The following is a 137,745-nucleotide window of genomic DNA, read 5'->3' as shown; positions in this document are numbered from 1 at the left end:
TACTGTCAGATTTTTCACACAAGGCTAAAACTGTAGGTTTTCAAGCAGACATATATATTTTTTTTTTTAATAAAATGAGATAATTACTGATATTTACTGAATCTGATCATCAGCACCAGATTTTAGAAACACAGTCAGTGCGCTCTGTGTATTTGGCCTTTACAGCAAAGGTTACATGCACTGAGTGTACAGCCAAGTTTAAGTCTCACATATTACTCTACTCGAGTAAAAATATATTAACATCAGTGATGTATTCTACTAAATTTGGCTAACAACAAACATTTCAAATACTTCAATAGACATGTGAATACCAAAGCATTTGTAATTTTGTAATTGTAATTGAGGTGTTTATATATACAGTGTATCACAAAAGTGAGTACACCCCTCACATTTCTGCAAATATTTCATTATATCTTTTCATGGGACAACACTATAGACATGAAACTTGGATATAACTTAGAGTAGTCAGTGTACAACTTGTATAGCAGTGTAGATTTACTGTCTTCTGAAAATAACTCAACACACAGCCATTAATGTCTAAATGGCTGGCAACATAAGTGAGTACACCCCACAGTGAACATGTCCAAATTGTGCCCAAAGTGTCAATATTTTGTGTGACCACCATTATTATCCAGCACTGCCTTAACCCTCCTGGGCATGGAATTCACCAGAGCTGCACAGATTGCTACTGGAATCCTCTTCCACTCCTCCATGATGACATCACGGAGCTGGTGGATGTTAGACACCTTGAACCCCTCCACCTTCCACTTGAGGAAGCGCCACAGATGCTCAATTGGGTTTAGTCCATCACCTTTACCTTCAGCTTCCTCAGCAAGGCAGTTGTCATCTTGGAGGTTGTGTTTGGGGTCGTTATCCTGTTGGAAAACTGCCATGAGGCCCAGTTTTCGAAGGGAGGGGATCATGCTCTGTTTCAGAATGTCACAGTACATGTTGGAATTCATGTTTCCCTCAATGAACTGCAGCTCCCCAGTGCCAGCAACACTCATGCAGCCCAAGACCATGATGCTACCACCACCATGCTTGACTGTAGGCAAGATACAGTTGTCTTGGTACTTCTCACCAGGGCGCCGCCACACATGCTGGACACCATCTGAGCCAAACAAGTTTATCTTGGTCTCGTCAGACCACAGGGCATTCCAGTAATCCATGTTCTTGGACTGCTTGTTTTCAGCAAACTGTTTGCGGGCTTTCTTGTGCGTCAGCTTCCTTCTGGGATGACGACCATGCAGACCGAGTTGATGCAGTGTGCGGCGTATGGTCTGAGCACTGACAGGCTGACCTCCCACTTCTTCAACCTCTGCAGCAATGCTGGCAGCACTCATGTGTCTATTTTTTAAAGCCAACCTCTGGATATGACGCCGAACACGTGGACTCAACTTCTTTGGTCGACCCTGGCGAAGCCTGTTCCGAGTGGAACCTGTCCTGGAAAACCGCTGTATGACCTTGGCCACCATGCTGTAGCTCAGTTTCAGGGTGTTAGCAATCTTCTTATAGCCCAGGCCATCTTTGTGGAGAGCAACAATTCTATTTCTCACATCCTCAGAGAGTTCTTTGCCATGAGGTGCCATGTTGAATATCCAGTGGCCAGTATGAGAGAATTGTACCCAAAACACCAAATTTAACAGCCCTGCTCCCCATTTACACCTGGGACCTTGACACATGACACCAGGGAGGAACAACGACAAATTTGGGCACAATTTGGACATGTTCACTGTGGGGTGTACTCACTTATGTTGCCAGCTATTTAGACATTAATGGCTGTGTGTTGAGTTATTTTCAGAAGACAGTAAATCTACACTGCTATACAAGCTGTACACTGACTACTCTAAGTTATATCCAAGTTTCATGTCTATAGTGTTGTCCCATGAAAAGATATAATGAAATATTTGCAGAAATGTGAGGGGTGTACTCACTTTTGTGATACACTGTATATATATACTGTATATATATATATATATTCATTTTCTCCCTTTTCTCCCTGTTTAGCACGTCCAACTGCCTGATTACGTCATGCTTCCTCTCCACCAATGCCGATCCCTGCTCTGATTGAGGAGAACGAAGCTAACCCACGCCCTCTCCGACATGTGGGCAGCATGCCGTATGCATCTTATCACCTACACTTTGACAAATGCAGTGCAGCTCAGCATTGTGTACGGAGAGACACACCCTGAGAGCACTCTTTTCTCATCTCTGTGCAGGCACCATCAATCAGCCAGCAGAGGTCGTAATTGCACCAGTCATGAGAGAGAGAGAGACCCCATCCGGCTTAATCCCGCCCATATATGAACAACAGGCCGATCGTTGTTCATGTGGCCGCTCAGCCGGCAAGGCAGAGCTGAGATTCAATACGATGTATTCGAGATCCCAGCTCTGGTTCCAGCGTGTGTTTTTACCGCTGCGCCACCTGAGCGGCCCTAATTGAGGTGTTAACATGGACAGATTCTATTCCAAAGTGTGAACAGGCTGCATGTAAACAGAGCTAGTGTAGCGGACACATTCACTATGTAAAGCGTCATTGTTAGGTTGTGAACCCTGCATACAAAAGGCATGTTTGGGCTGTTCCAAAAATGATTCTGTGCAAGTAGGGGCCTGGTCTCCCTTTAGAATGTATTTATGAGTAAGTTTGGTGTGTCCAGAGGTTGTGTCCATACTTTTTGGCCAGCCTCTTTGGTGTATGCTTTAATAGCTGGTCTGAGATCAGATGGTGGGTAAGGACTTCTTTGGAGCGAAGATGTTATGGCTTGCTTTGTTGTCAAGTCTAGAAAGGGATGTAAAAAAGCTTAGGTAGGTGAGACTGTATAGGTGTCCATATACTGTGTATACACAGATCGGACACAACGTTAAAACCACCTGCCTAACATTGTGTATGTGCCTCTTGTGCCACCAAAACAGCTCTTACCAATTAAGGCATGATGGTCTGGGATGTTCTGCTGCTGGAAGACATGTCAGTGTTGACCATGTGACTGTCACAGAAATACGTTTTGAGGAGAGATGTTCTGCCTTCTGTGGTGAAATTAAACCCTGGTGATAGTTAAACTCTTTAGTAAGACAACGATCCCAAGCACACTTCAAAGTCAACTAAAGCTTGGTTAAAGAATCAGTCCTGGAATATCCTGGAGTGATATTCTTTGGTCTTCAGATTTGAATCCAATAAAAAAAATCTGGTGGAATTTAAAGAAAGCAGTTGCAGCATGAAAGCCACCAAACCTAAACAACCTGAAAGCTGTTGCCCAATAAGAATGGTATGTGGTATGAGGAACATGTTAGCACTTACTAAAATACCTGGAATTCTTCAGATTCTAAACCAATAAAAAAAAATCTTTGGTGGAATTTAAAGAAAGCAGTTGCATTTCTTAAAATTTAATATCTACTTAAAGTTTTATCCGTATGTTGCTGCTCACGTCTCCTCCGACAAGTGCGCAGTCCTTCTGGACCCCTTTTTTTTCGCCCATGCATTCTGCACAGGGTCCTTACACAGTGTTTGAATACCCCACCCACATAGTCCGGTCATCCTGCCCCCCTAGCAGAAAGTTTCAAACCGAGGAGTTCAGAATCTCGGCGCTGGTGTGCTAGCGTAATATCCCGCTGCGCCACCTGGGCACGCTATTTTTCTATATTTTTTGTAAAGTTATTTCTATTTTGTACAAATTTGATCTCGTCATCATGACTACCATCACCTCAGTTCGAAGCAACTCCATCGTGTAATTAGCAACTTAAGAATTACGGCCACCTAGACCAAATTTAAACTACTAATATTAATTTACAAAGGGCGGGGGATCAAATAAGTTACAAGTAAATTACAAGTAAGTAATGTAATTTTTAAATTGTGAATTGTGATTGCACTGATTGTATCTCCCCAATTGTTTAATTGTACTTCTTTATTCATTGCACATCAGCCCCGATGCCAATCTTTATTCTGGATCTGCTGCACCTAAAATAAAATGCTATCTGATGAAGACTGAATTAAATTGTTAGTGTGAAGGCTTTACTTAATTTTACGATTAATGGTAAAGCTGGTCTCTCTCCATGTTCAAAGTTATTTGTGAGGGCAAACTGACAGATGACTCAAGATGTTAATTATTTAAGCTTTAATTTACCCATTGAACGGGTCACCTTGGCCATCATCGCAACAATTGCCCCCCCCTTCCTGAGAGATTTGGCAGGAGCCACCACTGACTATGACCTGTACGTGACAACCAAACTTTGAACTGAACAAAAACACTTCTTACAGGTTTTCAAGGCTCCACTAAGTACTGAGGCTGGGGGTTGAATCACAGTACACATGGGCATTTGTCATCAAAAAACGAACAAATGTAACAAAAAGAAGATTGTTTTTGACATGTGAATTTATTTCTTCATTCACAATACAAGAGAAGAGAGACAAGGCACTTTGTGTGAATTGCATAAAAATATACACCACCACCTTATACCAGCTGCTACAGTGTAGCATAGGTCTGTTACAAAAATTACTCTATGTAAACAAGTTTCAATTTACGCAAAATGGAATGATTTAGTCCAGAAATGTTCCTTTAAAAACTAATAATACAATACTATAAGGTCTTTGGTTTGTAATGATTTAATATTTGGTCTGATTGAATGTGTCTTAAGGTTTTGATCATTTGTGATGTTTCTGGTAGACCGAGATGTACTCTTGAACATCATCTGGAGATCCCAGTACCAGTGGTACCCTCTGATGAATATTCTCAGGCTGGATGTCTAGAATGTTTATGGCCCCTGTGGTGGCCAATCCACCAGCCTGTTCTATGATGAAGGCCATGGGGTTACACTCGTACAACAGCCTCAGCTATGGGAAAAAAACACAAATGTAAACAGCAAGGAATATTTAAATGCTTTGTATTTAAATTGTGATTGTGATACTGATCCACCTACAGGTAGAATTTAATCAGCTGTGCCACTAGAACAGCAGGAAAACAATTCTAAAGGTTTGTTAGATACTTTTGCCATGTTTAATTGTTGCTGTTCAAGTGCTCAGGTAGCAAACTGACCTCTTTAGGCCAGTACTGGAAAGAAAGGGTCAACAATGTCAGTTGTCAGCCTTGATAACATCTTTGCCAGACATACACCAATCAGGCATAACATTAAATAAACCACCTCCTTGTTTTTACACTCACTGTCCATTTTATCAGCTCCACTTACCATATAGAAGCACTTTGTAGTTCTACAATTACTGACTGTAGTCCATCTGTTTCTATACATACTTTTTTAGCCTGCTTTCACCCTGTTCTTCAATGGTCAGGACCCCCACATTCAGCTGGTGGATCATCAGGTGGTGGCACTGCAGTTACAATGACATGGTGGTGGTGTGTTAGTGTGTGTTGTGCTGGTATGAGTGGATCAAACACAGCAGCGCTGATGGAGTTTTTAAATACCGTGTCCACTCACTGTCCACTCTGTTAGACACTCCTGCCTAGTTGGTCCACCTTGTAGATGTAAAGTCAGAGACGATCGCTCATCTATTGCTGCTGTTTGAATTGGTCATCTTCTAGACCTTCATCAGCGGTCACAGGATGCCGCCCACGGGGCGTTGTTGGCTGGATATTTTTGATTGGTGGACTATTCTCAGTCCAGCAGTGACAGTGAGGTGTTTAAAAACTCCGTCAGCATTGCTGTGTCTGATCCACTCATACCAGCACAACACACACTAACACATCACCACCATGTCAGTGTCACTGCAGTGCATGATCCACGACCCAAATAATACCTGCTCTGTAGTGGTCATGTGGGGGTGAAAGCAGGCTAAAAAAGTATGTAGAGAAACAGATGGACTACAGTCAGTAATTGTAGAGTTACAAAGTGCTTCTATATGGTAAGTGGAGCTGATAAAATGGACAGTGAGTGTAGAAACAAGGAGGTGGTCATAATGTTATGCCTAATCAGTGTATGTAGAAACCATAATGCCAAAATGCTGCTATCTGACCACACAACATGGAGCTGGTGAAGACTTGAGAGCACCTTGCATGACAAAGAAGACAAACAAATGGATCCTCAACTAAATCAAACCTATTTTCTCTCTCAAAGCCCAGATAGCCAAACTAAAGTCTGCATATTTTGGAAACATGATTTAAATCATATTATTTCCATAATATTATTTCCATTTTTTGGTTTGTTGTCAAACTGGCCAGTCACTGAACACGTGTTGCAGTTAGGAGACAAAACTCTGTGTACTTTACAGGTTGCGTCATTCTTACGAAAGACAAAGAGCAAACATGCAGGACTGCTGTTGCTTCCCTGAAATTTGACCCCAGCATTTCTTCATTAGTTGTACCTAAATCTTTCGCAAATGTATGAACTGAACTCTGAAGCCTTCACTTTCCCAATAATTTTACTACTTCAATAAAAGAAAAGTATTACAATCACAGAATGTACCCATCTACGCTGGTATTAGATTAAAATATGTGTTTTATGACAGATTCAGCTTATATCCAGTAAAAAATAGATAACAAAATGTATTTTCTATTTACATTCCAAGTTTTTCCATTAAATAGCAACAGAAGATTTAAAAAGTGATTTTTCTGTTTAAGCAAAACAGATTTGAGTCAATCACAATCAATATTTGAGCTGTTGACATATTCGAAACATTCTGAAAAAGGAATCAATTTACTAGCAGTTAGCCTTTTTCCCATGTGCTCATGTTACCAACAAAAAAAAAAAAACAGTAAAACAAACAGTACAGAATAAAATGTTAACGTTAAGACTCTGATTTCGGCCGCTCAGGTGGCGCAGCGGTAAAAGAGACGCGCTGCAACCAGGGCTGGATTCAGATACCTGGTATCGAATCCAGCTTTGCTTTGCCGGTTTGAAGCTGAGTGGCTATATGAGCAACGATTGGCCGGTTGCTCATGAGGGGGGTGGGACAAAGAACCGGATGTGGGTCTCTCTCTGTCAGAATGCGATTACGTTCTCTGCCGGCTGATTGGAGGCGCTTGCACAGGGATGGGAGAGGGTGCCCTTAGGGTGTGTCTCTCCGCATGCAACGCTAGGTGGCGCCAAACTCATCAATGTGTGGGTGGCAAAGATGCATCTGGCTGCTGGTCGTGTTACGGAGGGGATACGGGTTAGCTTCAATCACCTCCGTCAGGGCAGGGTTCGGCATAGGCAGAGAGAAAGCATGATGCTAATTGAACAATTGGATGCGCTAAAAGGGGAGAAAAGGGGTAAAAAAAAAAAAAAAAAAAAAAAAAAAAAAAAAAAGACTGATTTCAGAAATCCCACTCACAATATTCAACTTAAGCTAGGATAATTAGCTACTAGCTAGCTGCCTATGTTTCCATGTATTTATTTTTATTTAAAAAAATATTTTCTTTATGCATTTTCTCCCATTTTTCTCCCTTTTTAGTGCGTCCAATTGCCCCATTGCATCATGCTTCCTCTTCACCAATGCCGATCCCTGCTTTGATTGAGGAGAACAGCATGCCATATGTGGGCAGCATGCCATATGCATCTTATCACCTACACTTTGACGAGTGCAGTGCAGCCTAGCTGCGTGTACGGAGGGACACACCCTGACCTCTTTTCTCATCTCTGTGCAGGCGCCATCAATCAGCCAGCAGAGGTCGTAATTGCAACAGTCATGAGAGAGAGACCCCATCCGGCTTAATCCCGCCCATATATGAACAACAGGCCGATCGTTGTTCATGTGGCCGCTCAGCCTCAGCCGGCAAGGCAGAGCTGAGATTCAATACGATGTATTCAAAATCCCAGCTCTGGTTCCAGCATGTGTTTTTACCGCTGCGCCACCTGAGCGGCCCTAATTGAGGTGTTAACATGGACAGATTCTATTCCGAGGTGTGAACAGGCTGCACGTAAACAGAGCTAGTGTAGCGGACACATTCACTATGTAAAGCGTCATTGTTAGGTTGTGAACCCTGCATACAAAAGGCATGTTTGGGCTGTTCCAAAAATGATTCTGTGCAAGTAGGGGCCTGGTCTCCCTTTAGAATGTATTTATGAGTAAGTCTGGTGTGTCCAGAGGTTGTGTCCATACTTTTTGGCAAGCCTCTTTGGTGTATGCTTTAATAGCTGGTCTGAGAGCAGATTAGCGGCCCCATTTATTTATTTATTTAGTATAGTAATACAAGTTTGGGTTGTCGCCAATATTGCTGAAATTCTTTTTTTAATAAACATATTAAAGATGTAAATGTAGTTGTTTTGGCTACTATATAAAATACCAAAGCCCAAAAGTGAAATAGCAAATAATTCTAAGCAAATTATTTTATTTATTTAAGTGGCATCTTTAAAGGTATATATTAAAAAAATAGCCTTAGAAGATATCTAAAAAGAACATGGGACATTTTACATACCTTTCCTTTTGGGCTCTTCACATTGCCAGGGTAGAGAAAAATACCTCCATAAACAAGAGTCCGATGCACATCTGCTACCATGGAGCCTACATAACGGGCACCATAGGGTGCACTACCATCCTATACAACACACAAATCACATCATTAGCCTTCGATGTTGGCATTTATTTAAATGTACAACATACCTGTGCGTACCACACAACTTTTAAAAAGTATACAACTTAATCACTTAATTTTGTTGTCATAGCTTCAATCGCTGATGAGAGGTTACAGAATCACCAGCACAAAGCATTTACTCTCCAATTAAGGCTGTACCCTAATATAAACATTTTAAGTACTAGAAACGAAAAGTATGACTGCAAAAAAGAGGTGGTACAGTTGGTAATGCGGCTGTTGCACATCAACTGGTTTCTAAGGTCATGGGTTTAATCCTTACTTTTGTTTATTGTCTTGTCTGTGAGTTTGACATGGGTTAGTACAGGGGTACTTCTGTTACATGAATAATTTTAATTTGGCTGCAACTATTTGCCTCTAGGTGTAAACATTTGGATATAAAATCTGCACAGAGCAGAGGATAAATGCTTGCTGTGCACTGAAGGTCTCTTGTTCAAAATAGTCCTATGCCACTGGTGGAAAACTTATTGAGCATACTATATAACAGCATGGTATGACAATGTGGTATGTGTCATATAGCAGCTCTTTCCTGCTATGTATAAGCTTTAGGATATTATACCTAAATATCAGATGCTGAAATATCACATGCACTCTTAATGCTTTTAATTCTTAAAAGTATCCTAATTTACAGTTTCTTTCACAAAAAACATGGAAATTAGGCTCCAGCATTAGGCATTAAATAAAAAAAGTCATGTGTTATTTAGGTAAGAGTTCAGGATGTTTTACATCAGGTTCTGCTCGCAAAGCCTGATTTGCCAGTACCAAAAAGAACAAATTTACAAACTCTCTAGTATCTTAATTTCAAAACACTTGCATTAATATGGAGTAGGACCCTATTTGTGGCACTAATGTTAGATAAGACGGCCTTGTTTGTAATCTATGCTCACAATGTTTGCTCACAGAGTTCCTCTAGACCAAAATTGTCAAACTCTGTCTCTATGGACTGAATCTAGTTTGGGTATGAGGCATTCAATTCATGATTATTAATTGTAATTACGATGGAGTATCCACATATTTTTGACCACATAATACCGGTATAACATGTATTTAATTGGAAATGTTGCTTTTCGTATCTACTTGATATAAGCAATGATAAACATCTTGTATGCATAAATTATCTACACTTACAGACATACACTACATGGCAAAAACATGTGGACACTCACTTTGATTTTGATAATACATAGACATACATTCCATACATTACATTGCTAAAATACGTGGACACCCAATGTAATTACTTGATTCAAATATAATACATGCCCACTTAACAGATAAATAAAACAGATAGCCTTGCATTCCCCATAAATAAATACTGGTACTTTGAAAATAGCACAGTCATTGCATGTCACCTTTCAAACAAGTTAGTTCATCAAATTTCCAACCTGCTAGAGCTGCTTTGTTTAGCTATAATGTTATTGTAATGTTTAATCATTTTGGTGCAATGACTGCTCAGCCTACAAAGCAGTCAGCCACATAAGCTCACAGCACCTCTGGAAGCAACATCAGCACGAGTTGGGAACAGAACATTGCTGTTAAACGCTGAAGCTTTGAAGTCATGTTCTCTTGATTATCAGTTTGTAGCATCTGCCAATCTGGTAAACTAATCCTAGGCTTTGAGCATTTCCTTTTACCAGTGCCAGACCTTATACTTACTTTTAGTGGAAGCTATCCACCCAGTCTTCCCAGAGGAGTGGGGACTGTCATAGCAGTAAAGAAGAACTGACTTCCTAAACTGATCATGATTTTAGAAAGGGATAGGTAACAAGCATATATTGATGTAATGTTTGGTTGTCCACGTGCTATTGGCCATGCAGTGTACGTGTATAAGTACACCGGTTCATACCATGCAGACACAGCAGCTTTTGCAATTTTACCACTAACAGAGGGTCTAAAGTCCTGTGTATGCCCGTACCTCTGGGTGTTTTTTTCTCTGTAGGTACTCTGTATCAGCAGGGTCAAAGTACTTAGCGTAGCCCTCATTGAGACTGTAGATCTTTCCTTTCTTTTTAATTTTTACATCTCGGTCCACCAATATGAACTCCCCAATAGCCTGCCAGAGAAAATCAGAGATAAGTGTCATTGTGCATGTAGATACCTTGTGTTCACTTTGTCTAACTCTTTAAATGTAATGTTTTGAGATTGTTTTCATGTCACTTTTTACTTACGGGATCCAGCATGAAGCAGTTAACTCCCTGGCCGGTGGAGAGCACTATCATGGTGGCACTTCCATACAGGGCGTACCCAGCTGCCACTAGATTTCTGCCCGGCTGCAAAGCATCCTTTTCACACGGCTCATCATTTGAAGCCTGCAAAAAAATAGTGTATAACAATATTACTGAAAATACCTCCCATGTAAAATAAACAATGACAGGGTGCTCGCTCAGGTGGTGCAGCGTTCTAGTCTGATAGCCCACCACCGCTGAGTTCTGGGTTCGAATCTCAGCGGGTTGCTATCGGCTGGCTGGGCTACTACACAGACATGATTGGCTAAGAGTTGGGGGGATGGCCAAAGCTTTGCGATGGATTGGCGTCCTATCCAGGGTGTGTTCCTTTTTTTGCCCAGTGTTTGCAAAGGAACCGGACCAACCACTATGCCAACTATGACAATTAGAGGGCAGTCGTACCTCATTGGCTAAGGTACTGCACTGAACTAGTAATCAGAAGGTTGCCGGTTCAAGCCCCACCACCATTTGCCAATGTTACTCTTAATTGCTTGATTTCTATTTAGTCAAAAATGTAAGTTGCTTTGGATAAAAGCATCTGCTAAATACTGCAAATGTAAATGCAAATTTACTTGTAACAATAATCCAACCTATTACAAATAAATCAGAGCAAAATATATTACAAGATAAATACTACCAGAGATACAGAAAATTGTAGAGATAAAGTGCAACGGGGTGGCTGCGAAATGGGGTTTAGCTCACCAACGTTAGGAGTCTGGCCAGTAGATTTAGCAAGGAGGCTTCGTGTGAGATTTAACACGCCCTCATGAATACTAATTTCAGATGTTGTCGGCAAACTTGCATTTTATCTGAAGCCATGATGCCTTCATCAATCGCTCCTTCTTGTCAGGTTTTCTGCTGACCTAGGGTGTCAACACTCTTTCCAGGAACTACCCCCGATTTTGTGGCGTTTTAGGGCCTAGGAGGGGAAACACTGGAAGAACAGATTACCCCATCACTGTGACATTCCTGTTTCCAAAGCAGAAGTGGCCATAAAATCACTTTATGCACAGGAGGTGTGAGTGTTCCCTGTCTTCTGTTTTCATTCCGAGAGCTGGCTTGTTGCAGACAGCCTGTCGTATTGTGACCTCCAGTTCTGATTCCTGCTCTATCCCTATTCTCTGCTGCGTGTTTTGCATGTCTTAGATTTGGCTGCTCATTTATCCCCCCCCCCCTTCGTAGTTAGTGTTGGTATTGTTATTCCTTGATTAAATATCTGCAAATGGGTTCTATCTAGCAGGTGTGTGCTTAAAATGTAAAAAGAAACAACAATCTAATTACATATCATTTTAATGAGCTAGTTACTGTTTCTTGCAAACTCACAACATGTTTTAAATAATACCTTTTTATAGATAGCGAAAATGGTCCCAATAGAAGCCAGACAGTCAATGTTGGAAGAGCCATCCAGAGGGTCAAAGCACACCACATATTTACCCTTCAATCATGAAAAACAACATATTTCAGTTAGAATAACACTTACAACCAGAAAACAGCAAACAGTCTCATAAATAGTTAGGATTATATATACTTTTACGTACATTCCAAATTAATACAGATTCTTTAACAGATGTTAGCTTCCCTAGTTCCACTTCTCTAGCCATATGTGATTACAAGACAAGGTCTTTATATTACCAAGTAAATGGTGTTAGAATTATGGGTAGGTTTTACATTTAGTTTGTTTCAGATGAGGTGTCACATAAAAATACATAATGATAAGGGATATGGGGGCATCCCAAACTTTACCCAACTTGCTAAATAGTAACTAAAATACAGTGCATAACCGACACACTATGTTACTAGTTGGTTTGGGACACAGCCTAAATTGCTTTGTTTTGTATTTTTGTGTTGCATCTTGACTTAGGCGTGTCATATTGACACCACGGTTAAATTGCCAATCAGGAAGCAATTCATTTCTTATTAAGTGCAGAGAGATTACAGTGAATAGACACATTAATGGTAGTAATAATGTTTTAATAGAACATTTGCTAAAAAGCTCATGCTAGAACATACATGATGTGCAAGTAGTCTCAGTCTAGTCTTGGTCTCAAGAGAGTTGTTCTTCTCTTGGTCTTGATTTATGGGTCTTGCTGTTATCTTGGTCTTGACCATAAAACGTCTTGGTCTTGGTTGGTATGGGTCTTGATCTTAACCATCATAACTGTGTTATTGTCCTGATCTAGTTTGTAATGGATCTTGTTTCTAACCATTAAGTGTCCTGTCCTTGTCTTGGTCTAGGTTAATATACAGCCAAGCTGATCTATTTACTGGCCCTACTTCTGATAGAATAGAGTACATAGATGGTAAAGATCCAGTTAAAGATTGTTCAAACAGTTTGTTACTAATTAATGCTAGAACAGGTAGTGACTGGTTTAATAATTGTAGGATAGGTCATGAGAAATAGGTGAACATTTGTTTCATAAGTTTTAAGTACAAGTAATCTAGTTATTAGAAAATAGTAGCTGCAATTATCTCCTGTATTTAATTACTGCTATAATGAATTAAATAAATGTCTACGTAGTATTCTACGAAAACTCAGTGGTGCTGTAACTGTCAGATTAATTCTGATTAACCGTAGTGTGACATTGTAAAGAGTCATTATCTGTTTGCCTGGTTGGGCACGTACCCTCTTGTCTGGTTCCACTATAATGGCGTTCTCGTTCTCCTCACTGACCAGCACACAGGATGTAAACGAAGACTTAATCATGTTGATAACCAGGTCGTTTGACAGGACATCCAGTTTTTTCACTTGGTCTCCTGTCACATTTGTATTCCCTGCAATGCCATACCTACACAAAAGAACAACCAGAGCAAGAATGTCTTAATTAATCTGTACAACACTGTAAACAATGTAAACAACATGATCAGATTTGACTGTGCATTACTAATCAATTCACAGTATTTAATGCACATACAGTATTGATTAGGGTTGTCAATGATTAACCAGTTAACAGACAACCAACAAAGAATTTTTTTCTATGAATGCCGGTTAGAAATGTCATTTAAATTATTTTAACAGCTTAAGAATGATTCAAATTGAAAGATGAGCTCCAATTTGAGACACAATAATGGTATCTCTGTGTCCAGCTACATCTGAAGTTTTTGATCTAAACTTCTTCTTTTATGGTTTTATATTATTTAAACCATAAGTACGAAACTATTACACATTAAAATTACATTACAATCAGTATGCAGTACTGATAAATACACGGCTCTAATGAAAATGCAGAATTTATAACTATGCAGTAATGATGAATATGATCAGTATGCAGTATTGATGACTATCAACACTATGCAGTATTGATCAATATGCAGCACTAATACATACACAGCTCTGATGTAAACAGAAATGACAATTATGCAGTTATAATGAATATGCAGTATTGATCAGTATAGTCTTGATAACTACACAGCTCTGATAAATTTGCAGTATTGATAAGTATGCAAGATTGATCAGTATGCAGTACTGATAAATGCACAGCCCTGATGAAAATGCAGAATTAATAACTATGCAGTAATGACGAATATCAAGTATAGATCAGTATGCAGTATTGCTCAGTATGCAGCCCTGATGAAAATGCAGAATTAATAACTATGCAGTAATGGTGAATATGCAGTAATGAGGAATATGCAGTACTGATGAGTATGCAGTATTAATAACTATCGATACTATGCCGCATTGATGAGTAGGCTAAGCAGTATTGATCAATATGCAGTACTGATAAATACACAGCTCTAATGAAAACACAGAAATTATTACTATGCAGTAATGGTGAATATGCAGTAATGGTGAATATGCAGTAATGATTAGTATGCATTATTAATAACTATCAATACTATGCAGTATTGATCAATATGCAGTACTGATAAATACACAGCTCTGATGAAAATGCAGAAGTGATAACTACGCAGTATTGATAACTATGCAGTATTGATCTTTTTTACATTGATAACTATACAGCTCTGATAAATATGCAGTATTGATAAGTATGCAATATTGATCAGTATGCAGTATTGATACATATACAGCTCTGATAAATATGCAGTATTGATAACTATGCAGTATTGATCTTTTTTACATTGATAACTATACAGCTCTGATAAATATGCAGTATTGATAAGTATGCAATATTGATCAGTATGCAGTACTGATAAATACACAGCTCTGATGAAAACAGAAATGACAATTATTCGGTAATGATGAATATGCAGTATTGATCAGTATACAGTTTTGATAACTATACAGCTCTGATAAATATGCAGTATTGATAAGTATGCAAAACTGATCAATATTACACAGCTCTGATGAAAACGCAGAAATGATAACTATGCAGTAATGATGAATATGTAGTATTGATCAGTATGCAGTACTGATAACTATTCAGCTCTAATAAATATGCAGTATTGATAAGTATGCAATATTGATTAATATGCAGTACTAATAAATACACAGCTCTGATGAAAATGCAGAATTAATAACTATGCAGTAATGGTAACTATGCAGTATTGATGTTTTTTACATTGATAACTATACAGCTCTGATAAATATGCAGTATTGATAAGTATGCAATACTGATCAATATGCAGTACTGATAAATACACAGCTCTGATGAAAACGCAGAAATGATAACTATGCAGTAATGATGAATATGTAGTATTAACAAGTATGCAAGATTGATCAATGCAATACTGATAAATACACAGCCCTGATGAAAATGCAGAAATGATAACTATGCAGTAATGATGAATATGCACTATTGATCTGTATTACATTGATAACTATACAGCTCTGATAAATATGCAGTATTGATAAGTATGCAGGATTTATCAATATGCAGTACTGATAAATACACAGCCCTGATGAAAATGCAGAAATGATAACTGCAGTAATGGTGAATATGCAGTAATGATGAATATGCAGTATTAATCAGTATTGACTATCAGTACTATGCAGCATTAGTACTATGCAGCATTGACGAGTAGGCTATGCAGTATTAATCAATATGCAGTACTGACAAATCTGATAATTATGCAGTCATTATAAATATACTGTATTGATCAGTATGCAGTTTTGATAAATATACAGTTCTAATAAATATGCAGTAATGATGAATAAGCAGTATTGATCTTTATTACACTGATAACTATACAGCTCTGATAACTATGCAGGATTGATCAACATGTAGTATTGATAAATACCCAGCTCTGATAAAAACGCAGAACTGATAACTATAAGTAATGACTAATATGTAGTAATAATATAATGAATATACAGTATTGATCAGTGTGCAGCATTGATAAACGTACAGGCCTGATAAATATGCAGTATTGATGAACATGCAGTATTGATAACTTTTTAGTATATATAACCATAAGTATTGATTAATATGCAGTATCAATTACTATGCATTATTGTATGCTGTACTGATGAATAAGTACTTACAGGTTGGCGAGGCCAGCTTTCCTCACTGCACTGGAGATCGCTTTAATAGCTGTACACATTGCATTTAGGAGAGTCGTCAATTCTCCAGTTCCTTTCGCTTTTCTTCCCTCCTCTAACAGAAACCTGGTTAAAGTTTTCACATTGGTATCGAAAGCACCGCGGTCCGACATGTTTAATGCAAAATAACACCAGTCAAAATTGCAAAAAAAGAACCAAACAGCGATAGAAGCAGCGCAGCTGGAGTTCTTTAAATTGTGCAACTTCTTACAAACACGGAACTGTGCAGCGCAGCGGGGAGTGCGGCGATATTAGCCAATCATAAGTGTAGAAGCAGCTTGAGGGGCGTGGTTATGCACCAGGGGGTGTGGTTGGGTGTAAACTGGACTTTAATACTGTTTGATTAAATCAGAACAGGTACAAAAGTCATGTGGTCATGGTGAAAATTGGGAATCGAACTTTAATCCTGTTGTTTTATCATTAGTGGATGGGGTAAAGTTACTTGCTGAGACTCGCATATTTTAAAAGCATTAAATTAGATCGAAAACCTTGATGAATAGAAGTTCTTTCCACATGCATGACAACAGTATGCAGATGCCACGTGAAGTCAGCAAACATGATTTTAAATGACTGTTTTCTTTTTATAAAATCTAACGTGGGATTTTTATTTATTTATTTTGTGAATGTTTATTAATTATTAAAATAAAAAGATTAGCAGAACTAGGTAATCATTTTAAAAACAGTGAAAGTAAAAGCATTCTTTTATCATACATTGTGACAGATCACGGTTGATTGGAACTGTTTTTTTAAATATAAAGATTATAGCAGGGGTCCTTAACCTTTTTTGACCAGTGACATGATTACAAAGGCTTAAACTTTTTGTGAACCCACCAGTCACTTCTTTCTCAATGATCTTTTTTTTTTTTTTTTTTTTTTTTTAGTGAATTACTCTACAGAAGGGCCAATATATTTATAAATTATTATAAATTATAATATATTTATAATAATAATAATAATCTAATACAGAAATAATATAATAAATAGTTATAATAAATATTATAATATATTATAAATTATAATATTAAAGTATTTTAACAGTTTGAATTTATTACATGTGGTTTTTTTTTTATATATATATATATATATATATATATATATATATATATAAACCCACATGTAATAAATATATAATAAATATGTAATAAATTATTATGTTAATGATGGGTGTAAATTAATATGTAATAAATATATATATATATATATATATAATTTCTTTATGCATTTTAAGCGTGTGTTTTTACCACTGCGCCACCTGCGCCCGTGATCACGGTTGATTGGAACTGTTTTTTTAAATATAAAAATTATAGCAGGGGTCCTTAACCTTTTTTGGCCAGTGACCTGATTACAAAGGCTTATACTTTTTGTGAACTCACTCATCTTTTTTATTTTTTATTTTAGTGAATTATTCTACAGAAGGGCCAATATTTATTATATTAACATTTATTATAATTATATTATATAATTTATTATATAATTTATTATATAATTTATTATATAATATATATATATATTATATTATATTTATATATATATATATATATATATATATATATATATATATATATATATATAATATATTATATAATATATATATAATTATATATTATATTATATAATATATATATTATATTATATATATATTATGTATTATATATATATATATATATATATATATATATATATATATATATTATATATATATTATATATATTATATAATTTATTAACATTTATTATAATTATAATTATATAATAAAGAAATAATATAATAAATAATGATAATAAATATTATAATATATTATAAATTAAAATATTAAAGTATTTTAACAATTTGAATTTATTACGTGTTTTATATATATATATATATATATATTCCTTTATGCATTTTATCCCCTTTTTCTCCCTTTTAGTGCGTCCAGTTGCCCGATTGCGTCATGCTTCCTCTCCACCAATGCCGATCCCCGCTCTGATTGAGGAGAATGAAGCTAACCCACTTTTAGTCCGACACGTGGACAGCATGATGTATGCATCTTATCACCTACACTTTGACGAGTGCAGTGCAGTGCAGCGTTGCGTATGGAGAGACACACCCTGAGAGCACTCTTTCCTCATCTCTGTGCAGGCGGCATTAATCAGCCAGCAGAGGTCGAAATTGCACCAGTCGTGAGAAACAGACCCCATCTGGCTTAGTCCCGCTCATCTGAACAACAGGCCAATCGTTGTTCATGTGGCCGCTCATCCTTAGCCGACAGGCAGAGCTGATATTCGGTACGATGTATTCGATGTTTTTAGCGCTGCGCCACCTGAGCGGACTACATGTGGGTTTTTGTGATAAATTTAATGTGCTGCAATGACCACAGAAAACATAGGCTACATCAGGTGCACCTGTAAAGCAAAAAAAATTTAAATAAACTGGATAATGTAATAAAATTATTGAATGCTAAAAACTTTAATGAATGTTAGATTTAACTGCCTAGAACTCAAAGGTAATAGTTAATAAAGCTCCACGCATTTGCATGTTAAGGAAGAATCATTGCATTAAGCTAAATCTACCAGCAGCACATAAAGATATCATCTAAAATAAACATAAATTCACTTTCATCATTAGAGTTATCTTTAATTGCATTATTATTAGTATTATTTATTTATTGTTATTTGTTAGTCAGCCCCAAGACAAGGTTGTTTGTTAGATATAATGAGGATTACAGACATAACAGTAAAAGGTTAAAGGGTTACAGAATGGTGCAACACAAAAAAATGCAGAGGTTTTAATTTAACCCAGGCATGTCCAAAGTCCGGTAGGCCAAATGCAACTTGTGGACAGATTTGAAAACTCCTACAGATTTCCTAATAGAATACAATTGCTAGTGCTTGAAACTTATTGAAAAGTTCCCTTTTACCAAAGAGGCACCAATATAATACTGTACACTAGTATACCAAAAGAATTCTTATCATATTTACATCCATATACATCTACAAACAGTCCTCTGTCATGGACTTACGAAAGACTTCTGTATGAGATACCTCACCAAGGTGACGACGTCCTATGCATAACATCGGTTTTTAAATCAACTTTACAGCGTACATTGCATTTAAGCCTCGGTTTCTCAGGTCGCGTTCTGTTTTAGTGTTCTTTTTACATGACAATCCTGGTAACACAGGGTCTTTCAGTATTTTTTTAAGTCATGTTTAACACTACAATTTACATCGATCAGCCATAACAATAAAACCATACTCACTGTCCATTTTATCAGCTCCACTTACCATATAGAAGCACTTTGTAGTTCTACAATTACTGACTGTAGTCCATCTGTTTCTCTGCATGCTTTGTTAGCCCCCTTTCATGCTGTTCTTCAATGGTCAGGACCCCCACAGGACCACTACAGAGCAGGTATTATTTAGGTGGTGGGTCATTCTCAGCACTGCAGTGACACTGACATGGTGGTGGTGTGTTAGTGTGTGTTGTGCTGGTATGAGTGGATCAGACACAGCAGCGCTGCTGGAGTTTTTAAATACCATGTCCACTCACCGTCCACTCTATTAGACCCTCCTACCTAGTTGGTCAGAGACTATCCCTCATCTATTGCTGCTATTTGAGTCGGTCATCTTCTAGACCTTCATCAGTGGTCACAGGACGCTGCCCACAGGGCGCTGTTGGCTGGATACTTTTGGTTGGTGGACTATTCTCAGTCCAGCAGTGACAGTGAGGTGTTTAAAAACTCCAGCAGTGCTGCTGTGTCTTATCCACTCATACCAGCACAACACACACTAACACACCACCACCATGTCAGTGTCACTGCAGTGCTGAGAATGACCCACCACCTAAATAATACCTGCTGTAGTGGTCCTGTGGGGGTCCTGACCATTAAAGAACAGCATAAAAGGGGGCTAACAAAGCATGCAGAGAAACAGATCGACTACAGTCAGTAATTGTAGAACTACAAAGTGCTTCTATATGGTAAGTGGAGCTGATAAAATGGACAGTGAGTATAGAAACAAGGAGGTGGTTTTAATGCTATAGTTGATCGGTGTAGAAAAGCTACTTTAACTTCTGTTTGGTGTTTGAAGGTGGGATGAACCTGGAGTACAAAAGAATCAATGTGGACATGCTAAACTGCTTACAGACAATGACTACAAGAAAAGGATTAAACCTTTATTGATTCATTAACAATAAACATTAATGTGTATATATACAGTGCTGTGAAAAGCATTTGCCCCTCGGGTGATTTGATCTATTTTTTGCTAATTTGTCACATTTAAACGTTTTAAATCTTTAAACTAATTTTACTATAAGATAAAAAAACAACATTAGTAAACACAAAATGCCACTTTTAAATAAAGATAAAGATTTATCTAAAACCTTTATTACCCGTGTGAAAAACATTTATATAAGTTCATATAAGTAGTTTATTCCCAGTCACAGCTTCCATGAGGTTTTCAATGGGGTTTTGGGCTTGGTAGCTGCTAGGAAATTATCTTTGTTTTGGTGTTTATTAACAATTCAGTAAAATGACTTTTCAGTAAATTAACAACAGACTAATTGGGTATTGTGTTCTGTTTGTAACTGTATTTTATTAACTTGAAAGAAAATGTTTGTAGCTGGTTGGTTGGTGATGCAAAAGTTGGGGAATCCCTCGATTTGTGCCAATCAACTACACCCACATTAAAAACTGGTCAAATCTTACATAATATAAACAAGATAGCTGTTCAACTGGCTTTCTAGTTGCGTGTCATATAATTGATTTCCGTTACTTTCAATTGAATACATACTGTATATTTACACCGATCAGCCATAACATTAAAACCACCTCCTTGTTTCTACACTCACTGTCCAATTTATCAGCTCCACTGACCATATAGAAGCACTTTGTAGTTCTTTGTGGGGGGGTGGTGCTGGAGCCTAACCCTGCTTTTCAATGGGTGCAAGGCACACAGTAACACCCTGGACGGGGCGCCAGTCCATCGCAGGGCAGACACACATACACACACACACACACATACATACACACCCATTCACCTATAGGGCAATTCTGTGTCTCCAATTAACCTGACTGCATGTTTTTGGACTGGGAGGAAACCGGAGCTCCCAGTGGAAACCCACACAGACACAGGGAGAACATGCAAACTCCACACAGAAAGTACTCAGACCGCCCCACCTGGGGATCGAACCCAGGACCTTCTTGCTGTGAGGCAACAGTGCTACCCACCGAGCCACCGTGTACTGTAAAGCTCAAACATGCATGTATTATGTTAATTATTATTGTATTACAGAAATAAAATAATTTATAAAAATAGAAATGTTCTTAATCTTCATAAAGTTACCTGTATTAAAAATATTGCCCTTTTAAACCATATCTTTTTACTGAATGCAAATAATTGAATGGAATTAAATTGAATGTTTTAAACAAGTTCACACTATTCCCACAAAAACAATTAGTAGCAAATTATTACTACTCATATCATTGTCTTTTTAAGAACACCCAGTGTCCATATTTGCTATTATTTATTATTAAGCTGCTGAACTATTTTACTTTTATGTGGTAAATAAAATGGGCCATTAATTTCAGCCAAATTTAAACTGACCAGCCACATTATTAAAAAAACAGTCGTACACCTACTCATGTAATTATCAGCCGGTCATGTGACAAAAACACATTGCATTAAATTATACAGGCATGAATCGATAGCTTCTGTTAATGTTCACATCAAACATTAGAATGGGGGAATGTGTTAAGCAGCTTTGACACTGGCATGGTTGTTGCCAGATGAGTTGGTTAAAATCTGTCAGAAACTGTTGATCCTCTGTGATTTTCACACACAGCGAGCAGTCTTTTGGAGTCTAGTGAGTGGCACTTTTGTAGGTGGAACGCCTTGATGGCAGAGGTCGGAAGAGAATGGCTGAATGGGTTTAAGATGATAGCAAAGATAAGCATGCAACACACTGAACTAGGAGTGGAACCAGATGTCAGCCAAGAACAAGACTTTAAAGCTACCATTGACAGTTAAAGATTAAAGTTCAACACTGCCAGGTTCAATAAATCTGAATTGATTTAATATGCAGATGGTAGTGACAGCATAAAACTATAGGCCCAATATGCCTTATGTCAACAGTGTAGGCTGCTGGTCATGATGGTGGGGGTTATTTTTTTCTTTTCTTTGTGCACCCTAATACTAGTCCACAGTCAAACAAGCTTTGTAGTATCATGTACTTAAAAGCTACTATGTACAAAAAACCCTGTAATCAGCAATAAATTTTGAAGCAGGGGCTTCATTCTTGTGTTGCATCCTCTGAACCAATGGTTATGTAAAGCTTGATTTTGAAAGTTTGATTGTGGACAGTTCCAAAGAGGGCAAACCCTCTTTGCTGTGGCTTTGGTCCACTTCTCCACTGGGTGCAGTCCCGTTATATGGGCTAAAGTCACTGGCTGTGGTCAATTATCACTGGTATTAGAGGTCATTAGGAGATCAAACTACAACAGTGAATGACATCCAACAAAAAAACTATGATTATTCATTGTATTTGTGCATGTCACTGACAAGCATATGATGGTTGGCTGATTATTGTTATCTGTAGTATGTGCTGAATGCAGCAGATATGATGAGCATAAAGACCTGAGTGACCTCAATAAGGGTTAAATAGTTATGGCCAGACGAATGGAATGGGTTTAAGTATCTTCAAAACACCAAGGGGTGCTCACTGGCAGCTGTGGTGAGTACTCACTGACAGTGGTGTGAGGATTCTACAATTACTGACTGTAGTCCATCTATTTCTCTACATACTTTTTTTAGCCTGCTTTCACCCTGTTCTTCAATGGTCAGGACCACCACAGAGCAGGTATTATTTGGGTGTTGGATGATTCTCAGCACTGCAGTGATAATGACATGGTGATGGTGTGTTAGTGTGTGTTGTGCTGGTATTAGTATGAGTATGGACTCATAAGTAAACGTAAAATCTTTCTAATAATATTGTAATGCCAGGAGGATTTTACCCCACGCACTGTAGCCACATTAATGCTACTGTATATAGTCACTTCAATATTTCACCACTAGGTGGCACTATAGACCACCATAGGCTAAACTGGTTCAAAAAAAAAAGTAAATAACAAAACAAAGAGAGCTTTAAGCTTCATTTTCGTTCTGACTTTTAAAGGTTCATTTTGCATGACAGAACAAATAATTTCTGTTTCAGTATTCTTTGAAAAAAGGGGGGGGGGGGGGGCGGTGAAAGGACCCCATGTGATCTTTGTGGTGCAGTGACAGGGTGGTAAAGTGGTGGGTTAAAACTTACTTATAGACACTGGTGAGCAGTGAATAACTTTGAAAAATAAGTATGTGCAATGTGTAATGGGCACCTGAACAACACAAAAACCAACATCAAAGTCAATTAGCCTTGTTTAATACATTTTAAAAACACCTCACTTGATTTTTCTAGGCTTCAGTTATTAGGTTTCCAGGAGACCTACAGTAGCAAATGTCCATTTTAATAAAGTGGATCCTAAACAACGTTTTTCAAGAGACAATTTTATGCAACGAAAAACTGAATGTCTTCTGTTAAAATGTAAAGTAAAATATTTTAGTTTTCATTTTTAAGTAAAATATTTATGTTGCTTTTGTCGATTACTGATGTAAACACACAAAGAAGTGAAATGTTTCTGGAACCTCCGAGCTGGTGTTGACAGTATGGTAAACTTTACTTCTTCTGTATTAACTTTAAAGTTGGGACAAAGTTAATTTTTGCCTGAAAGTAGGACAAGTACGCATGTCTACAGCCTGAAAAGGTCGAAAACTTCTTCTACATAAATGCTTTAATAGCTTTTATCACCTTAATATTTAACCATTGTATTACAATGTTTCACTGTACAAAGGATAACTGAAGAAACTAGCTTAAAGTAACTTTAGGGTTAGAAAGCTTGGCACTACATATACAAACCCCATCTCTGGAAAAGTTGGGACATTTTATAACATGTAATAAAAACAGTTATCTGTGATTTGTTACTTTTATTGAATCTTAATTTATCTGAACAAAGTACCACAAAAAGATTTTTGACAATTCATGCTTGACATGAGACTTCAGCTGCTCGACCGTCTGTGGTTGTTGTTGTCTGATTCTCCTCTTAATGATGTGCAATGCATTTTTAATAAGAGACAAATCTGGACTGCAGGCATGTCACACACTCTTTGTCTACAAAGCCATGTTTTTCTAGTGCTTGCAGAATGAGGCTTGGCATTGTCTTGTTGAAATAAGCATTGATTCCCCCGAAAAAGACGTCCTCTTGAAGAGGAAGTCGCTCTAAAATCACAATAAATGCCTCTACGTCAGTATCTTCACTCACAGTAGCATTAAGGTTTCTCATACAATGTTGACTGAGGGCTTCAAGGTCTCTGTGAAAAAGCTGTTGCCCACAAGTCCAAAGACATGCAGTCAGGCCAATTGAAGCTACTAAAATTGCTACTAAAAGTGTGAATGTCTGTGAGTGTGTGAGAATGTGTGTGTGTCTGCTCTGTGAAGGACTGGCAATCTGTCCAAGGTTTTCTGCTTTTTTGCTCAATCAATCAGACCCACTGAGACCCTGACCAGGATAAGGTAGTGATAAAAGAGACAAGGAATGAATGAATGAATGAATTCTTTCAAAAATTTTGGCACATAGTGATAGGTCATGACCTATTTTTGTTGGCAAAGACTGGATGTAAAATAAGGCTTAATAATGGTACTTTTTACCAATTCACCTGCTTATTGTGAAATAATGTGATGTTGCATGTTCCAGCAACCCAGGTTTGATCCTTTTCCCACTTTTCTTTGCCTTGCTTCTGCATGTTCTTCTGCCTGTATGTGGACTGGCTTTTCTATGTTGGTTATATTTGTAACTGTGAGTGAGTGAGTGAGTGAGTGAATAATGCCATAGAATGACCTGCTGGCCCCATATATTTATACCATAACTGTGAACCATAACTGTATTTAAAATAATTATGGCATTTTACAGACACAGCAGTGTTACAGCTACCAATACAATGCAATCAATTGAGCATTAGAGGCCTTGCTCAGGGGCCAAACAGTGGCTTCTTGGCAGTGCTTGGAATTAGACCAAAGAGACCTTTTAAGAAATTGTCCAGTACATTAACCCCAGCCAACACTGTTATCTTTGCTGTTGTGTATGTAGACGTGATGTGTAACTGCTGGCAATGTACCTAAGTTTTTTTTGTTTATTGCATTTTAGAAAAATAACAAAGGAAAAGTAAACATTGGATATACAATATTGATCAGGATAAAGTATCAGCACAATAAACTACAAACATCACATTCTGTTATTAAACAAACTTATCAAAAAATAGGGGTAACACACATACACACATACATGTGTGGGGACAGTGGGACAGTGGTAGCCTAGTGGGTAGAGCTTTGGGCTATCAACCGGAAGATTGGTGGTTCAAATCCAGGCTCTGCTAAGCATCCACTGTTGGGTCCTTGAGCAAGGCCCTTAACCCTAGCTGCTCCACGGCGCCGTAAGGTGGCTGACCCTGCGCTCTGACCCCAGCTCCCAAAAACAAGCTAGGATATGCGAAGAAAGAATTTCGTTGTACTGTACAATGCAGCCGCGAGGCTCCTGACCGGTACCAAGAAAAGGGAGAGCATTACCCCCATATACTTGCATCATTGCATTGGTTACCAGTAAAGTATAGGATAGAATTTAAAGTTCTATTATTTGTTTTTAAGGCTTTACACGGCTTGGCTCCGAGCTATATCGCTGACCTTCTCTGTGTTCACTCCACTCCACGAGCTCTACGATCTTCTAACCAGCTGCTTTCAGCTATTCCACGCTCTCAAATGAGGTTCAAGGGTGACAGGGCTTTTTCTGTAGCTCTTCCACTTTCCATAAAGGAGTCCCACACAATAGATGCCTTTAAATCAAATTTAAAAACTCATTTGTTTTCTTTGGCATTTGAGTCCTCTTAATGAATAGGTTTTTTAATATTTGTTGGGTTGTCATAGCCATCTTTGTTTTAGTGGTTTTATTTGATTTATATGTTGGTGCGTATGTATGTTATTTTGTATGTATGTTAATGATTTGCTAAATGTTGCATAGTTGAGTGGTATTTATACTTGATTTTAATGTACAGCACTTTGGTTGACACACGTTGTCTTTTAAATGTGCTATAAAAATAAAGGTGACTCGACTTGACTTGTACATCTGTATATGTATATATGACAAATAAAGTACTATATCTTCTATACATACATAGACAAACAACAAGGAAAGCCATTCAACCTTCATCACAATCCTCCACAAAAAAAAAGTTCAAAGTAATTTATAAACCTAATGCTTTTTTATTTTTATTTTGGGTAAGTTTTAAAGATTGCAGAAGTGAATTAAGTTCCAGTAAAAACAAGGTATGGTGTACCTTAGTGCAGGAGTACAAGGCACCTGTCCTGACGTCACGCCATGTCGTCAGTGAACGTTCACGGCGTTGCTCTAGGAGAACTAGCGATTCGACGTGTTGCGCATGCGCACAAAGAAAAAAAAAAAGAGCCGTCCCTAAGAAGTGAGTTGCGAACGTGGGGCTGCTCGAGCTCGGTCGAGTTTAGCGGAGTTCTTTATTATTTAGAGTTCTTTGTTATTTAGAAGAAAAAAGTTTAATAAAAGACTATATAAAGGTAAACCGTGGGTTAACATTTGTAAAGTACGTCAGTAATAACTACCTGGCCTGGAGGAAAACCGGCGGAGCTTGACGCAACAGCTTCATGATTAACCTGCACGAGCGTTTACACAGAAGGTTTGTTTGTTTGTTTGTTTAGCCGGTTAAAACAATGTTCAAAATAAATATTGTTACGCTATTAGTTTTTAGTCTGGATAATATATTATTTTTATTAATGCTGTAGGTTCATATATAGTCTAATATGAACCTACCTGCTTGCAAATTTGGTCGAATTGAGATGCCACATTAGCATTGTTTATACTTCTCACAGTGTTTTTATTGCAATTTTGTAAGAATACTGGTTAAAACCTTTTTTTCGGTTACATAATAAATGTTTAGGTTATTTAATATTGAGCTTTTATTTCAATAATTGTGGTGTTTTTCTCTCACACCTGTTTACATATTTACCATTATAGGCTCATAGCGTGGTTGCTGTTGATGGAAGGGATTATGTTCATGAAACCGTTAATAGACAATATAATAAAAGAGCTCAGTTAGTTGGTGTGGGCATTAAAAAGACAAAAAAATGGGATCTTTTGGAAAATCAACAGCATGACATAGGAGTAGATCAGATGGAAAAATAATTAAATTCGTTTTAATCTATTTACATTTACTACATAGTGCTTTAAGTAGTGTTTAAATGAATAAATGTATTAAAAGCCTATACAATAAATGCAGGATAATGCACTACTGTAGCTGAAAAATATCAGTCTTACATTAGCTGCTTTTATCCTTAAGCTACTATTATCTTAGTGAATTATATTAAATTCGAAAAGCAGTTATATGATCATGTGTCCTCATTGTGACTGAAAGTTATAACAAACCACTGGACACTGTTCATGGGCATCTGTGTTGTATTCAAACTGCAGAATTCTGGAAACAACTGAAGATGTCATTTCTGCTAGATAAATAAACCATGAGAAAGTATGTGATAATATAGTTTCGCACTCCTGCTTTCAATTCAGGAAGTTTTTTCTATTTTTTTTTTTAATGCTGACCTCTTACACTTGTCAGCCAACGTGACCTGAAGTTAATACAAGCAAAATAGGGCTTGTAGTATTTAGTAATGGAAATTATTTATATAGTAGTTTTACCAAGACTTTTTAAAAGCCATTAATTAGTTACTGTCCAACCCTGACTTAAGCCTTGTGTAGTCGTAATAATTTGTAAACTCCCCTTGTCCCAAGGGTCAAAAATGATTTCCCTTCACTAAACCCCTAAAATAAGGCAGCTTAATTCATTTTAAAACCAAAACCTATTTTGCATGAAGAAATTCATCAAAAACTTTGTAAGTAGGGCACCCAGGTGGCACAGCGGGATATTCCGCTAGCACACCAGCGCTAAGATTCTAAACACCCCGGTTCAAATCTTAGCTCTTCTACCGGTTGGCTGGGTGCCATCTAGCAGGCACAATTGGCAGTGCCTGCAGCAGACACTAATTGGCCACCATGTCTGCTGGGTGGGAAAATACCAGACTAAGTGGGTGGGGTCTTCAAAAGCTGTGCAAGGACCCTGTTTAGCAGACCATAGGTGTAAAAGAAAGGGTCCACAAGGACTGCCCATGTGTCAGAGGGGGCATGAGCAGGCAAATATACCCTCCTCGAATGCAATCAGGATCACCAGCAGTGGAAGACAAAGTGACTAAATCGAGGCTAAATCGGGAGAAAAAGGTAGAAATGCATAAAAAATAAATAGAAAAAAAGAATAATAACTTTTAGTGTCTGGGGTCACTTTTAGAATAGTAATCTCAGGTTGGTTGGCATAAGATTAGTTGGAGGTTTTATGCTGATCATTTTAGTGAGTCATTTTTTTATTTTCTTTTATTTAAGTTTTCAAACAGGAACAACAATGAACATTAACAAAAAATCCCACACTATACATAAATAATGCATTAAAAAAATAGACATTACTTAATAAATAAATACGCAATATGTATTATGTCATAATTAAAAAAAATAATGATAAAAAAAGAATTAGATTAAAAAAAAATTATAATAACAATAATAAATAAATAAAATACAATAAAATAAAAGAAGATAATGGCCTCGTAAGTACATCCATAAATGCCTTCCAAACAGAAAGGGATCGCCCCAGTGCAACTGCACTGGAGCACCTTAGTGAGTCACATTACGTCTTTATTTTGACCTTGGTGTTGTCTAAACCACACCCATTTTTCCAGTTCAGAGTCATAGGAACATATACCCAAACTGTAAGACTGGTATACAGTGTGCCAGACTAGCACTAAACAAAACATCATTATGTGATGGTGAAAGGGAATGTCATTGACTTTCACATGTTACTGCCAGAGAAAATGAAGCCTCTGTTCTGCCCATCTGAAGCGTGGGACCACACTCTCGTGCTCTCTTGCCTCCCTTTAGCATGCATTTCAACAGAAGATGATTTCGGACTCTTTCTTTGCCTATTTTTCTGGATCAACTCCAGTTATGGATGCCATATTAATCCTGTGATGATGCAAGATTAGAGATAAAAATGGGTCATCCAGCGGGTGCTGTTTCAGGGTAAAAGCTGTAAACCAGGCTTTCATCAACAGTATAATTAAAGGAAACATAAAAGAATAGAGGAACATCTTTCAGCTTTTATGTGAGTGGCTCATAGTTACCCTTTTTTTATAGAAAAAATGCTGCTGCTCAGTGCCAGATGCTGGGTAGCCATGCTATTAAGGAGGAATACATGTGCTTGAGATGTAAAGAGAAAGTTGTAAGCTTTGTGATCTGTGAGAGTAATTTTACATTTTAAGGCTTAATTGCTTCAGGCTGCGTAATTGTGCAACTGGGTTTGCAGGCTTTAATTTTGAAACCTGTGAAGACAGACTTCAAGAAACAGCCCAATATTTTACAATTCACTATAACTACTGTTTATTAAAAAAAAGAACATAAAGAAAATATATTTTATTCTGTTTTGTGTTAAGCATTTTGCATTTAAAACCCATTATAAAGGCAACAGTCTAATTATCATCAGTTAAATTTGAAAGAAACTCTGTAGGCTTTTCGTAACTCATTGCTGTGGTACACTAAAGCATTGCTGCCCCAAGTTGCCCCAGGATTTACTTGGCATGGTTGCTGTGAACATTTTGCTCTCACACAGCATTATTTTTTAAAACTTTAAATGGTCAAGCCTCTAACTAACCACATGAGTAAATAAATGTTTGTTTTGTTTATTGCCGTGATTATAAGACTAGTTCTTGTGTTTAAAAATAATGCCAAGTTCACACTACAAGACTTTCCAAGTCGTCAGGTCGCTGTACAGTTCACACTGCACGACTGGATCTCTTGTAATCGGGAGTCTTTCAAGTCGGTGTTGCTTTCACACAACACGACTGATCCGCGACAGGGGGTTTCACACTACACGATCTATTACCAACTGGAATCGCAGGCGAGCTTCTCTGGTCTCCCGAACTACGTTTTGTCACGAAAATGAACGTGAGAAGTGACGAGGGGTTAAGTGATACCTAGTCCAAACAACAAGTAGTGAGCGATCAAAGTTGTTTGTGCGCTGATGTGCAGCGTAAAAGCGAAGAGAAAAATAAATGAATCCGAGTGGATTTGGCAACGCGACCAGCAGGGATTGTTCTGTTCTGCAGCGAGTTGGAGGTTAATAAATATTTTATTTATAATAAATATTTTTGTAATGCAGTGTTGGTATTATGGTTTGGCGTGGACGATAAGTTCACAAATATTGTAAAGCTTGTGTGTGTGACGATGTATTCTGATAGAAACTATATTATCCCCCTCACCGCACTCATTGCCAGTCGCAACCGACTGATCCAGATATTCAACATGTTAGATATCTCCCTTCAGCCACCGAGCGCTTGGCGAGCCGCTCGGATCGAGTTGTTGAACAGTTCACACATAGCTATTGAGAGCCAAGTTTAGATCGCCGAGCGAACGCAGAGTTGCCGAAAATCAGGGCAAAAATCGTGTAGTGTGAACTAGGCATAAGACGCGGTGTGTTGCAAAATTTTTTTTGCTGAAAGTATTGGTGTTATACTGTCAGGCCCGGAGTGGCTAATCGGGAGATTCGGGAGGATTCCCGATGAATAATTTTGACACTCATCTGTCACTTATCTAATCTTATTCTTGCATTCATTCTCCATTTATCTGACAGCGCAGCCTTTACATAGCAGTAGATCAGATGGGTTCTACCATCTGAGGGAATCCCCCCCTCCCAAATGTTTAAGTTGGTTTGGCCCATGAGGCGTCTTTTCTGGAGCGCCGGTAAAAGTAAATATAGCAACAGAATAGCGCAAGTCGGTGGTGATGGAGGGCAGGAGGAGGCCAGGTGGAGCCGAAAAGGCCAGGTTAAAAGAAAGAAAGGTGTTGGAAGAAGATGCTGCCAAATGTGCCAAATTAACAGACCTGTTTTCCAGAGGACAGATCCCAGTTACAGCCGGTATTGCGCAACATAGCCAAGTCAACTTAGCGTAGTTTATTTTGTAGAACCCAATACACACCATTAATCACAAATATCCAGTTTCCTGGAGTATCCATGACTACTGAAGGGACAGGTAGAGGATAGTCTAACAGAGTTATTTTAACCAAGATAGTTATTTGTAATGTAAAATATAATGTAGAGAATATACATGATATAAAGTGTTCAGACATTCAGAAAGATGTCAGCACGATAGCCTAATTTATTTTAACAAATGGAGACAAATAGCCTAAATCACTATCAATTTTACACCATCATAATATAGGCTAAATTGTTAAAAAAAAAAGGCATGTTATGTTATTCAGCCTTTTATTTTTTGCCTCAGAGCAGCAGATAAGCCATGTTTCATGTCTATAGACAATGACACCATTATTAATAGTGCACTGCTTAGGAGGCTTTTGATGCTGTAGGTAGCCTACTAAATATACGTGTAGTGAAGCTACTTAAGAGTTTAGTGTAAACCTAACAATAGAGCACATCTCTGTTGGGAAGACAAATGCAATTTTAATTTTTATTTCAACTTATTGCTCCTGTATAAATGTAAATACATTTTTTACCTTTTAAATCTTTATCTGATTTAAATTTGAATTAAACATGTTTAAGTGAAGTGTTTTCTGTTAACTTACCAACATACACCTGAACTTATACCCAATAAAAAGGCATTGTAAGTGGAAAAAGTGGGCCGGTTTTGGGCATGAAACTCCCAGGCTGAAAAAGGGGCCCACTCCGGCCCTGTATACTGTACAGTGTGGACTGGTGCAACACATAATATTGTTGGAGGGAAACAATAAGACAATGAAATTTACCCTATATGTTTAACGTAATGGACAGAAGTCTTATCAATTCCAGTTTCATAAAAGTCTATTAATTAATTCTGCTGGCCCATGCAGTTTTTTGTTCTGGAAGCGGTATTTGTGTATTTTTGGGGAGGTTTATTTTAGAATTTTCTTTTTATGCTTTTGTCATTTTATAATTTGTATGAGCCATTTAATTTGATGAACATGCAGCAGTAAATCCTGAATTACCCAATTGTTTTTAATGACACTGTACATTACATTGTTTACCTTTTTGCATACCAAAAGTGTTTAGAATGTCTTACACTAGGTGTGATTTTTACAGTTTACTTCTGCGGTGACTATCTGTTTCCTGGTTTAGTTCATAGCTAAGAAAGTCCTTCATTTATTTTTGAGTTATGAAAATTAAAAGCATTGTGGTGAGTGTTTTAGCTCTTCTAAGACTCATTTAAGTATATTGAAACTGTGATAAACAAACACACTAAACCTGAACTACGCATACATTTCTTCTTGTTGAGATTTCTCACTTTCATGCATTTGGCCAAGTGTCCGAGTGGTTCAGAATGGGCACATTTTTGTACCTTTAGTCCACAATATGCTGCACCCTTTTAGCCAGTAGTTTTGGCTCCTGTGGCCATATGGCTGCTTAGTTACCATCTCGCTGAGAACACTCTGCACATGAAGATCAAAGATCAAGTGTGTGGATGAGGGAAATGTCACCTCTGACTCTCTGGCAGGTTGTAAAACTTGCCCCACTGCTCCCTGTTTATCTAAGGGAAATTACTTCCACTTTGCTGCTTGGTTAGAACTGTTTGCAAATCTAATCTGCCCTGTTGCTGTCTCTGCAGTCACTATCACTTTAGGGGTCAGTATGTTTGGTGTGGGAGAACTACTTTGACACAGGTATTCATTTACTAAAACTTGTTCAGCAATTTAAAAATAACATTTTATAATAGTTTGTTATATTTCTCTTATGTCTCTTATGAACCAAATACACATTAAATGGATGACATAACAATAAACAGGACAAATGCATGACTGCATCCCAAATTGCATACAACTGTTCTAAGCAATGCCAATATGTTGTTGTAAAAACAGTAATTATTGTTGTGCTAATAAGAGCAAATTTAGGTGGGTTTTGGATAAAATGGGGCGACTCGGTGGGTAGCACTGTCGCCTCACTGCAAGAAGGTCCTGGAATCGATTCCCAGGTGAAGCGGTCCAGGTCCTTTCTGTGTGAAGTCTGCATGTTCTCCCCGTGTCTGTGTGGGTTTTCTTTGGGAGCTGCGGTTTCCTCCCTCAGTCCAAAGACATGCAAGTGAGGTGAACTGGAGATACAAAATTGTCCATGACTGTGTTTGACATTAAATACTTGGAACTGATGAACGTTGTGTAACCAGCAATTACCTGTCCTATCTTGTATGTAAACAAAGTGTGTAAAACATGATGTTAAAATCCTAATAAATTAATAAATAATGTCTTGACATACAGTTTAATATTAAACATACAGTAATTCATAACTATGCTTTGGCATCAGGGCTGATACTAATAGTGTTTTAGCATTAAATGAGATTTTCAGCGTGGTGTTAACTGAAAAGATGCAGATCATAACATTACATAACTCTTGTTCAGAGGGTCGGCTAAGTTATTTTGTTGTTATTTTGCACTTATTGTGGCGCATAAAAGAACCAATTTATTGGAAAAGAATAATGCTAGGAAGTGTTGATGGTAAAAGGGGAGGAGGATAGCCAGAAACAAGATGGATTGATATAAATATAGGAAGCCTGAAGAAGCAAACAAGACAGGATGTTCTGGAGGAACACTTTCCATGTGGTTGCCAGGAGTTGGAATAGACTTGATGGTACTTGTACACTGTGCAACATTGCCATGGAGCATGAATGTAATTTAATGATTGACTATCACATTCTACTCTGAAGCATAAAAGAATAGTGTCCTTAATAACTTTGGGTGCTTTTTCTTAGGTTTTCCTGAATAATTTTTACTATAATTAATAATTAACTCTACCTCAGGGTTCCTTAGGAAAACTAGAGAAGAGTGCAGTAATACAGTCAGGATTGGTTTGAGTTTTTTTGTGGGGAATTTTTTAAAACACAATTTACTTTTTGTACCAAATTGTACGCCATAGGTGCCCATTTTGGAAATATAGTTGGAAATATCGATAAGACAAGGGTCTAAAAGCAAGCATTAAAGAAGTTGTCTGAAAGTTTAAGCACAACATGCTTTTTTCTGAGGACTGGCGTTCACTATAAAAAAACTAAAATGTCAGCAGTCCTAACCAAACCTTTTACTTCTCTCTTTGTGTTCATATATTTAAAATCACTTGTACGCTATTCCCATGTTTGGGACATTAGAAAAAATATAGAGCCGTACTGACTTTGTCTTCTGTACTCGGGTCTCTCTGCTCTAGAAATTCCCTGCAAACCAAAAAATCTGTGGTCATGTCGCTGCTTGTTACCTGCGTTGTGGTCTCCTCAGTACTCCTATGTTTTCTTAGCAAGTCTTTATTCATATTGTCCATGTACACTAATAGGTTAGCTGTAGAAAAGTATTAGTGTAAACAAACAAAATGGAATGCTGTATATTTTAAACCATTTTCCAGCTTTGAATAAAAGGAATACACAATAGTTCTGCCTGTCTGAGCCACTTGAGATGTGTTTCAAATAAGTAATTTGGTTGCTGCCACTGTGTTGGTTTAACAGTAGGTAGACATAACTATGGGTTTAAAATAATAACCTAACATTTATGTTCAAATGCCAATCAAATACCTTATATCATCAATGAATGCATGGAATCTTTGTGAAATTGCCTGTTGAATACATTTTATTTTCAAAGACATACAAACTGCAATGTTTTTACTTAGTTAGATTGGTTAGATTTATATGAAATTCATTTTTGCAAGTGGCACCAAGTGTTGGACATTATCAGTACATAATGTGGATTTACTGGACTGCACTTCAGTTAATTTTGAAACATTGGTTAAGCTAGGCAATACATATTGGCATTTTGTTTATTTAGAAATTAAGATAATTGTTTTAAATTCTACAGGATGCTGAAGTAAGGTATTAGACGTTCCAGTAATCCTGCAAAGCCAAGCATTTTCTGCACCTAATGGACCAATTTACATTTCAGTTATAATTACTATTCAATTAAAACAGTACACCTAAATTGTTTTTACATCATGTAAGGAAGTATAAGAAAATTCAGCGAAAACCCTGCTAGAGGCCGTCGTGGACAGGGCTTACAACTGTATTTATTGCTGGTTGCATATATCCTGTCATAACATGTATTGTTGGTGCTGTAGTTTTTATTTCTTAGCTTAAACAGAAATAACTAACCTGATTTTGTTGGGTTCTGACCTAAATAAGAAGCAAATGCATTGGTCTGCCATTAAATAAATGCTTTTTCTTCAAAGTGCGTACCCTACTACTAAAATGTTCTATTACAAACAGCAAATAGTAACATAGTAAACAAAATGCCAGTTATCAGATGCACTTTCTACACATAACAGAGATGATTTAGATTGAAAATGGAGGTTAACGTAGTTGCATCATAAAAAAAATGCTTTCAATTGTGTCTTCTGTGTTTGAATGGGAAGTCACAAAGTGAGAATTCTTAGTATTGAATCGTTTCTCTTTCTACCCACATGATCATGGTTACATGGTAAAATAAAAAATGTATAGAGGGTTTTCCATCCACCAACTTTTTGCGAATTTTGAAAATGCGCATTAAAAAAACCTATATGGAAAAGCTCAAAATTCGAAAAAAGACCCAAATATCGCAAAACATTTTTTCACGCTTGAACGAGGTGGAAAAGTTAGAATATCGCATCGCCGAAATGCGAAAACAGGGGATGAAACGGGTCTTGCGAATAAACGATGACGTTTCAAGCGCTAAGTATACACTACGGTGAACTGTTGTTACGCTTACGCTGAACGTCTCGCCCACTACCCTGTACTCCACACAAGTGGCCAGCTCGTACAAGGCAATAGCAATCCTCTTTTCAGTCGGCACGGGTGGCCGGTGACTGTAAACTTTTGGCTCTACAGATGACCCGATCACGGTGCATAGCTTATCAAAGGCTGATTTTGACATTCTGAAATTCTTGATCCAAAGCTCGTCTGAAAAATGGTTCTGCACAATGTGCTCCCAAAATTGTTTAGTGCGTTTACGTTCCCAGATGCGAAGTGAACGTCGCCGTGGGATGAAGATTTGAGCCCACATTAGACGGGCCATTGCTCGTTCTGCCCGACGTCTCTTGGCTGCAAACAACATAACCATAAAAAGATGGCAAATGGTTGTAAATATAATTCTACTTAAAGCAAAAACCGAATTAAATCTCTCCATCTTGCTCGTTTCTCTGCAGCGCGTCGACACGTCATGTAAAAGTTTTTTCGCATAACTGTAGTTGATGGAAACGCGAAATTTTTTTGCTTTTTTTCTGCCGATATTTCGTAAATGCGCATTACACTTGGGAAACGTTTGGATGGAAACCCGGTTTATGAAGGCATAAGGCACTTTTCCTTCTTTTTTCCTAAATATAACATTACGAATAAAAAATCTGCAGTGACTGTCAAAGAGGTAGCCAGAAACAGTCCCATGTGAAATGAGTGACCCATGCTGGTAACATTAGAGACTCCTTGGTGTGGTCATTATGTCCTTAAAAGCCTGACTGAAGTGTCTTTTGTTAGGACAACAGAACCTCACTGATTCGTATTCAGCTTTGAAGTTTGAGTCTAAGGTTTAGTGTGGCATGCGTGAAACACCTGTCAAACATCTGTTAATAATGGTTTTTTGCGGTTTTCCACTCACTGAGATTTTTGAAAACTGCCGAAGAGCCCACATTATCCCATTTTATCCCGTCTTTAATAAAACACTACTTACACGAGAACACAGACACATCGAGTTAAAGCAGTTTCATATACAGTTTATATACACCTTTCTTGAATTACATGCTCAGCTCAACATGACAGTTTGGGTTTTCTTTTCTGAGCCCATATACCAATAACAAGGAATTAAAATGACATGCCAAAACATTACAAGACAACATTGAATATTCTACACCACCAAACTGATAGTTAATGTGATATATGTAGATTTCTGACCCTGCATGTATAATTTAGACACCCTTGGTCATATTCTGTCTTGTTAATTTTCCATGTGAAAATAGAATAACAATCATCTACTGTGAATAAGTTTTACAATAAGTTTTTTTGTGCATAATTCTATATATCGTCCGATTTTGTCTTGGTAAAAATATACATTACATACATACATAAATAATATGCATAAAACTTCTACATAATGTAGGGCAGTTGTAGCCTGAAGGCTGAAGTAAGGTATTAGACGTTCCAGTAATCCTGCAAAGCCAAGCATTTTCTGCACCTATCGGACCAATTTACATTTCAGTTATAATTACTATTCAATTAAAACAGTACACTTAAATTGTTTTTACATCTTGTAAGGAAGTATAAGAAATTCCAGGGAAAACCCTGCTAGAGGCCGTCGTGGACAGGGCTTACAACTGTATTTATTGCTAACTGGTTGCGTATACCCTGTCATAACATGTATTGTTGGTGCTGTAGTTTTTATTTCTTAGCTTAAACAGAAATAACTAACCTGATTTAGTTGGGTTCTGACCTAAATAAGATGCAAATGCATTGGTCTGACATTAAATAAATGCTTTTTCTTCAAAGTGCGTACCCTACTACTAAAATGTTCTTTTACAAACAGCAAATAGTAACATAGTAAACAAAATGCCAGTTATCAGATGCACTTTCTACACATAACAGAGATGATTTGGATTGAAAATGGAGGTTAACATTAAAAAAATGCTTTTAATTGTGTCTTCTGTGTTGGAATGGGAAGTCACAAAGTGAGAATTCTTAGTATTGTATCGTTTCTCTTTCTACCCACATGATCATGGTTACATGGTAAAATAGGGTTTTCCATCCACCAAACTGATAATGAATGTGATCTATGTAGATTTCTGACCCTGCATGTATAATTTAGAAACCCTTGGTCATATTCTGTCTTGTTAATTTTCCATGTGAAAATAGAATAACAATCATCTACTGTGAATAAGCTTTAACATACCATTTTGTTATTGGTATGCCGATTATACTTCATAATTCTATATATCGTCCGATTTTGTCTTGTTGGTAAAAATATACATTGCATACATACATAAATAATATGCATAAAACTTCTACATAATGTAGGGCAGTTGTAGCCTAGTGGTTAGGGTACTGGACTAGTAACCAAAAGGTCACTGCCAGGTTGTCACTGTTGGGCCCCTGAGCAAGGCTCTTAACCCTCACTTGCTTAGACAGTATACTGTCACAGTACTGTAAGTCGATTAATGTAAGTTGGTTAATGGTTAACCATGGACTAATGAAGGTCAGACTGTGGTATAACACACACAAAACAAATATGAATGTACATGTATATACACAGGATATGTACAGTACTGTGCAAAGGTCTAGCTCTGTTGTTTTAATAACCGTCCAAATTTATTTTACAGTCTCTTTATTAAGACAAACAAAAACACAGGAAATAATGTGCACATACTCTACTTCAGAAAACTTCAGGACAGTTTTCCTAACAATGTTGTGGTAAATTATATGTCTCTTTTAGCTCGTCCCAAAGTTCTTCTTTAGATTTAGGCTGTATTTTATTTATTTCTCTGTCCTGGTAATCTCATACTGCCTCCATAATATTGCTCAAGTTTAAGGGGAGGTCACACCACACAGAAGCTGTTTTTTTTAATGCTGCATTTTTATCTAATGTATACTATACAGTGGTACCTTGTAACTCAACGTCCCCTAAACTCTAAATCTTTTAAACTCGACGCCCTTTGTCGAGAAATTTGTACCCTTAAACTCAACGTTTCCCAACGTGAACCTTGTGTAATGAGTAACTACCTTTCCTGTCATGAATGTAACCAAAGTGTAAAACATGGCGTTAAAATTCTAATAAACAGACAAACAAATTAACAATGAACAGTTGTGCCGCTCAGGTGGCACAGCGGTAAAGTATGCTAGCTCACCAGAGTTGGGTTTGTAGATACATCGTATTGAAACTCAGCTCTGCCTTTCCGACTGGGTTGGGCGGCAGTATGAACAACGTTTGGCTGTTGTTCAGGGGCTTAGGGGTAGAAGTCGGAGCATAGGTCCTCATAACTGGTACAACTGCGGCCCCTGCTGGTTGATGGCACCTGCACAGGGCTGAGGAATAACATTGAGGGGGGTGTGACCCTACGTGTCTCTCGGTGTATGAACTCTGCTCGTGCTGGTGAAAAATGCAGGCTGTACTGATTACGTGCCAGAGGGGGCGCAAGTCAGTTAAGTGGCGTCCTCAATCAGTGAAGGGTCGAACCAGTATAGAGGACACAATCAGGGTAATTGGACACGACTAGAATAGGGAAAAAATAGATAATTAAAAACCAAAAAAAACAATGAACAGTTGCTATGTTCAGAGCTCGGCTTGAGTGGTGCAGTAATGCGTCATCAAAGTGTGCATATAAGACGAAACTGCATTTGTGTGGAATAGTTGTCAGATTCACTCTGAAAGCGTCCTCATGTATCTGTGTTTAGCTGGATTTTCCTCATTGTTTCACTTTTAAACTTGTGTTACAGCTCGGGGTTCTGAAAAATTGTAAGAAGCAGCTTTTTATTTCAGTGTTTTTCTATTATATGTGTTATTTTCAGTGCATACGTGTCAAAAACAACCCCATTCTTTTACATAAGCATAACATTTTTGTCCATTTAAGTCCACGGGACCATGGAACGCATTAACAGGTTTCCCATACGTCTTTATGGGAAAAAAAACCTTGAAACTCTTTTAAACTCAACACCAGTGCCAGAACCAACTGACTGAGTTTCAAGGTACCACTGTGTTTGTTTTTTATACTAACATAGGTTTCTTCGGTTGTTGTGCTCTTTGCTTTATGATCATTGAATGTTTTGCTAATTTGTCGAACTTTTTGTTTATAGTCCCACCATTCATAGTCTTGTGTTTGTTTTTGTTAAATTGTCTCATGATTAAGTAAATGATATGAAGGAGAACAGTTGTGCACATTTTTTCACATGTTCTCTATCTGTGACTGAATAGCTGGAACACAGACTGCTCTACCCAAATCTGTGTGTTTTTGTGAGAAAAGTTGGCTTAATTTAAATATACAGTAATTCCATTCAAAAAGTGAAACTTGTATATTATATTCATTCATTACACACAGACTGATATATTTCAAATGTTTATTTCTTTTAATGTTGATGATTATAACTGACAACTAACGAAAACCCCAAATTCAGTATCTCAGAAAATTAGAATATTGTGACAAGGTACAATATTGAAGACACCTGGTGCCACACTCTAATCAGCTAATTAACTTAAAACACCTGCAAAGGCCTTTAAATGGTCTCTCAGTCTAGTTCTGTAGGCTACACAATCATGGGGAAAACGGCTGACCTGACAGTTGTCCAAAAGACGACCATTGACACCTTGCACAAGGAGGGCAAGACACAAAAGGTCATTGCTAAAGAGGCTGGCTGTTCACAGAGCTCTGTGTCCAAGCACCATTAATAGAGAGGCGAAGAAAAGGAAAAGATGTGGTAGAAAAAAAGTGTACAAGCAATAGGGATAACCGCACCCTGGAGAGGGTTGTGAAACAAAACCCATTCAAAAATGTGGGGGAAATTCACAAAGAGTGGACTGCAGCTGGAGTCAGTGCTTCAAGAACCACCACGCACAGACGTATGCAAGACATGGGTTTCAGCTGTCGCATTCCTTGTGCCAAGTCACTCTTGAACAAGAGACAGCGTCAGAAGCGTCTCGCCTGGGCTAAAGACAAAAAGGAATGCTGAGTGGTCCAAAGTTATGTTCTCTGATGAAAGTAAATTTTGCATTACCTTTGGAAATCAAGGTCCCAGAGTCTGGAGGAAGAGAGGAGAGGCACAGAATCCACGTTGCTTGAGGACATGTGTAAAGTTTCCACAGTCAGTGATGGTTTGGAGTGCCATGTCATCTGCTGGTGTTGGTCCACTGTGTTTTCTGAGGTCCAAGGTCAACGCAGCCGTCTACCAGGAAGTTTTAGAGCACTTCATGCTTCCTGCTGCTGAGCAACTTTATGGAGATGCAGATTTCATTTTCCAACAGGACTTGGCACCTGCACACAGTGCCAAAGCTACCAGTACCTGGTTTAAGGACCATGGTATCCCTGTTCTTAATTGGCTAGCAAACTCGCCTGACCTTAACCCCATAGAAAATCTTTGGGGTATTGTGAAGAGGAAGATGCGATACGCCAGACCCAACAATTCAGAAGAGCTGAAGGCCACTATCAGAGCAACCAGGGCTCTCATAACACCTGAGCAGTGCCACAGACTGATAGACTCCATGCCACGCCGCATTGCTGCAGTAATCCAGGCAAAAGGAGCCCCAACTAAGTATTGAGTTCTGTACATGCTCATACTTTTCATGTTCATACTTTTCAGTTGGCCAACATTTCTAAAAATCCTTTTTTTGTATTGGTCTTAAGTAATATTCTAATTTTCTGAGATACTGAATTTGTGGTTTTCATTAGTTGTCCGTTATAAACATCAACATTAAAAGAAATAAACATTTGAAATATATCAGTCTGTGTGTAATGAATGAATATAAAATACAAGTTTCACTTTTTGAGTGGAATTACTGAAATAAATCATCTTTTTCATGATATTCTAATTTTATGACCAGCACCAGTACATGCAGCAGCTTAAAATATTAATTTGATGATAAAGAAATTTCTGTTATGTTGCTGTTATGCCTTGTTTGTGATTGAATGACTAAAGCTGGTAACTTCTTTTTTCTTCTCTAAAAGCAGGATTAAGTTTAACTGAGCCACAGTTGAACTTGTAGTTTTTAGGTAACTTAAGGTCCCAAAATCATCAGTACATGCTAATATCAGGAAGTGTAATTTACATTCACAACTATCACTTGCTTTATTTTTGGATGTTTGTACCATTCCTATGTAGCTTGACAAGCTGGAAGCATTATCGATTTGGAACTGTGCCACAAGAAATACCACAAAGAATCCCAGTACATGCACTGCTTTTCTACTCCACTTTGAATAGTTTGCCCCCTGGGAAGCATGGGGAGCGCCTTGCTTGATGAGGCCTGCTGTAATTAATTGTTTTGATAAGTCTTCATGACTGAGCTAAGTAAAGACATGGGGGGTGAACACGAGACTGCAGCCAAGCAGGCAACCCAATGGATTGCTAACCTTGAACCTCAGGCTTTTCATACCATGATTCTTGTTTCTTATTTGAGGGTTTGAATAGCATAGATAAACAAGTCAAAGGAAGTACCCACCCTACCAAGCATTTAAGTTCACCAGGGAATGGAATGTAACTGGGCGTAAATGGGGTTTGGGAATTTCAAGCTTCAAATTTTGAGCAAGAACAGGCAGGCCCAACAGAAATGTTTCTAAAAAACAGCCAAGCGTTTACGAACAGAGTAGCAAAGACAATTTATGGTCTAAACAACAGTGTTTGCAGTGTTTAATTTTTATTTGTCTTTCAAGTTTGATTTATATACCTAATATGTTAAGACAGGACACTGTTCACACTAAGGTTGCTGTAGTATTAGGAACCTAGTATTTAGGCCAGTAGGCACCAGTGTCCTCAGGTTTCAGCTGGAGGTGCCTGCTACGCCCAGTCAGCCTTCTCAAATTACCCCTGTGCTGTCAGCTCTTTATCAGCAACACTGCTGACCGCACACTCACTGTCCCTTTGGGTGATTCTATGTTTGAGTGCAAAACATTTAGGTCCCATAGCAGTCCTCCAGTTTTTTTTTTTTAATCTTTTTTGCTTACATAAAATACACATCTTTTTAATTGCACTAAATGTTCAAGGGCTTGCTAGTTTTTTGTTTATAATACATGTTTATAGCAAATGGGTTCTAACAGTGGAGATGTGAGAGCTATGTAGTTTACTATAGTAATATAATTTTGCGATTCAGCCCCCCAAAAAAGGGCAGTTGTAGCCTAGCGGTTAAGGTACTGGACTGGTAATCGAAAGGTTGCTGGTTCAAGCACCACAACTGCCAGGTTGCCACTGTTGGGCCCTTAACCCTCGATTGCTTAGACAATATACTGTCATACTACTGTAAGTCGCTTTGGATAAAAGCGTCTGCTAAATGCTGAAAATGTAAAAGGCATGATTTATTATTTTAGCTGTATGTGTGTTATCTGGTCTTTAAATGTCATTTCTCTGAAGGCCAATTGAAACTGGCAACAGCAATTTTTTTTTCCTTGACATGTGTAAGACTCACTTCATATGTGGCAATTATTTTATTTAAACAAGCCAAAAAGGAACCTGGGCCTTGTGCTGTACTTGTTTGACACTTTTCTTCTTATTTATTTGTATCCTGTGCAAAAGTAAAGTGTAATAATTTAATATTTAGCATCTAGTACATCTTAGAGCCCTTTTTGGGTTCTAAGTATTAATTAGGAGGGTCAGATCCCACCCCAATCCCCTCGTAATTTGAACCATGCGTACTGTCCTTACTGCTGTCTGACAAACTTGCACTGTTGCCTTCTACGTATAGCCTTGTAGATTAGACATTTGATGGCACCATGCAAGTTAAAAGTAATATACACCGTTCAGCCATAACATTACACTCACTGTCCATTTTATCAGCTCCACTTACCATATAGAAGCTCTTTGTAGTTCTACTTTTACTGACTGTAGTCCATCTGTTTCTCTGCATGTTTTGTTAGCCCCCTTTCATGCTGTTCTTCAATAGTCAGGACCCCCACAGGAGCACCACAGAGCAGGTATTATTTGGGTGGTGGGTCATTCTCAGCACAGCAGTGACACTGACATGGCGTGAGTGGGTCAGACACAGCAATGCTGATGGAGTTTTTAAATACCTCACTGTCACTGCTGGACTGAGAATAGTCCACCAACCAAAAATATCCCGCCAACAGCGCCCCGTGGGCAGCGTCCTGTGACCACTTATGAAGATCTAGAAGATGACCGACTCAAACAGCAGCAATAGATGAGCGATCGTCTCTGACTTTACATCTACAAGGTGGACCGACTAGGTAGGAGTGTCTAATAGAGTGGACAGTGCGTGGACACGGTATTTAAAAACTCCAGCAGCACTGCTGTGTCTGATCCACTCATACCAGCACAACACACACTAACACACCCCCACCATGTCAGTGTCACTGCTGTGCTGAGAATCATCCACCACCTAAATAATACCTGCTCTGTGGTGGTCCTGGAAGAGTCCTGACCATTGAAGAACAGGGTGAAAGGGGGCTAACAAAGCATGCAGAGAAACAGATGGACTACAGTCAGTAATTTTAGAACTACAAAGTGCTTCTATATGGTAAGTGGAGCCGATAAAAGGGACAGTGAGTGTAGAAACAAGGAGGTGGTTTTAATGTTATGGCTGATCAGTGTAAACGACAGACCTGTTTATTTCATTAAGAAAAAAATAATAGTGCTTTACTAATTGATTGGGATACATGTAATGAGTATTCAATAAGTAGATAGGTCGCTTGTGTCACAAAACATCACACCCAACCAATGTACAAATAGATTCTGTGTTTTGATTAGTAAACATTGTGTAAAACTGGTAGAAAAGCATCATATGTTGGTTGGTTGTAATTTTGCCTTACTTTTTAAAACAGACAAGAAAAAAAAGCAACCAACCAACTTTCAGTGCCTGTGTTTTTGCTAACTGTTAGTTATTTTAGTGTCTTTTCTCTTGATAGCTTATCTCACCAGCATGTCTCATCATGGAAAAGTAGTGCCATCAGATTTGTGCAGATCGGTGTGGCATATCAAACATATTTTCAAACTGAAGGTTCTATTCTATAAAATAAAATTGGGACTGCACAGAACAGGATCAGTCATTTGTTTCCACTTGCTTGCAGGCATCTTTATTTATATATTTTTGACTGTAAATAACACCCACATGTTACCCCATATGTCACATGTGGCTAGCTTTGTAGTGTACTGTCCAGATGTTTTTGAGGTCTCAATTAAACACTGAGCAGTTAAAGACATTGCATTTTTCATGGGATCCCTTGATTTGACATGCCGCTTCTAATTTAACTGTCTATAACTGTTACAGTTCAGCCCTGTAATCTCTAAATGTTGTGGCCAGCTTTCTTGTTCACATACCCAGCAATCAATGTGTTTTCTTTTTAAATACATCTGGAAGACATGGTTGAAGGTTATCACACACTGATTTTGTAAATAAGCAGAACCTAAAGCTAAGATATACGTTTCTTTGTACGTTTGCACTCTGCCTACACTTGTGGATCACTAGTGGTCACTGTTAACCACCTATTAATGAGGGATAGTTAATTTGATCAATGTTTTGTTAGCATGTAGGTTAATCAGTAGCTACGTTTGTTGATGTGATTACTTATCACTTAGGTACAACATTGTTTATAAAAAAGAAATCTGAACAAAAATAGGGAACACCCCACCATCCTACCTTTCCTGCCAAAACCCACAACAAGCTTCTCATATTTCTGCTTTTGCAAATGAGACCCGGTTTGCCTTGGTAACAGATTTTCCATGTTTGTTAATACCTTTTGGTATGCCCGATTTCAATGGCTCTTTTATACTGGTACTGAAAACAAAGGGTAATATACGGGCTAACTAAAGGTGGATGATTAGCTTTTTGTGTGCACTTGTTTAAAGCAAAGCTTAGACCTAAGCTAAGCCTAGTTTGTTTATGAAAATTAGTGTCCAACCAAACTTCGAATACTGGTTCATCAGCTGTTCATTCAGGTAGACTATTAGTGTTTGCAAACCTTCTTGACAGGCATATTGAACAGTTTTGCAAAGCCCCTTGTGATATGCCAGAAGCTTAAAAGAACTTAATCATCTAGTGTTCCTGTTGTTTTATTGCTAAAGATGTTTTAAGTTTCTCCTCACATAATCTTGCCCTGTCTGAGTAATTAGTATAAAATAAATCTGAACACTTCTGGAACAATGTGCTTTTCCTAGACAAAAAATTATGTTGAAAGAGAAAGAATGGTAGTGTGTAGGGCTGGCACCGATCCGATACTCTGATATTGGCCCAAATCACTGGATCGGATATTGGAAGGAAAAAAAACATGTAATCCGAACCGATACTATTGCTTAATGTAAAGAACACTTAATGTAAATAAGGCCATTCAGAAATTAAAACACACTGATCTACTTCAACTTTTAGCATTTTAAAAAATCATCTACTACTGCCACATCTAAAAACACTGGTTTACGGCATGTACTTCAAAGTGTCTACAATTGGAAGATGTGGATGTCAATCAAAGGCGATGGACCAATTAGAATTGACAAAGTGTTTGGTTGCTATTTTCTGTTAAAGTTCTGTCACGTTTTTAGATTATTAAAAACCAAAGCGCGCTTATTAAAAAACCCTGCTTGATCTGTGGCTAAACGGGAAACGGTGTAGTTTGTTTTATTTCATAACACTAATGGATTAAATTTCGTTGGGGATGTGAGAGATCTCCAAGCCGGGACAAGATAGATACATTTGTTTATTTTTTATTATTTAATTATTTCATTTTATTGTTTATAAATAATATTTTTTATTGTTTATTTTAGTATTTTTTGCTGCCTCTTCAAGGTGTAGACTTGAGAGTTGACAGATCTAGAATTTTATATTGAAATTATAATTAATTTGTTAAATACAGATAAAGTTGCACTTTAAATTTTATTTTAAATGTTTGTACGGTGCTGTTAAACAAGCCAAAAATGCTGCTAAATGTTCTGTGTGTAAAAGTGTGATGATGTAGGTTCTGTATTTATTTCTTTAGAATATTTGTTTCACAGTCTGAGCATTGTTATTTAGATAGCTAGTTTAACCATGGTGCATTGAGACATGTATTATTACTGCTTAGTTGTTTGAGATGAGAAATGACGGTATCGGATTGGTATCGGACATAAAAAAGTGGTATCGAGCCAGCCCTAGTAGTATGTATAATCTCAAGAACACCATATCATAGTGAAGTCTGGGGCTGCTTCTTTGCAAGTTACATTAAACATCATTTAAAAAAATCATGAATGAAGATATGTTCCATAAACATATTAGACAAAAATGTTGTATCCTTTGTTTAAATAGGGCTAGTGGTTAAGCACAGGACCAGTGATCCAAAGGTTGCTGGTTCAAGTCCCACCACTGCTGAATTGCTGATGTTGGGACCTTGAGCAAGTCTCTTAACCCTTGGTTGCTCAGACTGTAATCTGTAACTGTAATGTAAGTCACTTTGGATAAAGGCGTCTGCTAAATGCCGAAAAGGTAAATGCATAGCATAGCCATTATTCTGTCTTAAATCCCATGGGGGGATTTAATTAAATTTGACAGAGGAAGTGTCCCAAACCGTAATGCTACAAACAGAAACTCAAATGTTTTAAGAATATAATTGCCAACAAAGACCTAATAGTATTAATTTGTTGTGTATGAATGCCCCCATATGTGAGTGTATACTTAATATATAATTATAACAGTCTAATAATAATAATATATTATTTAACAGTCTAATGTTTAAAATATTTAAAATATTTCTATTGACAGAGATGGTAAAAAAAAAGAAACGTTTTAGTGCATGTTTGTTATAGCTCTATGGAAATGGCTTTGCTCTTTTCCACATTTTATTTTTGTCACTTTTTTTTGCTTTATACTTTACCAACTTATTCTAAATGATTCAACTTTATCAGCCTTTATCAGGGTGAGCGTTCCCAAATTCCCATGATAAACAGGTGCTCTAATCACTTGGCTTTGTGCTCTTGCTGGACCATGGATTTCCTAATTTCATTAGTGCTCATTGATTCGTTAAGGCTTGCCCGCTGGTACTGAATTCATTCCCAGGCATTCTTTGCGGAGCAAGGTCATACTTTGTACCTCGTTTCGGAAACATTGGACACTTAGGGTGCCATGTCTTATGAATAGTCTAATTGTAAAGCAAAGGGGCTCTGACTTGTCTTATTATTTTTAACAGCAGGCTTTATTCAACTTATTGCACACAGACCATTAACTTAAGCAGATGAATGTTCCTAGGCTCACTGTTATGTAATGCTGTTTAAACTACACATGAATAAAACTTTTTTTGTAAGTTACAACCACCCCCCAAATGACGTTTAACAGACTTAATTGGCTTTGAAATTATTTAAATAGTAAATGAATAACCAATTTAAATAAGATCAAGTTGAATTGAAGGTAGGAGAGTCCAACTTAACTTTTTGATTGCAGAAATTTGGACCGGTTAAAATGGCAGTAAAATGACTAAAAACAAAGTTCATGGTTGTAAAAATCATGTAGTGCATGTGATTTATTACTTCTGTATTTTTATTTTTATTGCTATATACATTTCACTGTTCATACTCACCTGTTAACACCCCTGCCCTCTAGTCAGATTTTTCCTATGGGAACGTCAACCCTTCTGTACTCAGGTCTCATGTAATTGCAGGGTTGGATAAGAAGTGAAATTTGTCCCTTTGATGTTTGGGAACATTGACTTCCAGGTTACAAAGCCACTATCTATCCCCCCCCCCTTATTATCTGGTGCTTACTGCTGAGAAATGCGTTTCTAAAGAACTGTTTTTAAACTGCTTGTCAAATACAATTCATATCATAATTCTGACACATTCAGACATTAGCAGTGACAAGTTAGAAATGACAGGATTAAAAAAATGTTTTACTGTCATAGTTTGGTTACTGCATAACTGTATAGAGTTAAACATACAGTATCACTTTTATTTAATGTACCTCCAGTCCATATATACAATTTATATCTGCACATAGGGTGTGTTCGAAATCCTAGATGCCTTAATATCCTCACTAGTAATGTATCTTAAAATTTCAACGGTATTTTGACTCAAGAACGATGGATGCTGCCTTAGTGGTGGAGGCAATCCCAGCATTCAGTGTGGCACAAATATTCTCACAGAAAAATAAAAAATATGGCGGACGGTGCGAGAAACGAACAGAGTTATTTTCAAACGTAAATAAATTATTATTGATTTTTAATTTGTATAAACTTGCAAATTCGGACTTGTTAGCGAATTTAGCCGTTTTCGGTACACGGAGGGAGATGTCAGTTGACATGCTAGTGCGTTGTGCCACCCCATTCCATTGGTTTGAATGGCATGAGGCTAACTGTGTTAGCTTAGTTAGCGAAAACTGATGGAATCGCTGTCTAAGTAGCGCGTTCAAATAACCTGATGTAAGTCAATGACATTAGAATCCTCTCTACTGAGGCAGCTGCCTATGTAGGCAGTAAGACAGCAAGGCAGCTCACTAGGTTTTCGAACACACCCATACTGTCTTTTGATTTTAGGCTTATGATAACATGCTTTTTGCTTATTCATTTTTAAGCACAAATAAAACAAATTTGTTTGAAAATGAAATTAATAGAGAAATGTATACAGACATTACAAATTATTAGCATCAGTAATTAGTTTTAATTTGCGACCCTGCTAGTTAACAAATAAAGCTTTAAGTTGTCGAATAAGAAATAATTGACTGTAAATAATTGGCTTCATTGCAGCAGGTGGTTTTAATTCTGAATAGGATTCAAGTCAGGAGGGTAGACTGTGCAATCACCTTCACCTTCTTTATCAGCAACCAGTTTTAAGTTGTTTCGGCTGTATGTGTTGTGGTGTTGTCTTGTTAAAATGTATATCTTAACTTTTAACAGCCAGCAGCACTTTTTCTCAGTCCTGTTATATTTAAAGTTCTTAATAAAATATTTTATTAGCTCAGGTGGTACAGAGGTCTATTCTGCTAGCCCACCATCCAGGTTTAAATCTCAGCTGTGCTATCGGCCAGCTGGGCATCTAAGGTGGATGGCTGAAGCCCTGCGATTATGTGGTGCTCTGTCCAGTCCAACAAAGGACACTACTAATCTGTCGCCTCACAGCAAGAAGGTCCTGGGTTCGATCCCCAGGTGGGGCGGTCTGGGTCCTTTCTGTGTGGAATTTGCATGTTCTCCCCGTGTCTGCGTGGGTTTCCTCGGGAGCTCTGGTTTCCTCCCACAGTCCAAAGACATGCAGGTAAGGTGAATTGGAGATACAAAATTGTCTATGACTGTGTTGGGTATAATCTTGTGAACTGATGAATCTTGTGTAATAAGTAACTACCGTTCCTGTCATGAATGTAACCAAAGTGTAAAACATGACGTTAATCCTAATAAACAAACAAACTACTAATCTGTTTAATGTATATTGTTTTTTCCAAGCTTAAGAACGTTACAATAGTTTTCAAAAACTACTGTATGCGTTTATTGACTTTGATCTTGTATTTATTAGCCCTATAGAATCTTACTGTGAATTTTTATTGCTTGTTTTTATACTGTTTGGTGAATGTTGTATGTATGCAAGAAATTGTTTGTTTGTCTGATGTGAGCTGCTGTAACAAAGCAATTTCCTGCAAAGGATCAATAAAGTATCTATCTGTCTATCTGTCTGTCTGTCTGTCTATCCTATCTATCTATCTATCTATCTATCTATCTATCTATCTATCTATCTATCTATCTATCTATCTATCTATCTATCTATCTAATCATCTATCAATCAATCAATCAATCTATCAATGTTATACCTTGTGGCTCTGATGCTATAGTATTTAAAAAGACTGAGTAAGATTTTTAGCACACATTTTTACATTGTCACTTTACATTCAGTCGCATTGTTTCTAGTCAGGCTCACAATTGTGTACAGGTAAAAGAATACTGATGTAAAGGCTTTACAGTTCTTTTGTTCTCTCAAGTCTGATTTGAATCCTCTGTTGGAGACTTTAAAACATTTTACTTAATACCTTTGTGTTGTTTTACCCCCTCTCTTAGCATTGCACATTGTGCCTTTGGTAGGATCTTTGCAGAAATATGACTGCTAGACTGAATAGCACTACTTTTGGATTTTTTGTACGCTTAGATTTAGTCAACATTTTGGAAAATGCTTTAATCCTGAGCGACTTGTAAAATGTGCCATCAGCTAAAAATAGAACAATGCAAATGAATCTGTAAGTATAACCTGAGACTAGAGTCTAATGCTGTCTAGTCTGGTAAAAACTATAACCAAAAGCAAATTTCTTCTAAGTCTTATAAATTTTTAAAGGTTCACTGAAACTATTTTGATTGGGACAGGATCCAAATCAGTAGATCTTGTTTGAGAGTGGTGGCCTATTATAAAGCAGGACACTTTTGCAATTTGCATTTTAAAGATCACATGACTGCTATCCCAGATTATCCTAATTTTGGATGAATCAATTTGTTCAGAAATGACAGACATACAATTACATGTATTCGTTTTTAAGGATTGTATAATTAGTAGTGTTATTGCACAAACCATTTTGTTGTAAATTAAAAAGAAGTACCTAATTCTTGCAATATTTTCTTTTTGCTAGGTAAGGTCCGTCAGCCCATGAAGCGCTTCCACCAGACCACACGCAAAATTTACAGGATATTGGTTTCTGAAGTCTAAGGTCAACAACAGGTGACTCTTTTCCCCTTGCAGCATATTTATTTGTCTTTAATAAGCCATGTGTAATCAACCATTACTTAAATGCGTGTGACTTTGCTCTGCAATCTAAATGTTGGGTTGAACTTGTGGAGTAATTTATTACATCCCAGCCGAAGGTCACTTTTGTTGCCCTTCTAAGCATGTTAGTTAACACTAAGTTGGCTGTGCAAAATTAAGTTCACTCTTTCTGATTGACTTTTAGCAGCAACTAAATACACTATTTTATTTCAGTCTAGTCTTTTTGCAGAACTGCTTATTATTACATCAGTTTACTTGTCCGATATGTGGTACCTAACATCACATCCAAGTCACAAGACCCTTGGCTTGACACTGTTGCCAGCTGCCATTCTAACTCGCCCTGAATTTTTCTGCTGAAGATGAGGTCAGGACTCAAAAATTTCTCCATGAACTCTACTTTCCAAGTAATTCCATGGTAAAACTAAAGACCCTCCACAAACTTCTATTGTAATTCTATGAAATGTTTTTTTTTTTTTTTTGTATGTATAGCATTGGGATTGACTTTCAGTATTCATCCCTCATCCCACGTTGCAGTTTGAAGTAAAATAACTGTAGCATTTTTCTGACATTTCTCAAATCAGGATTTATCTGTGATACTGCATGATGGTCAAACACAGTTTCTCACTCTAGAGATCATGTTTCCAGTTTCCAATACGTCAGCTGAATCTTGCACGTTGTTCATGTGATCTTATGCTTGTGTGAGACTGTTTGTCCATGAAGCCTGTGATAAAAAGAATTTGCATTGACATTGCTTCCACTTTTGGTATCAAGTGACCCAACCAAGGACAGATTAATTTGACTATGTACATATACACAGATCAGCCATAACATTAAAACCACCTCCTTGTTTCTACACTCACTGTCCATTTTATCAGCTCCACTTATCATATAGGAGCATTTTGTAGTTCTACAATTACTGCATGCTTTGTTAGCCCCCTTTCATGCTGTTCTTCAATGGTCAGGACCCCCCCCAGGACCACCACAGAGCAGGTATTATTTAGGTGATGGATCATTCTAAGCACTACAGTGACACTGACATGGTGGGGGTGTGTTAGTGTGTGTTGTGCTGGTATGAGTGGATCAGACACAGCAGCGCTACTGGAGTTTTTTAATATTGTGTCCACTCGCTGTCCACTCTATTAGACACTCCTACCTAGTTGGTCCACCTTGTAGATGTAAAGTCAGAGACGATCGCTCATCTATTGCTGCTGTTTGAGTCGGTCATCTTCTAGACCTTCATCAGTGGTCACAGGACGCTGCCCACGGGGCGCTGTTGGCTGGAAATATTTTTGGTTGGTGGACTATTCTCAGTCCAGCAGTGACAGTGAGGTGTTTAAAAACTCCATCAGCATTGCTGTGTCTTATCCACTCATACCAGCACAACACACACTAACACACCACCACCATGTCAGTGTTACTGCAGTGCTGAGAATGATCCACCACACAAATAATACCTGCTCTGTAGTGGCCCTGGGAGAGTCCTGACCTTTGAAGATCAGCATGAAAGGGGGCTAACAAAGCATGCAGAGAAACAGATGGACTACAGTCAGTAATTGTAGAACAACGAAGTGCTTCTATATGGTAAGTGGAGCTGATAAAATTGACAGTGTGTGTAGAAACCTGGAGGTGGTTTTAATGTTATGGCTGATCGGTGTATGTAAAAAGTTTGGAATTATTGTCAGAAAAACATTTTGCAGTCTTCTGGCTTAAGTGCAGGTTATAAAATAGAGCCTTGTTGTGTAGGTGCTGTTTTTGAAAATAAATGCCCAGATGCTTTTGACACTGTCAGTGACAGCACTCAGCACATACAGGGGTTGGACAAAATAACTGAAACACCTGGTTTTAGACCACAATAATTTATTAGTATGGTGTCGGGCCTCCTTTTGCGGCCAATACAGCGTCAATTCGTCTTGGAAATGACATATACAAGTCCTGCACAGTGGTCAGAGGGATTTTAAGCCATTCTTCTTGCAGGATAGTGGCCAGGTCACTACGTGATGCTGGTGGAGGAAAACGTTTCCTGACTCGCTTCTCCAAAACACCCCAAAGTGGCTCAATAATATTTAGATCTGGTGACTGTGCAGGCCATGGGAGATGTTCAACTTCACTTTCATGTTCATCAAACCAATCTTTCACCAGTCTTGCTGTGTGTATTGGTGCATTGTCATCCTGATACACGGCACCGCCTTCAGGATACAATGTTTGAACCATTGGATGCACATGGTCCTCCAGAATGGTTCGGTAGTCCTTGGCAGTGACGCACCCATCTAGCACAAGTATTGGGCCAAGGGAATGCCATGATATGGCAGCCCAAACCATCACTGATCCACCCCCATGCTTCACTACGGGCATGCAACAGTCTGGGTGGTACGCTTCTTTGGGGCTTCTCCACACCGTAACTCTCCCGGATGTGGGGAAAACAGTAAAGGTGGACTCATCAGAGAGCAATACATGTTTCACATTGTCCACAGCCCAAGATTTGCGCTCCTTGCACCATTGAAACCAACGTTTGGCATCGGCACGAGTGACCAAAGGTTTGGCTATAGCAGCCCGGCCGTGTATATTGACCCTGTGGAGCTCCCGACGGACAGTTCTGGTGGAAACAGGAGAGTTGAGGTGCACATTTAATTCTGCCGTGATTTGGGCAGCCGTGGTTTTATGTTTTTTGGATACAATCCAGGTTAGCACCCGAACATCCCTTTCAGACAGCTTCCTCTTGCGTCCACAGTTAATCCTGTTGGATGTGGTTTGTCCTTCTTGGTGGTATGCTGACATTACCCTGGATACCGTGTCTCTCGATACATCACAAAGACTTGCTGTCTTGGTCACAGATGCGCCAGCAAGACGTGCACCAACAATTTGTCCTCTTTTGAACTCTGGTATGTCACCCATAATGTTGTGTGCATTGCAATATTTTGAGCAAAACTGTGCTCTTACCCTGCTAATTGAACCTTCACACTCTGCTCTTACTGGTGCAATGTGCAATTAATGAAGATTGGCCACCAGACTGGTCCAATTTAGCCATGAAACTTCCCACACTAAAATGACAGGTGTTTCAGTTATTTTGTCCAACCCCTGTATGTTGGTATAAAAGACCATCTTGTGTTGTCAGTAGACCTTAAATATCTTGTGTAAAATTCTACATACATGGGATTTTCCTTAATTATTGTTTCAACCAGACTGACAAAACAAAATTGTATTTATTTTATTCATATATAAAAGGCCAACTTACTGGATTCTTACTATCCAGGCCAACATTTTTTGTTTCAGGTTAAATATGTAGTTCTAATTACGTTTGTCTTAAGGGCATCATACATTAAAAAAACAGGACTCGTAAAATCTATTTGATGACTGGCTTTGTGGTACACATGCAGATACTTGTAGATTTTGCTTCTTTGTTGCCAATCCTGTTCATCTTTGCTTGCTCAAGCAAATGAGTACACATTTTCATTTTATGAGCAACACTTAGATTAATCTAGCTTTAACTTGTTCCAAGAACCTTTTATCTAACACACAAGTAGAAGTATTTGGCCTGCATGCATGTTCTGTTAGATACTTTGTAAACAAGAAGTTGAAGGGAAATAGTCACAAATGACTATATATGTTGTTGTTTTTTATTAGAAACATCTCCATAATTGCATGATAGCTTTAAAACAATAGCATTTTCTCCAATCAGTGAAAAAAAAAAAAAAAAACCCAAAAGACAACTGGACCAGTGACGTAATTGTGTGGATCATGCATAAAACTGTTTTCCAGACTGTGTTGGCACTAACAAATCAAGAACCTCCTGGTTTATGACACTACATAATAAGCAACAAAAACAAGACCCATGGTTTAAAAGAACAATATGAAGAAATTATATTTGGCTTTTTTGCTTGCTAAAATTTATGTAATCACATACACTATATGGATAAAATTATTGAGACACCTACACATTACACTTACAAGAGCTGTTATTCAACTTAAGTCAAATTTTTTTATATAGTGCTTTTTACTTTGGACATTGGACATCTCATAGCATCTTTACAGAATCTAGAACGGTCAGACCAAAAGCCCCTGTTGAGCAAGCTGAGGACGACAGTGGCAAGGAAAAACACCCTTAAAATTACAGGAAGAAACCTTGAGAGGAACCAGACTCAGCAGGTACCCCCGTCATCCTTGGGTGGCCTGGAGGATAATTATTACATCCACATTCTAAGTCCATGTGCATTAATATGGAGTTTGTTCCCCTTTTGCAGTTACAACAGTTTCCACTTTTCTAGGAAGGCTTTCTACAAGATTTTGGGCCATTTCATCCAGATGGACATTTGTGAGGTCAGATACTGATGTTGGATAAGAAGGCCTCTGTGCAGGCCAGTTAAGGTCTTTGTGGCTCTTGCATTGTGCACTGGGGCATGGTCATGCTGGAACAGAAAAGGGCCTTCCCCAATTTAACTTTTCCCACAAACTTGGAAGCATACAATTGTTCAAAATATCTCAAACATTAAGATTTCCCTTCTCTGGAACTAAGGGGTCTAGGCCAACCCCTGAAAAACAACCCCATAGCATTATCTCTTCTCCACCAGACTTTACAGTCGGCATCATTATTTCAGTCAGGCAGGTAATGTTCTCCTGGCATTCACCAAACCCAGACTCATTCATCAGACTGCCAGATAGAGCAGCATGATTCATAACTCCATAGAACATGTTTCCACTGCTCCAGAGTCTAATGGTGCACAGTGTTTGTGCTGATGTTAATACCAAAGGAGGTTTGCAGTTATTTAGTCAGCAGAGCATTGGCAACGTTTATGTGCCTCAGCACTCGTGCCCCCCGCCCTGTAACTTTACGTGTTCTGCCACTTTGTGGATTAGTTGCTCTGGTTTCTTACTGCTTCCATTTTTCAATAATACCACTCACAGTTGATTCTGGAATATCTAAGAGGGCAGAAATTCCACAAACTGATTTGTTGCAGGGGTGGCATTCTGTTACAGTACCACTCTCAAATTCATTGAGCCCATTCTTCACAAATGTTTGTAAAGGAGATTGAACACTAGGTACTTAATTTTATGCACCTGTGGCAATTAGACTTAATCTTCTGAAATCAATGATTAAGCAGTGTGTCACAATCATTTTGTCCATATAGTGGGTGTGTTCGAAAACCTAGTGAGCTGCCTTGCTGTCTTACTGCCTACATAGGCAGCTGCCTCAGTAGAGAGGATTCTAATAAGTCATCGATATATTCAAACGCGCTACTTAGACAGCGATTCCATCAGTTTTCGCTAACTAAGCTAACACAGTTAGCCTCATGCCATTCAAACCAATGGGATGGGGTGGCAAAACGCACTAGCATGTCAACTAACATCTCCCTCCATGTACCGAAAACGGTTAAATTAGCGGACAAGCCCAAATTTGCACATTTGCAAAAGTGACACTTGTGCAAGTTTATACAAATTAAAAATCAATAATAATTTATTTACGTTTGAAAATAACTCCATTTGTTTCTCTGCACCGTCCGCCATGTTTTTTATTTTTCTGTGAGAAAAGGTGTGAATGCTGCACTGAATGCTGGGATTGCCTTCGCCGCTAAGGCAGCATCGGATGCTCCCTCGTTCTTGAGTCAAAATAGCGTTGAAATTTTTAGATACCTTACTAGTGAGGATTTTAAGGCATCTAGGATTTCGAACAGCTTCCTTCTCGGGAGCGCACATAGGATGACGTAAAATGCTGTCTATGTAGAGAGCTGCCCAGGTTTTCGAACACACCCATAGTGTCACATTGATTCCCCTAATTATAAAAAGATGACTTTGTAATTAGCGTAATATGATAAATTCCAAAGTAAATTAATTTCTAAGTTTTATTAAGTGTCCTTGTTCTTATAGATGTTGCCTCAGTTTTTTTTGTTTCATCACAGAAGGTAATAAAAATCTACTGTAAAATGTATTGGCTTCTGCAGTCATTGCAGTCATTAGTGGTGTTACAGAGAACCAAACAGGCTATCCCAAATCCCTAAGCTCCAGTGCTTGAAGTTTTAAGGATCTTAACAGATGGAAGCAGCTTAGTATTAGAAATGTTTCAGGGCAGTGTTCAGAAATGACTTGTACACACACAGTCAGAAACTCAATACAACTGGCCATGAATAGAATCTTAGACATAACTGTATTTTTGGGAAATTACATATACAAGATGTGCACAATTTGTCAAGTTTATTTGTATAGCGCTTTTTACAATAGACATTGTCTCAAAGCAACTTTACAGGATCCAGGACTAACGGACCAAAAAAAACCTTAATGCTATGTTCATACCATACACCGATCAGCCATAACATTAAAACCACCTCCTTGTTTATACACACTGTCCATTATATCAGATCCACTTACCATAAAGAAGCACTTTGTAGTTCTACTGACTGTAGTCCATCTATTTCTTTACATGCTTTTTAACCTGCTTTCACCCTGTTCTTCAATGGTCAGGACCCCCACAGGACCAGCACAGAGCAGGTATTATTTAGGTGGTGGATCATTCCCAGCACTGCAGTGACAATGACATGGTGGGGGGGTGTTAGTGTGTGTTGTGCTGGTATGAGTGGATCAGACACAGCAGCGCTGCTGGAGTTTTTAAATACCGTGTCCACTCACTGTCCACTCTATTAGACACTCCTACCTAGTTGGTCCACCTTGTAGATGTAAAGTCAGAGACGATCGCTCATCTATTGCTGCTGTTTGAGTCGGTCATCTTCTAGACCTTCATCAGTGAACACAGGACGCTGCCCACAGGGCGCTGTTGGCTGGATAGATTTTTGGTTGAATGAAAGGGGGACAGCATGAAAGGGGGCTAACGAAGCATTACAAAGTCAGTAATTGAAAAACTACAAAGTGCTTCTATATGGTAAGTGGATCTGATAAAATGGACAGTGAGTGTAGAAACAAGGAGGTGGTTTTAATGTTATAGCTGATCGGTGTATTCTTGGTTAATCTGCAGCAATTGTACTTTACTCTGATTGTGGGTTTGTCTTTCTTTTATTAATTAAATCATTCTTTAAGGTTTTATGGTAAGGCTGGTGTGAAGTAGAATTGCTTAGCCATTAACTTTCCCCACACTGCATTATATTCTGCCGTGCTATGTATAGTGGATTCAAAAAGTATTCAAGTCCCATAAATTTTTGCTTACTTATTGTGGTGTATTTGATTTTAAATGGACATACTTATAAAGAGGAATTAGTGCAAAATGAATCACTACAGTGAAAAAATGTGAAATACAATACACACATCACACTGTTGCTTTTCCATAGTAACATTCATTACAAATAATGAATTAAAATAGTTTTTCAAAAAATAACGATGCTTCTAGGCTACACCAGTGTTGAGTCTGAGTTTGTGTGTGCTCTAGAAGGGGTTTTCTTTAAGATTATTGCTTTTGTGAATACATTCACCTGGCCCAATTCTTTGCAGTGCTTTGCCACTGAGAAGCACCCCATAGAATGATGCTGCCACCACCATGTTTCATTATATGGATGGTATTAGCCAGGCGTTGTGCAGTGTCTGACATATTGCTTGGTGTTCTGCCAAAAAATAATCAATGTTCGTCTCATTTGACAAAGGAATATTTTTCTTCATGTTGGGTCATGTGCCCTCTACTCAACAGTAGCTTCCATCATGCCGATCCGCAATAAGGGCCAGATTTATGGAGACCTGCAGAGATGGTTCATCACGTTCACCTGTCTGTGCACAGGACATTTAAAGCTGTTTTAGAGTGATCATTGGGTGCTTTTTTTTTTTTAGAAGGTTTGCGGTTGTGTTAACATTCCATTTTAAAATTATTGAGTCCCATGTAGACCTTTTATATCCATTCCTTGCTTCAATTTGAATGCAGAGATCCACAGACAGTTCCTTGGACTTCATGGCTTGTTTGTTTTGTCCTGACAATGCAGTGTAAATTGTCGGCCCCAATAGACCCAGATGTGAGCTTTTACAAATTATTTCCATTCAATTCAGTCTGCAACAGTTGGTCTCCAGCAAACAGGATGCATCTGACCATGATTTGAAGTACTTCAGTACAAGTCTGAGTACTTTTGTTAATAAGGAATTAATTTTCGTTTGTTAATTAAAAAATTTTTTTTCTTTAAATGCATTTTCTCCCCATTTTCCTCCCGATTTAGCGCACTCAATTTTGTCTTCCGCTGCTGAGAGATACCAGATTGCATCCGAGGACAGCACGTCACTGTACACGTCTCTTTCTTGCCCGTGCATTCTGCACAGGTGTCTCTTCCGCCAATCAGGGTCCTTACACAGCATATGAAGTACCCACCCACCCACACATAATCCGCCCCCACCCTGCAGATACGGTGGCCAATTAGTATCTGCTGCAGGCGGATTTTTTGTATTGTGAAGTGTAGTTTCATGAGTGAAATTGGCACAGAAGGACATCCCTGCTGGATATTGCATATGGAAAAGTGTATATGTACTATATTAGTACACGATTAGTACAAATGTTTAATAAGTGTGAACCATTCATTCGTACCTTATGCTTGTTGGTGCTTTTTGCAATAACATAGCATTTTCACTAAAGGTCACACATGTATCAGCAATCAAATAATTTTTTTATTGTTTTGTTTGGTAAACAACCACCTATAGAGTTATGGTTTTGTTGAACATTTTGAAAAAGGATTCTCATAGACAGAAGTATGTAATTAACATTAACAGGTAACTTTAATAGTTGGAATAATTCAATTTGTAGTCTAAAATAATTCCTTACACAATTGGAAGCATTTTGCCTGTTCTACCTCCATGCTCGGAAGATTTAAGGCTCAAATAATGCTTGATTATTAATTAGCTTTGGGAATATATTCCCTTGTGCCTGCTGGTCCTCAGCACCATCACCCTGCCCCCATCTAGACTGTCATGCCTGAAATCAATCTGAATAGCAAATAAGGTATTTAATCATCCCTGACCATAATGTCACGTGATCATGTCCCTCTGGGCTACCTTCACAGCCGCAGACAAAAGGCTTACCATGTCAATGATCAGTTCTAAGTGGACTAAAACACTCTAAGGGGCTGCAGAGTCTAACAAGCAGCTGCTCTCCTTACTGGCCAGCAGATGGAGAGGCATAAACAGTAGATCCGGGTCTGTGCTATGAATTCAGGGTAAATACAATAGGACCCGTCACCGGGAAGTCCTGAGTTATTACATAAGTGCTATGTAAAATCTTTGTAAGCTTTTTTTGTATGTAATGCAAGTGTAAAAGGGAGCACCAGTGATGAATTCTGGGAGTTTTTGATTCCAGTTTCTTTACAGCCAAATTGGCCAATGGCAGATTTATGCATTAATTATTACTTACTGTATTAATAAGTTATTATATTTTTAATAGACCACATAAACATGTGACACACTACTACACTTGTACTTTTTATTAATTGCAATATAAAATACAAAATTGTACTATTTTATGCATTAAAATCTAATACAGTGCCATATTTAAAGTAAATAAAAAGGTCTGCTTAACATGCTGGATTATAAGTCTGCAACAGCAGTTTTTTACATTTGAAAGTAAATGCAGCATGAAGGGATTTTATGTTGTATGTAATCTGTAGCACATAAATACAAACACACAAGAGCCATGACAAAAAAGAAATTGTATGTAGTATTTTCAGTTTTATTTTAAGGTGGCTTAGTGGGTAGCACTGTCGCCTCACAGCAAGAAGGTCCTGGGTTCGATCCCCAGGTGGGGCGGTCCGGGTCCTCTCTGTGCGGAGTTTGCGTGTTCTCCCCGTGTCCGCGTGGGTTTCCTCCCACAGTCCAAAAACATGCCACCAGGCTAACTGGAAACACTGAATTGTCCTGTAGATACCTAGACGCTAGATGCACAAACCAGTGCATTGTAGTGCCGGTCCCAAGCCCGGATAAAATAGGGAGGGTTGTGTCAGGCAGGGCATCACAACCGAATGGGACAAAGCCCGAGGATGAAGAAGAATAAGATTTTCAGTTTTATTTTAAGCATCATTAATCATCATATTTAATTTCATAAATCGAGTAACACATATCGATCGATTGATCTCAATCTAGTTTCTTGCCCTGTGACACAACACATGGCTGATTTTAGCTCATTTTCGTAACAGTTGTTACAAGCTGGGGTGTGTTGGCATTGGTACCCTGTTCTAAGTTTGCCCATTTCACACAGTTCCCAGCATAATCCTCTTAGAATGTCTGCTCTCTTGTTGGTACCATAAGGCCTGGCCTACTTATTTGACCAAAATCCTGCTAGCATTTAAGCACAAGTTTAATTAAGACAAGGTTTTTTTGTTTGGAATGTATTTGATTTTATCGGTTTAGATCTCATATGTTCTTGTGGTATCTGTAACAAACAAGAGCTTTGGATTTTCTTGACAAAAAATATGCCTTGTTCTTGGCTAATCCTAAGCTTTTTGCTCAGGATATTATTAGGTTAAGTAACCTGTACACCATGTATTGGCTTTGCATCACTCACACATGCAGGATTCTCACAATATTTTACCAAGATTAAAACTCACTAATTTTTTTTTCTTGGGTATATGTCATACACAATGTCAGAATAGTAATATTTATTATTTATTAGATTGATTTCTAGGTGTTCTGCTCATACATGCCGGTTTCAAAGGCTACACAATTCATTTAATGAAATTTTTGTTCTTAGTGGAAATTGCTGACGGCCTCTGAATAAAAGCACCAGTATTTATTCACACATGACTAAAAGTTATTACTCAACATGGTAAATAAATGATTCAGTACTCTGGATTTTAGCTTGGCTTTACACTTAACCAACATCTAATATTTAAGATCTATTTAACAATGAGGTATTAGCATCTTGTGCTTTTCCTTTCCCTAGATAGGTGTTTGTTTTTTTTTGTTTTTTTCTCTCCCCTTTTTCTCCTTTTTTTAGCGCGTCCAATTGCCCGATTGCGTCATGCTTCCTCTCCACCAATGCCGATCCCCGCTCTGACTGAGGAGAACGAAGCTAACCCACGCCCCCTCCGACACGTGGGCAGCAGCCGTATGCATCTTATCACCTACACTTTGACGAGTGCAGTGCAGCTCAGCGTGGTGTACGGAGAGACACACCCTGACAGCACTCTTTTCTCATCTCTGTGCAGGCGCCATCAATCAGCCAGCAGAGGTCGTAATTGCACCAGTCGTGAGAGACGGACCCCATCCGGCTTAGTCCCGCCCATATCTGAACAACAGGCCAATCGTTGTTCATGTGGCCGCTCAGCCTTAGGCGGCAGGCAGAGCCGAGATTCGATACGATGTATTCGAGATCCCAGCTCTGGTTCCAGCGTGTGTTTTTACCGTTGCGCCAGCTGAGCGGCCTATTTTTTTTATAATAGAATATAACATTAAGAACGGCATGTAAAAAGGAAAACAGTACAAGTTATTAAAAAAATACCATTTGAGCATATTAATTAATTTAATAGCATTCTTACAGGGCAGCTCAGTAGCACCGTCCTCTCGCAGCAAGAAGGTCCTGGGTTTGATTCCCACTTGGAGCGGTTTGGGTCCTTTCTGTGTGGAGTTTACGTGTTCTCGCCGTGTCTGCGTGGGTTTCCTCCGGGAGCTCCGGTTTCCTCCCACAGTCCAAAGACATGCAAGTGAGGTGAACTGGAGATACAAAATTGTCCATGACTGTGTTTATCATTAAAGACTTGAACTGATGACTGTTGTGTAACCAGTACCTGTCCTGTCATGAATGTAACCAAAGTGTGTAAAACATAACGTTAAAATCCTAATAAAATGAAATGGCATTCTTACTAAAATAGTGATGTAAAAAGAGACAAATATTTCCTAATATGTCTCTTGTGATCATATAAACAGCTTTATGTTGTAATCAAAATGCTGAATATGGTTGATTTAGCAGAAAGAAATCATGTGTCTCACACTAAAGTGCATCTGCTTACAAATGTAGGCTGTGTCTTGAAAATAACTGTGAGAACCATGTGTAACTGCGAAAATAGTGCAGAAACTAAAACGGATGAGAGGGCGCCCAGGTGGCGCAGCGGGATGTTCCGCAGACGCACCAGCACCGAGTTTCTGAACTCCCGGGTTCGAGGCTCGGTGTTGCCACCGGTCGGCTGGGCGCCATCTGGCGGGCATGATTGGCAGTGCATGCAGCAGATACTAATTGTGTATACTTGGCTTTGTGTGCAGCCTAATACAGGAAATTTAGAATACTACACCCAATTATTTAAGCAATAGAACACGAGAGGGAGTGTGTTATCGCGGATAACATCACGGCTGTGATTTGGTCGCAGGCACGAGCTGAAGGCGAGTGCCGTAGATCATCACAGCCGTGATGTTATTCGCGATAACACACAACCTCAAGTGTTCTATTGCTTTTATACAACAGTTTTTACTAGGGATGCATCGATACCATTTTTTCCCAACCGAGTACGAGTACAAGTACATGTATTTTTGAACTTACCGATACCAATACCTATTTAGAATACCGTTTTTTTTTAAACAAAAACACACGTGAGAAGTGACGAGGAGTTTAATGATACCACGTCCAAAAATGCACATCAACAAGTAGCGAGTGATCAAAGTGTTTGTGCGCTGATGTGATGAAATCAAGGAGGAAAAAATAAATGAATCTGAGTGGATTTGGCAACACGAATAGCATGGATTGTTCTGTAGTGAGTTGGAGGTTAAAAAATATTTTTGCAATGTTGGTGTTTTGTTGTTATGTTTTGTAGAGAACGATCAGGTCAGAAATACTGTAAAACGTGTGTGTGCCGGTTTTCTGATATAAACGATATTATCCCCCTGTCCCACCTGTTTACACTCCTCTCCTGCGTTCTCATTGGCTGTTCGACATGTCACTCATTCCCAGTCGCACATCTGAGATATCTGACATGCTAGAAAACTCGAGCGCTCGGTGAGCCGGTCGGATCGAGTTGTTGGATAGTTCACACTTAGCGATCGAGAGCCGAGTTTTGATCGCCAAGCGAACGCCGAGTTGCTCCCGAGCCGGCAAATCTAGCCGACCAGTCGCCGAGCGAAAATCAGGGCAAAAATCGTGTAGTGTGAACCAGGTATAACGCAGCAACGTGCACTAGGCACACGGTATCGGATGTTTAGTATCGGAGCCTCGTTTGCGAGTACGAGTACAAGTTAATGAGCGCAGTATCGGGCAAATACCCGATACCAGTATCGGTACTCATGCATAAGAAGCCCTGAATTTCATATTAAATGTGCTTTAATATTGACAATATCTTCCGCCAAAAAGTAGTTCCACAACGAATATAAAGTTTAACACTACAAAGCAGACATCCCAAGTTGCAAAAACTCATTTTAGGGAGGTAAGAACAAGAAGAAGAAGAAGGCAAGAAACTCCGAAGGGAAAAAAAGAAATAAAAAACCTCTCACACACACACCAAAGGATTATGGGTGATAACAGAACTCCTAGGAGCTGCTAACTGGGTTATTAAGCTAACTGTTCGCGTTACAAACACATTAAAGTTCCCTACATAGTGCACTAGATTGTGTATCAGATCGTGGATTTATGTTCCCTACACAGTGCACTAGATTGTATATCAGATAACGGATTAAAAACGCGATCAGGAAAAAAGTCTGTGTCGCCTGCGTTCGCGTTTGTGTGCATGAAGCTCGTCGTTACTGGCAACGCGTCAGCGGAGTAATACAGTTGTGGTGTGAAAAGGCCGTGCTGTTATCACCAATATCAGCACGGTTAGAACGCTTCTCAACCAATCAGATTGTAAGGTCAGAACTAACTGTTGTATAATTCATGTTATTACATGCACCCTGTAATGCTCAAGTCATACTTTGTTCTTTTTAGTTGCCAGTTATTATTAATATTAATGTTATTGATTTTCCCTCTTCCGAATGTTTCCCGTAGCTGTTGGGGGCGTGTACAATATGGAAAAATTGCTATTAATTGTAATCGTGCTGGAAAATACTAAGAAAGTTGAGTGAATAATCTAATTTACGAGAAATAAATAGTGAAGGCAATCACCACAGGCAGCAAACTGCCTGACCACTTGTGTAAAAAAAAGCTGCAGGTTTAAATAAATTGGCCTCGTAATTCAGTTAACGACCCATTCCCCTGGATTCCAAAATAAAGTAACCAGACACTTTTCAGATCAATTCAGTGTGTTGACAGGTTGCTGACTACAGCTGAGTGAACAGAGATGAGAGGAATTCTAGCTACCTTTTGTTATTCCAAAGAAGAACTTGTAGCTTAAAGTGATTTGGGTTCTGAAGGTCACACAGCCCATTCAGTAGTTGAATTCCTAAGCAAGCACTAAGTGAATATTTACTGTAGGTCATTGTGTTCTGAATGCTGTAAAAGTTTCTTTTAATTCAGCTTGACATTAAGGTGTTTAAACTCCGTTTGATACTATTTATTCCAAACAGTTTGTGGTGCAGTCTGTGGTGGGAAGATTCTCTTGTACTCCATTTTTATTGTAGAGCTCTCAGAAGTGGGGTAACCAACCCGGGGCCCCTCAGTCTGCCTGGCTCCACTGGAGAGCTAAATAAATGACTGGCTCCAGCCTGTCCTCGGTGAAATGTGCAACTGGACAAGGGAACAAGATAACAAAGGACCGGGGGTAAAGCAGAAATGACATTGGTGAAGTTAAAAAAATAAAGCTGAGGAGACACTAAAGACTTCAATTAGTGAAAACCTGCCATGAGGGAGAGTTTAAACTTGTCAAATGTGTCTAAATGCACGTTGAACAGAAAGGGTGGGTCTGAATTAGACGCTTGCCAGTCCTCCCTATTGTTTCTTGGGTGCACAAAGGGGGGGCATTGTTGAATGACACAGTGAGTTTGGCCAGAGCACATCTCGGCCTCACCGCATGCCTGCCACAGACCACACTTCGTCAGCCACTAGATGACAATGTGATGTTCAGAACTGGACTTAGTTTGGTGAAAAAAGAAATAAATGTACTTTTTTGGATGTTTTGGTCATCTTTTGCCCAATTACACGTTGGAATCTGCTGGTGAATTTTTGCTGTTAATGGACACTGTAGTTCTAAGGTAATTATCCTTTTGTGCTCTAATTTTTAATGAAATTGATCTGCAGATTACATTTGTAATAAGTCTTAATTACTGCAACACTTGCATGTGTTTTTAATATTAATAATAATAAAATAATAATAAAATAGTGTCTGGTTCAGATTGCCTTCTGATTTAATCAAAAGGCATGGTTAATCTGAGGAGATAGTCCAGTAATCAACTGGTTTATTCAACACAACCTGGTTGTCACATTTCTTTTTCTGTAAGTGCATAAGGGTTAAAACACCTCTTTTAATACACCATTATAAAAAGTCCTTACATAAAATGCAAGGCATAAACATTACTAATGATGTAGTTTCTATACTCACATATCACACTACTCTGTGATTTGGGACACAATCGAGCTGCATTATATACCAAACACTATATACCAAAACTAGGATTTTAAAAATGTAATTTAAACAGTACAGTGGACTTGTTTTGAAAAGAATAACCAGAACATAATTGTGCCTTCAACCAATCAGCAAAAATGCTCGACATTGTGGACTGAAATGTATACTAAAACACACTTGTGTTGTTGTTTTTTTTTATAATTTCTGGTCCATTTTTTCCTGTTGTTATCTTGCAGGCTTTAATTAAACAACAGCCTTGGTGGTCTGTACATCTGTCATCACTTTCTAGTTATACAGAGATAATTTAGCCAATAAAAAAATCAAAAAGCCACATGTTGCTTTACAGGAGTGGATCTCAGACCTCTCATCTATTAAGAAAAAAAAAAACGTAAACCTTCAAATGCAACTTCAAATGGACCCACTTACCACAAATGCACTCTACTAGTTTGTATTGTCCCTTTTCTGACCAAGGACAGCCACCGACTAACACAATCCCTCTCCCACATGTGCCATGGCTGATTAACTACCAGAGGAGAAGTCCCACAAGAAGCTGTATTAAGTACCGTCACACTATGCACTCTATAAAACAACCACTACCCCTGCAGGGGCCTTGACCAGTCAACAGAGGTCGATTGATTAAAAAAATTCTCATCGTATATCCTCATAGTTGATCATTCAATTGAGTTGCTAGACCTGAATGATCACGTGTAGCATCCTGGCAAGGCAGGTAGTGTTGATCCTGCACCACTTGCCAATCCAGCTTTTGTTATTTCTTCTAGTTACTGTCTATGGGCTTAACATGCCGTTCCAGTTCCGCATGTGTTTACTTTATGTTCTTAGTTTTTCCCCACATCCCAATAACAATTTAGTAGTTACATCTATTGCTCAAAATCGTTGCTAGGTCTGAATGAGCATTGCTTGAATGCCTGGTGTCCTTGTCCTCTAGGATGGGCCCCATTTCATGGTCGCTAATAAAAGAAGATTGTCACTTCAAAGAATCATCTGGGGGCGCTCAGCTAGTGCAGCAGTTTAATGCACTAGCCCACCAGTGCTGAGATCCAAGGTCAAATCACAGCAGTGCTGTCGCCCTGGTTGGGCGCCTACACAGACATAATAATTGTCATGAGAATATTCAAAGGGATTCCTTATTAATGCTTCAATTGCAGTCTCTGCATATGCCTGTAGAGAGATGGTAAATACAGGGTTAGTCAAAATTATGTTAACACTTAGCAGAAACCATTTATTCACAAAACATACTTCATACACTGATCAGCCATAACATTAAAACCACCTCCTTGTTTCTACACTCACTGTCCATTTCATCAGCTCCACTTACCATATAGAAGCACTTTGTAGTTGTACAATTACTGACTGTAGTCCATCTGTTTCTCAACATACTTTTTTAACCTGCCTTCACCCTGTTCTTCAATGGTCAGGACCCCCACAGGACCACTACAGAGTAGGTATTATTTGGGTGGTGGATCATTCTTAGCACTGCAGTGTCACTGACGTGGTGATGTTATGTTAGTGTGTGTTGTGCTGGTATGAGTAGATCAGCATAGCCGCTGGAGTTTTTAAATACCGTGTCCACTCACTGTCCACTCTATTAGACACTCCTACCTAGTTGGTCCACCTTGTAGACGTAAAGTCAGAGACGATCGCTCATCTATTGCTGATGTTCGAGTTGGTCATCTTGTAGACCTTCATCAGTGGTCACAGGACGCTGCCCATGGGGCACTGTTGGCTGGATATATTTTTGGTTGGTGGACTATTCTCAGTCCAGCAGTGGACAATTTGTAACAATTTGGCAACTTGCACCCGTTTCTCTTCTCTGCCCATTTTGGTCAGTGATTAACACCATCAGTCCTCACATCCTTTGGGGGAGTTGGAACTGTAGGCTATCGCACCATCTCCCAGGTGATCGAAAGAGTTCCCATTTTTCAGCATGAGGAGCCAAACTTACCGCACGTTGTTGCGAATGTGCTACAAATAAATAACGTAACCGTAAGGACGCAGTGTACGATTATTGTGTACGGTCTTGCGACTGATAAGAAGTACATACCTGTAGCTTCGCCTGGAATTTTATTTGGAAAGCTTACCTGCTACATTTTTCACTTTATTTCACAACCTAATTCAATGAACAGCGTGGACGCAGCCATTAGCCAGAACGAAAGGGTGTATTTTCCATGGTACAGATACATGAGTGAGACATAAAGTAGGTCAGCCAGCGCCTCTGCTGCACTCACAGTTTCACAATCTCACCAATAGATGTCGGCAGAGCGTCGATTTTTTTATTTTTTTTTATTTTAATATTTTTTTAATTTGTTGCAAATTTGCTATACGATGCAATGAAGGGCTAGTGTTAATCTGTCACCCATGGTGTACGTCTGTCTGCAGAAGAAAAATACAGTAGACCCTTGACTTACGAATTTAATTGGTTCCGAAGGGCTGTTCTTAAGTCAAAATGTTTGTTAGTTAAACCTTTTTTTTCCCAGACCTCCCAACCCCCCCCCTTTCCTTACCTGACCTCTCTAATGTCTTAAATGGTCTTTTTTGTTATAAATACAAGTATATTTTCCCTTAAATCTTAAATTATAGAATAGACATTCCTGTAATAAACAATAATAAACAACAATACACTAGTACTGTACAGTACAAAATAAACACACACCACATTTCATTACAGTACGTGTGCTGTACCATACACCATAATACATTTCCTTCTTTTTATATAAAATGTATCTACCAGAAACAACAATAACTCTCATATTTCTCTATTATTTCCTTCTTTATTTCAATAGTGTTGTATTTTGTAGGTGTAATTGCACGAAAGAAAGAATACTTTACTCTCACTCACTGTCCCCTCTCTCTGATACACAGTGACAGCTACTGGCAGGAGTAATTATACAACAACAAATGTAATACTGTAGATTATTTTTCTCAGCACTACGCTTCCTCTGCACCTTCTTTTGGGACATTTTAATATCGAATTTTACAAAATATAAAGAAAACACCGAAAAAACACAGTCTGCTGTCCACTCACTGTATATCTAGAGACGGTCGGAGTCAACTTGTTGGTGAAGTCACGTGTTTCGCGAATTTCGGTTCGTAATCCGTTTGTATGTTCTCTAATGTTCATATTGTAAACCATTTGTAACCCAAGGGTCCACTGTAATCCATTATTGTTGACATAATTTTGACTCACCTGGTATTAAACAGCAGCGTGTAACTCTGTATGTTATACTGCTCTCTGTGTGAACCCACCTCATGCAGGTGCAAAGAAGCGGTTAGCAACTGTGCAGGTTTTCCTCGGTCAGGATAGAAGTCTGCAGCAGTGTAGGAAAAAGTGACATTGCATAAACAGAGTATTAAAAACAAATAAGGACTGTTTTTGTTTCTACTGAGGTAGAATATAAATCCAGTGTTTCACTTTTGTTGTTTTATAATTCTCATAAACTGCGTTAACAAAAACGTTAATGAAGGAACTTTTTGTATACTTTTCATAAGATTTTATGTAACGTTCATGGCTCTAGGTGGCAGTGTTGTCAGAGATTTTACATTCATAAAAAAGCAAACACAATGCACAAATGAAACTGGGCATTAACATGGTTTAGCCTGGCATATGTTTGGTACACTCTGTATAACTGTACTCACTGGGCAATGGTGTCATCCTTATCAGCACACTATATATCTGTTCTGGGTGAATGACATGTACAGCGCGTTCTTGGCACAGTCCCATCATGGGAGAAAGTGAAGTGAATAGAGATGCCAGCTGACTATAGAAACTACAGTACTCTTAAACGACTAACTGAAAGCCACAGTCCTTTCAGAAGAAAGAATGCATGTAGATTGCTTTGTGATCCTTGGTGAAGTTTGCTATTATGGCTTTTTTCTTGGCATGGTTGCTTTAAAAATATTTTGGTTGCTCTAAAAATCAAAAATTGAAGTTTCTTGTGGTATTTTGAAGTTATCTAGTCCTGTAATTTAACAAAATGAGCATGTGTGTTACTGGCAAAGTTTTTAATGCTCTCCTGCTTTGCTACTTTTCTACGAGAGCAAAGATTTGTATTTTTTATTTCTTTTTAAAGAAATGTCTAACTGTTTGCTAAGTCCTGATCCTAAATGACACATACAAAGCAAGTTTCTTTGTATATATGATTTAAAAGGTGGGTTAGACAGGTGCCTGTTGCAGCACATCTACTTCACACCAAGATGTGCATGTAAGAAACATCTAAACTCCTGAATTTTGTACAAAGGAATTTCGTGTTACCTTTTAAGGACGAGAGAGTTTTCGCGCTGGTAAAGAAGTGGAAAATCAGATATGGTCATGTTATGCAGAGGAATGGCAATTGCCTTTTTAAGTTTTCATTACAAATATTCCTCTAGGGAAAACTCGACATTCTCAGATCTGAGTACAAGCAACAAGCAATTTACACTGATCAGCCATAACATTAAAACCACCTCCTTGTTTCTACACTCACTGTCCATTTCATCAGCTCCACTTGCCATATATAAGCACCTTGAATTACTGACTGTAGTCCATCTATTTCTCTACATATCTTTTTAGCCTGCTTTCACCCTGTTCTTCAGTGGTCAGGACCCCCACAGAGCAGGTATTATTTAGGTGGTGGGTCATTCTCAGCACTGCAGTGACTCTGACATGGTGGTGGTGTGTTAGTGTGTGTTGTGCTGGTATGAGTGGATCAGACACAGCAGCGCTGCTGGAGTTTTTAAATACCGTGTCCACTCACTCTCCCTCTATTTGACACTCCTACCTAGTCGGTCCACCTTGTAGACGTAAAGTCAGAGACGATCGCTCATCTATTGCTGCTGTTGGAGTCGGTCATCTTCTAGACCTTCATCAGTGGTCACAGGCCGCTGTTGGCTGGATATTTTTGGTTTGTGGACTGTTCTCAGTCCAGCAGTGACAGTGAGGTGTTTAAAAACTCCAGCAGCGCTGCTGTGTCTGATCCACTCATACCAGCACAACACACACTAACTAAGTGCTGAGAATGACCCACCACCTAAATGGCCTTTATTGAAAATAGGATTTGTACTGTCTCTAATAATTACCCTAGCATAGTGAACGTGGTCATAATGTAGAACAGTTAAATGAACATACACACCATGAGTCAATAACAGAGTTCATAACAAGAGCTAACTAAACATGCCACTAATTAATAAAGGTGCAGTCGAACAATGACTTCTCGGTTATTGGTTATTAACACCCCTTATTTTTTAAAGTTGCTTTGAGACAATGTCTATTGTAAAAAGCGCTATATAAATAAAGTTGACTTGACTTGATCCCTAGTAAATTTGTTAATTATTAAGGAAGTTTTCGTCATTGGATTCTTCTTTAAGTATTATATTTTGACAGCTTTGCCACCGAATATACTGTAGTATTGTTAACATAAGCAACATTTCCAAAAGAATGTTTACACTGTCCATTTACTTATTTGTTTCAGAGCAGTGTAGTTATTATATTGAAGTCTAGGTACAAGCATATTCAGTTTATTGTGAGGGGAGAAATCTCTAAAATGTACTAGTGTTAATATGCAGGGGTTGGACAAAATAACTGAAACACCTGGTTTTAGACCACAATAATTTATTAGTATGGTGTAGGGCCTCCTTTTGCGGCCAATACAGCGTCACTTCGTCTTGGAAATGACATATACAAGTCCTGCACAGTGGTCAGAGGGATTTTAAGCCATTCTTCTTGCAGGATAGTGGCCAGGTCACTACGTGATGCTGGTGGAGGAAAACGTTTCCTGACTCGCTTCTCCAAAACACCCCAAAGTGGCTCAATAATATTTAGATCTGGTGACTGTGCAGGCCACAGTGTATTGTGTATTGTCATCCTGATACATGGCACCGCCATTGGATGCACATGGTCCTCCAGAATGGTTCGGTAGTCCTTGGCAGTGACGCGCCCATCTAGCACAAGTATTGGGCCAAGGGAATGCCATGATATGGCAGCCCAAACCATCACTGATCCACCCCCATGCTTCACTCTGGGCATGCAACAGTCTGGGTGGTACGCTTCTTTGGGGCTTCTCCACACCGTAACTCTCCCGGATGTGGGGAAAACAGTAAAGGTGGACTCATCAGAGAACAATACATGTTTCACATTGTTCACAGCCCAAGATTTGCGCTCCTTGCACCATTGAAACCGACGTTTGGCATTGGCACGAGTGACCAAAGGTTTGGCTATAGCAGCCCGGCCGTGTATATTGACCCTGTGGAGCGCCCGACGGACAGTTCTGGTGGAAACAGGAGAGTTGAGGTGCACATTTAATGCCATGGTTTTATGTTTTTTGGATACAATCCGGGTTAGCACCCGAACATCCCTTTCAGACAGCTTCCTCTTGCGTCCACAGTTAATCCTGTTGGATGTGGTTTGTCCTTCTTGGTGGTATGCTGACATTACCCTGGATACCGTGGCTCTTGATACATCACAAAGACTTGCTGTCTTGGTCACAGATGCGCCAGCAAGACGTGCACCAACAATTTGTCCTCTTTTGAACTCTGGTATGTCACCCATAATGTTGTGTGCATTGCAATATTTTGAGCAAAACTGTGCTCTTACCCTGCTAATTGAACCTTCACACTCTGCTCTTACTGGTGCAATGTGCAATTAATGAAGATTGGCCACCAGACTGGTCCAATTTAGCCATGAAACCTCCCACACTAAAATGACAGGTGTTTCAGTTATTTTGTCCAACCCCTGCATGTAGATGCTTTGGTGCTTTGCTATTTAAAGACCTGACCCAAGAGAGCTGATTTTGGCTTCAGGCCGAATGTGATAAAGCCAGAAATAGATTCTACACCACTTGATTGTGGTTTGCATGTTTGTGGCTATAATCAGATCATTTTTTTCCAGGAAGGTTCTAATGAAAACGTATATTTAGCATGCTGCAGAAGAGTAGAACATGTATTTGTGTTGTTAAGAAGATTCATCTTATAAATTATAATTATGTACATAATCATAGTTTGGTGTAGTAAAAACCTTTTAGGTTTTCACTTTGTTGTGCATTTATTATTAGGTAGCCGTTTTAAGAACTTCGGAGAAAGTGTTAGAATTAGGTTGTTCCAGAAACTGAAGTCAATTTAAGGTTTTGCCATTTGGATTATTGAACGCATACCCTTGTGTCTGCTTTTGCTTGATCAGAAAAAAATTATAGTCGCTCAGGTGGTGCATCGGTAAAACACACTAGAGCACCAGAGCTGACATTTCAAACTCCTTGGTTTGAAACTCAGCTCTGCCATCTGGCAGGCTGGGTGCCTACATGAACAACGATTGGCTGTTGATTTAAGGCGGTGTTTCCCAACCTTTTTGAGCCACGGCACATATTTGACATTACAAAAATCACAAGGCACACCACCAAGAAGTGGAAGAGAATGTAATCGTTCTGCCTGTCACTACACACCGCTCGCTTAGATTACCAATTGTAATATTCTGTTATACTTTCATATAACATGCATGAGTGAATGAGTGTAACGATTGTTAATAAAGAAAAAGTTATAGAATTCATATAACGATGTGGAACTGGATCTATTAATAAACAGGCAGACACAACACCAATCAGGTAAAATTGGAAAATCTTCCACGGCACACCTGGTGATTTCTCACGGCACGCTTTTGTGCCGCGGCACAGTGGTTGGGAAACACTGGATTAAGGTAAGGGTGCCGGAGGGGACCTCATAACTGATGCGGTTACGACCTCTGCTGGCTGATTGACGGTGCCTTCACAGAGTCGAAGGATAATGAGGATCAGGCTGTGTCTTGTACACAACGCTGATGCACATATGAACTCGCCTCGTGCAGGTAAAAAGATGCAGTCGGCTACTGCACATGTGCCGAAGGGGGCGTGTGTCAGTCACAACTCTGCTCAACCAGGGTGGAGATCAACATCGGCAGAGAGGAAGCGTAATGCAATAGGGTGATTGGATATGACTAGATTGGGAGGAAAATTGTGAGGGGGGGGAGTGTGCAAAAAAAATTACAAACCCTAGTAAACAGTTCATTTTATTTAGGATTTATGTGACAGAAGAGCTTAACTGAGGCCATTCTTTGTATAACCGGCAATAAAGAAAGCAGAAAAGTCTTATTCTGGATCCTCATTGTTTTCCCTTTTGCTTGTCTGGATAATCATTTAGCTTTGAAGCAGGATTTGGATGTGGCAGAAAGGACTCCACATGGTGTAATAAAAGTGTGGTTGTTGTAGTGCTGCTGAACTCTAGTGCTTAAGCTCAGGTCAAGCTTTCCAAAAGCACAGGTGTGTAGCGCTTCCCCTCCCACCAATCTTCCAGCATTCAAGTCTTCGATCCCTTGGTTAATCATAGTTGTTTCACTGAAGTTCAACTGCCTTCCTTTCTTCATAGACAAAAAAGCTGGAAGTTATTCCTCCTCTTTTTAGCAGGCAGTTAGCTGTAAAACTTTGATTAAACAGTGTATTAAATGCATTTAGTAAAAAAAACATGCTATACATCTGTTAAGCATAGCATGGAATGGTTAGCACTAGAGATGCATGAGTACCGATACTGGTATCAGGTATTTGCCCGATAGTGCGCTCATTAACTCGTACTCGTACTCGCAAACGAGGCTCCGATACTAAACATCCGATACCGTGTGCCTAGTGCACGTTGCTGCGTTATGCCTGGTTCACACTACACGATTTCTGCCCAGATTTTCGCTCGGCGGCTGGTCGGCGCTAGATTTGCCGGCTCGGGAGCAACTCGGCGTTCGCTCGGCGATCAAAACTCGGCTCTCGATCGCTAAGTGTGAACTATCCAACAACTCGATCCGACCGGCTCACCGAGCGCTCGGCGACCGGATAGAGTTTTCTAGCACGTCAGATATCTGATCCGAGATGTGCGACTGGGAATGAGTGACATGTCGAACAGCCAGTGAGAACGCAGGATACGGTGTGAGGGGAAACGCAGGAGAGGAGTGTAAACAGGTGGGACGGGGATAATATAGTTTATATCAGAATACATCAGCGCACACACACACGTTTTACAGTATTTCTGACCTGATCGTTCTCTACAAAACATAACAACAAAACACCAACATTGCAAAAATATTTATTAACCTCCAACTCACTACAGAACAATCCATGCTATTCGTGTTGCCAAATCCACTCAGATTCATTTATTTTTCCTCCTTGATTTCATCACGTCAGCACACAAACACTTTGATCACTCGCTACTTGTTGACGTGCATTTTTGGACGTGGTATCATTAAACCCCTCGTCACTTCTCACGTGTGTTTTTGTTTTAAAAAAACGGTATTCTAAATAGGTATTGGTATCGGTATCGGTATCGGCAAGTACAAAAATACATGTAATTGTACTCTTACTCGGTTGGGAAAAAATGGTATCGATGCATCCCTAATTAGCACTCTTACTCAAGCATGCTTACATCTTATAATGGCTTTGATCAGCTATCACAGCAGGCTCTTTAACTTTCTCTACCTTGCTCAGTGCCTCAACCATCCATGCTGTGTGGCTACAATGGACACACCAGCAGTATCAGTCAGATTAGGCAAATCACCCTGAATAAACGTGTTTTAGAGTAGTGGAACTTTTGAGCACCAATCTTCGCTTTCAACTTGTGGTTTACATTCCTTCTCTTAGTTACTTATGATTAGCTTTAGTGCACAAATTATGTTAGATTTACACACTTTTAACATAATTGCAATATGGTGGTTCAAGCCAGTGTACTCGGATATCAATATTATTTATCAGACTGGTGCTGTATACTATTTGGTACTTTACATAATGAGGTTTAACAAGAATCCTGACCAGCACTGTATTTTTGCATATACACCATCAGCCGTAACTTTTAAAACCACCTCCTTGTTTCTACACACACTGTCCATTTTATCAGCTCCACTTACCACATAGAAGCACTTTGTAGTTCTACAATTACTGACTGTAGTCCATCTGTTTCTCTACATACCTTTTTCACCTGCTTTCACCCAGGTCTTTAATGATCAGGACCCCCAAAGGACCACCACAGAGCAGGTATTATTTAGGTGGTGGATCATTCTCAGCACTGCAGTGACACTGACATGGTGGTGGTGTGTTAGTGTGTGTTGTGCTGGTATGAGTGGATCAGACACAGCAGCGCTGCTGGAGTTTTTAAATACCGTGTATTTACTGTCCACTCTATTAAACACTCCTACCTAGTTGGTCCACCTTGTAGATGTAAAGTCAGAGACGATCGCTCATCTATTGGTGCTGTTTGAGTCGGTCATCTTCTAGACCTTCATCAGTGGTCACAGCTGACCACAGAGTGCTCTTGGCTGGATATTTTTGGTTGGACTGTTCTCAGTCCAGCAGTGACAGTGAGGTGTTTAAAAACTTCATCAGCACACCACCACCCAAATAATACCTGCTCTGTAGTGGTCTTGGAAGAGTCCTGACCTTTGAAGAACAGCATGAAAGGGGGCTAACAAAGCATGCAGAGAAACAAATGGACTACACTCAGTAATTGTAGAACTACAAAGTGCTAAGTGTTATGGCTGACCAGTGTACATGGTTGTAGAAATAAGTCAGGGCTCAGGTGACTTAGTTAAGTGTAACATATTATACAATATACATGAATATGCAGTGACTGACGTTGTGCTTATGAATGAGTGTAGTGAATTACTCAGTCATAATAAATAAAATCACTTTAAGAACAAAATCAATTTACAGACAGTTAAGTGCCAATAACGGCCTAAACTGGTACTGTGTCAGATTTCTTAATAGTGTTTTATTTAATTGAAAATAGACATGTTTGTCTGGGTGCTATTTGTTTCAGTTTACCAGCAAAACAGATTATGTTATGTGTCTCCCTCTTCTCAGTACTCAGGGTTACATTTTTGTTACAGATGACTAAGTAGATTTCTTGTTGGCAGTGTGGATTTTCTCTTTAGCCAGAACATGCTTGTTTTTTTTCTTCTTCTTTTTTTGCTATTTAGTGATGAGCGAGCTGTGACAGCTAAGAGGAGGCGAAGTTAAATTCCTCAAATATGACTAAATATTTGCACACAGATTGTTGATGCTTGAATTGGAACGTTTGTAAGTGCATGCCCATCAGTGCAGGTTTGAATTCAGTGCTGTTATAGTTGTAACTTGTAAGTTTTTAAATTTGCTTTTAAAATGTGGTCATTTCATTAGAATTGAAATTTAAATAAGAAGAAAAAATTAAGAGTATTTATTTAATCTGTGTGCCTCAATTGTTGGCACACCATATGCAACACTTAAATGATCAGACACAACTTTCTTATTTAGTAGGGAGTAAATAAGAGGTGAAATACTTATTGTATGTGATTGATAAACTGAACAAATCTAAAAATGGCTAAAAGAAAACTAGACGTTTGAAAATGCCCATTTGAACTAATGGGGCAATAATGAAGTTTAATAAAACTTGAGATGTTAAGAATTAGTCTGAAGGGTCATACACACAGGAAGGATTATGGTTTAAGTGGTATTCAAGGATCACAGCTTTAAAATTGCGGACATAAATTAGGTATTGGGGTCAGAATGGCTCTTTACTTACAAACCCAATTCCTAGAAAATTTGGGACAGCTTCTAAAATGCAATAAACAAGAGTTTAGGATTCGTTCATTCTTGTGAATCTTTATTTGATTGACAAAAGTACAAAAACAATTTTGTAATGTTTTTACTGATCAACAGGAATTCTGGGACAGAGACATATTTACCACTTGGTTACACCTATTTGGCTACTGAGGATATTAATTGATGCAATCTTCCAAGTAAATAGCTTCAGTTCTTCAACAGTCCATCATGTCATTGTTTCTCCTCTGTTTTTCCATACTTTTTTAGTAGAACTCACACAGTCTACAGACAGGCTAGTCGAGCACACATCTCTGGCAACACAGCCTTGCAGTTGTAGCATGTGCAACCACGGACCTCCTGAGAAGCGACGTTGACTGACATCTCTGTGTCAAATCTACTTTCACACATGAACGATCAACAGGTCATAAACTGATCCATTTCATCTTTAGCACAGGGAGCTTATTGTTTTTTTGTTTTTTTTATATAGAAAACATGCTGAACTGTGGACTCATCTGACCATCTTTCTTTCTCACCATCTGAGATGAGATCAGGCCTAGAAAACTCATAAGCGCAACTGGCTATATTTATAACAGTAAATTAACGTTTTCTCATACTATGCCGTCTGAATTTACCACGGGTTTCTGGTCTTGCCCTACTCAGACCATGATTTCCCTGGATTCCCTGAATCTTTTTACAGTATTATGTACGGTAGATAGGAGAGAACTCAATTACAAGCAATGTTGCCTTGATTAATGTTCTTTTTTTTACTGTGATCAGCCACAACCCATCATTGCTTGCAAATCCTGAGCCTAAACAGAGTATGATTGTCAGCCCCAGTTCTGGACTGCTTTGCTTGGGGGGGCAGTGAGAATCTGGGAGGGCAATAAGAGCCCCTCCTCTTTTCCAGGAGCTGCTGCGTTGATTGGTCATGCTGCTGCGTGGAACCTCCTGACGGAACAGCGATCCATTGGGCATTTGCCTGGACCTAGACGAAGTTGATTGGACATAGGCCGCACTGATTGGTCATGCCACTGCCGAAACTCAGCGATCGATTTGCTGTCCTCCGTGGAACCTCCTGACAGAACAGCGATCCATTGGGCGTTTTCCTGGACATAGATGAAGTTACCAAAACAACGCACGGGTTCGCTACTAATTCGCTGCGTTAGTGCATGTCTTTTAATTCGCTGCCGATACCAGTCAGCGTAACAGATTGGTTAAGTAATAATTTTAAAAAATAGCCTTTGGTTGCATTGCGCTTGGGGGGCAGTGAGAAAATCTTTGGGGGCAATGCCCACCCCACCCCGCAGCGCCGGCCCTGATGGTTGTGATAAGGAAATAGAAATTTGGAGCTTCTAAGAAACCCCTGGAGTATGGAATACCTGTGTTATGGGAGGAAGCACCATGTGACAGACCCACTGCTATTTGACCTGAGCGTGCCATAAGCATGTGTCTAGTGACGTAGTTTATGTATAATGAGCTAGTTTATGAACATTTTGACAGCACTGCTTTGCTTCCTGTAACTATTTCACACTTGATGTCTTCACTAAACCAGTGTTTTTATAAATGATTTTTATGAAAAGTATTTTGTTTGGGTCTGTCCAGTTGTTCAACGGTAACAGATTTTACTTCGGGGCTCACTCTGCAGTTTAAAAAACGATCACATCACATTGTAAATGCTATTAATAGGTGTAAGTTGGTTCCAGTTTCAGGACTTGTCTGGTTGGTGGTCTGGGAGTCCCAGCTAGTGCTTCTTCATTGAGGCCATTTAAAGGGTAACGACTTTTAGCCAGTTCCCTGATCTGTCCAGTTAGCGAGTCATTCCCTGATATAGGTCCTGTATCATTTCACTGTCATCTGAGCAACGTGGCTAAACCTGGCTGTAGCACATTGGGTCCTGCATGAGGTAGTTTAGTGCAGGACTTCAGACTGAAGTCCTGCACTGACCTGTTAAAACTATATGGATTTTAGGATTATGGATAATGGTAGGTGAATGTTTTGTATTTTAAGTGTGTTGTATATGTTTATATGATGTAGGGTTTCCTATAAATTAATATTCCAGTCAATTAATAGTTAATGCTTTAATAAAGCATGACAGAGCAGTGAATGTGGAAAATGTTATTAGAAAAAAAAAAATATTATTAGTCCTATATTAAAATAACCCAATCTCATCTTAAATACATTCAGGTAAAGTATATATGTTTAAATACCACGTATCTCATTAGAAAACCAGCCTGTATATATATATATATATATAGCCAAGCTTGTTTGATGCTCTGCTATTAAAAATGTCATGAAATAGTATCAGTATTTTTAGTCATTTGCATCTATCTTAAATGCTAGAACATATTCCTAAATATTACTTGTATATTCAGCTGTTTTACTGTTTCTTCTACACATGCAAACATAAAAATTCGACACAAAATGCGACACACAGCGATTTCAGACTCGACTCATGACTCTTTGATATTTGTGTAGAACAAAAGTCAGCAACATTAGTTACATGTGACACTTATACAGTGTATCACAAAAGTAAGTACACCCCTCACATTTCTGCAAATATTTCATTATATCTTTTCATGGGACAACACTATAGACATGAAACTTGGATATAACTTAGAGTAGTCAGTGTACAGCTTGTATAGCAGTGTAGATTTACTGTCTTCTGAAAATAACTCAACACACAGCCATTAATGTCTAAATAGCTGGCAACATAAGTGAGTACACCCCACAGTGAACATGTCCAAATTGTGCCCAAATGTGTCGTTGTCCCTCCCTGGTGTCATGTGTCAAGGTCCCAGGTGTAAATGGGGAGCAGGGCTGTTAAATTTGGTGTTTTGGGTACAATTCTCTCATACTGGCCACTGGATATTCAACATGGCACCTCATGGCAAAGAACTCTCTGAGGATGTGAGAAATAGAATTGTTGCTCTCCACAAAGATGGCCTGGGCTATAAGAAGATTGCTAACTCCCTGAAACTGAGCTACAGCATGGTGGCCAAGGTCATACAGCGGTTTTCCAGGACAGGTTCCACTCGGATCAGGCTTCGCCAGGGTCGACCAAAGAAGTTGAGTCCACGTGTTCGGCGTCATATCCAGAGGTTGGCTTTAAAAAATAGACACATGAGTGCTGCCAGCATTGCTGCAGAGGTTGAAGACGTGGGAGGTCAGCCTGTCAGTGCTCAGACCATACGCCGCACACTGCATCAACTCGGTCTGCATGGTCGTCATCCCAGAAGGAAGCTGACGCACAAGAAAGCCCGCAAACAGTTTGCTGAAGACAAGCAGTCCAAGAACATGGATTACTGGAATGCCCTGTGGTCTGACGAGACCAAGATAAACTTGTTTGGCTCAGATGGTGTCCAGCATGTGTGGCGGCGCCCTGGTGAGAAGTACCAAGACAACTGTATCTTGCCTACAGTCAAGCATGGTGGTGGTAGCATCATGGTCTTGGGCTGCATGAGTGTTGCTGGCACTGGGGAGCTGCAGTTCATTGAGGGAAACATGAATTCCAACATGTACTGTGACATTCTGAAACAGAGCATGATCCCCTGCCTTCGAAAACTGGGCCTCATGGCAGTTTTCCAACAGGATAACGACCCCAAACACAACCTCCAAGATGACAACTGCCTTGCTGAGGAAGCTCAAGGTAAAGGTGATGGACTAAACCCAATTGAGCACCTGTGGCGCATCCTCAAGTGGAAGGTGGAGGAGTTCAAGGTGTCTAACATCCACCAGCTCCGTGATGTCATCATGGAGGAGTGGAAGAGGATTCCAGTAGCAACCTGTGCAGCTCTGGTGAATTCCATGCCCAGGAGGGTTAAGGCAGTGCTGGATAATAATGGTGGTCACACAAAATATTGACACTTTGGGCACAATTTGGACACGTTCATTGTGGGGTGTACTCACTTATGTTGCCAGCCATTTAGACATTAATGGCTGTGTGTTGAGTTATTTTCAGAAGACAGTAAATCTACACTGCTATACAAGTTGTACACTGACTACTCTAACTTATATCCAAGTTTTATTTCTATAGTGTTGTCCCATGAAAAGATATAATAAAATATTTGCAGAAATGTGAGGGGTGTACTCACTTTTGTGATACACTGTATATATATATATATATATATATATCATGTATATATACAGTATATATACATCATTCTGATCATGTCATTTTCTGCTCTCTAATAAAGCTCCGGCCGTCTTAACCCGCAGCGCACACAATGGGTAAATGTTCCAGCCAGCTTCCGGCGTAGTCATAAAGCGTCGCTCCCTACTTAAAATGGTGAAATACCCTACGTAGTGCACTTCACAGTAACAGATAATGTGAATGGAACGCTTCTACAGAATTGGCGCTAATGGTTGTAAGAACCGCTTTCTGAACCAATCAGACCTTCTGATTGTAATTTTTAGTAAGTAATGCTGTTATTTGCATTTATTCAGTTTGCGTAACACAGATAATGTGTCAATGAAACGCTTGTTTGGCTTTCAAACGAGTTCGTTTACTTCACAGCCAGAAAAAGTTTGGAGGTTTTTAAATATAAGCACATTTACAAAATAACGGATTATATTTCTAATGGGACAACACACGCTTATAAGTTTATTAGCACCTTGAACAACATAAGCTAAGGTAAGAAGTGTTATGGATTTTGGCCGCTGTGCTATAATTTGCAATGAAAACAAAACGTCAGTTTAAGCTTTTAACTGGTACCTAGGAAAGTAAAGGCACAAAGTAAAACGGCAAAATACTGTCGCTAATCTGTTGGGGTTTTTTTTTCCTGAACTTACATATTATTTGTTTATTTCTACGCTACATTTCCAATATATGTTTTGCGGATATTATATTGACTTATGACTTGACTCGGACTCTAGCCTAAAGACTGGTGACTCGACTTGGACACGTATTTTGTGACTTGTGAACATCTGGCCTGGATAAGATGAAAATCTGCATTTTTATTTTCCAAGGCTCCATGTCTATTTTGTCAAAGCATGTGTTAGAATCCGGTTTGGAAACGGGTACAGTGATTGCATCAGTGCTATTGTGCATTGTTACATTAGTCGTATTGGATTGTTAAATGAGTAGCATTTAAACCCGTTTCCCTCCCTTTCATGTGTGGCCTTACCTTGAGTCACGAAGTTTGAGACCCTGAAGAGTAGTTTTCACTGCACGTGTTGCGTCATCACACAGTTGCATGACTGTGCTGTTTGTTAAAGGTTCAGAGTTTATATGCCTGAATGGTGCGTGTTCATTAAGCAGTGTTTGTGCATTGTATTAAAGGGTGGGGTTCTCAAAGCCTGGTTTACGCTTTCATCCAAACAGGAATGCATTCAGTCTTGGATGGTTGGATGTGCCTGTATGATGGCGAGGTTCTTGAGCTGAGGCATATACAGTAGACCCTTGACTTACGAATTTAATTGGTTCCGAAGTTTGGTTTGTCCTTCTTGGTGGTATGCTGACATTACCCTGGATACCGTGGCTCTTGATACATCACAAAGACTTGCTGTCTTGGTCACAGATGCACCAGCAAGACGTGCACCAACAATTTGTCCTCTTTTGAACTCTGGTATGTCACCCATAATGTTGTGTGCATTGCAATATTTTGAGCAAAACTGTGCTCTTACCCTGCTAATTGAACCTTCACACTCTGCTCTTACTGGTGCAATGGGGCGGCACGGTGGCTAAGTGGATAGCACTGTCGCCTCACAGCAAGAAGGTCCTGGGTTCGATCCCCAGGTGGGGCGATCTGGGTCCTTTCTGTGTGGAGTTTGCATGTTCTCCCCGTGCCTGCGTGGGTTTACTCCGGGTGCTTCGGTTTCCTCCCACAGTCCAAAAACATGCAAGTGAGGTGAATTGGAGATACTAAATTGTCCATGACTGTGTTTGATATAACCTTGTGAATCGAATAAACTTGTGTGAAGATAAACTACCGTTCCTGTCATGAATGTAACCAAAAGTGTAAAACATGACGTTAAAATCCTAATAAAACAAAACTGGTGCAATGTGCAATTAATGAAGATTGGCCACCAGACTGGTCCAATTTAGCCATGAAACCTCCCACACTAAATTGACAGGTGTTTCAGTTTCATTGTCCAACCCCTATATATATATATATATTACATTATAGGTTACGTGTGACGCAAGCACGTAAGTGCGAGCCCTCCCGGAAGCCATTCAGAATGCATTGCAGCGCCTGCAGTTCGAAAAAAAGAGCCTTAACATGAGTCTATGAGAGCAATCCGGGGCGATTTTCAGTTAGGCTGATGTCGCCCCGAAAGGGGCGGTACTGTACGGAACACAACTTGACGCTGATTGGACTATGATATTCCGAGGCAAGACTGACTCCAGAACAGTCACAGCTGTGATAGAAAAATTTCTTCCCTTTCGCCCTTTGGTGCTGCGTCGCCCAGTCGCTCTAAGGAATGAGCCGCCCCTGGTCATAGTATAACTACAGGGGTTGGACAAAATAACTGAAACACCTGGTTTTAGACCACAATAATTTATTAGTATGGTGTAGCGCCTCCTTTTGCGGCCAATACAGCGTCAATTCGTCTTGGAAATGACATATACAAGTCCTGCACAGTGGTCAGAGGGATTTTAAGCCATTCTTCTTGCAGGATAGTGGCCAGGTCACTACGTGATGCTGGTGGAGGAAAACGTTTCCTGACTCGCTTCTCCAAAACACCCCAAAGTGGCTCAATAATATTTAGATCTGGTGACTGTGCAGGCCATGCTCTTACCCTGCTAATTGAACCTTCACACTCTGCTCTTACTGGTGCAATGTGCAATTAATGAAGATTGGCCACCAGACTGGTCCAATTTAGAGAGAGAGAGAGAGAGAGACGGTCAGTCAACTTGTTCGTGGTTCAAAATTTGTTTGTACGTTACGTTGAAAAAGATCGTTCGTAAAATGTTCGTATGGTAAACCGTTTGTAACTCAAGGGTCCACTGTACAGCAACCCAAACATGCGTTATAAGTTAGTAAATAATACACCATTTGTGTTTTTGATTAATGCAGTTTGATTAGCCTATTACAGCCTCTACTGTATGATTGTTAAACAGTACAGAAGCTTAGGAATTGTCATTTTTATCCAGTAGTTGCTCAACTTAACAATTAACTGTGTCTCCAGAAATTGTTCTTTGGTTGTACACAGTATGTTTTTTTGATGACTGGTATTTGTACGTCAGCCAATTAAATAGATAGCCATTATATCTTTGTAAAACTCTCAGAGAGGACTTAGCTGATGTTTTCACACTTTTAAGCATTAAACTTATGATGTGTATGTGATGTGACATGTATCAGCTTGACAAACGTTCATGTTTACTATTATTCAACCCCCAGCCTCAGTACTTAGTGAAACATCTTTTTGCCTTGATAACATCTAATAAGTCATTTCAGTAAGTGCTAATAAGCTTCTAAATCCCCTCTTGTGAAATCTTTGCCTATTCTTCTTGTGCAAAGGCTTCCAGTTTATTGAGGTTTGATGGTTTTCATGTAGCAGCTGCTTTCTTTAAATCCCACCAACGAGATTTTCTATGGGATTGAAATGGAACTTGAGAAGGCCATCTGAGTATATTCCAGGAATGATTCCTTATCCTTGGAATTATTGTCTTACTGGAAAGTCAAACTATTACGAAGGTTCAGTTTCACCAAAAAGGCATAACATTTATCACAAAAATACTGTGGTACTTCTGTGAATCCATGATTATTATTATTATTATTGAGCCTCATTGAGATTAAAAATCTCTTTTACAACTGAGCCCTGGCCAAGACAGCAGCATATCACACAGAAATGACACAATCAACAACATAGGGAGGATATATACACATGTATACATTTAAAATGTGTGACTTTCACTTTAAATTCAGTCAAAGAACTAAACTGCTTAGCCGCTCAGGTAAAAAGCGGTAAAAAAGACACGCTGCAACCAGGGCTGGATTCTGAGTACGTGGTATCGAATCCAGCTCTGCTTCACCAAGTCGTGCTCGGCACACGAAGGGGGGCGCATGCCTGAAAAGGTTGAAAACCCCTGCTTTAACTCCTGTAACTTGTTTGTCCAGTACAAACTTGGATTTGGAGGCCAAGTCAACACCTCAAACTCGCTGTTGTGCTCCTCAAACCGTTCCTGAAGCATTTTTGCTTTGTGGCAGGGCGCATTATCCGGCTGAAAGAGGCCACAGCCATCAGGGAATACCGTTTCCATGAAAAGGTTTACATGGTCTGCAACAATGCTTAGGTAGGTGTTACGTGTCCAAGTGACATCCACATGGATGGCAGGATCCAAGGTTTCCCAGCAGAACATTGCTCAAAGCATCACACTGCCTTCCGGCTTGCATTCTTCCCATAGTGCATCCTGGTACCATGTGTTCCCCACCTAATGTAAAAGAAAACATGATTCATCAGACCAGGCCACCTTCTTCCATTGCTCCGTGGTCCAGTTCAGATGCTCACGTGCACATTGTTGGCGCTTTCGGCGGTGGACAGGGGTCAGCATGGGCACCCTGACTGGTCTGCGGCTATGCAGCCCCATACACGACAAACTGCGATGCACTGTGTATTCTGACACCTTCAGCAATTTGAGCTACACTAGCTCGTCTGTTGGATCGGACCACACGGGCCAGCCTTCGCTTCCCACGTGCATCAGTGAGCCTTGGCCGTCCATGACCCTGTCGCCGGTTTACCACTGTTCCTTTCTTGGACCACTTTTTTGATAGAAAAAAGCCTTCATGTCATTCTGTAAGTCTTTTGCATTAACTTGAGGGGTTGCTTATTTCTCACTAAGCTGGTGAGGGTATCACGATTGGGTATAAAAGGAGCATCCTCTAAATGTTTGCCAGCCAGCCTTTGTTCTCAGCTCTTACACCACATACTGCATGCTTAGTGTTTATTTACACATTTTCTGGTAGACGTATTAATAATAATAAGTTGGATTGATATAGCACCTTTCGCTATACCCAAGGACGCTTTACAAAACAGAAAAGTACATCGAGATACAATAATAGAGACAAATACATGAGAAACGCATAAATACATAAATTAATAAGACAAGAAAACAACACACATGAGAAAAACACAATTTAAATAACCTAATGAGACTTATGAGACAGTAGAAAAATGTTGAGTAAACAGATGTTTGGTAGATTAGAATTTATTTGTTTTGTTGTTGTTTTTACTTTTGATCATTTGTATGTCCTCCCACTCCTTTATCATTTTTGTTGTGCTCTTTTTGGCACTGGAGTAGCATCCTACATTATTTAACAAACTCATAGCAGCAGCATTTGTCTGATCTGTGCCTAATAGATCCTGACTTTAAGCTCTCGGTTCCTTCATTCTGCTGTTTCTACTTCAGGAATGTAAGGCATGCTGCAGACTCAGCCTCCACTGTCTCCACTGCATGTCTCTGTGTCTTTTGTAAACACTCTAGCCTTGGACTTTTGCAAGTTGGTTAATGACCATGATATGTGGTATAAGGTCAAAGAGGCCTGCCTTCTTCTGTCCTATGTTTATTTTTACATCACAGATACAATCTCGCTCTAAAGATGAAGCTAGCTGTTCTAAATTTGAATGTATATTTACTCGAGTCACTTTCACAGTTGCCAGTTCATGTGAAATTATGAAAAGCTGTTTTGTTGCACAGAGCTTAAAGAAAGGAAAAAAGGATTCTCTCTCTACACTTTAGTATGAGAACCCTACTGTGCAGTTAGTGCTGACCTAATTCTTTATATACGTGAGCAAACACAGAACTGAACATCTGCTGAATAAACTGTAGTGTTCTGTTTTGGAATAGGGGTAGTATGTAGTATGTAACAAAGTATGGAATCGTATATTTATTATACTTCCAGTCCATAATTAGACTCGAAATATCTCCTGACATTGAACTTATTGGGATAAATGTAAAGTATGTATTTATGAGCACTGATCAGCTATAACATTAAAACCACATCCTTGTTTTTACACTCATTTTATCAGCTCCACTTACCATATAGAATCACTTTGTAGCTCTACAATTACTGACTGTAGTCCATCTGTTTCTCTGCATGCTTTGTTAGCCCCCTTTCATGCTGTTCTACAACGGTCAGGACCCTCCCAGGATCACTACAGAGCAGGTATTATTTGGGTGTTGGATCATTCTCAGCACTGCAGTGACACTGACATGGTGGTGGTGTGTTAGTGTGTGTTGTGCTGGTATGAGTGGATAAGACACAGCAGCGCTTATGGAGTTTTTAAACACCTCACTGTCACTGCTGGACTGAGAATAGTCCACCAACCAAATATATACAGCCAACAGTTCCCCATGGGCAGCGTCCTGTGACCACTGATGAAGGTGTAGAAGATGACCAACTCGAACAGCAGCAATAGATGAGCGATCGTCTCTGACTTTACATCTACAAGGTGGACCAACTAGGTAGGAGTGTCTAATAAAGAGGGACAGTGAGTGGACACGGTATTTAAAAACTCCAGCAGTGCTGCTGTGTCTAATCTACTCATACCAGCACAACACACACTAACACACCACCACCATGTCAGTATCACTGCAGTGCTGAGAATGATCCACCACCTAAATAATACCTGCTCTGTGGTGGTCCTGTGGTGGTCCTGACCATTGAACAGGGTGAAAGCAGGTGAAAAAGGTATGTAGAGAAACAGATGCACAACAGTCAGTAATTGTAGAACTACAAAGTGCTTCTATATGGTAAGTGGAGCTGATTAAATGGACAGTGTGTGAAGAAACAAGGAGGTGGTTTTAATGTTATGGCAGATCAGTTTATATAATATATGTATAATAGAGGATTTAAGTCAGGAGAATCCTTTTTAAAGTATTTTATTTCAGTTAATTTTAGCGATTACTGCCTTTTTCCATTTAAGTTTTTGAACCATTTGCACTGACTGTTGATTTGGGTTTACTGGATTGCTGGTAAACAACTTAACTTACTTACACTGTATTGTGACTCAGTTTAACTTTGCAATGTTTTAAATCTTGACCCAAGCATGCAATATGAGATCATTTACATCACGTCTTTGGACAGTGTGCATTGCATGATTATTTACTTTGTTGTATTTTGTGTGTGTTTGTATGTTAGGTTGCATGGTAAACTAGTGTAACCTTGATGCATGGCGTTTGCATGACCCCATTCAGCACCTGTGTGGGGTTGAAAGTAACTGGCTGCAGCCATGGCCCAAACCACTCCACTTAACGGCAACCTTGCAGGTAAGGCTCCTTTTTTAAAAATACATTTGGATCTCTGTTCTGTTGCTGCTATACATTACATGCTATTACATCCATTAATTCAATTTTTTAGAAGGCAAAGCTGAGTAAACTGCTGAGATGTTGTTTGCTAAGATAATAGCTCTGGGTAATTACTGGTAAGGCCTCGTTAAACAAAAGCCAATACAATACCTGAAAAAGAAGAAGATATACTTTGTCATATATACATATACAGTTGTACAGTACAATGAAATTCTTTCTTCGCATATCCCAGTTTGTTTTGGAAGCTGGGGTCGGAGCACAGGGTCAGCCATCGTACGGCGCCCCTGGAGCAGACCGGGTTAAGGGCCTTGCTCAAGGACCCAAAAGTGGCTGCATATCAGAGCCTGGATTTGAACCACTAGTCATCCGGTTGATAGCCCAAAGCTCTACCCACTAGGCTACCACTGTCCCCAAACATCATGCGTTGGCAGCGGTGGGATTCAAACCCACGCCTCCGAAGAGACTGGAGCTAGGCACTCAGTTTTATAAATAGTTCAGTACTCAGTTGGTTGACACATTTCTGTAAAAAAAAACTTTTCACCCACTTTTGTTTTTATTTATTACATATTTATTTATATTAATTATTATGAAGTTTTTTTTTGGTGCTCTGGTGGCACAGCGGTCTATCACTCTAGCCTACCATCACTAAGATCCGAGTTCAAATTTAGGCAGTGCTGTTGGCCGGCCAGGCATCTACACAGACATGATTGGCTATGTCCAGGGACATGGTTGGGAGGTGGTCCAGGTGGGCCTCGCGCCCAGTGTTTTCCTGTGGAAATGGACCTGCAGTGACCCTAAATATCATGTATAATTAAGACATGCATAATAAAGGTACGATTTAAAATTCCAAATATAAATAGTGTTTTACAGAGTGCAGGTCTGTCATTTTAGCATGAAACATTTGGGTATAATGTTCCAAACTCACTTATCGCATCAAAACACTGCAGCCGAGGAGAGGTGCTGCTCCTCCTTGTGAGCTGAAGAGCCGTGTCTCAATGCTACAGAACGCACTACTGATTACTATCTACTATAGAGCTTGTTCAAAATTGTAAAGACACAACTGCTATAAAACCAATTTACTACTGTTAGGTAGTATTTGGGGCTCATTGCAAAAGCCACTTTTTTCTACTTTGTTTGGGCATGGATTTAATAAATTGTTTCTGGATGTTGTACCCAAATGTGGGAAGCAGAGTAACTCAACTTTTATAGTTTGTGCCAAACACCTCGAATATTCTGACCATGTCTGTATGGGTTTCCTCTTGCCTCCCAAAAAAAACACACAAAATGAACACACACATTTTTTTTTATTCAGAGGCAGTCAAGTCAACTTTATTTATATAGTGCTTTTTACAATAGACATTGTCTCAAAGCAACTTTACAAAATCCAGGACCAACAGATACAAAAACCCCTGTTGAGCAAGCCGAGGGCGACTGTGGCAAAGAAAAACTCCCTGAAAATTACAGGAAGAAACCTTGAGAGGAACCAGACTCAGCAGGGCCCCATCCTTCTTGGGTGGTCTGGAACTGGGAGGCAGCCATCTAAGGTGGTGGCACAGGTTACAGTTTTCCTAATAATTAATAATTCATACTTTATTTATTTGATGAATAATTGGTTATAAATATGTGGGTAGCAGAGTAATGCAACTTTTATAGTCTGTGCCAAACACCTCGAATATTCTTACCATGTTTCCGTGGGTTTCCCCCTTTCCTCCCAAAGAAACACACAAAATGAATTGGTTGCTCTAAATTGCCCTTAATTAAGTGGGTGAGAACAGTAAAATAGTTTTGCCATGCAAGGAACTAGCATCTTGTCTTTCCCACCCTATGATTCTAAAAGGAACCAACTGCGACCCTGATCGGGTCATAAAGTGGTCATTGAAAATAATTAAGTAAATGAGTATTACACATTAAAGTTCCAAACTTTAGTTATGGATGTGTATAATGTGTATATGTGTATAAAGTTCCAGTTCGACTCCTCCAACTTGCCTGTTTGCACGCTTATGCAAACAACCCTCAACAACTTGGCTTAGTTAAATCGAAAACATCTGTTAAATAAATAATTGCAGGCAAATAAAAATAAACAATAAAGTCTGTTGCATACAATGGCACAAGAACATGGTGTTGTACAGAAAAAGGTTTAAGTGTTTTTACTTGGATGTTCCACAGAGCTGAAGCAGCACACACACACACACACACACACACACACATGCATGAGGTGGATTTTGTCAGTCTGGTGTAATGTTCTTGTTGGCAGCTCACATATCTTTAGTCTCTTCACACATAGACAAGAAAGAACGATGTTTTTATGAAAGATCAGCCAACCTTCTCTGACATTAAACTGAACCTCACCTAAACATTTATTCATGTATCATGTGTTTATTTAACCTGGTCAGGGTTGCGGTGAGAAGCCTGAAAACAGTTGGTCGCAAGGCCTAGAAGTAAGGATTGAACCGAGGGCTTAAGGACCTGTTAGGGATGTAACGATACACTCTACCCACGATGCGATGCGTTTCACGATACTGGGTTCACGATTCGATTTGTTTTCCGATTTTTAAAAACTGAAATTGAAGACAAATTATGACAAAGTTTCCTTTTATTATTTCTCTAAAAACAATAAAATACTGTATTTGTGATTATCTTTTATTTATCTACATAAAAATGCCCTTTTATTTCTAAGGTAGGTACAAACTATGCAAAACAATTTTGAATTAAGCCCAATTTGGCTGAAAACCCCAGAATTTGGCAACCAGGCGTATAGCGCCAGTGACGTCAACCAGGCGAGGTGTACAGCGCCTCTGCTGTTTAAAGTGAATATCGATTCATTTTACATGTCAAATCGATTTAAATCGTGGAATGTTTAAAACTAAATCAAAATTTGCTGTCAAAATTAACACTGGTTAATAACCGATTCAGTCATAATCTTTTGACTAAAATGTAATTTAGTTTTAGTCATAATTTAGTCATCTGAATTGTTTTAGTTTTAGTCTAGTTTTAGTTGACTAATTATCATAAGAATATAGTCGACTAAATCTACAGTCGATTCAGTCGACTAAAATACATATTTGTTTGTTTATTAGGATTTTAACGTCATGTTTTTACACATTGGTTACATTCATGACAGGAACGGTAGTTACTCATGACACAAGTTTATATCGAACACAGTCATGGACAAATTTAGTATCTTCAATTCTCCTCACTTGCACGTCTTTGGACTGTGGGAGGAAACCGGAGCACCCGGAGGAAACTCACGCAGACACGAGGAGAACATGCAAACTCCACACAGAAAGGACCCGGACCGCCCCACCTGGGGTTCGAACCCAGGACCTTCTTGCTGTGAGGCGACAGTGCTACACACTTAGCCACCGTGCCACCCTAAAATAAATATAAAGGGTGTAAAATGTAAATGCTTTTTTATCACTTCCCTTAAATTATTTAAGTCATTATATACACTTACACAAAATGAAAAAATTTTAATCAGTTATGGAATATTATTAATGTTTGAATGTGCAATACACACAAAACCAGATTTAACTTATTTCAAACATCTTTATTTACATGACCTTGCTTATTGAGCATAACAATAGCAAAATATTAATGACCAGTAGGCCTGCTCTGCCTGAAACATATATGCATTGTTTATAACAAATTGCATATTACATTCTTTATAAAACTGGGTACCATAAAAGCAGCAGTGCCATTATGTTGCCATTATACTGCCAGCAGTGCCAGATGTTTCAGATTTGTTGTGTTTTTACCCTAGATCGCCCCACATGGTTTACACATCATCTTGTTTTTCACGACGTCAAATGAGAAATGTGTCCATATATCGGCTCTCCTGTTTCTCCCTGTTGACATTGTCGAGTTAATCTAGTTCCATGAGTAAAGAAAGTTCACAGGCTAGTCTGGTCTTCCCGGGTTTAGATCAAACTTGTGCGAGTGTGCGCTTAACGCGGTACTGCAAAAGATTAGTACTGATTGGATGGCTAATCGTCTTGTCCCGCCCCTCCACATACGCTAAAGTAGTTCTGATTGGATCTCTTTCTAACTTGTCCCTACCTTCCACAAAACTAAATCAGTTCTGATTGGATGTCGTCCCTGCCAAACATTTTCGTCTCGTTTTTATTCGTTGACGAAAGTGTCGATTCATTTCGTCATAGTTTTTATCTTTTTATGTAGTTTTTATTTAGTCATCGTCTCGTTTTCGTCATGAAAAAAGGTTCGTTGATGAAAACTATGACGAAAATCATTCGTCAACGAAATTAACACTGTTATTAACTGTATTGTGGTGCATCGTTACATCCCTAGGACCTGTTGCTGTTACTTTTCCAGTTGCACCACCATCCCACCCTTGGCTCTAAACATTTCATTTTTAATTCTTAAATTCTTGTTTTTTATTGAAATGACTTGTACATCAATATGCATTTTCAAAAGTGTTTCTCTTGCCATCAGTCCAGCTAACTAACTGCTAGTAAACATGCTATACGGCATTTCTTTATTATCCAGCTTTCTTATGCCAAGTTCACACTACACGACTTTCTGGGTCGCTGTACAGTTCACACTACACGACTGAATCTTTTGCACTCGGGAGTCTTTCAGTCGGTGTATATTTCACACTACACGACTGATCGGTGATAGGGGGTCTCACACTACACCATCTATCACCAACTGGAATCGCAGGCGAGCTTCTCTGCTCTCACAAATATCGTTTTGTTACAAAAACACACGCGAGATGTGACGAAAGGTTTAATGATACCATGTCCAAAAATGCACGTAGCGAGCGATCAAAGTTTGTGCACGTAAAAACAAAGAGAAAAAATAAATGAATCTTAGTGGATTTGGCTTGGGTTGTTGTGTAGTGAGTTGGAGGTTAATAAATATTTTGGTGTTTTGTAGAGAACGATAGAGAACGAGAAGGTCAGAAATACTGTAAAACTTGTGTGTAACACCTGTGTATTATGATATAAACTATATTAAGCCCCTGTACAGCCTTTTACACTCCTCCCCTGCATTTCTTCTCACTCTGTATCTTGCGTTCTCATTGGCTGTTCGACATAGCACTCATTGCCAGTCGGGAAACACCCATTCAGATATCTGACATGCTAATTATCTCAATCGAGTTGTTGGGTAGTTCACACTTAGCGATTAAAAGCCGAGTTTTGATCGCCGAGCGAACCCCGAGTTGCTCCCGAGCCGGCAAATCTAGCACCGACCAGTCGCCGAGCGAAAATCAGGGCAAAGATCGTGTAGTGTGAACTAGGCATTACCTGCATATTGGTGTGGTCATTATTTTGGCTTTAACCCAACCCCATATTACTGTACTAAACACTAAAATAATATAAAGCACATTAAAAATGATAATGGTACTATATGATATACAATGATAATCTGTCGCAATATGCAATATTTAATATCCAATAATATTTGGAATTCAGCCTTTTGTTTATCATAGCCAACCATAGCCATCTAAATACTGATAAATGACTTTGCACTGGGATTTTACTCCTGGGCACTTAAACACTGTCAGGTTTATTTAATACCAGCTAAACATATTATAATAGCCATAAAAATTAGTGGTAGTAGTATTATTAATAGTATTTAGTAGGGCTGGCTCGATACCACTTTTTTATGTCAGATACCGATACTGCAAATTGAGTATCTGCCGATACCGATACCAATTCGATACCGTCATTTCTCCTCTCAAACAACTAAGCAGTAATAATACACGTCTCAATGCACCATGGTTAAACTAGCTATCTAAATAACAATGCTCAGACTGTGAAACAAATATTCTAAAGGAATAAATACAGAACCTACATCACACTTATACAAAACTGCTGTTTTTATTTTAACTTTTACACACAGAACATTTAGCAGCATTTTTTGGCTTGTTTAACAAAAGTGTCTACAATTAGAAGATGTAGATGTCAAGCAAACGCGATGGACCAATTAGAATTGACGCAGAGTTGAGATTTTCTGTTAAAGTTCTGTCACGTTTTTAGATTATTAAATACCAAAGCACACTTATTAAAAACCCTGCTGGATTTTGAAGAGGAAAACGGGAAACAGTGTAGTTTTTCTTTATTTTATAACACTAAAGGATTAATCGTTGTCTCCAACGATATTTTACAAGATTTTCTTTATCTCCGGTGAGTGATTTATCATTTATAAAGCAATTTTTATTGTGTTTAAACAGTGTTTTTAGATGTGGCAGTAAGAGATGATTTGATCAGTGTGTTTTAATTTCTAAATGGCTGTTGCGGATGAGTTGTAGATCAGTGGCACATGTTAATGAGGTCATCAAGCGTGAGTGGCAATAAACGGCGCTCTGTTGGAACGTATCTTTGTGTCATTTGTTTTACACACAAACAATGGCCTTATTTACATTACGATATCCGATCCGGTGATTTGGGCCAGTATCGGACCCATACCGAGTATGCCGAGTGCCAGCCCTAGTATTTAGTAGTGGTATTAAGTCTCTTCTGAATTATTGGATTATATGTGACTATAGGACTGTGGTAATTTTTTTTCATCAGAGGCAGCTATCTAAGGTGGTTTCTCAGGTTATATGATTTCTAATACATAATTCAGAATTTATCTATTTAATGAATAATTGGTTGGAAAAATATTTTAATTTTAAATTTACATTTTAAGCATTTAGCAGACACCTTTGTCCAAAGCGACTTACAGCTGAGACTGTATACATTGCAAGCAATTGAGGTTTAAGAGCCTTGCTGAAGGGACAGACAGTGACAAGCTGGCAGATGTGGGACTTGGACCAGTGACCTTCTGATTACTAGTCCTGTAACTTTACTGATGAGCTACCCCTGCCCCAGATTCTAGCAGTTCAAGCAAATAAACAGCCCTTCTTTACTAAACAAATGTGCGAATGTCAATTTAATACATGGACTAAATCATGCATTACATAGTGTGTAAAAGCCACACGAGTACAGTGTTACAGTGAGTTTTGTGCACGTTGCACGTCAAGCTCGTTGTGATGCTTCCAATATTCTAATTCTCAGTTTTTCCCCTCATTCTCCCCACTCCAAGTTTTAGAGGTCCACAGCCAGCCACTTCTTTGTTTTATGCTTTGTATTTTGCTTTTTTATGGAATTAAGCTGATCATAAAATAAGCTGTACCCACACCTGTCTTACTGTCCAAGAAAGGGCAAAAAATGCCACAGCCTCCCCTCCCCCTCAATGGTAATTGTTAACCCAAAAACCTTTGGCAACAAGATAAAATATTAAACAAAAAAATAAGCCTTTGGAATTTATTAAAAAGAAGAAAATAGCCTTACAAATCAAACAAATCATGTTAGTAATATAGCAAATTTAAATTTTATACTAAAACATGAATGCCTTTGTCATAACGAACATGATGAAGCTAGTTTGGAATTTAAAATTAATAACTCCTTTAAACTTTTATAATGATGAGTAACTAAATTGTGTGTTCGAAAACCTAGTGAGCTGCCTTGCTGTCTTACTGCCTACATAGGCAGCTGCCTCAGTAGAGAGGATTCTAATAAGTCATCGACTTATAAGGCAAGTTATTCGAACGTGCTACTTAGACAGCGATTCCATCGGGTTTTGCTTACTGAGCTAACAGTTAGCATCTTGCCATTCAAACCAATGGGATGGGGTGGCACAGCGCGCTAGCATGTCACCTGACATCTCCCTTCATGTACCGAAAACGGTTACATTCGCTGATAAGCCCGAACTTGCAAATGAAAACACTTGTGCAAGTTTATACAAGTTAAAAATCAATAATCATTTATTTACGTTTGAAAATAACTCATTTTTTATTTTTCTGTGAGAGAAGAGCTGCCGCACTGAATGCTGGGATTGCCTTGATCACTAAGGACGCTTCCGATGCTCACTCGTTCTTGAGTCAAAATAACATTGAAATGTTAAGATGCCTAACTAGTGAGGATATTAAGGCAGCTAGGATTTCGAACAGCCTCCTTCTCGGGAGCGCGCGTAGGATGACGTAAAATGCTGCCTATGTAGAGAGCGCACTAGCTTTTCGAACACACCCTCTGTATTTCAATTCTATTCTTAACAAAGATGAAACATAAGCTAGTGTTATGTCTCGGGGCTGAAAATCATAGCCATGTTTATTATCCAGATATGTTAATTTACTACAGTCTGTGGGGCGTATTCATATTCTATGCATTGTAAAAAGGTCATAATTCATTTTAGAATGACTAAAATACTTTTAATAATGTGCATATATTGACTCTAACCCCAAAAAATAAAAAGTTTGCCTTGTTAGATATAAAAGGGATTTGGTCAAATGTTTTGACATTTACAGACTATGGGTAATATCCTCGATGCACAAGTTTAAACATGTGCAACATTAAAATGCTAATATAATTCTTATTAGTTATTAAAAAATTAAATGATTTTTTAAATAATAATTTTTTTGAATAAAAGGATAACCTGAAAATACATTTCTGCCAAACTTAGAAACCCTGGAATAATGTTACCTGCAAACAATTTATTTTTCTTCTTTATTTACAGTTTAAACATAGAGAAACAGACCAGCTCAAGTGTGATTTGTCTGTGTACATGGTAGACTTGGATTTATTCTTGGTCAGCTGTTGTTAATGTTGACAGTAATGGTGCTGGTATTGAACATGCAGGTCAGTTTGCTTAAATGTGAGAGTCTGGACAGTATATCTCCTGGCTCTGTGTTGCTTTTCGTCTCATCCCGTGTGTAGGTTTACAGCCATGTGGCCACATGAGTATTGTTGTCGAGTGTTTAAATGAGCCGGTCTGTTTGTTGGAGTGTGACGTGGCTTCCGAGGGTAATTAAACTTCGGCAGGCTGACGCGGTTTCACTGGGCCGGTCAGGAAATACCAAGGCAGCATGAGAGAGGAAAAAGGGCCCTTGTTTTCTTGCTGTGTGGGTGTGTGTGTGATTTTTGCCTTGGTGGTAGCCAGCTACAGCTCTTCTTGTTCAGCTCTTGTCACTAAATGGAGTATTCTTTTATTCATTTGTGTATTTGAAGGTGAGTGAATAGCTGAGAGGGACTAATTGAGTAGTCTCTTGTTGGTGTTTTCTTTTAAATACACCAACTTGTGTCTTTTTTTTGTAAGTAGACAATATATATTTTTTAATTAAAAGTTCACAGGGTTAACAAACTTTTGATTTAGTCTTTAATGAAAAAGTACTTTATTACCTAAAACAGAAAATTAGCACCTGATAATCCTAATTAGTTTTATTTCAGCAGATCTGTAATGCATGCTGTGTTGATTTTTTCATTTACGTTGAACATGTATTTACTCTCATTGGTTCATTTTCCACTCAAATGTAAGGATATAAAAATAATTAAATGGTTAATATTAGGATTTGTCTTTATTTATGTACATAATTATGTATATGAATACATTTACAGTTTTGTGTATGAATGGTTTAAAAGACATCATTGTGCTCTGTGTTGTTTAGTTGAGGAAAATAGAAACTTGCTGTTTTTAAGTTCTTTTGTTAATAGAAGTGTTACATTACCTTAATGACTTTAAAGATTAATTTAAATTTGTTTGTTTGTGTTTCTCATTTAGAGGTCCCAATCACAAGCAACAGTAATAACAGTACATGCTTAAAGTGACATTATGCAGCATTACAAAATTTCTTCAAATGCACATAACTACAGTGTATTTACATATTCACATGGTTGGGTGTTACTAAAAAACTAGTAGATGCTGTATTTCTGAGTAGCAACAGTCACTAGGAGTAAAAGTGGGTATGTGTGTATACATGTATATTGGGTATGTGTGTATACATGTATATTGGGTATGTGTGTATACATGTATATTGGGTATGTGTGTATACATGTATAGTGGGTATGTGTGTATACCTGTACATGTCTTAGTCTTAACCATTGCAAATCATCATGAATTCATCATGTAGGAATACTTAACCAGAGCCAAGAAAACTGGGCTTGGAAAGTTAAAGTAATATCATAATGATTGCTGGGTGATTGGTATAATATTAAGTTGTGTACTGTAATCCTGCTTGGGGATGTAGTTAAGAATCTGATATTTTACTGACAGATTACGGACAAGTTTTTAAGTGACCAATAATGATTATTCATGCACAAACTGGCCAGGAAAACACCAAAAATAGATTTGTTTTTATTATTTTTATTGTCTCTAGGGTCATTTTTAGGACATTTAAAAAGCTAAAAGTAATTTTTCCTATTCAGCCTACTTTGTTTGAGAGGCCTCTCAATAGACGTTTGTAATTTGAAAAATGATCTGCTGTTTATTTTTCTCCCACATGATGAATTTGGGTGCAATAAGGGCCAAACATGGCTGTCTGTCTTTTTTATTTTCATTGCAAACATTGGTGGATTCCACAGCCCAAGGTGACTTTGCCCTTTGTAAGCACTCTGAAAGAGTCACACAGAGAGGCATGGGGTTTGGGGTTTGGGGTTTGGTTTGGTGCAGGCCATTTGCTTAATGTAGTATAGAGGCTTACAGTCATGTACCCCTTACTAAATGTAATCATACAATAAGCAAGTCATTGAGTCTGACATGAAAGAGAAAATAGGTTAAAGCTGACTACACAAATGTATATGTTGTTTCTTTAACAGAAGCAGAAGAAAGTACTGTGAAAATGGGTTAAGTGGTTAGCATGTTCCCATAGTTATTTAGTGAGAAGGTGGTGTAGAGGAGAAGGACTGCCATCTATGATTTAATCGTGATCACCAGAAGTAGAATTACAGAACATTATTATAACTAGAGATGTACCGATCGGGGTTTTTGGCGGGGATTCCGATCTCCGATCTCCTTTCAGGGTACATCGGCCGATAGCCGATTCCGATCGGGGGAGGGGGGGATGTTTAGCAGTAAATAAAATAAATAAACTTAAAAAGAGCCTCACAGTGAAGATAAATCGGAGCAGCGCGTGCGTGCGTGCGTGTGTGTGTGTGTGTGTGTGTGTGTCTTTAGGAGAGACGCTTTGTTCACAGTATCGCTATAAGTGATTCATTGATTCATGAGTTGATTCGTTTTATGTGAAGCGTAAGTTTCTCTTCTCAGTTATCTCTCCGTGTTTACTGTTATTAATTAAATGTCGTGGTTTTAAATAAACACCAGCTACTACAAAACATTTTGTGTGACTCTCTTACATTAAAAAGCTTCATTAAAAAGCTTAATTAAAAAGCTATTACCACAGATCTGTAACCGAGTCAGACTCGTTCCGTCTAAGGAGCTAAAAGTTTTCTGATCCTAAAAGTTCAGCAGATGATCCTGAACTAACGAATTTGCTAATGAATAAACGTTTGCCTCTGATTGGCTCTGTAACGTCTTCTGTTCTCATCTACATCACAAGTAAGAACCGCTTACGATTTACCAAAGTGAACCAGGAGTTTATATAACGTGCTGATAGAATCGACTCAGATGTGACCGGGTTGAATTATCTTTTTAAAGTAAATATTTCAATCAGCAAAATTACATCGTACGTATGATGCACAACGTTAATGATGTTATTTTAGGTCATGAAGAGCTTTCACTGTGGTTTCTGTACGATGGTTGATGAATGGTGATGTGATGGTTGGCGCTTCGTAGCTCAAAGTCTGGATCAATCCACTGAGCTGTTAACTTAACATGGTCTTTATATATCACACGATCGGATCGGCTACTTTTAGGAAATATCGGCCAATCGCCGATAGCATATTTTGATTAAAAATCGGCCGATACCGATTCGTAGCCGATCGATCGTCCCATCTCTAATTATAACCATTATAATAAAGCAAATAATTGAAAACCAAAATATTACTTGAATTAAGAAAATAAATAAACAGAATGTAAGTCTTTGTCAGACATCATTGGCCACTTTATCACTGCCAATTATGCCCGCTAGATGGCGCCCAGCCAACCGGTTGCAACGCCGAGTTTTGAACCGAGGAGTTCAGACTCTCGGCGCTGGTGTGCTAGCAGAATATCCCGCTGTGCCACCTGGTACTGATTTTTAATACCAAAATTGTGTGTTGTAGTTTTTTTTACTTTTACATTTGGAGCACTTTAGCAGATGCTTTTATCCAAAGTTACTTACTATTATGACTAAACACAATATTAGTTATTGTGAATTATGGGCCTTTGGTACAATGGTAACTTGGTGGTGGTGGGGCTTGAACAACCCCAGATTACTAGTCCAGTTCCTTAACTGCTGAGCTACAACTACCCCAATTTTTACCCAGTAAGATGTCTTTTCATTATAAACTCATTATGTTCAGATAGTTTATATGAGTTTGCATATTTCTCTTATATGAAGTCAATTTCAGATGACCATAGGCTATAGTGAGGAAGATAACGGTATAGTTTTCTACCGTCACTCGGATACCAGAAAGCTCATGCCTAAATAAAAGTAGTGTATTCCTGTGAGGGTGACATCATATGACCCCTTCTTTTCTGCTACTTCAGAAGCCCAGATAAATCTATTGCGAGACATGAGCACGAGTGCTGTGTCGGTTTGTTACAGTCCGAGCTTTTAATGTTTCACTAATGTGCAGATTTTCAGTATTGAGTGTTTGTGGTCAGTGTGTACGTTGTCCTCCCCCATGTTTCTACATACAGCTTGTTGATAGTGAGTTTGTTCACAAACAGCTCAGTGATAACACAGTCATGCCCTTCTGTCTGGTGTTTGCTAATCTGGCCCGAGCTATCTTTGGGGTCATCTTTTTCGGCAACGCTATTGGCTGGTAGCGTTCCCTTGCTTCGACTAAGTCGTTCACCTTCACACTGGAAGCTTGGCTTACGTGTTGTCAGTCAGATCGTTCCTGTTCTAAAGGGAATCGTCAGGAAACCGTGTGAGAACCGGTGAGAACAAATCATTTGAGCTAGTTTTTTCTAAACAACAAATATTTACTATATTTTTTTGGTTTATTTTACATCAAATACACCTAACTTATTCAGTTTGTATTTTAAAAGCATGATTGTTAACCCAGATACCACAGCAGTCAAAAGTTAAACCTTAACCAGGCTTGCACATGTTTCAGTGCTGCTACTTGGTATTATACTATTGACCCAGGCAGTGTGGAAGAGCAACCAAATAATCTATCAAACACTAATAGACATCTGTAGGTTTAAGAGAGAGAAGATCTGTAAGGAATGAATGTCTGTGTGTCAGATTTAGTGGCTTGTGTAATTCTAGGCCAGTCAGGGCATGGTGAATTATTCTTGTCCTGCCTGCTACTTTTATTAGTTTCCTCTCTTGTGCTCCCAGTCTATAGAGGTCAGTTGTTTAGAATTCCTTGTACCAGGCTGTCCTTTGTGTACATTCATGATGTGTAGCTGTTGTTGTATTCGAAAAGGCTAACTTTCTCAACAAGCTGGGAATTGTCTTAAATTTACTGTACGATGTCCTTCATCTAGGTGAATAGACATAAAATGTAGAATTTACTGTACGTATTTGTTGCATTTATACGTAGTCATTGTATATCTCTTAATAGATAACAATGTAATTTTGGTCATGTAAAAAGACAGTTCTGTATTTATTATTTTCCGTCTATATTTGGGTTCTCAACCTTCAGTCTGCAATGACTCTTTGTTCTTTAATGCATTTTGTGTGACTTGTGATTCCAGCTTTTCCACTATTGTTCAGTAATGTGGGTTGTTGTGGCCGAGCTGACAAAAAGAATAAAAACCACTGGTCTGTTTACTTTATACCACATATAGTAGTCTAGACTAACTAGACTAAACATTATAATAATTAATATTTACATTTTTGTGTAACTTATGGTGTTTGTTTTCATTTGAAATTTTAAATGCATAGCATCTCAGTAGATTTTACATTAAGCAGGCAAAGGTTGGAGTATGGACAATCATACTGGTGCTTTACATCAATGGCACTTGTTCTAGGAACTGTCTATGGCCCTGTTTTACTAAGATTCTAACTAAATAGTACAGATATTTGCTTGTATACATGTATGTAAGTATTATTTCCCTGACCAATAATTGGAGCAAATTATTTATTACTTTTCTGCCACTTTGGTTAATAATAATCAATATTAGCCTTAAAAAATCAGTTACATACACTGATCAGCCATAACATTAAAACCACCTCTTTGTTTCTACACTCACTGTCCATTTTATCAGCTCCACTTACCATATAGAAGCACTTTGTAGTTCTACAATTACTGACTGTAGTCCATCTGTTCCTCTACATACTTTTTTAGCCTGCTTTCACCCTGTTCTTCGATGGTCAGGACCCCCACAGGACCACCACAGAGCAGGTATTATTTGGGCGGTGGATGATTCTCAGCACTGCAGCGACACTGACATGGTGGTGGTGTGTTAGTGTGTGTTGTGCTGGTATGAGTGGATCACACACAGCAGCGCTGCTGGCGTTTTTAAATACCGTGTCCACACACTCTATTAGACACTCCTACCTAGTTGGTCCACCTTGCAGATGTGAAGTCAGAGACGATCGCTCATCTATTGCTGCTGTTTGAGTCGGCAGTCTTCTAGACCGTAATCAGTGGTCAGAGGACGCTGCCCACGGGGCGCTGTTGGCTAGATGTTTTTGGTTGATGGAATATTTTCAGTCCAGCAGGGACAGTGAGGTGTTTAAAAACTCCAGCAGCGCTGCTGTGTTTTATCCAGTCATGCCAGCACAACACACCACCACCATGTCAGTGTCACTGCAGTGCTGAGAATGATCCACCACCCAAATAGTCCTGACCATTAAAGAACAGCATGAAAGGAGGCTAACAAAGCATGCAGAGAAACAGATGGACTACAGTGAGTAAATGTAGAACTACAAAGTGCTTCTATATGGTAAGTGGAGCTGATAAAATGGACAGTGTGTGTAGAAACAAGGAGGTGGTTTTAATGTTATGGCTGATTTGTGTATATGCAAGTCTAACCTGCTATACTAGCATCATATTTAAATAAAAACGGTTGATCATGCTTGTTTGTTTTTACACAATATGATCTTAAAAGTAGTTATTTTGATGTAATATGCCACTTGTGTTATGTTGCAGTGTGTTTTGAGGCAATTATTCTATCTTCATATTCGTTAGTGTATTTTGATATACTTTTTTCACTTTAAACTTGGTTAATAGTGGAGAAAAGCTGAAAAACATGTCATGTTCGAGCAGTGGTTGAGACATTTAGAAAAAACAAGAGAAAGTGGTGTGTGATTGGTCGAGGCTGCTAGCCTATGGGGAACCGAGTCGAGCTTGGCTGAGTTTACACCAATAGTGGAATTTTTCCCTTATGGAGTGAAGGTTGAGAGTGTCCGCCTGCAGCTTGTTCTGGTTACTCCACTTTTACAGCTGCAGGAGGGTGAGCAGCTCTGCAATAGGACGGCTGTTTGACTTGTGGTAAGTGAGGCTTGAAAATAAAGGCTTAGATTACCAGAGTTACCCTCCCTGAAGGTTTAAAAGATATTAGTCTGTTGGCAGATGTTTTACACGCTTCTTTTGAGTAGAAAGTGTTTCAGTTTTGTGTAAACCATTGTTAAAGAATTGGTCTTTGTACGGTCTGCAGTGTAGCTTGGCTTACAAAAGCTGATCTGCAAGTCAAGTCAGAAGTTCTCAATCTCTTGTGTGGACTTTGGTATGTGATGTAGTCATGGTTGATGGATGCCGTTTGGCTCATGGCTTAAGGAAACATTTTTGTACACTGTAGTTAGGAACAAGTTGTTTTATGTCAGCAAGGCTATTATACCAAAAGGATTTTATGGCAGTTAAAATGTTAGTACTGTGTATTCCCCCTAACTCGACCCACTGCACGTTCTCCTTGCCAATATTCTGTAAAACAGTTCCTAGAATATCCTTATGTTTTTTAAGAGCCAACCATTAAATTACTGCAATCACTGCAGTTTTCTGTATGCAGAAGTACATTAGATTTAATGAATTAGATTTAATAAAGATTAGATAAGGTTTAATATGTTATATTAGGTATCATATTATGCATATGGGCACTCTGTTAGGACAGCATTAAATTACTCTAGCCCACTACTGCTGGGAACCAGGGTTCGAATCCCCACGTAAAACACAACAATGTAATTGTGCATATTATGCAAGTGTATATGCATGTATCAGCAGATCACTCTTTTGGTTTAGTAGGTCAATTCATAAGTAATTATGAAACTTCTCTTGCTTCTCTTTGGACAGTGGTAGCCTAGTGGGTAGGGCTTTGGGCTATCAACCGGATGACTGATGGTTCAAATCCAGGCTCTGCTATGCAGCCACCGTTGGGTCCTTGAGCAACGCCCTTAACCCTGTCTGCTCCAGGGGGCGCCGTACGATGGCTGACCCTGCGCTCTGACCCCAGCTCCCAAAAACAAGCTAGGATATGCGAAGAAAGAATTTCATTGTACTCTACAACTGTATATGTATATATGACAAATAAAGTATATCTTCTTCTGAGTTTTTATATTAAGGCTTTGAAAGAATTTGTCAGCAAGGTTAGGGTATATCCTATTGCTACAAAGAAAATTATGGTTTGTAAATGGTTTTTGGCTGTGCTGTTGAGTATCAGGTTGCAATGTGAACTTTGCAATAATAGTAAAAACTGTATGTTTGGTTAAAGCATCAGTGATGCCCTTATGAGCAGTCATTTTTGTTTTTTAGTTGTCTTACTAATGCCCCATTTGTAGCATTAGCAAACTGTTAAGAATATGTTCCACATACTGCTTTTAGTGCTAAAAGAGTTTGTGAAATGCATTTAAGACTAAAAATAGACTGCATTAAATTTGGACCTTCTTATGGACTATATAAAATTGGTATTTTTACTGTAAAAATACCAAAATAAATGGTAAACATACACTGTAATGTAAAAAAAAATATTAGAGAAAAAGAAGTGCATTTAGGAAGATAGAGAGAATAATTAGTAGTTACATTCAGTAGTCTTCTATGTGTTGTAAATTGAAGATGGGTGGGTAGCACTGTCGCCTGACAGCAAGAAGGTCCTGGGTCCTTCATGTCTGGCATGAGTTGGCATGTTCTCCCTGTGTCTATGTGGGTTTCCTCCGGGAGCTCCGGTTTCCTCCCACAGTCCAAAGACATGCAAGTGAGGTGAATTGGAGATACAAAATTGAACTGATGAACCTTGTGTATCGAGTAACTACCGTTTCTGTCATGAATGTAACCAAAGTGTAAAACATGACGTTAAAAGTTTAATAAGTGGGCCAGTGATAGCTCAGTGGTTAAGGTACTGGACTAGTAAACAGAAGGTTGCCGGTTCAAGCCCCGCCACCACCAAGTTGCCACTGTTGGGTCCCTGAGCAAGGCCCTTAACCCTAAATTGCTCATTGTGTTCCGCTCACTGTGTAAGTCGCTTTGGATAAAAGCGTCTGCTAAATGCTGAAAATGTAATGTAATGAAAATGTAATAAATAAATAAATTAAAGATGATCTGTGATGCATCCTTAATTTTTGTGGTTTGTCTGTAAATCACACTGACTGTCCACTTTTTGCATCACTTTGGATCTTGGGATTGACCTTGGCATTAAATGACTGTGGAGTTTGCATATAAACTTACCTTGTGCAATGATTTTTACTAGGGGGTCGTACTGGTTTTGCCTTGGTGTCCTCTTCTTGTGATGGAGAGTCAGAATGATAGAAGTCTAACTGTGCTAACAGCAAAGTATTAGAAGCTCTTCTTGGTCATCTTTTACTAATGAAGACTGACTGAGATCGACACAGGATCAGCCACAGGTTGAGTCAAAAACATGACTAGGACGTTGGTGATCAGTGGTCCTGGGTGAACTGTCCAATGTTCAACTCACAGATTTTTGAGAGTTTTTTTTTTTCCAATTTATACTCCTAGGTGATGATAGTTTCTCTGTCCCAGACAAAGCAGAGAATGTTCATTGGTCAATGAGGGGCTAGGGGTGTTCTGTATGCACCATCTTTTTCACATTTCTAAAAAAAAAATAAGTAAAACAATCACAAATGGCATATTATAAAAGATTGGGTCTTATGAATGTTCTGTAAAGATCTTAGATTTAGATGTATAAAGGAAAGTGTCTTGTAGATGTTGTTTCTTTTAACAAATACCCTTTGGTCGTTTTAGGTTGTAAAACTCAGGCATCTGGTATAGTAAATCAAATCGGGTACATACAGTACCATACAGTAGAACGTAAATGATGCCTGACCTTTAGAGGAGGACTTTACACACTAAAGTACTGCGCTGTCTGTTGTCTTACTAAATTAATATTTACTTGTATTTAAGTTCCTATTCTAATTTTTCTAATTTTTAAATCCACAGAAAAAGATGAGGGTGACAAAGACTCTGTGCCCCCCTATAGTTTGGAAACCCCTTATGGTTATCAGATAGACTTGGACTTCCTCAAGTATGTTGAAGACATAGAAAGGGGCAACACAATCAAGAAGCTGAACATTCAGAGGAAACCCAAAGTGGCCAGGTCTGTGCCAGCCTCTCAGTCTGGTGGTCAGCCTGAGTGGACATCTACAGACTCTTTGTCCTCATCAAACAGTGATGAAAGCAAGCAGTCATCAGTCTTTTTTACATCTCAGAACCAGCTAGCCTCCCTGGGCCACATTACCCAAGCCAATGAAGCCCCACAGGCATTTGTGAACTTATTTGAGGCCAAGCAGCAGCAATTGCTGCCCCCGCCTTCACCTCGCCTCCCTCGGCACAACGTTCAGGTGGAAAAAACACTAATGGAGACTCGGAGGAGACTGGAACAGGAGAGGTTACTCATGCAGCCACCGGCAGAGCCACCTCGCAGGCGCCTTGCCAGTTTTGGTGGGATGGGCTCCAGTAGCTCCCTGTCGTCTTACAGTGGCTCATATGGAGCAAGCCAGATCTCACCAAGTTCAGTTTCTCTGCAGTATAATGGACATCTGGCCAATGGTGATTATAGTCTTTATGTAACATCCTCTATGGGCAGCTCAATACGACACAGCCCACTCAGTTCGGGTATGACCACACCAGTGACCAGTATCAGCCCATTGCATCTACAGAATATTCGAGACCAAATGGTGGTGGCTCTCAAACGGCTTAAAGAGCTGGAGGAGCAGGTGAGGATCATCCCAGTCCTTCAAGTCAAAATTTCAGTGTTGCAGGAGGAAAAGCGACAGATGGTGTCACAGATGAAGAACTCAAAATCAGCTGGCCAACCTGTAGGCTTTCGAAAGCGTTCTTACAGTGTAGGCAGTGCTGAACAGTATGAGTCAACAGCCCAGCTTCAGGCTGGCTCAGAGTTACACATTGTGGAGCCAGAAAGTATGGAACAGAGCTCTCAAAGACTACAGGAATTTCGGCAGCTGACGGCTGAAGTCCAGGCTTTAGAGAAAAATATCCAGGACGCCAACGTGGAGCCAGAGCTTGCACAAAACCAAATACAGAACAGCACAAGCCAAAATGCCTTGCAGAGGCAGTGGAGTCGTGAAAGCAAGTCGATTGGTGTTGGAGCGGATGAGAACATGAATAATGTAGTAATCTACAGGAAGTCACCAGGGCAGAGCAAGGATGTTGCCATAGGGACTGAGTATGTTGAGACAAGGTGTGCAGGAGTTGGGGTGACTGAAGCGATGCTGGGTATGAGCACAGAGACAGAGGCTGAGATAGAGCTGCAGCACCAGACCATTGAAGCTCTTAAAGAGAAGATCTATAGACTGGAGGTACAGCTAAAGGAGACCACACATGAAATGGAGATGGGCAAACTCAAGCTAGAGCTCCAGGTAGCTGGCTCAAGAAAGAAACTCAACAAAGGCACACTGGCTAGGCCTGAGATGCGCAGCACTTCAGTAGAGGTCAAGGTCTCAACACAGAGTCAAGGGGTGGGAAACGATGCTGAACAGTGTGATATCACGACAGAACATATACCACAAACACACAATGCAGCTGTCTGTTGTAAACCAGATGTAAGGGATGTTGCTGTGGGCCCAAATTTGCCAATGCACAGGTGGATTGTGCAAGAATGTGTGGAGGTTCGAGATCAATGCATTGGAAAAGAGGTTGTAATGTGCCACCAGAAAGTAGGGGTAGAAGTAGATGTATGCGAGGTGGGAATAAACACTGAGTTGACTGCGGAAAGTTTAGATAAGTTTAAGACTGAGTCCATACAGTTAAAGGAATCCAGGACCGTTGGATGTGGTGATTGTACAGTGGATGTATTAGTTAGTCCCTTTAAGGAGCTTTTGTCCAAGAGCATAGCAACTGACCCAGTTTGCAGAACAGACTCGGCGGTAATGGTTTTGCCCACAATGTATTCTCAACACACAAACACAGAAGTGAATACTGTTGGTAAGTTCACCAACACAGAGAGCATCACCCTTGTTGATTCTTGTGTTAACACTCAACCAGATTTAAAAGACAAGGAAACCATTACTGTCCCACTAGAGACTCGTACTGTCGCTGTTGGTGAAGGTCTTGTAAAAGATATCCAGGCGACAGTGAAAACTCGCTCCATTGCAGTGGGTACTGCAGCATCAGAGGAGACTATTGAGAAGGCACCCACTACCAAAACCAAAGAAAGTGGGGTTGGACAAGCTTCTATACATGAGAACTTTCTGGTAGGTCTCAAGACCCGGAACATAGCTTGCGGCCCTTCTCAACTACCAGACCAGAATGTGGAGAAGAGTGTGGCTGTGGGGCACATGGTAGCGGCAGAGACTTTGCTCTTACAAAACAAGGCAGGACCTCGGGTAACCTTGGACCACTATATAGAGAGGGTGCAAAAGCTCCTGCAGGAGCAACAGATGCTGCTGGCTGAGAATTACAGTGAACTGGCGGATGCTTTTGCTCCACCTCAACAGTCTCAGTTTAATTCCATCAACAGCGAACTGGTAACCACACTGTCGTCCATCAACTCAGTAATGAAGTATGGCAGCATCGAGGACCTTCACAACCTGGACCTGCAGAGCCTGCAAGGAGGAGATTCTGGTAATGTCAGACAAGGTTAGTCATGATTTTGTTTCAATGTTATTGTTGGCTGTGTAACTGCACAATCCTAGTTCTAGTTGTTTTAGTCATTGTTCTGCCATGTTTGGTATTTTTTTAACTGTTTATGAAGCATTTAAATTTTTTTGTAGCATTATTAAAACATTGGCTCTGCATTTTTTTTAAATGATTGTTTTATTTACATAATATACCTTAAATTGTACCACTGGTACCCACTCCTTAACAATCACATTCATTATTGTTATATGAAGATGGAGAGAATTTTTATTCTGCAGTTTCTTATAGTGCCAGTCAATTAAACCATTAATCTTTGGCTGGGCACCAAATTTGTAGAACATGTAGCCTACTTAAGTCATCAAAGACCAGTTATAATTCATTTACATTACATGTTTCGAGTCTAACGTTGTGGGAAATAAGGGTAGACTAGTTATTAGAGAAGGTGATTTACAGCAGAAAGAGACAATAGCAGAAAAGTTAATGTCTTTTCTCCACGTGTTTGCGTGGGTCTCCTCCGGGAGCTCCGGTTTCCTCCCACAGTCCAAAGACATGCAAGCAAAGTGAATTGAAGATGAAAAATTGTCCTTGACTGCATTTGACCCCACCCTTAGTCTTCCCTTCCAGCGTTAGTTGTGTCTGTTGAGCACTGACATGGCCAGTAGTATGTAGACTGTTACACCAATCCAGTGAATAGTCAAGGAATTTTAACTAAATTTAAAGTGTTAGCTTTACATTTTAACAGCAAAACAAAATGGATTAACAATTAATTGATCTGACCGATAATATTTAGTTAATGTTTATTATTGATTTTCTATCATACTGCTTTTATAGTTATTGTTGTAACAGTTATGTAGTTTTTTTATGACTTTTTTATGGCATGTTGTCGGATTAGTTAATATGTGGATCACTTGTCAAGTAGGGCTAAAAATCTCGATATGCTTTTGAGAAGTGGCGATATACGATACGATTCAATATAATGTAAACTTAAAGTACAGTGGCAGACCACTGCTCGTATTTTAGCTTATTTGGTTTACAAGTTATCTTAAAAACACTCATGCGCTAGAGAAAGTGTTATGCGCAGCACTTGTGCTCTGTTTATCCTAGACATACTTGATATATCGAATATGGCCATTTTTAATATTGTGGAAAAAGTAATATCGAATATATCGATATTCGCGATATACCGTCCAGTAAAGTATAGTCAAGTAAACCACACTCAACAAGTAAAACACTTTTTTCATGGTCCTGATAATAAACAAAATTGTAAAGATGTTGGCTTTTTACATGAATTATTGTTCATGATTTTATTGTTTCTTCACTTTCCACCCTAAACCTTCTACCCTTCATCTTGAATGTCTGTAGCCAGCTGTTAGGAACAACAAGACTTCAGAATGAAAATTGCAGGTCCGATTATTATAAATTTGAAGGTCTATTAATTGCTTTGTGCCAGATGCAAGTTTACAGACCAAGCATAACCTATCATATATAATCACTTGCTAATATTCCACAATAATTATATCCAATAATAAGAAACCAAAAATAATGCACATAAATGTGTGCAGTCAAGATTCTGCTATGCCCCTCCTTATCGCCAAATTTAAAGATCATTGAACCTTAATGGAAAGTTGTGGGATAGGATGCAGAATGTAAAGCAGAGTTATTCCTCATGCAACCCCAAAAACTTGATAAATGTTCTTTGTAAAGAATCTTTCAACATCCTTTTACAAATTATCCAGGGCTTACATAAAACCACATTCAAGAAAAAGAAGACGTGAACCTAACCTTTGAGGGAACCATATCAGTTTATTAATTCTGTCGGTTAATCCTCCCTTCTCATAATCATATTCTTGGTTTGAACAATAGTTCACAATAGACATGTGCATATTTTGGGTTGTTGTATGGCTGGGATCTGTGGCCTGTTTTACACTCTATCTTGCTAAATGTGGAAAGCAACACAAGTTATTTGTGAGGTTCGTCCTGTGCCTGCGTGAACACTGAGGCTTAATAGGGTCCGACAGCTGAAAGTTGCCTGTGTCCCTGAAAAATGTGTGGGGCTTTGGTTATAAACCAACAATGAGCTCATCTCTTTTGGGAGGCAGTGGCTTGATATAAACTGCTTGTTGTCGTGTCTAATTATATTGATTCATAAGTCTTCAGTGTTATGTTAGAGTAGCATTGTGAGAATATAATGAACAAATAATAAGCGTAGACTGTTTTGTGAAGGAGGCATTTAGGGTGACCTGTTATGTAAGGTAAAATGATTATTGATACCAGTTGTTGGCTGAACAGAACTCAGTTACAGTTCAATAAAAAGTGACAAAAAAAAATCTAGTGTTTATAATGATTTAGAAAGGAACTTCTTAGAATGTGTGTTTAGAGTGGCTGTGTCTTATTGTGTAATAAAGTATAGGGTAATCAAATGAAACTGCTTGATAGGTGCCAGATGCACTAATTTAGGGTTTATGTTTTACAAAGTGATAGTTGTTATGGCTGTGCTGTTTATTTCTTGATAAATACTTTGATTATCTTACAACTACTGTAGGCAGAGAAATACTATGGCTATTGCAGCACAGCTGACAAAAAATGTTTAATATATACACCGATCAGCCATAACATTAAAACCACCTCCTTGTTTCTACACAGATTGTCCATTTTATCAGCTCCACTTACCATATAGAAGCACTTTGTAGTTCTACAATTACTGACTGTAGTCCATCTGTTTCTCTGCATGCTTTGTTAGCTCCCTTTCATGCTGTTCTTCAATGGTCAGGACTCTTCCAGGACCACCACAGAGCAGGTATTATTTGGGAGGTGGATCATTCTCAGCACTGCAGTAACACTGACATGGTGGTGGTGTGTTAGTGTGTGTTGTGCTGGTATGAGTGGATCAGACACAGCAGCGCTGCTGGAGTTTTTAAACACCTCACTGTCACTGCTGGACTGAAAATAGTCCACCAACCAAAAATATCCAGCCAACAGCGCCCCGTGGGCAGCATCCTGTGACCACTGATGAAGGTTTAGAAGATGACCGACTCAAACAGCAGCAATAGATGAGCGGTCGTCTCTGACTTTATATCTACAAGGTGGACCAACTAGGTAGGAGTGTCTAATAGTGAGTGGACAGTGTATTTAAAAACTTCAGCAGCGCTGCTGTGTCTGATCCACTCATACCAGCACAACACACACTAACACACCACCACCATGTCAGTGTCACTGCAGTGCTAAGAATAATCCACCACCTAAATAATACCTGCTCTGTGGTGGTCCTGACCATTAAAGAACAGGGTGAAAGCAGGCTAAAAAAGTATGTAGAGAAACGGTCACTAATTGTGGAACTACAAAGTGCTTCTATATGGTAAGTGGAGCTGATAAAATGGACAGTGAGTGTAGAAACAAGGAGGTGGTTTTAATGTTATGGCTGATCGGTGTATGGTACACTATTTGGTCAAAATTGACAGAACCTCTCTAGAGAGTCAATCTGTAGTGGCTCTCCTGACCATGAGCTAGTTGGACAGCACAGTCCAATAGCATTAATATTCCATTAATATGAAGTTGCCCCTATTTTGTGGCTAAAACAGCCTTTACTTTTCTGGAAAGGCTTTCCACAGGATTTTTGAGTTTGTGAGAATGCGTGCCCATTCAATCACAGCAGTGTTTGTGAGTTTATGCACTGATGACCTTTTGGTGACCGATGTGCCTGAGACTCAACAATTGGGAACATTGTCCACATGCTTTAGGTATGTTAGGTATGCCTGGCTATTCCTTAGTTTCCATTCACATTAAAATCTTCATTTGCTCAGGTTGTGCAGCGGGATATATCACTAGCACACCAGTGCTGGGATTCTGAACTCTCAGAACTCTCTGGGAAGTTTAAATCTAAGCTCTCATACCGGTCAGCTGGGTGCCCCCTAGCAGGTACATATGGCTGGTCACTAGTCTGCAGGGTGAGAAAAGGTGGGTCTTCGATGCTGTGTAAGGACCCTGGTTAGTAGCCCAAGGCGCCTGTACAGAAGTGGAGGGACGCAGAGTTCGGTGTGTGAATCTCTGTGCATGAGTCACGATTTATATGATTTATAGGATAGCAAGTGGAAAACTTCTGTTCCAACTAATAAAGTTTTAAGCTTTGTAAAGCTAAGTGTAAATACAGTTAAATATTACCTACTCATTTCTTATTTCTAATATACATTTAATATAATAATGATTTCTTCTACTCAGGTACACAGATTGCCAGTTCCTGTCTGTCCAGTGCCAGGCCTGAAGTCGATCACCCAGACAGTGCGTGTGCCGAGGACACCGCGACCAATGAGCAGAGCCGCATGGACCAGCAGATGTCCACTGCTCTCCATGGTAAAGGCCTTTTCTGATTTTTACATTTGTAAATGTTCATCAGCCGGATTTCTGGGTCATGCTGTAGGTATTACCTTATAGTTAGTGTCCACTCCTGCTAACTAGGTAAAAAAATATTTTATTCTTATTCTTTTGTTTAACTATAGATTTGTTATAGAAGTTATAGATCACATATTGACACCTGGGAGAAAAATTAAACCTACAAATGTTGCGTTTGGCAATAAAACTCTACATTAACAATAAAAATATCCTGGCGCCCAGGTGGCGCAACGAGATATTCAACTAGCACAGAGTTTCTGAACTCCTCGGTTCGAAACTCGGTGTTGCCACCGGTCGGCTGGGCGCCATCTGGCAGGCATAATTGGCAGTGCCTGCAGCAGATACTAATTGGCCACCGTATCTGCAGGGTGGGGGCCAGACAATGTGTGGGTGGGTGGTCCTTCATACGCTGTGTACGGACCCTGATTGGCGGAAGAGAGAAGAGGAGGGCTGTGCACGTGTCGGAAGAGGCGTGTACAGCGACGTGCTCTCCTTGGATGCAATCTGGTATCTCTCAGCAGCAGAGGACAAAATTGAGTGCGCTAAATCGGGAGGAAAATGGGGAGAAAATGCATAAAAAAAAATCCTGGCATATAATTTGTATTACTATTGTTATATTTGTTTTTATTTTTTGTAATAAAGACGGATGGTGTGAACATAGTAAAAGAAAACAAGTATTTCATCACTTTTGTTGTAGCTTTTAATATACTTTCTATGTGTTTCAAAAACTAATTTGATAGAGGAAATATTGAGTGCACAAAATTCTCATAGAACTGTCTATAATACCCCAAGGTTTTAAGTGCCCTTCTGAAGCACTTGAAAATTCAGTTACTATGCTTTAAGTGAGGATATTGGCTAGGCCATGGAAGCACTTTGACCTTTTGTTTTGTTAAAAAATACTGTATTATTTATGTTGCTATATGTTTGGGATTGTTCTGTTAAAAAAGTTATTACCCTCTCTGTATATTTTTAAGTTCTTAGTGGATGACTATTCTTATCTAATATTGCTTTATTAATTTTTTTTTCTATTACCAGTGTGTAATGTCCCAGTACCAGTGCAAAGAAACAGCCTGTCATGATGCTCCCGTTTCCATTCTTTAATGTAACTTTGGTGTTCTTCAGATTATATACGCAACCCTTATTCCTGCAAACATGATGATTGAATTATTGCTAAGGTGTTCAGTTCAGAAAGTAAATCTGGTGCCACACAGCTGCAGGGTCTTTCTAACCTAGGGTCTTAACTTTGTTTTGGATTTATTGAATCTGTAAGTTTGGCATGTTTTTGAATTGTAGAAATCGTGTATAAATGTGGACTTTTTGTTTTTCAAAATACAGCCAAAATAAGTGGGTAGCACTGTCGCCTCACAGGAAGAAGGTCCTGGGTTCGAACCCCAGGTGGGGCGGTCCGGGTACCAAAGTGTAAAACGTTGTTAAAATATTAATAAACAAACACACAATTAGTTTACTCTAATTTTCTTAAGTAATTATTATTATTACTATTATTAAAAGCACCAAAATAATTAAAGTACCAGTTTTCGAACATTGTTCAAGTCCCTCTGTCTGATTAAAAAGCTCTAGGATTCAGTTATATGATTTTAGATGGAAAAAAATTAAAATTATGTTTCGATTTTAGGTATTTTCTTTATAAATATTTTCATTTATATAAGCACACTCATTTGTATACAGAACATTGTTGTGCATTTGTTTGCTCCTAAATGGTTCAGAACCATTTTTTTACATTTTAAAATAAAGGACAAAAACTACAGTATGCAATGAGAGAGGCTTCATGTTTAAGGCATGTTCTGGCAGTTCACATGATTGCTTTTTTCAGTCTCTGTGGGGAGAGGCGGAGGTCCTTTGGGGTATTTGGCAGCGCAGAGCCTGTACTTAAAATAGTTGGGATAACTTTGGGCTTGAGACAGGTTTCAGTGCTTTTTATAATTCTTGTTGGTATTTTTTTAGAAAACATTTTGATTACATTTTAAATGCAGCTTTTTTTCTTGTTTTTTGTTGTTGTTGTTGCAAATGTTTGTTACAAATAAAAAAGCTTGGCAAACTAGAGCTTGTGGTTTTGATCAGTGATTGTTGTTCGGTGGAAATGTTGAGGAAGCTTGCTCATTTCCGTGCAATGCCAGTAAAAATGTCTGGTTTTCTTTGCGTGCCAAGCGAGATTGTCAAGTGTGGACAGCTGGTTCATATCAGATCCTGCTGATGGCCTGTTTGTCTTTCTGTTCAGTTCCTGTGTGCTCCACCTACTGGCTCGGGGCTGAATTTAATGTTTACGACTCTCAGCCATTTGATTTCAAAAGATACTTTACCAGTAAAGCATTTGGAAGTTTTTCAGATCTGAGTCAAGTAGGTCATTCACTTGTGAAAGCTGTCATTATATTTCTAGGAAATGTTCCCCATCACTTAAGCATCTGTCTTCATTCTCTTTGCAGACAGTAGGTTGCTCAAAGCTCAGTGCTTGCAGATGTACTTCTATTTTTGTGAAGAATCCTTACATTTTCATAGCCAAATGTTTTTGGACACCTGAACACAAGGTTGGACATTTCAAGACCATGTGCATTAACAGAAAGATGGGCCCCAGTTACATCCACCACTTTACTGGGAAGGCTTTTCACAAGCTTTTGAAGTATGACTGTAGGAATTTGTGCCCAATCAGTCAATGGAGCATTTGTGAGGTCAGGCACTGCAGTTATAAATCCAGTTAATTAATGCTAGGACTCTGTGGAGGCCACTGGAGTACTCTACACCAAACCCATGTGCACAGGAGCACAGTCATGCTGGAACTTAAAAGGATCTTTACCAAACCATTGTTACAAAGTTAGAAGCATATTATTTATTCTATACAGTTGATTGTATTCACCTGTTAGCAGTAGGTGTGGCTGAACACCTCAACTTAAATCTTAAAAGAAATGTCTTGTTACTTTTAAAATGTTGTGGTGTTAGCTGTTAAGAACTAGATCTACCATGTTTGCATTTAAGTGAATGACTATAGGGGGGATTGTCTATAATGTGATTGAAAAAAGCTCCGTGAACAAGACGTTCTAGTCTTATCCTTTGTGTCTCACTGTTTTCTTAAGTGTCTGCTACGTGTGTGGTAGTTTCTTAGTGTTCTGTAGTTCCATCTTTTTGTTCTTTTAGCAATTACATATGTATGTGTGTCCTTGTGAATTAAATTAGTTAAATTCTAAATTCCTAAATGCTTATGGTTATCTGTTTTACAATTTTTATAGGTGGTCAAAGTGCCCTAAAATCTATCATGAAGAAAAAAGATGGTCACCAAGGAACCCACGGCACTAAAAAGAACCTGCAGTTTGTTGGTGTAAATGGAGGGTTGGTATATTAGCTCTTATTATACATAAAGCCCACTTTCAGAAAAACAAATATAGAATTTGATGCTTGCAACAGACTGAAATGAGAGTCATGTTTACCACTGTTGTTACATTACTTTTCCTAGTAATTACACTGTAAAAGAGTTGCACTTTTTGCTAATAACAGTCTAGTCTTTTGTTTTTGGCACACAGAACTTAATGTCTGTTCTTCCTGTAAACAAGCTAAAACTTGGGCTCATCTGACCACAGCACATTTGCCTCTGAGCTTAATATCTTTACAAAGACTATAGACTGGAAACTGTTAAAGGATTTATTAACCTTTTGTACCATGCATGTAACCAGTGGGTTAACATGGCGTTAAACATCCAAATAAACGAACATTTCCACTGTCTTGTTCTATCTGAGATGAGCTCAAGCTCACAGACCTTAGTGTCATGTATGCTTAGAATTAATGTTTTGCTTTCTATTTTTGTAAGGTCTCATGTCTTCATGCAACAGGGAACTGTGTTTAGTACTCCCAATCTAATGTGGCAACATTTATTACAGTAGCATAACTTTTTTTATGCAGTGAAATCTGAGTACTCAAAGTTTATGCACTTGAAAAGCTGTAAACTGCAGCCCCCCATCAGATATAAAACAATCACTGCCTATATTAAAAATATGTGGCAAAAAGAATGGGAAAAGCAAACACAGAACAAACTCTACAACATCCACCCCAACATCCAAGCACGACCAAAACTGCTGACTAGAAAGAGATTGGAACAGACAACATATACACACCTGGTGAAGGGAGAACGCCCACCGATATGTGACCACTGTAATACACAAATAACCATTGAACATTTATTGACAAAGTGCACAAAATATAACATAGAAGACTTGCAATACTAAATACAATGGTTGAAATTTTTAACAAAACCAAAACGGAGAATAAATTTTTTGAAAAATACAAGACTGATAATACACATCTAGAACTAAACACAGAAAGGACACTAGACAAAGAACATGAATAAATAACTTGTACAAAATCTAGGTACCTATCTTGCCATGAGAATGACCAAGGTGTAAACATGCCGTTAAACAACAAACAAACAAACCAAATACAATGAATGAAAGAATCTTGTTTTTATTGCATTTTACTTTTCCAGAAGTAAAATATGTACAGTAAAACTTCAGGTCATAAACAGCATTACTGTTAGTTTTACCCTTTCCTTGATTAAAGTATAGTTTCTCATCATTCTGATTATTTGTGTGTGATTTCTTGGGTTTTCAGGTACGAGTCAACTTCAAGTGATGACACTAGCTCTGAGGATAGCAGCTCTTCAGGCTCAGATGGGGAAGAGGATGATACAGAAGGGCTGGGGAACGTAAAGGAGCGAAGAACAGAGCAGTTTAATAATGAGCAAGCCCAGGATGTACAAAGAAATGTTACAGATTTTGATCAGGAGAGCAGGGAGAGGTAAGAAAGTCTAGTTCCAGTGGATTTAAATGAAAAGACTAGACATAGCCCTAATGGCTCCATAGTATTGATTATAATTATTTTGCTAGAATGGTACAGTGCTGCAGCCAGACAGATATACACCGATCAGCCATAACATTAAAACCACCTCCTTGTTTCTACACTCATTGTCCATTTTATCAGCTCCACTTACCATATAGAAGCACTTTGTAGTTCTACAATTACTGACTGTAGTCCAGCTGTTTCTCTGCATGCTTTGTTAGCCCCCTTTCATGCTGTTCGTCAATGGTCAGGACTCTCCCAGGACCACTACAGAGCAGGTATTATTTGGGAGGTGGATCATTCTCAGCACTGCAGTGACACTGACATGGTGGTGGTGTGTTAGTGTGTGTTGTGCTGGTATGAGTGGATCAGACACAGCAATGCTGGTGGAGTTTTTAAACACCTCACTGTCACTGCTGGACAGAGAAAAGTTTACCAACCAAAAATATCCAGCCAACAGTGCCCTGTGGGCAGCGTCCTGTGACCACTGATGAAGGTCTAGAAGATGACCGACTCAAACAGCAGCAATAGATGTGCAATCAAGGTGGACCAACTAGGTAGGAGTGTCTAATAAAGTGGACAGTGAGTGAACACGGTATTTATAAACTCCAGCACCGCTGCTGTGTCTGATCCACTCATACCAGCACAACACACACTAACACACCACCACAGTTACCTTATATACAACATACATCTAACGATAGACCAGACACTACAAAGTGCAAAGACAGCAACACTGAGCTCCATATAAGGTGCACAGTAGGTCTCTTATACTTGGAGCTAATGTACAGACATGTACACTGATCAGCCATAACGTTAAAACCACCTCCTTGTTTCTACCCTAACTGTCCATTTTATGAGCATATAGGAGCACTTTGTAGTTCTACAATTACTGACTGTAGTCCATCTGTTTCCCTACATACTTCTTTAGCCTGCTTTCACCCTGTTCTTCAATGGTCAGGACCTTCACAGGACCATCACAGATCAGGTATTGACACTAGTGTCACTGACATGGTGGTGGTGTGTTAGTGTGTGTTGTGCTGGTATGAGTGGATCAGACACAGCAGCACTGCTGGAGTTTTTTTTAATTACCTTCACTCACTGTCCACTCTATTATACACTCCTACCTAGTTGGTCCACCTTGTAGTTGTACAGTCAGGGACGATCGCTCATCTATTGCTGCTGTTTGAGTCGGTCATCTTGTAGACCTTCATCAGTGGTCACAGGACGCTGCCTACCGGGTGATGTTGGCTGGATATTCTCAGTCCAGCAGTGACAGTGAGGTGTTTAAAAACTCCATCAGCATTGCTGTGTCTGATCCACTCATACCAGCACAACACACACTAACACACCACCACCATGTCATTGTCACTGCAATGCTGAGAATGATCCACCCCCTAAATAATACCTGCTCTGTATTGGTCCTGGGAGAGTCCTGACCTTTGAAGAACAGCATGAAAGGGGGCTAACAAAGCATGCAGAGAAACAGATGGACAACAGTCAGTAATTGCAGAACTACAAAGTACCTCTATGTGGTAAGTGGAGCCGATAAAATGGACAATGTGAATAGAAACAAGGAGGTGGTTTTAATGTTATGGTTGATCGGTGTAATGAGTGTGCCACTCAGTGCAGGACAACAAAGTATTATTAGTTAGTTACCGTGGTTTTAAGATTTGGTGTCATTTGGATATCAAGTGTAAGAAGACGCAGGCATCAGTAAACTGAAAATCTGTTTTGCTTTTTTACCTTTCAGACACGAGTTAAGTGAAAAGATGCTCTCTGCATGCTACGTTCTTAAAGCCCACCTGAGTGACCCTAAGGCTTTATCCAGCAAAGAAGTGGTGAGTAAACATTCCACCTGCTACCTTAACTCAAAACTCATTCCATTCTGTTGATACGCTCTCATTGCACTAGTACTAGTTTACAGTATACACCATTTTAATCCTACAGACATCTTTTCCAACCCTGTATCCTTTTATTTCGATGCATCAAATCAAATTAGTTTGGTGTCTTATGTTTTTTAAGGTGTAGAAATTCATCAAGCACGGCAGAAGAGTTGAGCGAGGCCCTTGAGAGGCCACGGTCAGAACCAGATCTAGTTGTGTATTGGCAGTGTCTGGACAGAAACTAAAGCCAATTGATAGAAGGTCATTTTATGAGCTTTATAACTAATGCTGCTTTAGAGTAGGCATTCTTATCCACTAGACTGCGGACCACTTTATTAATATATTAACTTTAATGGGCTTTGAGATAATAATTTGTGAATTGTCTTAATGTCTGGCTGGTAATATCACAATGGGTTTACTGATGTATCTGTGAATTTTTATGTTCTGTGCACTTGCTCTTTGTTTAATTGCTTGAAAGCTCTCTAACTGACAAATCAGTTACTGTGTAAAGTGCGTTTACATGCACATAAATTCAATTAGCATGTACACTGATCAGCCATAACATTAAAACCACCTCCTTGTTTCTACACTCACTGTCTATTTTATCAGCTCCACTTACCATATAGGAGCACTTTGTAGTTCTACAATTACTGACTGTAGTCCATCTGTTTCTCTACATACTTTTTTAACCTCATTTTACTCTGTTCTTCAATGGTCAGAACCCCCACAGGACCACCACAGAGCAGGTATTATTTAGGTGGTGGATCATTCTCAGCACTGCAGTGACAATGACATGGTGGTGGTGTGTTAGTGTGTGTTGTGCTGGTATGAGTGGATCAGACACAGCAGCGCTGCTGGAGTTTTTAAATACCGTGTCCACTCACTGTCCACTCTATTAGACACTCCTACCTAGTTGGTCCACCTTGCAGATGTAAAGTCAGAGACGATCGCTCGTCTATTGCTGCTGTTTGAGTCGGTCATCTTCTAGACCTTCATCAGTGGTCACAGGATGCTGCCCACGGGGCGCTGTCGGCTGGATGTTTTTGGTTAGTGGACTATTCTCTGTCCAGCAGGGACAGTGAGGTGTTTAAAAACTCCATCAGCGCTGCTGTGTCTGATCCACTCATACAGCACAACACACACTAACACACCACCACCATGTCAGTGTCAATGCAGTGCTGAGAATGACCCACCACCCAAATAATACCTGCTCTGTAGTGGTCCTGGGAGAGTCCTGACCATAGAAGAACAGAGTAAAAGGAGGTTAAAAAAAGTATGTAGAGAAACAGATGGACTACAGTGAGTAAATGTAGAACTACAAAGTGCTTCTATATGGTAAGTGAGGCCAATAAAATAGACATTGAGTGTAGAAACAAGGAGGTGGTTTTAATGTTATGGCTGATCGGTGTGTATCAGTGATCACACAATTTTTTTCTGTACATATGTACATAAACGTAAGTGAAGGGGAAAAGCTTGCTTCATTTGGACTGAAATAGTAAAAACTTTGTAGGAAAGTATTATGTGCAATTTGCAGCCATGACTCCTTACTAAATATTTACCAGCAAGGCAACATAAAAGCCACTAACCACAAGTCAAATTTGCTTTAATCAGCCTCAGCCACAGAACATACTGTGTATTCTAATTATATTTCTTTCACTAACTAATTAGTTTGTTAAATATTTTAAGTTTAGTAGCTGAATTATGAGTTCACTAATCTGATAGATGACAACAGCAAATCTGAATGTTTACAATAAAGGGGTGCACATTTTGCAACATACATTTTAACCATTGTGACCTTTAATAGTCAGTATTTTTATTGGATAGCCAGTTAAGAATTGAAATATTAACTGATAACAGTGTTATCAGTTAATATTTCAATTCTTAACTGGCTATCCAATAAAAATACTGACTATTAATGGTCTATGACAAGCTAGTTTGGAATTTAGAGTCCACGTATTAAACAAACAAGTTGGTGTTCAGTAATATCTGCTAATAAATCCTGGTTGGTTGTTTGGTAGTTGTAGCATAGGGCTAAATGTAATATTAAATTTATGGAAAATAATATCTTTTGTCCACATGTGCAGGTGTTGATTTGCCATGCAGAAAATATGTGCTCTGCTCGAACTGAGTTATTAGTGTTGAGCCAAATGGGAGTAGGATTTAGAAATCAGAATTTGGCACAACCTCGGCTTTATCTTCATTTCTGCACCAGCATTAATAGCACAGCTCCCAGAGTGTAAATGTAAATCATGGTAAATAGACAGTTAAATAATAAAAAAGAATTAAAATGAATACCTGTTCATATGAACCTCTTATCACAGAGAACATGCATGAACACAGTGCAGCTCGAGTGGTTCCGCATGTCCAGTCAGAAGACAGCAGAGGCATCCATGGTGGAGGACTACATAAATGCTTTCCGGAACATCTCGCCTGCCCTGCTGGAGCATGTGGTCAACATGGCTGATGGCAACGGCAACACCGCATTGCACTACAGTGTCTCCCACTCCAACTTCCACATCGTCAAGAAGTTGCTAGATGCAGGTAACCTAAAAAACGCTTGTTCAAAATGTAGATCGATAACAAAGTTACCTACCTAAACTTGAAGTTGAGATGGAATGTATGTCTAGTAAATTTGTAGGGTTAGTTACTTGTATTTATACACCGATCAGCCATAACATTAAAACCACCTCCTTGTTTCTACACTCACTGTCCATTTTATCAGCTCCACTTGCCATATAGAAGCACTTTGTAGTTCTACAATTACTGACTGTAGTCCATCTGTTTCTCTACTTGCTTTGTTAGCCCCCTTTTGTGCTGTTCTTCAATGGTCAGGACCACCACAGAGCAGGTATTATTTAGGTGGTGGATCATTCTCAGCACTGCAGTGACACTGACATGGTGGTGGTGTGTTAGTGTGTGTTGTGCTGGTATGAGTGGATCAGACACAACAGCGCTGCTGGAATTTTTAAACACCGTGTCCACTCACTGTCCACTCTATTAGACACTCCTACCTAGTCGGTCCACCTTGTAGATGTAAAGTCAGGGACGATCGCTCATCTATTGCTGCTGTTTGAGTTGGTCATCTTCTAGACCTTCATCAGTGGTCATAGGATACTGCCCATGGGGTGCTGTTGGCTGGATATTTTTGGTTGGTGGACTATTCTCTGTCCAGCAGTGACAGTGAGGTGTTTAAAAACTCCATCAGCATTGCTGTGTCTGATCCACTCATACCAGCACAACACACACTAACACACCACCACCATGTCAGTGTCACTGCAGTGCTGAGAATGATCCACCACCTAAATAATACCTGCTCTGTGGTGGTCCTGGGAGAGTCCTGACCAACAAAGCATGCAGAGAAACAGATGGACTACAGTCAGTTATTGTAGAACTGTATTGTAAACAGTTATTGTAAAGTGCTTCTATATGGTAAGTGAAGCTGATAAAATGGACAGTGAGTGTAGAAACAAGGAGGTGGTTTTAATGGCCGGTTGGTGTATATGGGATATATAAACAGTTAAATTTTTTGGTTAGATAAACAAGTAAAATGTCAAAAATATATGTATATTTTTTTGTATATGCTAAAAATCTTTATTAACCTTCTTTAATATACTTGTGCTAATATGCCACGACTTTTATTTTGAAAATAAGCAATTTTTTTTCCACTTCTTTTACTGCTCTTGCAGTACAAATTTAAGAAATATGCCATAATGCTATTCAAAGGTTCAAACACTTATCAAAGGGAAAAGCCCATTGTTGGCTTCCCTTTGTGCTCTCCCACTCCCTGATACCCTATCCTCCATGTTAGGCCACCATTGTCCTCATGGTCTGACCCTGGCCCCACTGCCAGTCAATAAAACACTGCTTTAGCCCTAATCTTCCTCCAGTTCCTAAATACAAGCTGTCTCAAAGGCTTGTGTGTGGTGTCTTCTCTTTTGAATGCTAACAGTGGAAACCCCTCCTCCCACAGCGCTTACTTGAAAGGTGGGCTCTGGACCCCGTCTGATTTTCTGCTTCCTGCCTTTTTCACAGACGTCTGCAATGTCAATCAGCAGAACAAGGCCGGCTACACCCCCATCATGCTTGCTGCATTAGCTGCGGTTGAGGCCCCAAAAGACATGAGGGTGGTGGAGACGCTGTTTAGCAAAGGGGACGTCAATGCCAAAGCCAGCCAGGTCAGTGCGACCCCAGTGTGATATTTGAATGGTTTAACAACAAAAGAAACTGTTGGGTCATCAGAACAGGTTTTTTAAGACTAATATACTTGTGATGGACGAGACTTAGTTTGAGTGTGTTATCAGACTTTTTTTTTTTTTTACTTTTGTACAGGATCTATAAAGCTAACATTGCTTGGAGATTTTGAAACCCCTTTAATTAGCACGATGTGAGGTTTAAAAAGGAAGGCCTCTAGATTCAAACCTCTCTCTAATCTAATGAAATTCTAATTGAAGTTGTTAAATTTTGCTGATACTTATTTGGCATATTTAATCAAGTGAATTCTAAACTGCAACAATTACATTTTTTTTAAATAACAAGAGAGGTGAGAGAGAATGTCTTACCAAAACTGTCCAATGTTCCAGTTCTTTATATTTATGTACCACTATATATATTTTTTATTAAATTTTTTAATAATTTTCCCCAATTTTCTCCCCTAATCTAGTCGTGTCCAATTACCCTGAATGCGTCCTTTATACTGATTCGACCCTTCACCGCTGACTGAGGACGCCTCTCAACTGACATACGCCCCCTTCGGAACGTACAGTCAGTACAGACTGCATTTTTCACCTGCACGAGTCGAGTTCATACACCGACGGGCACTGTGTACGGAGGGCCACACCCCCATCAGCATTATTCCTCAGCCCTGTGCAGGCGCCATCAGTTGCACCAGTTATGAGGACCTATGATCCGACTTTTTACCTAACCCTAACCCTATAAACAACAGCCAATCGTTGTTCATGCAGCTGCCCAACCCATTCGGAAGGCAGAGCTGAGATTCGATACGATGTATTCGAAACCTCAAATCTGGTGTGCTAGCGTACTTTACCGCTGCGCCACCTGAGCGCCTATATTTTTTATTAAATCAGCATGTCTATGTGCATGGTAGCCATTCCATCTAACATGGGCACACTTAATTTTACTTAATGTGAAAATGATTAAATGATCACCTGCATTAAATCTTATTTAACAAGAGTATAAAACTGATGTGGTCACTATCCTCTTGCAATAAGACCAGCTGGATGGCAAAAACACTGCTGGTAGTTCCTCAAAAGAAAAAAAATTCTCAAAAACTAAAATAAACTACTGACCATGCCAAAAGAGTGGAAAAGAACATTCGATTGCAATTAAAAAGGGGTTAATTGTAGTGTAATTGGTGGAGTACAGTGATAAGCAGGTTGTTTCCATTTATTAAAATTAATTGATAAAGATCAGCAGACACCGGAAACCTTTAAAGCCTGGAATGACCACCGACTCATTTTAATACAACCATAGGATGACAAAACTACCTACAAAAGCAATGTTGAATATCAGTTGTGGTAAAGTGCGTGGCATGGACTGTTCAAAATCACTTCTATCTATGAGAAGGAAAGAAGTGCCAGGCTGAGTTTTGCAAACAATTGTAAGGATTGGACTGTAGTGGACTGGAGTAAGGACGTCATCTCTGATTAGTCCAGTTTGCAACTTGGCCTAACAGCAATGTTAGCTGAGAGCATGAAAGCTGTGATTGAAAATCAGAGGTTATTCTACCAAATACTTATTTCAGAACTCTTTAAAGTGTAGAACTTTTTAATGAGCTCTTAGTTTTGACAATGAATATTAATTTGTTCTTCTTTTTTTTTTTGCATTAGCCGAGATTTCAAAACAGCGTTAGGGAGAAATGTTACTAACTAAAGAATAAAACAGTGTTAATTTTACTTAGACATGCATCAGCTTCTCTGGTTTTGCTGTTTATAATTTTGCAGTTGTCACTTATTTTTTCAATGTTATGCCGCTCAGGTGGCGCAGCTGTAAAAAGACACGCTGCAACCAGGGCTGGATTCTGAGTACATCATATAAAATCCAGCTCTGCCTTACTCTTACTCGAGGCCGAGTGGCTGTATGAGCAACGATTGGCCGGTTGCTCAGTTGGAGGGTGGGACAAAGAACCGGACGTGGGTCTCTCTCTGTCAGAATGCGATTACGACCTCTGCCGGCTGATTGGAGGCGCCTGCACAGAGATGAGGAAGAGTGCCCTTAGGGTGTGTCTCTCCGCATGCAACGCTAGGTGGCGCCACACTCATCAATGTGTGGGTGGCAAAAATGCATCCGGCTGCTGCCCATGTTTCGGAGGGGATATGGGTTAGCTTCGATCTCCTCGGTCAGGGCAGGGTTCGGCATAAACAGAGAGGAAGCACGATGCAAATTAAACAATTGGATGCGCTAAAGGGGGAGAAAAAGGGGACAAATTAAAAAAATAATAATAATAATTTTTCAATGTTATTATGATTAAGAAAAAATAAAGCTATCTGGAGACCAGAGTAAAACACAGCAGTAGAATCAAAGTCACATGTTTGAGGGAGAAAAGGATTTTAAGGGTGGGAATGGGTCTAGGGTTTTAGATTCCCCTTGTCATCGATTGTTAGATACTTCCTAAAGACCTATAACTACACCCAATCTTTAATACTAACAACTGCAAACATGCCAGACTCTAGTGCTCAGTGTTCTCTATAATTTATGTGGTATTTTATATGGGGCAAAATACCACAATCTACTGTTAAAGATTTATTCATGAAAAGACAACAGTGAATCATGTAGCCACTTGTTCAAAGTTGGAAAAACATTTCTCTCATGGGTAACTCCTAACACTGTAAAGTACTTCACAATTTACTATAAAGACTAATTACATCAATACAAGATTGTATACACCTTTTATTTATTTACATATTACCTATTTACTTTAGGAACACTTTCTTTATTTTGTACTTGATGTCCCTGACTGTATCACTCTGCACTTTAGGCCGGTCAGACGGGGCTGATGCTGGCAGTCAGTCATGGCAGGATGGACATGGTCAAGGCCCTGTTGGCCTGTGGTGCTGACGTCAACATCCAAGACGACGAAGGTTCCACAGCACTTATGTGTGCCAGTGAACACGGCCACGTGGAGATCGTCAAGCTGCTGCTGGCTCAGCCAGGCTGCGATGCCACGCTCAACGACAATGTGAGCGAACACAAATGACCATGAAACAGACGTTATGGCTTTTTAAATGTAACTAAAGTAAAACATATATCCTGTTATTAGGTTACAAATGACACAGATCAACCATAACATTAAAACCACCTCCTTGTTTCTACACTCACTGTCCACTTTATCAGCTCCACTTACCACATAGGAGCACTTTGTAGTTCTACAATTACTGACTGTAGTCCATCTGTTTCTCTACATGTCTTGTTACCCCTTTTCACCCTGTTCTTCAATGGTCAGGACCACTACAGAGCAGGTAATATTTGGGTGGTGGATCATTCTCAGCATTGCAGTGACAATTACATGGTGGTGGTATGTTAGTGTGTGTTGTGCTGGAATGAGTGGATCAGACACAGCAATGCTGCTGGAGTTTTTAAACACTTTACTGTCACGGCTGGACTGAGAATAGTCCACCAACCAAAAATATCCAGCCAACAGTGCCCCGTGGGCAGCTGTCCTGTGACCACTGATGAAGGTCTAGAAGATGACCGACTCAAACAGCAGCAATAGATGAGCGATCGTCTCTGACTTTACATCTACAAGGTGGACCAACTAGTTAGGAGTGTCTAATAGAGTGGACAGTGAGTGGACACGGTATTTAAAAACTCCAGAAGTGCTGCTGTGTCTGATCCACTCATACCACCACAACACACACTAACACACCACCACCATGTCAGTGTCACTGCAGTGCTGAGAATGATCCACCACCTAAATAATACCTGCTCTGTGGGGGTCTTGACCATTAAAGGACAAGTGCTTCTATTTGGTAAGTGAAGCTGATAAAATGGACAGTGGTTTTAATGTTATGGCTGATCAGTGTATATACAAAATGATGTGATTTGAGGCTCTGCATCCAAAATAAAATAAATAATTTTAAATAGAGGCATTGCTGTCTCCCAAGTGACACAAGTAAATCTTAAATTATACCTTTCACCCCCCTGGATTGATGATAAGGATTTATGATAAGATTACGATATGGGAGATTGAGTTACTGGGTCAGAATTGGCAACAAATAAATCAAGCCATAATAATATTTGAAACTACTTATGATCACTTACTACTTATAGAAGGCAAGGAATCAGCAAATATAGTTTTGAATATTTAGGATTTACTGCATGTTTATTAAACAGAGCTGCTCCTACAAAATGATTTATTTTTTCTTCTTTTTTTTGATACGTAGGATGAAAGTACTGCTTTGTCCATCGCTCTGGAAGCTGGACACAAAGACATAGCAGTATTGCTTTACGCCCATGTCAACTTCTCCAAAGCACAGTCACCAGTAAGTTCTCTCATTTGCTTTAACAATTTTATCACTGACCAGTTTAGTCACTTTTAAGTCCTTACTTTTGTGGATGATTGAATATTTTAGAAGGGTTGGGCAATATATGAGTAACACCGTAAGATAGTTCACACAATACACCAGGAGGATTTTGAGTACCATCAGTAAGCTGCTTTTAATACTGATCAAATTGATTCTTACTCACTGTAACATGTTAAAATCTACATTGTCCGTTTAAACGAGGATTGTAAATAGTTTTATTTTTCTCTATGGTATCACTCTTTTGCTTGCTTTTTGTTGGCAGATACATCTTTTTAGTGAGATGGGTACATAAACACCATTTAAGGTATTTAGGGGCTGTAGGTGTGCTGTAATGCTTTACTGTGGTTGAAACACCACACAGAACCAGCACAACTAGGAGGCAGCTCGGACCATGAAGAGAACAGCAGCACATCGGCCAAGGAATTACAATAGCCCAAAAAGACGGACAATTGTTAGGCCAAAAAAGTGATCAGTAGCCACAGGCACTTCACACCAAGGCCTAACTGCATTACTTTTTTCCCCCCCAATTTTTTCCCCTAATCTAGTCGTGTCCAATGACCCTGAATGCGTCCTCTATACTGATTCGACCCTTCACCGCTGACTGAGGACGCCTCTCAACTGACATACGCCCCCTCCGGCACGTACAGTCAGTACAGACTGCGTTTTTCACCTGCACGAGTCGAGTTCATACACCGACGTGCACTGTGTACGGAGGGCCACACCCCCATCAGAATTTTTCCTCAGCCCTGTGCAGGCGCCATCAGTCAGCCAGCAGGGGCCGCACTAACTGCATTACTTAAATACTCTCTGATCTGGTTTTGGTAGCTGTTTCCTTAGTCTAAAGAAAATTACTTAAGATATAATTTTTTGTGGGTGGCACGGTGGCTCGGTGGGTAGCACTGTTGCCTCACTGCAATAAGGTCCTGGGTTCGATCCCCAGGTGGGGCGGTCCGGGTCCTTTCTGTGTGGAGTTTGCATGTTCTCCCCGTGCCTGCGTGGGTTTTCTCCGGGAGCTCCGGTTTCCTCCCACAGTCCAGAAACATGCAAGTGAGGTGTACTGGAGATACTAAATTGTCCATGACTGTGTTCGATATAACCTCGTGACCTGATGAATCTTGTGTAACGAGTAACTTCTGTTTGCAAAGCAAAATGTAAAGAGTTCTGTGTGTTCTGCACAAAAATATCATTAAAAATCCTTCATCATCTTTTACAGGGAACGCCTCGACTTGGTAGAAAGACTTCCCCGAGTCCCACTAGGAGGGGCATGTTCGATTAGAGAAGCCCCACACCTTCACTTTTTACGTGCTGCTATTACTTATGATTCAACTGTGCCTAGCATTTCTGTCTGGTGATCCACCAAACCCTGATGATAGAACATCACATCATTTATTCAGCACTTTTCTGCATTAATGTCAGTCATGTTCTATTCACTTTGAGATTGAGGTCAACTACATAAATAGGGTTATATTTCTGGTTGTTGGTTCATGCTAAATAAGCTCTCTTCACTTTATTTTATGCCTGAAATCACCAGCATGTGACATTCATGGAGAAAAGGCATTGCTTAACAAGTGTCAGTGTTCTGATGTCAGTTAAATTCTCAGCAAGCCTTACTTAAAACAATGTAGATAGTAAATTTATGTATGTAAAATGTATCGTTTTATCCATCTGCAGATTTCGTAGACTGTTTTTAATAATAAATCAGTTTTAAATGGCCGAGATTGCCTCAACTCAAGCTTTATATTCGAAATATGTATATATATCTCAGATTTGCAAACACTCGGCTGCAAATCTGTCTTTTTCTGTCAATGTCCTGGTAGACATATGTGATGAAAGCTTGGATTACAAATCTCTATTTTTCCATTGCAGTACAAATCTAGATTGGACAAAGTGCTTACTTTTATACATACCATTTTATTTAATAATCACAGTATTTTGCATCATTACTGTTACATGCTAACAGACTATGAATTTAAGAAATATTTATCAATAAAGTTTTATTACAACTAATTGTATATTCATTTCATTGTATATAAATATTTACAATACACGCCTATCGTAGGGTCACGTCCCATGTGTTAATTAACATATCAAACTTAATGGTACTTTTCTAAAATGCAGTGCTCAAATTTAATATGAATTTTCCAGTTAATAAATGCCACTTAAATGTATTCGAGTTGTGCCTTTTTGAAATGTAACCTGGGCGTTGTGAGCTGACTGTGCAGAAGAATGGCAGTGCCTCCCCCTGCTGGATCCCCACAGGAAGTGTTTTTTTTTTTTAACTTAGTGTAATGAGTTCATAGTAAATCATTAAATGTAATCATATATATATTTAGGTTGCAGCTCAGAAAACCTCTACTTTCTAGAACACTGCAGTTGAACAGTTGTCAGTGTTTTTACTACTGTCCTTTCAAATTTTAGGCAGTAATGGACAATGCAATTGTAGAAAAAAGTGACTACACACATAAATCAAGTGCCTATCCCCAGCTGTAAAGCATGGTGGTGGAAGTATTATTGTTTAGGTCAGATTTGCTGTCTCAGAACAGATTCCTGGTCCAAGAACCACTGATTAGCCAGATGTGGCAATAAAGAACTCTCTAAATATTACAGCCCGGTGGCTCAGTGGGTAGCACTGTCGCCTCACAGCAAGAAGGTCCTGGGTTCAATTTCCAGGTGGAGCGGTCCGGTTCCTTTCTGTGTGGAGTTTGCATGTTCTCCCCATGTCTGCGTGGGTTTCCTCCGGGAGCTCTGGTTTCCTCCCACAGTCCAAAGACATGCACAATAATAAGGTGAACTGAAGATACAGAATTGTCCATGACGGTTTGACATTAAAGACTTGAACTGATTAATCCTGTGTAACCTGTCCTGTCATGAATGTAACCAAAGTGTAAAACATTACGTTAGAATCCTAATAAATAAATAAAATAAAACGATCCTTTATGAGGTGTAATATGGGATGAAAAGAAATGCTCGACACTTACAGGAAGAACTACAAAGCAGACACAACTGTTGTGTCTTAAGTTTCCAGATCTAAATGTCCCAACTGTTGATGTGTTTAAACAGTTAATCAAGGAATCCTTCTTCAATCTTTGGGAATGAAGGATAAAGTTTCTAGCAATTCAATAATCACTTAAATGAAGACTGTATCTTAACACTGAATCATGGCACATGATAAAAGATCAGGATTTAAAAGGTTTCTCAGTTAAAACTGTTCATAGGTCACTTACAAACTCCGGTGCAGAGTCGTTTATGAACCGTTTCAAGAAGTTGAGTTCATACAGCACATCCAGGATGGTTAGGTGAAGGTGCAGAGGAAGAATGTTACAAAAGCAGTTAGTTTTCATTATTGTACAGGACAGACTAAAACTACTATTGAAAGCTATAGTGTGGAATTTGGGGACAGATACCTCATATGCTGTTCAGTTTACAAGTGCCATAAAGCTGTAAAATTACAGCACAAAGAACATAAATGTCAAGCAGTTTCATACTACACATCGAACAGTCTAAACAATAAAAAATTTTAATTGTTTTGCCACATTTTTATCTTAGCCAGCTTCGTGGTGGGTCCGGTTTCCCCAGAATCACTGGGTGCAGTGCAGTAACTCAATCGAGACTGGACGCCAATCCATTCCATTGCTGGGCCTTGACTAACAATTGAATTCATGGCCATTTAGGGCCTCCCATAAAACCACAACCATTTCGTTCACTAATAATGTGTGAGAAGTAATGATCATCCTTTCCCATCCCTAATCGAATTTACAAGACTACTAGACTACCAGTATAATGGGTTTCGCAGGTGGAAGGTCAGTGGCCACCAGCGTCCAGTTCAATTGTTGAACTGAAAAAGAACACACAATAAATAAGTAATAAATAAATAGAACATAATACTGTAGTATTCCTTTATTATTTTACAACCCCAAATCAGAAAAAGTTTGGACAGTATGGATAATGCAAATAAAATAAAAACACAGTGTTCCTTACATTTACAGTGGTGTTCAAAAAAATAGCAGTACAACACCATTAACTTGATAAATCACTGTTTTTAGTAGAAGTGATACAGTATTTCTACATAGCAAAACATTTACTTGAAAGTGTAGTAGAGTAATGAAAACAAAACAAAGCCAACAATTAGGACATGCATGCCGCTCATTCTGAGTAATAGAAGCATTAATTGAAAGGGGGTTGTTCAAAATAATAGCAGTGAGGAGTTCAATTGGTGAAGTCATTCTGCAGAAGAACGGGTGTCAATTTTGGCCCTTATTTAAGGTAGGAGGGGGGCAAATGTTGCACAGGTTGGTCAAAGTGCATTTCCTTCTGAAATACTGGGTAAAATGGGTTGTTCCAGACATTGTTCTTATGAACAGCATACTTTGATTAAAAAGTTGATTGTAGAGGGAAAAACATACAGAGAAGTGCAGCAAATTATTGGCTGCTCAGCTAAAATGATCTCAGATGCTTTGAAGTGACAACCAAAACCTGAAAGACGCGGAAGGAAGCGTGGAACTACTGTTCGAAAGGATCGAAGAAAAACCAAAATGGCAAAGGCTCAGCCAATGATCACCTCCAGAAAGTTCAAGGAACATCTGAAGTTACAAGTGAGTACAGAAGATGATTAAGTGAAGCCAATTTACCAGCAAGAACTCCTTGCAAAGTCCCGTTGTTAAGATAAAGACGTGTCCTGAATGGGTTACAATTTGCCAAAGAACACATTGACTGGTCCAAAGAGAAATGGCTCAACATTTTGTGGACTGATGAAAGCAAAATTGTTCTTTTTGGGTCTAGTGGCCGTAGACAGTATTACAGACGACCCCCAAGCACTGAATTCAAGCCAGAGTACACTGTGAAGGTAGTAAAGCACGGTGGTACAAAATGATGATATGGGGATGTTTTTCATACCATGGTGTTACGCCTATTTATCACAGACGAGGGATCATGGATCAGTTTAAATATATCAGAATACTTGAGGAGATCATGTTGCCCTATGTCGAAGAAGAAATGTCCTTAAAATGGGTGTTTCAACATGACAGTGACCCAAAAGATCTTGGTTACAGACAAACAAGATTGAGGTAATAGAGTGGCCAGCCCAATCCCCTGACTTCAATCTCATAGAGAACTTGTGGGCTGATATCTGAAACACGTTTTTGAGGCAAAACCAAAATTGCAGAAGAACTGTGGAATGTAGTCTAATCATCCTGGACTGGAATACCTGGTCAGACGTGCCAGAAGTTGGTCGACTCCATGCAACACAGATCTCAGAAACAATTGTTATGCCACTAAATATTAGTTCAGTAATTTAAAGTAAAGTGAAACCTCAAACTTTTTTTTCAGTTTATAGATAATTTTTTTGAGTTTTTAAAGAAAAATGCTGGCACTGCTATTATTTTGAACAGCCTAATATTTATTTTTCTTAACTTTCTGTAAAGGATTAACACAAACTGGCTAAATTTTGTTAATCTTTTGATTTAAAATTGAAAGTGTAGTATTTTCAGTGCATTTGCATTTATGGAAATAAAAGTTATTATAATGATTTTGTGCTTTATTCGCTTTTTTTAAATCACTGCTATTTTTTTGAACACTACTGTACTTTGACTTTTATTTGATTGCAGACAGGATGAACCTGAGATATTTCATGTTTTATCTGCTCAACTTTATTTCCTGTATTAATAAACATCCATTCCTGCATTTCAGGCCTGCAACACATTCCAAAAAAAAGTTGGGATGGGGCAATTTAGGGCTAGTAATGAGGTGAAAAAACTAAATAATTATGCGAGTTTGAACAGGTCATGTCAACAGGTGATTGTATCCATGAAAGTCCAAGAGTCTTTGACGAGCAAAGATGATCAGAGGATCTCCAGTTTGTCAACAAATGCATGAGAAAATGATTGAAATGTTTACAATGTACCTCAAAAAAGATTGGAAGGGATTTGCATATTTCTTCCTCTACAGTGCATAATATCGTTAAACCATTCAAGTAATCGGGAAGAATTTTAGTGCGTAAAGGCCAAAGGCGCAAGCTTAAGCTAAACACCTGTGATCTTCGATTCTTCAGATGGCACTGCATCAAGAACCACTCAACAATAGTTGATATAACCACATGGGTGAGGGATTACTTTGGCAAACCTTTGTCAAGCACTACAATACAGAGTTACATGCACAAATGCCACTTAAAACTTCACTGTGCAAAAAAGAAGCCTTATGTTAACCATGTCCAGAAGTGGCGTCGACTTCTCGGGGCTCAGAGGCATCTAGGATGGACCGTCACAGCGTGGAAACGTGTATTGTGATCAGATGAATCAGCATTCCAGGTCTTTTTTGGAAAAAATGGACGCCGTGTGCTCCGAACCAAAGATGAAGAGGACCATCCAGGGGTTGATGGTGTGGATGGTGTGTTGATATTGTGCCCCACCAGGCTTTCTTTGTCAGAGACGCCACTTCACTTCAATCATCCATTTGCCCTTCAATTCTGACCAACTGCCCAGTTCTGGCTAAACAGAAACATCCCCATAACATAATGTTGCCACCCCTGTGCTTCAGGGTAGGAATGTTGCATTTTCTCTGGTGTGCTGTGTTTGATTGGAGTTTAGTCCAAAAAGTTAAGTCTTAATAAATCCTTTTGCCACATGGCATTAGAATATTCCTTTGGCATGGCACTTTATCAGGGACAGCTTTTTCTTGCCACCCTGCCATACAGGCCAGACTTGTGTAAAGCTTGTGAGATTGTTGTCATATGCACAGACCAACCAATCTCAGCCATACAGACTTTTAAGTCCTTCAAAATTGCCATTGGCCTCTTGGTAGCTTCCCTGACTAATACCCTCATGGCTAGGTCAACCAGTTTGATGGGATGATCCAATCTTGGCAAGGTATTGGTGGTGCTATACATCTTGCCCTTTTTGATAATGCTGAGTGGTATTTGGAGGGGTAGTTAAAGCTGCTGAAATCTTTTAGCATTCTTCCTGTAACTTGTGCCTTTCCACAACTTTATGACGAAGCCCTTTTGAAAGGACCTTTCCAACCATGGTGAGGAACTTAATAATGATTAAGGTCCAAGGTCCAAACCAGGCTTATTACTTCCTTAATTATAAAAAAGTATACATTTATTTTTGATTATGAGGGTTATATGTAACTACAGCTGAGAAAAGGTAGACTCAATTTATTGTAATTTTCATGGTATAATGTCACAGTTTTGCTGAGTTTCTTGCTAAGTAGTGGAATATTCACTCACACACTTTTTCGTAAAGTTGTGAACCCAACCTTGCCTGTAAACAACAAAGTATTTTATAAATGTTCCCTTTTAA

At 39.0% G+C, this 137,745-nt stretch overlaps 2 protein-coding genes across 2 annotated transcripts; one reads left to right on the top strand and one right to left on the bottom strand.

Moving 5' to 3' along the window:
* Nucleotides 1-4,349: 4,349 nt before the first annotated feature.
* Nucleotides 4,350-16,422, bottom strand: fbp1a (fructose-1,6-bisphosphatase 1a). The gene is made up of 7 exons (XM_063017578.1): nucleotides 16,182-16,422; nucleotides 13,365-13,527; nucleotides 12,084-12,176; nucleotides 10,685-10,825; nucleotides 10,432-10,569; nucleotides 8,343-8,462; nucleotides 4,350-4,825 (listed from the first exon to the last, which is right to left on the bottom strand). The coding sequence occupies exons 1-7, from the start codon at nucleotides 16,349-16,351 to the stop codon at nucleotides 4,637-4,639; spliced, it is 1,014 nt and encodes a 337-aa protein (XP_062873648.1). The 5' UTR covers nucleotides 16,352-16,422; the 3' UTR covers nucleotides 4,350-4,636.
* Nucleotides 16,423-26,814: 10,392 nt separating this feature from the next.
* On the top strand, nucleotides 26,815-132,457 carry kank1a (KN motif and ankyrin repeat domains 1a). Its single transcript, XM_063017442.1, has 13 exons — nucleotides 26,815-27,007; nucleotides 51,598-51,686; nucleotides 89,757-89,884; nucleotides 108,142-110,799; nucleotides 115,015-115,146; nucleotides 118,425-118,524; nucleotides 119,797-119,982; nucleotides 121,778-121,865; nucleotides 124,232-124,451; nucleotides 125,943-126,085; nucleotides 128,905-129,105; nucleotides 130,310-130,408; nucleotides 131,664-132,457. The coding sequence occupies exons 3-13, from the start codon at nucleotides 89,848-89,850 to the stop codon at nucleotides 131,724-131,726; spliced, it is 3,927 nt and encodes a 1,308-aa protein (XP_062873512.1). The 5' UTR covers nucleotides 26,815-27,007; nucleotides 51,598-51,686; nucleotides 89,757-89,847; the 3' UTR covers nucleotides 131,727-132,457.
* Nucleotides 132,458-137,745: the final 5,288 nt, after the last annotated feature.

Source organism: Trichomycterus rosablanca, chromosome 21, assembly GCF_030014385.1.
Source record: "Trichomycterus rosablanca isolate fTriRos1 chromosome 21, fTriRos1.hap1, whole genome shotgun sequence".
Taxonomy (NCBI): domain Eukaryota; kingdom Metazoa; phylum Chordata; class Actinopteri; order Siluriformes; family Trichomycteridae; genus Trichomycterus; species Trichomycterus rosablanca.
The sequence above is the reverse complement of the archived record's forward strand: the minus strand, read 5'-3'. Positions and strand labels throughout refer to the sequence as shown.

Coding starts and splice junctions, on each gene's coding strand:
- kank1a (XM_063017442.1), top strand. CDS start 89,848: ATGGCCCAAACCACTCCACTTAACGGCAACCTTGCAG. Junction 118,525..119,796: donor TTTGTTGGTGTAAATGGAGG/GTTGGTATATTA, acceptor TTGGGTTTTCAG/GTACGAGTCAACTTCAAGTG. Junction 124,452..125,942: donor CAAGAAGTTGCTAGATGCAG/GTAACCTAAAAA, acceptor CCTTTTTCACAG/ACGTCTGCAATGTCAATCAG.
- fbp1a (XM_063017578.1), bottom strand. CDS start 16,351: ATGTCGGACCGCGGTGCTTTCGATACCAATGTGAAAACTTTAACCAGG. Junction 13,528..16,181: donor AAAGCTGGCCTCGCCAACCT/GTAAGTACTTAT, acceptor TCTTTTGTGTAG/GTATGGCATTGCAGGGAATA. Junction 10,826..12,083: donor TTTTCGCTATCTATAAAAAG/GTATTATTTAAA, acceptor ATTTTTTTGCAG/GCTTCAAATGATGAGCCGTG.